Source organism: Pelodiscus sinensis, chromosome 5 (genome assembly GCF_049634645.1).
Source record: "Pelodiscus sinensis isolate JC-2024 chromosome 5, ASM4963464v1, whole genome shotgun sequence".
Classification (NCBI taxonomy): Eukaryota; Metazoa; Chordata; order Testudines; family Trionychidae; genus Pelodiscus; species Pelodiscus sinensis.
This window is the reverse complement of record NC_134715.1, coordinates 84,830,061-84,968,661: the sequence shown is the minus strand read 5'-3', so window position 1 is coordinate 84,968,661 and position 138,601 is coordinate 84,830,061. Positions and strand designations below refer to the sequence as shown.

The following is a 138,601-nucleotide window of genomic DNA, read 5'->3' as shown; positions in this document are numbered from 1 at the left end:
GAATGTATTATAATATCTGAATATATATACAATACATTTTTCATAAAATATATTTTCTTGTTGAAAAGTTTTTTACTGGAGAAACACTACTGTGTATATTATTTTCTATAATGGACATTTTATAAAAACGGTGGAACATGTTTAAGCACTTATAAAGTATTAGTTACACACAAGAGAAGGATGAACCTCTCCATGTGTTTTAACAAGCACTTTGGATGAAATATTGGTCCTTTCACAGGATCAGCTGAAACAATATATAATTGAATCGGGAAAAGGTAATAAACTCTCACACCTAGGATAGCATATTAATACTAAAGATGTGAATGACTAGTCGACTATTGGATAAGCAAATGCTTACCAGACAGTTGACACACTAATTAACTACTCGCTTCTACCCCCACTTGCTGCCTCTGTCAGAAAGAAGCAGCAAGAAGAGGGGGTGCTTCAAAGCGGCAGCACCGCGTGGAGCCTGGGGCCAGACCTGGGCTCCACGCAGTGCTGCCGCTTTGAAACGGTGTGCAGCCAGGGGGCCCTTGAGGTGGGCTCCATGCGGCACTGGTGATTTGAAATGCCGTGCGGAGCCTTACACTGGGCTCCCTGTGGCATTTCAAAATGGCAGCCATGGAGCACGGGGCCAGCCGGGGACTGCTTGAATTCCCTGCTGGCCCTGTGCGCCCCACAGCGCTTTCGCCTTTGAAGTGTAGCAACAGCCAGGGCTGTTGCTGCACTTCAAAGTTGGAGGCACCTTTATCAGCTAATCAAATAGTCGATAGAAATTGCATTGACTATTAGATTAGCCCATTAATATAAATTTAACATCCCTAATTAATGCCTACAATGGTATTTCCACATTTAACATCCTTTACGATACCTGAAGTGATTATGCAGTTATGGCATTTTTACTTTGATTTTATTTGACTGATACATCAGTGTCACGTATCAATGTAGCAGTTCAAATGATATTTGGCTTGCCAGGATAAACACAAGCTATTGGAAACTCAAATTACAGTAAAACTCCCAATTGTCCGGGATCCAGTGGTCCGGCACTCCTGACAGTCCAGCACCAACTGGAACCAATTGGAGCTGCTGTGAGCCCCATGGGCGCTCGCGGCTGGGAAAAGAAGGGGAGAAGAGGAGAAGGGGATTATACCCCTGCGACGGGTCGGCTGGGACACGCACTGCGTCTGGCCAGGAGGTGGGAGGTGAATGGTGCTACGAGGGGCGAACCCTCCGTCGTTTTGCAGGAAGGCGAGAGAAGTCCCGTGCCGCCACAAGAGCTAAGTCCCCGAATTTGCCCCATTCCGGCTGCGCTCAACCCTGCACTGCCACCAAGAGTTTCTGGGAGGGAAGTGGGCTCCCCACCCCCCAGACTGCAGTAGTTATTGTTGAGCAGGGGAGTGAGGGGCGGCATTGTAGGACCAACCAGGCAGCACCCCAGCTGCTCTGCTCCGCTGCTTCCCCAAGTCTGCAGCTGAAACTGACGAGCGGTGGATTTGGGGAAGCAGCGGAGCAGAGCAGCTGGGGTGCTGCTGGCTTGGTCCTGCAGCGCCTCCACTGCTGCTGCTGAAACTGACGAGTGGCGGACTTGGAGAAATGGCAGAGCAGAGCAGCTAGTGTGCTGTCGGGTTGGTCCCGCAGTGCCGCCCCTTACCCCATGCTCGGCAATAACTACTGCAGTCTGAGGGGGTGGGGAGTCCGCTCCCCTCCTGGAAACTCTCAGTAGCTGTGCGGGGCTTCTCCCGCCTTCCTGCAAAACGGCGGAGGGTTCGCCCCTCACCGCACCGTTCCCCGCCCACCTCCCAGACGCAGTGCGAGTCCCGGCAGACCCATCACAGCCCCCTGCCAGAGTACCTCCTGATACTCCACCATATCCAATAATCTGGCACCACCTAGGTCCCAAAGGTGCCGGATTATTGGAAGTCTATTGTATTTCCTAATTCCAAAGTGTGCCCTTTTGACTAAATTACCACCAGCTGTTCTTTCAAGTGTGATTTATAATCCTGCAAACTACCACTCCATATTAGTAAATTCATGGATGGAAGGAAGGAAATGATGTGTGATAACAGTTTTAATGTTCCAAAACTCGAAAAGTCTAAATCTAAGGTTTTTTGAGCTGAAAATGTATACATACAATCTCTCAACATAATGAGCATCAATTTTAGAAAAAGATTAATGGAGACTCAATATAGTTACAGTACTGAACAGAGACCAACTGTAAAACGTTACATTATAATATCATATTTGTTAAATAAGTCAGGGATACCAGCAATCCTAACAACCCTATTTTCTATCCATTGTTTTTCTATCCTGCTTTTAGATTTTCTCTCTCTCTCGCCACAATAGTAGATGTTAGCCTAAGGTAGAGGGTGCTTTTTGACTAGACCTTGTCGTCCACAGCTGAAATCATGGAAGTAATAATCTCAACATTTATTCATAAGTTTATTTTTGGTGGAATAATTTCTGAATGTTGCTGTGGTTTGAGGAATCAAAAGATGCAGTCTAGTGCCATCTTTTTCTCATTGAAGCATTTTTGGTGACAGGCGCTGGGCTTGATTCCCAGGCAACTGCTTGGATTTACTTCAAGGCATTTCCCACTTCTGCATTAGAAGTGTAGTTAACAGTCTTGTAAACAAAAAAATCACTGATTCTGTCAAGTTGTTTGTCAAAAAAGTACTTTAGCAGATATCCTTTGGGAGTGCTTAACCAACACATCTGTTTCTGAAACAGCATATTCATCACTCCCTGTATGTTTCCTTTTTGCAAGTGAAAATGTGTACACCACATTTCTCTGGACAGACACTGTCAAACCAACTGAAAGGGTTCTGTTCTAGTACCCGCAGTGCTTTTAAATTATGTTATAGTGCTCACATAATTTTGAAATGTGTACAAACTCTGTCCTCATGTGGTGCTTTCACATCTCAGTCCTGTCCTTAAATAATATAGTTTTGCCCTTTAAGCTGTCAACCTACTTTTCTTACCCTCACAAAACTCAAATCTGACTGTTCCTGGAAAATCTCATCTTCAGATCCTAACATCCCTGATGACTGACAGTTATAATTGGTTTCGTTTGACGCACGATTTGTACTGCACCTTTCTCTGTTCCATTGGTTTAAAATCTGGCCAAATGAGCAGCTGACCTTCAATATTTGTACATTTTGAACATGACTGATTTAAATTAGAACAGAACTGGCCCAAGGCACAGTGCACTCCTTTTATAAGAATTACATCTGTCTGGATCAGTGTTTCTCAACCAGTGGTACGAGTATCCTTGGGGTACTCGAGAGAAGTCTGGAGGGTACGTCAACACAACTGAAATTTGGAGAAAACTGATTTTTTGTTTAAGTTTTACAGTGCTTTAATATTTTTGTACTTTTTTACACCTAACATTTCATTTAAGCAAATGTGTTGCAATGGTAGAAAAAAAAATTGTGCATCTGAAAACTGTAGGTACTGGGGGTACTTACAATTTTACTTTATAAAAAATGTTGAGAAACACTGGTCTGGTTGATTTGATTCTTATAAGCAGTTGATTTTTATATGCAGAGCTGCAATGAATGGCTGAAATTGACTGTTACGTTTTAAACTAGCTTTTTTATTCCGTTGAGAAACATCAGATTTACCATAACTAAATTATTTAGAGTTTAACCATACACAGTGTGTAATGAAACCATGCCAATATTCTTACTGAGCAACAGGTTATTCATTACTTATTATCCAATCATTTAGCTGGTGCTTTTATTCATGGCAATTATTAATGTTGTACAGCATATTACATCTTTCCACGAAGTGTTAGAGCTATATAACCTCTTCAAGAAAAAAATCCAAAGATACACATTTTAAACTTTCATATAAACTGTAAGAAACATAACACATGAAAATGCATTATACTGACTTCTATAGCATAAATATAACAAAATAGTCTGTACCAGTATTGACTCACTAACAGAGTGGCATGTCTGCCATTGAATGCACAATGCAGTGACTCCGTAATTGTTTGATTACAAACTTCTCCAGTGTTCCCTGGATCATTGCACAATCCACAACATTACCTTAACTTTCAATGCCATGTAGAAGGTCAAAGTCATCAAAGCCCCTGTATAATAGGCCATTTGTCAAAGTTCTCATTGCATTCTTCATCTGGGTCAAGAATGGGATGATTACCTCATCACTATCAGTGTGCCTTGTTTTGGGGTTTAACTTTGAATTGTTTTCTAATTTCAGTCACAATGTCCACATCAGAGAAAGGTCACCTAACAAACCATTGTCATCACTATCCACTCTTCACCTTCATGTGCATTGAGTTCTCTTGGTGGCTCAGTAATTGCTTCCTCTATGAGTGCTATGACCAGACCTCCTTTTTCCAGCAATCGTGGATTGTCAAAGCACTGATGTCAGACCTGCCATTTAAAAGCATCAGAATGGCATCTAAAAGTTTGGTCTTCCTGGCAATTTCTATAGCAGTGACTTTGCTGTTCTTACCATCAATCTGGTGCAACTCTGTGTAAGCCATTTGCTTGTGAAAGTACACCTTGGCAATTCTGGTAACTCCCTGATGACATAGCTGAAGGATAGTTGTGTTCTTGGGAGGAATTCAAGTTGGATACTCCTCAGTGCTACTTCCTTCTTCATGTGGCATGTGCAGTTGTCCACAAGTAGCAACATCTTTCTTTCCTAGCCCTTTCTGCCACTAATGAATAGCTACCCTGTCATCCAAGCAGATGCACTGGCAGCGTAGTAGTTTTAAGATATCTCACATTTTTAAAGCACTATGGCTGTATCTACACTGCACCCCTTTTCCGGAAAAGGGATGCAGATGAGACAAGTCAGAATTGCAAATGAAGCGGGGGATTTAAATATCCCCTGCTTCATTTGTATAAACATGGCTGCCGCTTTTTTCCGGCTCGGGGCTTTGCCAGAGAAAAGCGCCAGTCTAGACGGGGATCTTTCGGAAAATAAAGCCTTTTCCAAAAGGTCCCTTATTCCTCTGAAAATCAGGAATAACGGACCTTTTGGAAAAGGCTTTATTTTCCGAAAGATCCCCGTCTAGACTGGCGCTTTTCTCCGGCAAAGCCCCGAGCCGGAAAAAAGCGGCAGCTATATTTATACAAATGAAGCAGGGGATATTTAAATCCCCCACTTCATTTGCAATTCCGACTTGTCTCATCTGCATCCCTTTTCCGGAAAAGGGGTGCAGTGTAGACACAGCCTATAGGTTTTGACTTTTCCTGATGATATGGTCCTTTTTCTCTCCAATCATAGAACAGAAGAGAGTAGTCCCATAAAATTGCGAGTATAATGCGCACTTTTTTCCCGTTTTTTTAGGGTCAAAGCTGAGGTGCGCATTATACATAGGAGCAATTTTTTAAAGTTTTAAACTCCCCCTCCCCTCCTCACAGAAACTTTCCCACTGCAGCGCAGCACGGAGGCCGCTACACTACCAGGCTCACAGACAAGGCGAGAAGCCAGCAGCACCACCAGGCCGCAGTGCCCTGGGTTGCTGCCTGCCCGGTGCTCCTTCAGGCTGCGCTTGGGGATCCCTGGGGCGGGTGTGAGTTCAGCGCGGCACACGGGCAGCTGTCCACTGCGCGTGTGTTTCCTGGGCAAGCCTGCAGGTAGGAGCGGCACATCCCTCCCTCCCGCTCTCCTGTAGCCCGGGCCCGCCTCCAGGATGTGGGCGAGGCTGGGCTTGGTGCTGGTGGGTTGGCTCCTGGCACAGCAGGGCAGACTGTGTTGCCATTCACAGCACCCGGGCAGCTGTCCGGAAGGGCGGGGGGCAGGTTTCAAACTCCGCCGCCAGCTCACAGGGCTGCGTGCGCGTTTCCCTGTAGCTTCAGATCTGGTTTAAGGATAATCAAATGTTGTGTTCCAGTTTAGTAGAGACCAAGAAATTCTGGACTTCAGAAACAGGATACCTACCATTCTCCTGTACAATGGGGTGAACATTGTACATAGGAGTTCAGTTTTTTTCATTATGCTAAGATTCTAAAGTCAGGGTGTGCATTATACATAGGTGCACATTATAGTTGCAATTTACAGTAATTCTTTCTTTAGGTTTTCTTTTCTGTTGTCTGATTTAAAGGTGACACAGTGATTGGACAGGGCTTGAAAGTAAATTCTACTTCCATCTGGATTCCAAAAGTCTTTTTCAGCAAAGTTATGTCTTGTTTCAATCCACCTGTCATGTTCCCTAACGTTTGCATCCTCAGCTTTTCTACGAATTTATTAAAAACAATTCCCTCTTGTTTTAAAACACTAAATTCACCCATTGTTGGCCATGAAATCAGTCACACTAGGGGACACTGCCAGGTTTTTGTTTGTTTGTTTGTTTTTGTATCATCAACGGTTCACTAAGGGGACATTTTTGATTCACTTTGTAAGTGCCACCTCAATAAGAGGTACCTAGCTTGACTTCATTCTTTTTTGGTCTCCATTTTATGTAGCACCATCCCTGGTTTTCAGAATCTTAGACAATGTAGATTGTGAAATACCCAATTCCTGAGATGGATCTCTTTGGCTGGTTTTGGGAAAACTATCCTAGGACTCCTGAAGGTGGTATTTTTATCTGCAAAGAGTATCTTTTTCCTGCCACGTTGACTCATGCATAAATGGCACGTTTCTATACGAGGATTATATTTTATATGCACTGCATGCCTAATAACGCAAGATGTCATCAAATTCAAAACCGCTTTAAAGACTTATGTGTCATTGCACTTATCATATTTCAAGTAGTCACTTTGTCCCAAAACAATTCTTCTAAACAGATTGCTTGATTCTTACAAACTATTTTAGCATAGTTAGTATATGAATAGTTTTGCCCTAGTGGTTTTAATCATTGTGTGTGGTTGTTTCCTAAAAATGGAATGCATTTGTACTTGGTTGTCTAGGATGATTCCAACAATAAGGATCCTTTCTGCTCCTGGCTGGTCCCTTGGCTGCTCTTGATGGTTCCAGCAGCATTGCCTTCAGATACCCCACCATGTGACCTATTCACACCCACCGAGCTGAAAGCCTCTCCCCCAGCCTGAAGGGAGGAGCCACGAACCCAGATCTCAAGCAATTCTGGGGGTCAACAATGAGAAAACAGAGAGGAGCGAGGGTCACACTAAGGGAGAGACCAAGCCCCCATCCAAAAATGGCTCCTCAGGCGGTTGGAGCTGGTAGCCTAGGAAACCAACGTGCTAACCCTTCAGCTATGGACCAGCTCTGCCGGGCCGTGTGGAGCAGCCCCTGCCGCGGGGCCATGAGCTGCATTGACCCGGCGCATCTCACTCCCTGCCCAGCACTCTCCAAAGGCACCTTCCTCCCTGGGCCTCCCCTCGCTGCCCGCCCCCTCCCGGGGTGACTCACCACCGGCCCCGCTCTCTGCGGCCGGGCTGAGCGCAGACTCGGGACACAGAGGGGCCACTACAGCGGGGGCCTGCGCTCGGGGCGGGGCGTTGCTAGGGCGGCGGGGCGGGTACAACACGTAAAGCTTCCACAGGGATTCTCAGAGGGGGCGGAGCGTCGCCGGGGTGTCACGTCTCCTAACCGCGCTGGTTTTCCCTTAACCTGGAAGGAGGGCAGCGTGGCTCAGCCTAACCTGTTAGCTGCGCCTTCCAACAGCACGTCGTGCCGACGGTTGCAGCCAATCAGGGCTTCGGAGGCAGAGTTCGGTTGCTCTGCGCTAAGGAGGCTGGCGCGGCTCTGGGCGCTTCCGGCTTCCCCGCCCCTCCTCCCGCGCAAAGGGACTCGGTGGCGGCCGGTGCGGGAGACGGTTGAGGCGGCTGCGGGGATCGGCCCGTCCTCACCCGGGAGCGACCATGGCGCGGCGCCGCTAGGTCCCCGCTGCGGGGTCGGGTCGAGCCGGGGCCGCTCCACGTGTCGCAGGCCGGGATGGGGCCAGGAAGCGGCCGGCGGGGCCCCGAGGCAGCGCGGGGACGAGCGTCCTTTCGGGCCGCCGCGCTGCTGCTCCTGCTCCTGGCCGCGCCCGCCGGGCTGCGCGCCGCCGCGGAGGAAGAGACCGGCAGGAACAAGGAGCCGCCGGCGCCGCAGCAGCAGCAGCAGCCGCAACCCGCCGTGCTAGGGCTGGAGCCGGCTCGGGCAGAGGTGAGGTGGGGGTGTCCCCCTGCTCTCCGCCCTCCCCTTCGCGTCCCCCCTCCGCCGCCGCCTCAGGGGCCAGAGCTGGCCGGGATCGCTTGTCGCATCGCGCCCGGTACGGGTGGGGTGAGTTCGGGGTGGCCGGTGTGTGGCGGGGGCCGACACCCTGCTTGGGGGTGAGTGGCGGGCGTCTTCAGCCTGCCGTGGCCTTGGTGTCGCCTTCCCCGCCTGCAGAGCCCTCCTGGGTATGTAACTTAGGGTGGTTCTGCGGCGTTCAAGCATTAATCTTTTTTTTAAAAAAGGCGTTTAGCCCACACGGCTGCCAGGTTAAGCTTGATGTATAAAACACCTAACTAACAACACGTAATTAAACTTAATTGCTGTGTAAAAGGCTGTTTTCCTTTAGCCTGTCTGTAGACTTCCTACTGACAGCAGTGGCTGGAGAGCGAATGTTCAATCCCAAATGGATATCCTCTGCACAGAACTGAATGAAAAGTGAATTTTATTTTTCTCTGAATAAAGAGTGACTTCAGCTCGGGTTTCTAAAGGGATAGTCTTGTTAACTAGATTCGCGCATGTATGTTGAAGCAAAGTACTAATGGGGCGACTGATGAACAGCAAAGGGGAAGTCACTTATGCAAAAGTACTAGTGTTTTACACTTCCGTGATTTTGAAATGTGTTTTAGATCCTTTAATACCAACTATCAGTTCATCAAGCACAATACTTCTTTGTGGGTTCCTTCATTAAAGAACATGTTGCAGTTTCTAGGAGAAACTAAGTCACTTAGTATTTTCTTACTTGACTCATTGAGAACAGCAGAAAGTGAGAAACAGAGAAAATGTGAGCAGTGTAAGCTAAAAGGTAGCGAGGAAGGGAAGAAGTAAGAGGGAACTGCAAGAGGAAAACAGTTGATGCAGCAAAGTGGTTAGAGGTGAAAGAGATTGGGAAGGCACAGGGCACGTGCTTGTGCATGGATGAAATATGAATGGGAAAATACTGTCATTACATTTCTAGCCTAATAGAAGTTAACTTTCTCACCCAACTACTTAACTTTGGCTTGTGTACACTGCTAATTGTGCAACAAAACTTTGATCATTCACAGCTGCTTACCCCCCCCCCCCCCCAAAAAAAGTTTTGCCTAAGGAAATGGCAGTGTAAGTATTTTGTTGGCAAAAGTGCCAACAGACAGCAATTACACTCTCCAACTTTTACATCCCTGTGGCTAAAAGCTACATAGTATAGGCAAAGCCTTTATGTAAAGGCTTGCAAGAGCTAATGGAGATTTCACCTAAAGCTTGTTGAGGAGTCACTTCAGACTAGGGTAGGAGTGTCAGCAAGTAGTCAACTACTTGACTACCTGATAAGCATAAGTGTACTCCACTACTGCACACCCTTGCTGCCTTTGTATGGGGGAGGAGGGGAGAAACAGGGGCTGGTGCTGGGTGGAGCCAGCTTAAAAGCCTGTTCTCTCCCTCCCTCCCCCCCCCCCCCCAGCACTGTCTCCACAGTGCCACCTCCCCACCTCTATCAGTTTGGGGGGGGGGGAGAAGAGGGAAGGCTGCTCTTGCAGCAGCCACTGTCTGTAGGGGTCCCAGTGGGGAGCTGCCCCCTTCCCTCGTACATAGGAGTTGCGGCTTCCAAGCAACCCCTGTTCACGGTGTCTGGGGCTGGCCGTGTGCAGGGGCTTGGGCTGCTTTGGCAGCGGCCTCTGGCCCCTGCAGATGGACTGCTAACTTCAGCGTGAGCTGGGACCGAGCGATCCTGGCTCACTCTAGGACCCTGTACCTCTGCACCCTGTACCTCTGCATTTTAAATGTAGTACCCCCTACTGCAGCTCTGCAGAGCAGCTCCTTATCAACTAATCGTGTAATGTATACACATTGTATCGACTACACAATTAACCAGATATGGGCAATTTAACATCCTTACACCGGGATGGGGAATCTTTTTTGGGGGGGGGGGGGGGGGTCAGGGACCTCTGACCCAAAGAAAAATCTGTTGGGGGCCACACACACAAGCGAGAAGCCAAAAAAAAAAAAAAACCCACCACCTTCACTGATGTGGCCCCCTTCTGAGAAGGTCTCTACATTCCGCTCACAAACCAGAACCCAGGTTAGTAGATTCTGTGTGCTCCAGTCCTGTGGGGCACTGATTGGGCCAGATCTAAGAAAGGGAAGTAATCTCTGTCTGAATAGCAGTGTTTTGTTTCTTAAAAGCAACTCTTGTAGGTATCTTGGAATCTAAAAAAGAATAGGTTATCAAAATAAAGTTAATTTGTCCTAAGAAAACACCTGCATCTGTATAGGGATATCAATTGTTATGTTTGTCAATATTTACTGCTGACTGGGGAGACTTTCCATAGCACAAAGCAGGTAGGCACCTAACTTCCATTTGTGCCTCTGAAAATTTCCCTAAATACCATGTATTGGACAGTCTTGAGGACAGAGATTAGGGCAATGTTTAGAGAGTCTAGTATTTTGGACATTATAGCAATCTAAATAATGCTAAGTATGGTGCTGGTAAACATTTTTCTTAACAGAAAAGTTTCACTTGCCTCCTTGTCTTCATCTCCAGTTGCTGACTTCATATTCATTGGTATGTGGGGCTGACAGGCTGAGGTAGATACATTATGCTAAGAGAGAAACAAGTGCAAGAATCTAGAACGTTTAGCCTACAAAACTTGACTCCTTAAACTTGGTCTTCATGTTAATTCTGTTTAATGCAATGGTCTCTAACCTTTTTAAGCACAAGATCACTTTTTGAATAGTCAGTCCTGGAACTACCTCAAACCAAATACCTCTGCCCCCACCCATTCTCTGAGGCCCCACCTCCTCACTCAACGCCCCCCTGCCTCCGTCTCCCCTACTTTGCACAAGCAGAAGGCTCCCAGGGAGCAGCTCTGGGCAGGAGCAGCAGGGCAGAGAGGGAGGGGCAGCTGAAGTGCAGGCAAACCAGCCAGGATCACCTGTCAGAGGCTCCAAAATCTACTGGTAGATCCTGATCAACTGGTTGGTGACCATTGTGTTAATGCATCTTTTTAAAGAATTAGGTACTTTATATTCACCATAAGTCTGCTATCGCTCTCGCTGCAAGAATTTACAAGTGATGGGCGAAACTCAGGAATATGATCATGGGATGCAACAAAGGGAGCCTGCAAGCTGAGGGGAGGAAAGAGAGAAATTGGGTTGTAGCTACATTATGAAGAAGGAATTGAAGGTTGTTGGGGTTTTTTTTCCTGCTTTTTCTTAAAAACTATCTTCCTCACCAAATAGATTTCAGTGTCTGATAGAGGGCACCATGACTACATCTTGACAGCGGGACTATTTTGGGATTCCAGAAGTATCCTGAAATAGCAATTCCACATCTTTAATGTGCCGTCCCGGCATCTCTGTAGCCCTTGTTCCATGACGGTTAAGGGATTTGTTGAAATAGCACTTTATTTCAAAATAAGCTTGAAAAAAGCTATGCAGTTTGCAAAGTACAAATTGCGTAGATTATTTTGAGGTAAGGGTGCTGTGTAGATGCACCCCATATTGAAAAACACTGGCAGCTGCTGGCACCCAGTCTTAATAAGCATGTCCACTGTTGCTATCAGCTGTGGCGATGCAGTGATGGCAAAAATAACGATACATTTTCAGGAAAAGAAGTAAAGACAAGATTTATCAATAATCACAAGAGTAGTTAAATGATGTTACCAAAGTCAAGAACAAAGAATATGAAATATAAGCAATTGAAAGTCTAAGGGATGTTTAAGTAGATTAGGGATGTGAATAACTAGTTGACTATCCAAAAAGCAAATGCTTATCGTGTAGTTGACAGGCTAGTCGACTAGTTGCTTCCTCACCCCTTGCTGCCTCTATCAAAAAGAGGCAACAGGGTGGGGGGAAAGAGGAGGGAGTATGTCAAAGTGGCAGTGCTGTGTGGAGCCTGGGGCTAGACCCTGGGCTCTATGCAGCACTGCTGCTTTGAAACACTTTGTGAAGCTGGGGGCCAACTGGGGTGTCCTCAGGCTGCAGGTGGCATGGAGCCTGGGATCAGCTGGGGACTCTCCTGCTGATCCAGACTCTGTGCGGTGCTGCTGCTTTGAAACACTGTGTGGAGCCTGACACTTCATGCAGCGCTGCCACTTTGAAATGCCGTGGAGAGCACGGGGCCAGCGGGAGACTTTTGCCTTTCAGATATAGCTCACTTTAAAGGCGGAGGTGCCCTATTGACTAATCAAATAGTTGATGCAAATTGTATTGACTATTCAATTAGTCAGTTACTCAAACTTCTACATCCTTCAAGTAGACTATTAAAACACCTTGTAAAATACTGTGTAACTATACTGATTTAATGTTTTGAAGAAGTGAGTCCAAAAACGTTCCAGATCCAAACATTTGTGAGGGATAATACAGATATTCTGAGATATCCAGTAGGTCCTCCAGCAAGACCAGTGTTGATATTTCTTTTTTCTGAGCATAAAACAGCTTACTTAAAAAATACTTTCCTAGCCCTTAAAAATCATAGATTTTTTTTTTAAGGCCCAAGAAATATTATTTTTAAAAACAATCCTTTGGTCAGCTTTAAAGTATGTGTACACCCTTAGAGCATGTGTCATTCCAAATTCTGGAATCACTTCAGCCCTTTGAATTAGTATGTAATTATAGTAATTTCTTTATCTGGCATTGATGGGAAATGGGGATGTTGGGTAATCAAATGTGCTGGTTACTCTTACTCAACCTTTACATTGATGGTTCATTAATTTTTTTCCCTATATTAGTTATAGGTACCGGATGGGTTAGCTGATACCCAATAATGAAATTATACACAAAAGCATGACACAAACTTTACTACCACAAGTTTACAAACTTGACTTCCACAAGTGTTGGAAAATGTTGAAAAATTATGCCAGAGGGCTTTAAGAATTTTTCTGGTTAACTAAAGGAGGAATTGTGTTGCCATCTATGACGGATGCTGATTCACCAAGTTTTCTGGATAGTCAAGTGCTGAATAATGCAGCTTGTATTAGGGATGTAGGCAACTAGTCGAGTAGTCGACTACCCAATAAGCCTAGGCCTGTGTCAGAGGCTCCGGGGAGCTGGCTTAAAAGCTGGTTCCCCCCAGCACGGTCTCTGCCGTGTAGGAGGAGGGGAGGCAGAGGCACAGTTATCTGGGGCCTGTCAGGAGCCGGGACTGCAGAGCCAGACCTACCCCCACTGCATCTCTGTAGTTTAAGTGTAGGAGCTGGGTTGCCTGCGTGCCTGGCTCCTGCTAAATTTAAACTGCACAGCTGAAGTGGGGCCCCTTTTCAACTAATTGCCTAGTTGATACAATTTGTACCAACTACACAATTAGTTGAATCAACTAGACAATTAGTCAGTTACCCGCTTCTTAATATCCTTAGTTTGTTCTATATATCCTAGAAAAGTTTCTTGCCATTTCAACAAGAAAGGACACTGTCTCAACAACTTAATTACCTGCATCCTGCTTCAGAAGCCTTTTAAATCTGTACTTGAAAGGGAATCCTCTGAACTGTCATTCATGCTAAAATTCGACACTCTACGCGGGGGGGCTCAACAAAGACTCTGGCTATCTTACCCATTACAAAGCTAGCCTCCCCAATTATCACCTCTAATACCATTAGCTCACAGGAATCTACCTTCCCTCTCTCTTCTTCCCCCCCACATCCCTCTTCTGTTCTGAAATTTGATTTGTCCTTTTCATATGTGTTCATTTTTTAAAAAATTTTATCCTTTGGTATATATGGTTGTCGCTATTTTCTTCCACTATTTGATCTGAGGAAGTGGGTCTGGCCCATGAAAGCTCATCATCTAATAAACCATCTTGTTAGTCTTTAAAGTGCTACATAGTCCTGTATTTTGTTTTAGAAAGACTTAGATCTGGAAAAGGTGAAGATTAACCACTTTATTTATTAAATGTTGTGGAGTCGTTCACGATAGGTTAAATATGTAACACTTTCAACCAACTTTCTGCGGAAACATGAACAAATTTACGTTTACATCACCAGGGCTCGACAAATTGCAGCAAGAGCTACTCGCCAGACTCGCACCGCGCATGTGCCAATTCGGCACTGCGCATGCGTGCAGCGCTGCTGAATGGGGCGCATGGAACGACCAGCTGAAATCTACTCTCCATGCGCGAGTAGAAACAGCGGTTTGTCGAGCCCTGTACATCACTGTACATTTTAACTTCTGTATTCTGGCTATATATCCATCTTTTTGCCAGTCAAGCTTCTTTTATTAGTGAAATCTCAGGTGATATATATATGTGTGTGTGTGTGTGTGTGTGAGAGAGAGAGAGAGAGAGAGAGAGAGACCGACCGACCGACGAAAATACACTTAGCACTACAATTATGCCTGTATCAAACTTCACTGTAGCTTAGATAATAGAATTTTGGAGAGAAAAGAAGAAAGCTATACCTGATCATGTTTAAATTTTAAAGAGCTTTACACTTGTGCCAAAATTCTATGGACATTAAACTTTGGCTTAATAAGTTTTAGATGTAACAGTAACCAGAAAACTGCTTGCTTGACTGATCTGCCAAATTATTAGGCAGAATCATGTATTGTAAATTGCGGTGATTTGAATGAACCTTCCATGTCCTGTGATAGTGATTGCTATTCTCAAGTAATATGATTAATAAAGAAATACCTTTGTACAAATTATAACCAGATATCTTAGGTTAAAGACTGAGCACTATAGTTCCACTATAAATGGCAGTCTGTAGTAGTTAAAAGATTCGGATTGAATCAAAACCTCAATCCTGCTTTTGAAAATAGTTTGTTAAAAAGTATTAGACCATCATGGTTTGCAATAAGAGAAAACTAGAGATGAATTCTTGTGGGAGTTAAATGTTCAACTTTAAGCAATCATTTTCTTCTTTTACAGAAATGGCCCACACCAGTTCCTCCAATTCATCTTATCAGTGAAGAATCTACTGATAAAACTAATCTGGGGTTTATTCATGCTTTTGTGGCTGCCATATCAGTCATCATTGTGTCAGAGTTGGGGGATAAGACCTTCTTTATTGCAGCCATCATGGCAATGCGTTATAATCGTTTGACTGTAATGGCCGGTGCCATGCTTGCCTTAGGACTGATGACATGCTTATCAGGTTAGAACTCTTTGCTGCCTTTCTCGGAATTCATTGATTAAATGTGTGTGTATAGTCTGTCAACCATAATTGTTAACCAAAGTGAAAATGAACGCAGCAGGTATGCAAGCTACATGGCTTTAAGAGCTACTTTTTTGTAGTCCATTCTGTTATAAATTTTATGCCTTTCAAAGTAGTGGGCTCTTATAACTTCATTCGTTAGCTGAAGAAAGAGGGCACTTAGAAGTAACATGTATATTGATATAAATTGATCTCTTGGATTCTTGCTTGCACATTTGTAAGTATAAATAAGACTAAAGGCCAGGTTCTCTGATAGAGGCAGCAGCGGGGGAGGAGGAGGCGGCGGCACCAGAGAGCTGGCATGTGCCGAGAGCCAGTTTAAAAGCCAGTTCCCTGCACGTATCTGCTCCTACCTGCCCCTCCCTCACCCTCTGCACTGCTGCCTCTCTATCAGATGCAGCAGCACTGAGGTGGGGGATCAGCGCGGGGTGTAGGGTGGCAGGAGCTTGCAGGGAGCCAATTTTAAAAGCCGGCTCTCCAAGGGCACTGGCTTTCTCCCACCTCCCCCTTTGCTGTGATACATACATATTGGTTAATCATGTAGTCGACTACACATTTGACATCCCTACTTACAAATAGTAACAATCAATGGTCATTTTGATATTATTTAACATAAAATGTAACTTATATTCTTTCAGTTTTATTTGGATATGCTACCACAGTTATCCCCCGAGTGTACACATACTACGCGTCAACTGCACTGTTTGCAATTTTTGGCATCAGAATGCTCCGGGAAGGCTTGAAGATGAGCCCAGATGAAGGTCAGGAGGAGCTGGAGGAAGTTCAAGCAGAAATCAAGAAAAAAGATGAAGAAGTAAGTAATAAAGTATCTAGAAATGATGACTAATGATACACTTAGATTGGTTAGATTGCACAGTTACAGAAGAGTGTGCATATGGGTTGCTCATCTGGATATATGTGTAATAAGAGGTTGATGGATCTATGTGTGGGGCTGACAATAACAAGAAAACACACACATGCCCCTCCTCATCATGGGACCACATACTAGAATACTCTCCCTCGCCCACCCCCTCACTAATTTCCTAATTCTGGCTCTAATTCTTTGTTATATGGTTGCATTTTGAGGTAGGATAGAGGCTTGAACTACATCTTCATAGAATTCATGTGTTGAAATATGTATCTCTTTCACTTGGGGCTTTACCCACCAGCATGTTGACAGCTACCATTGCTGCTGATTTTATTTATAATGTTTAGGTAGAATAATACTGAAGCTAGTGCTGCTGCAGGGGTTCTTGTGGATGTAAGCTAAGCAGAATAATGCAGTAGTAAGAAATAGCATTTCTCTGGAGCATTAGTTTTTTTTTTTTCATATATTCTTCTTACTAATTTTATTGTCTTCTCCTCTCCCAGTATAACTCACTGTTTTTAATCACCGTGATAATGCATTCTGTTTCTTCTCAGAATAATTAAAAATAGCATAATGTATCATCCAAAATAAACTGTTTTTCGTGCTGTAAAGAGTTTGTCCCCTGTTTTAGCCTACTTTCCACATTTGCACTAGGAGCTAAATATTTGGATTGTCTCATTGTGAAGTTGCACAGCTTTGAGGTAAACAGTAACTTAGAGGTAAAGGATAAGTGTACATATGTAAATTGTAGCTAATTTTGGTAGTAGTACCCTAAATGTTCAATAGCTAAGTTTATCATTCCAAGGATAACTGTTCTGGATATTAAATTAGTTGAGGTTTACATTTTTGAGCAATATTTTCATTGGGAAATTTGGATAATATTTCTGTCCTTCTGATGGACTTTTGTTTCCAGTTCCAGAGAACGAAGCTGTTAAATGGGCCAGGAGATGTGGAAACAGGGACAAGCACAAATATACCTCAGAAGAAGTGGCTGCATTTTATTTCTCCAATTTTTGTTCAAGCTTTTACTTTAACATTTGTAGCAGAATGGGGTGACCGTTCTCAATTGACAACAATAGTCTTGGCAGCAAGAGAAGTGAGTGTGATTGATACAAAATACCCACTGGTCATTTGTTCTGTTTTTAATATTGGCGGCAGATGGTATGTCTTTCATCACATCCATCAAATTCTCAGATTTTCTTTGTAGTTTTAGATATTATCAGTTAATGTTAGAAGTATATGAAGGCATGAGTCTGAAGGCGGCAGCATGGTTATTTCTGTGCATTCTCATTGCCAGAGGGGTTACTGCTGTTACAGTCTCTATTTAAAATTCCATTTTATATTTACTGCATGGTTTGGGACTGCAAGTACCATTTCTTGAAAAAAGCTGTTGCTCTCCAGCTGTACAATATAAGAGATGGTCATTGCATGGAACAACATGACAGTCATTTAAAAACTTTTTTTGAAAATGGCAGGTTAAGCAGATATTGCTCTTAAAACTATTTGCAGCTTTAAAGAGGAACTTATTTGATCAACCCTTAAAACTGTTAAAAGCAGAATGTTAGACTCCAAAACTGCATCATCTTCTACAGGTTAGACTCCCTGATCTGGCATCTTCAGGACCTGACTTATCCTGAATGAGGGAATTTGCCGGATCGGGGAGGTCCCCTGTCACCGGCCTCCCAGGGCTCTGCCCCTCCCTCCTGCTGGCTCAGCTCCAACCCTGCTGCTACAGGGCTTGGCTCTGGTCAGCTTCGACCATCTGGTTGGAGCTCTCCAGGGATAGAGCTCCATGGACCCACTTTTGTCCCGCCTGGTTGTGGCTTCCCAGGGACTGGGCTCTGCAGCTATCCTGCTGGGTCCAAGCTCTGTGGCTGCCCGGCTGCTCCCGTGTCCAGCTGGGGCTCCACGGCTGCCTCACTGTTGCTGTGCCCAGCTGAGACGCCCTGGGATGGGGCTCGCCTGTCCCAATGGTAGAATCCCGACCGGCTCGCGCTCCCGGGTGCTGGGGCTTTCTGGTCCAGCAACATCTGTGATCCTGCTGGACAACAGATGTTGCCAGACCAGAGAGTCCTGAACGTAGGAGGTTCAATCTGTAATATGCACCCCTGTTCATTGTAAGCTGCTCTTAAAAATAAGAATTGAAGTACTATTTCCATCTGTTGACATCAGCAGTGCTGCTAAAGCAAAGAAGACAATGAAAAAGGAAATCCACTTAAGCTTCTGGCCTCTTCCAAATGGAAGGGGAAAGATACTTTTCTAACTAGATACATACACAATGTGTTTTTTTTTCTTCATTATATATTCATATTATACATGAAAACATGCTAGCAAAGTCAGGCACTCGGAAGGTAGGAAATGCTAGAACAACGGGTGTGTGTGCAGTTTTAATTTGGCCTCTTTGTGCATATTCATTTAAGTACATTACTCCATACAGTTTTCCACAGGACGCTGGCCTTTCAGTGCACAGGATGGATTTGGCCTGGAGATGAGTACTTGTGTCTTTATAGTATTTGAGTGAGACATGGGGCTATGAGACAAAGTTTTAAGATCAAAAACATCCATGAATGTTTGGGGTTCAATTTCAGACTCCCACGATCTGCAAGCTTGTGTAGTGGAAGAAGCTGTTCTCTTGGGATCCTTGCTTCATTGGTTGCAGAAGTTAACTGATGAATAAGGCAGGGGCTTCCAGAAGAGAGAAGATGGTCTCATGGTTAAGATAATTTAGTGATTTCCTGGAAAACTTGGTTCCCTCCCTGTCTCTCCCACAGAATTCCTATGTGATGCTGGGCAAATTGCTTTAACAAAACTTTTCATAGGTGGTCACTATGTTTCTGACTTATCAGGTATTCATCTCGAGTCCCTGGGGCTTATTTGAAGAAGTGCTCAGTGCTGCAACTCTTGAAATCAATGAGAACTATGGTTTAAACAGACAGGCTGCGTCTAGATTGGCATGATTTTCCAGAAATGCTTTTAATGGAAAAGTTTTCTGTTAAAAGCATTTTCGGAACAGAGCGTCTAGATTGGCGCGGACACTTTTCCACAAAAGCACTTTTTGCGAAAAAGCGTCTGTGCCAATCTAGACGCACTTTTCTGCAAAAAAAGCCCCGATCGCCATTTTCACAATCGGGGCTTTTTTTGCGGAAAACAAATCTGAGCTGTCTACACTGGCCCTTTTGCGCAAAAGCTTTGCGTAAAAGGGACTTTTGCCTGAACGGGAGCAGAATAGTATTTCCACAAGAAGCACTGATTTCTTACAGTAGGAAGTCAGTGCTTTTGCGGAAATTCAAGCAGCTAGTGTAGACAGCTGGCAAGTTTTTCCGGAAAAGTGGCTGATTTGCCGGGAAAAACTGGCCAGTCTAGACACTGCCACAAAGTGCAATATAGTGCTGAGTTTTCTGAAAAATCAGGTCTTGGGGTATCTCAAGTTGGACACCCAAAATTAGTGGATACTTTTGACCTTAAGTTTTCTGCCTTGTAGTTCCTTATGGGTGTCGTGACGGCAAGTCAGTTGCTGTTTATAAAGGGTTTAGATACTGCCATAGAAAAGTGCATGAGAAAATTAATAATTCTGTCATTAGATCGGGGTTTAAGGAGTGTGTAGCTATTGAACAGAGGAGAAAACAAAATATTGAGTAGCTGCTCATTAAGTGAACCCCATCTTTCCTATGCACTGCAAGAGACAGGTATCTTGTGGAAAAATGGTCATGTCTAACAACTTTTCTTCCTGGAGCAGACTTAAAGGGATTTTTCAAAAGCACAGATGACAGGCGCTGTGGCAAAGTTCTGACCATGCCCTATGGATCCTGTACTCCTGGCGGATAGTGTTTGCCTCAGGGACTTGTGACCCTCCACACAGCCTCTTTCCCTTTACTAGAGACAAGGGTCACAGCCTATTGAGCCTTACTCATCACAGGCTAGTTTACAGTTTGGGGTAAAAATAAACAAAACCTCCATAGTCCTGTTCTTCCCTCTCAGGGGGAGACTTGGTAGTGGTGTGGGGAGGGCTGGGGGGAACCCAGGCTCACCACTACTCAGGGTTCTGGCCCAGGGAACCTAAGGCAGTGGCAACCGGCAGGGTTTATTCTACTCCCAGTCTAGCAGCTTCTTCCCTGGGCCACTTCTCTAAACGATCCCTCCCAGTACCTTTCCTTTGGTATTTGAACAAGTTAATCCTGCTCCTCCATGGCACTCTGTCTTAATCACAGTCCTCATCTTGTACACAGTTTCACCTCCTCACTCCCATATCTTCCACACCCCCTGCCCTCTCTGCAGGGAGCCCTTATAAGCAAGCTGCAACAGGCCTTAATGGGCTGTAGATGCTCTGATTAGCTTGCTGCTTCCAGCAAGCTAATAAGTGGCCCCGGGTGGCTGCCTGATTATACTGCACTAGGCTTGGCCCTGTTTACTCTGGGAAGAGGAAACTGTTTACCCAGAGCTTGGCACATCTGCCCTGCATTAGAATGCAGCAGCCTGCTGGGTCTGGCACAGCACCCAGTTCCTACTTTTTACCTTTTGTAGATTTAAGCAGGGGCAGATGACAGTTTTGCGGGGCCCCGGGCAGTATAATTCCGCGGGCCCCCCCCTTTGCCATGCGCTGCGGCGCATGCGCAGGGTTTTTTGAAGCGCGGGGCCCGGGGCAGCTGCCCCGTTCGCCCTGCCCTATATCCGCCCCTGGATTTAAGACAGAAGGTGAGGATACCTATAGAAGCTGATTGTAACTCTTACTGCCATGTTGGATCTGTATAGCAGTTATTGTCTCTTGTCTTTTACGTTACCCCTCCAGTAACTTTTTAAACAAAAATAAACTCTTAACACCTTCAATTTTGTAAAGTGGTTTATAAGTAAAACCTAGCTATCCAATTAAGTATTGAATAAGTAAATATATGCAGTTGAAAACTCATCCAGTGATGTTACAGTTGTGACACAAATCTAGAATAAAATAAGTTTTCAGCTAGGCTAGTTCCAGCCCTCCTGACTTCATACTCCTTTGTGTGGCCTCTTTAGAGAAAATGTATTAGCCTCATGGATCTGGACAAAATACTTCTAGTAACTAGCTTGTACTCTACCAAAAGCTCCTCTTCACGATTTCAATTGGCATTTAATAACTTTTGAGCTAAGTGTACTTCTAATTGTGTAGTAGCGGCGAGGAGTCCTGTGGCACCTTATAGACTAACTGAAGTGTTGGAGCATAAGCTTTCATGGACAAAGACCCACTTCGTCACATGCATGTAGTGGAAATTTCTATAAGGTGCCACAGGACTCCTCACTGCTTTTGCAGATTCAGACTAACACAGCTACCCCTCTGATAATCGTGTAGTGTTACTTTGTTTTCAGCTAGCTGCCAGTCTCCACACTCAAGATGCTTGCTTTTCAGTGGTGTAATAGGCAGCTGTTGACTTACAAGATTTTAAGTCTTTTACTGTTGTGACCATACCTCAGTATTACAGGAGGCAACTGCTATGAAACCATGCAGAACTCCTAACATATTTGACAATATTCTCTGAGGGTTCCCTTGCCTTGAGCTGAACTAGGAAAGCATATTTTTTTTCTGGTAGACTATTGTGTAGATTTTCACCTGTTAAAGTTGATCTTGTGTGTTTGCATAGGATCCCTATGGTGTGGCAGTGGGAGGAACAGTGGGACACTGTCTATGCACTGGTTTAGCAGTTATTGGAGGAAGGATGATAGCACAAAAAATTTCTGTTAGGACTGGTAAGTGAAATTTCATTTTTATTGGAAAAAAAATTAACACAACAGTAGCTTACTTCAGGAATCATCAGAATGAAAATGATGGCATGCACACTTGGGATGTAGTTAAAGCCAGGGCTTTTAATGCTAAAGAAATTGTTAAGGAGCTAGTAACATAGTGTATTAACTTAATTTTTGATTGTCAATCTCCCTGAGGCTTTTTCAGCTGCCCTTAGCACTTCTCGCTTCCTCTTTACCCTCTTTTTGTGAAGATTTGATCCTCTGCCTTTCACCTGACTGCACCTACTATAGAGGAGAGTTCTGAAGGTATATCTACAAATCACACTTCTTGCCCCCCCCCCACTCCCGACGTGGGTATAAATAGCAGTATAAATGGTGAGGAATAGCTTAGGTGAGGGAGAGTGAAGATACACTTGAATCATATGATATATACTTTATATGACTCTCTACTCACCTACGTAGTGTCTTCCAACCACACTGCTATTTTCACATTGTTTCTCTGTTGCTGGAGTCTATGGACATAAGGTGCTATACACCACAGTGTGGACGCGACCTACTTTTCACCGCAGCATGTATCTTTTCTCTGCAAGTAGAACTAACCAAGCTAAGAATATGCTGTGGAGGAGCTCAGTCCAGGAGCTCAATCACAATCACGTTTGGTAATGTAGCTAGTCTTTTCTTACTGTGACTTGAGTTTGAGGGGGTACTGAATCCCAATATCAGGCATTTAAAATAAAGTGAAGATAGTCAAAAATTTAGATCTCTGTGGATGGAGGTTGAAGAAAATCTTAATCTCTGTGGCAAACAGCAGCAGGGATTGTACCCTCCAGTAGTTTAAGCTGGGTCTTTCAAAGGATAAAACCTATGAGGGTTAGGCCTGCTAGAAAAATTCCTGCTGTCATAACCTTTTTAGAGCTATTATTCATGTGGAACAACTGCTTTTCAGAGCATCAGTTAGGCATAGCAAGTGTGTTTATATTTTGGTTAGGAGGGATATGTCCATCTTGGAGGCGGGCCATTGTTTGTTCCAAATGTACTGTTGGTCTTTATTTTCTTGCCCTCAGAAAAGGTATAGGTCACATCAAGAAAATTCATTTCTGCAGCATTAGCATGCACACATTTTAAAAATAAACACTATGAACTTAATTCCCTCTTTACACTGGCCAAGGAAACGTTACTATCTTATCAGCAAAGAGTGACTTGTATGCTGCTGAGAGACATTATGATACAATTTCTCTGATCCCTGGAGTGGAGCTGTAATGTTTGTAAAGTCAGCTTTTCAGTGTGGGTAGACTCTGGAGAACTATACTAGCAGTACTTATCAACATTTGCCCTTTGTGACTGCACCTTTGTCTTTGAGTAAGGTAGAATGTCTCAATTCTGGGGGGGGATCTAACTGCATTTTCTTCTGGTTTATATATATACATACACAATGAAACTTGGTTTTGATTCTAAGAGTCAAAATATGTTTTACATGGGTGCTGCTAGAGAGTAGGATGACACAGGATACGTCATGGCAGGGTGCTGCGTGAGCCAGAAATAATTTCTAGAGTGGGCAGTTTAAATAAAATCTGAATGTGGAAGTCAAGTCTATGAAAATGGAGCTCCAGGAGGCATGGTAGAAGCGCATTTAACTTGTACAGGTAAAAATACTGTTTGCAACATCTAACTTTTTTCTTTTTTCTCTTTCAGTGACAATCATAGGAGGCATTGTTTTCTTGGCATTTGCATTCTCTGCACTATTTATAAGCCCAGAATCTGGTTTTTAACAAGTTTTTTTTTTCATTCTTTAAAAAGAAAGGATTGGGAGCAACGGGCTTGTTCTCCTGTGTTGCTATATATGATGTACAGTATTGTTGCTAGACAAGCACTGAATGAGATACTTCACTTTAATAACAATGATTTCTGAGTCTGGCACATTCATGGACCATATGCCATGACGATATGCTTCCTGTCCAGTTTGCAAGGTGTATTTATGTGGTGATTGGGTGCCTCACAAGATCTGAGTGGCTTTCTTGCTTGCTGAACCTGATCAGATGGGTTTTGAGGATCTGCATCCAAACAGGGGGCTTCCTTCTTCTGTTCCACATGATCACTACTGCTGTCTGTTCTAGAGCTTATCCATCTGGTTACCTGAGCAGTTGACTTGTCAACAGGCATTATTATGTTACTTCCTGTTTGGAAATTTGTATTAGGGAGAAAATCATTGACTCTCACACTTCACTTCCAGGATGCCCTGGTAGCCTAAGAAACCTGAGAGCAGCTCCCATGCCATCAAGTGACTGAACCACCTCCTAAAACTTTTAGAATTTATTTTAAAAAAAAGGCAAATATCTTAATCAGGGGGCTATGGTAGGAAGTAAACAAACATGCTGACTCATGATGTACTGTTTTCAACAATCCATCTAGATCTGAATTTTACTTAACCAGTTCTCTTTTGTATTAAGTTAACTTATAATATACATCATAGTAATAAAATGGTCAATATTTGACAATGCTGCATTCCCAAATTTGAACAATAATGCAAATCTTTCAGATTGAGATGTGTCCATATTTTCTTCAATAGTGTAATTGGGGGGTCTGTAAATAAAATAGCTATCTCCATTTTAGTTACTTTCAGCTTCCTTTTGTGATAGTGGTTCATTTAATTTTGTTAGAGAGCAAAATAATGGATGCCTCTGTGCACTGAGGGAAAGGATCATTTTTTATCCTGATGCTGTTGAAAAAGGCAGCTATGTTGACTGGCTGGAGTGGTAATGTCATTTTCATTACTGATATATATTTGTAGGTGCTCTGCTGTTTTTACAATGTAAAGTTGGCTTCTGAATTCACACTAGGTGCATGGGGTATAATGCAGTGTTTTAAGCTGAAATACATGCAGTAACAGACTGCTGTAAAGTACAATCCATGATCAATGGTTTTAGCAGGGACCTCAACATATATGCACAGTGAGTTTGACAAAGTGAAAACTTGAAGTGTCTTAACTTGTAGGTTTGAAATGTAACTTTTACAAACCCTTGAACTTGAAACATCTTAGGCAGGCAAACCTTGATTAAAAAGATTGTCTGGGCCAAAAGGTTGTAGTATATATTTATAAAAAGTTGCTGCTCCTTTAGCTCCAATAACAGCAACTCTCCCACACAGCATTGCATCCTTACGCAAAGAAAGACATTCCTTTCTAGAACAGTCTTCCCAAAACCTATTGTAACCCTCAAAAGTGCCTCCTAGAAAGATTAGTAGAACAATACACTTCAAGCAGAGAAAGTGCAAGTATAGTAAAGTGAATTATTTACACCACTATCAAACTTTCCAGAAAAATGAACCTTTACATACATTGCATTTGGATTAGCTTGCTGCTTAAGTGTTCTAAACATCTGGGAAAAGTCATCAAGCAGCAGCTGTCATTTCTCAAGAGCATTTTGCTCTTGCTCAGATTATGCAGCTCGTGTTCAGCTGGCATGAAGGCAAACCCTGTGCCTCCACCTGTCTAGCTGTAGCACTTCAGGAAGACAGTTGGCCTGTCTGTGTAGTTAATCCACTTCCAGGGGAAGGGAGGGGCAAAAACTTGCCACCTGTCTACACTGGCTGTGAGTTTTTGCACAAGAACACTGACGTTCTAATGTAAGAAATCAGTGCTTCTTGCGCAAATACTGCATTGTGGTGCGCCTGGCAGATGGCAGCTATGCATGGCTGTTCATAGGCCTGGCCCTTGCCTGCCATCCATACTGGGAGGAAGGCCTCCCCTCGGCTCCATGAGATTGTGGAGCATGCAGCCCGTACCTCCAGGACATTCCACTCACCCATCTCTGGACAGGTGAGCAAACAATGGAACCGGGCTTTCAGATGCCCGAAGGTGCACTCCACTTGGTTGCAGGCCTGGCTGAGGCGGTAGTTGAACCGGGCCCAGTTGTGGTCCAGCCGCCCCGTGTAGGGCCACATTAGCCAGGGCAGCAGGGGGTAGGCCGCGTCCCCCACAACACTTGTGGGCATGGGCACATCTCCAACAGTAAATTCCTGCTGGGGGAAGTAAGTGCCTGCCTCCAGCCTGCCAAACAGGCCAGCATTGCATAGGATGTGGGCATCATGGGCAATGCCGGACAAGCCTGCACCAATGTCCAGGAAGCGGTCATGAGGGCCTGGAGTACAATTGAGAAATACCCCTTTCTGATTATAAAATGGGCTGCTTGATGCTCCGGGGCACGGATGGGGATGTGGATTGCACCCAGGGCTCCCCCACAGTTGGGGAACCCGAGAGCAGCGACGCCGGCTAGCGTAGCCTCCATAGTACATAGGCGGATGACTCTCGGGAGCAGGATGTCATTGATGGCACAGACGACTGCAAAAAGGTGCAGAGAAACACAGGGGAACACATCACATAAGGCAGGGTGACTGCATGCTCCCTGGATGGGGGGGTGCCCCCCGTGATGCCCTCTGTCCTCATACCTACACACACGCACCAGGGCCCCATCACTGCATGACCCCTCCCTCCCCACCAGCAGGCCTGTGTAAGGGAGTCTTGCCTGCCCCGGGCATGGAGTGCAGCACCCTTCCCCCCCCCCCCCCACCACTCTCCCTGGGACTTACTTACCTGTATGACAACAGCACCAAGGGTGGATCTGCCCACCCCAAACTGGTGTGCCACTGATCGGTAGCTGTCCGGGGTGGCCAGCTTCCACAGTGCGATGGCAACCCTCTTGTCGATGGGGATGGGTGCCGGTTCTCTGGAGCGCAGGGGTGAGCCAGGCACACAGCTCCAGGAATGTCTGCTTTTGCATGCAAAAGTTCCGGGGCCATTGCTGGTCGTCCCACTGCCCCAGGACCAGCCCGTCCCACCAGTCGGTACTGGTGTCCAGTCTCCATAAGGACCTCTGCACGGTGGGGTGGGGATGGCACAGGGACGCCATGGCCTCCCTGGTGAGGGAGTCCAGAGTGATCTGCACCGTGAGGTCCTGGAAGAGGAATGCAGCAGCCTGGAGCAGCAGCCTCAGGCACTCCAAAATGGCTGGAAGGGGCCAGAGTAGGCACAAGGCCACCCCTGGGTCCATGGCACAAGAAACCAGCTGAGAAAACAAAATCAGCCAAAGGCACAAGGCAGCGGTGTCCAAAAAGGCAGAGGGCAACCACAAATAGAATACAGCTGTCAGTCCCTGCAAGAGGTCCTATAGCACACAGCAGGAGAGAAATGGCTGTCCAGGGAGATCCCTTTAAGCACGCGTCTCAAAAGAGCTCCAGCCTCTGCCCCCAGAAAGGGCTAGTGCCCTTTTGTCCTCTTCAAAATGGTTCCAGGCTTCTGCTTTTGAGCAAAAGCGTGCCACCAATGTACACGTGCTTTTCCGCAAAAGCACATCGTTCTTACCATGAGTCCCGAACCAATATAGATGCTCTCTTGTGCAAATACTTTTAACGCAAAAACTCTTGCATTAAAATATTTGTGCAAAATCATGCCAGTGTAGATGTACCTCAGTGTGGTCACCAATTGTTGTGGGTTGGTATAATACTTCTTAAATTACTTGTTTAGCTTTAGGAAACAAAATATGCATGTCTAAATTATTATAATGTATTTATTGCTACCTGCTAAGTCTGTTGTGAACAATTATATTAATACACTCATTTTTCACAGCAAACTTATTCAGTCCAGGTAAGCCCAAGAACAAATTAAACCCTTCTTGTTGGTGTTCAGGGGAGGCAGTAGGGGTTAGGAGCTATGGGGTGTAAGTGGGTGCCCAGAGGAGGCAGCAGATGGCTGGATCCTGAAGCCCCATGGCCATGGGACTGGCCTGGGGCAGAGCCTGCTGCCTTGCCACTAGAACCCAGGCCTTAGAACCAAACACCCCATGCCCTGAGCCTGCAACACCAGAACTGAAGCCCACCTGTCTTAGGAGTGGGGGACTCACCAACTGCCTGCTCCTCTAGAGTTGTGTTGCTGACACATCAGCCAACACCATGCAGGTGCAATAGGGAGGTCCTGCTACTCTGCTTTTTCCACAGCAAATCTCAGCCCACAAAGCTGTGGCTGTAACAACATCCAGTAAGCTTTCTTTTGGGCTTTGGCAATTGCCCAACTGAAATACTAGGAAAGAGCAAGTGAAGTTTTCATTTACCTAATGTAGGTTTGTCCCATCGTTTGCTAAATTTTTTCCTGGCTCCAGCCTGATGCTTTTATATATAAATACAGAGCCCTAGATGAGAGCTCTGTAGTGCTCATCCCTCATCAAATGGATGGTCTAAGCAGTTACCTGTACATTGCGCATAAAGGCTACTCTAAGAACAGAGAGAGGTTTCTAAGTAACAAGGTTAATTGGATTGCCTCTGTTCATAGGGAGGAAACAGATGTAGCTGTAATATTGGGGCCAAGTGAATGTAAACAAAAACAGCATAATTAAGTAGATTAAGTCAGTTTTTCCATAAAACATTTCAGTGCAATGCTGAGGTAGTGAACAATACACACAGGCATCAGTGAAGGCAAGCCAATCTGAAATAAAACATTTCCCATGTTTTTCCATGTGATTTATATTTCCAAGATTTAATAATGGAAGCAAAAAAAAGCCAAAAACCTGCTGCTACTTGGCTCTGTTGGGTTGAGCTGTAATTCTGAAGACATCAGTTTATTTCAAAGGGGACAAAGAATTTAAGATTAGTACAAACTTGCTTATCTTTTTAAAGCTGCACAAAGATCAGCATAATTAAAGATAACTTGGTAAAGCAAAATTCTTTGTCTTATTTCTCAGTATGTTCAAGTACACAAAGGGGAGAGGTTAAGCTACCACCAGACTTTTCAACAATCAGGTTTGATATGTTGCCAGTGCAAAGTTTTCAATAGAAACTGGACCAAAACAAAGTACAAGTACAATCTACAACATGAATAAAACAAGTATCGGGAGAGCAATGGGAATGTTAGACATTCCAGAAAGCCTAGTAACAGATCTTATGCACAACTACTTAATGTAAATGTTGTGGTTGTGAGTCTGACTGCATAGGTTAGATCCATGTGTAACAGACTGTCCTTGTACAAACTTCCTTAAGCTGCTCTATGATTATACCTGAAAACAAGCCTGAGTCTAGTCCTAAGTACGACTCATGCTAGATTTTACAGCCTGGATCCTGGAACTCTTACTCATGTCAGTAATCTATTCATCTGAAACCCCTCCTGTCATAGTTCTTTTATAATCCCATCCTGCAGACCTTATTCACAGAAGTTGCCCCATTGACTTCACAGAAGTAAAGGAGCAAGATTTGCGACACAGCCATTTACCCTACACAGGTTAATATAGGGTCTCATGCTAACCAAAAAATCTATTATTTAATCTCCCAGACCATGAACTAAGCTAAATCTCTTCAATTGTCATTCTTGCTCAGCAACTGTGGCCAGGAAGTTTTACCAAGTTAAAGTTACTATTTCTAGAGCCTTGCAAATTGTAGATATCTGCAGCTCATTTTTGCAGATAGGGATGTGGCTGCAATACAAATTTTGAATCTGGAACTCAGCAAATATGCAGGTATTTGCTTTATATCATTTTTGCAAATGCAGATACAAATTTAGTATCCGCACATGGCTCTATTTGGCCTTGTGTACACCAACAAACGTCACCACCAAAATGACAGAATTCTGTCTATATTATCACTTCCAAAAATTGCTACCACCAGACTAGTACCATCAGTGTTGAATTACAGCGATGAAGTTGGCTAGCATAGACAGCATTTGCAACACCAGCTGTGTTCTCTGGGAAGGAAAAAAAAGCTTTTCATTCACTCATGCCACCTGTTTATATATAGCATGTACCACACATTTTTAAAAATTTCCTCAAGGTGACTAGGATGATGAAAATTCATTTCAAGACCCAATCAGTAGTGATAGTAATGGAGAAAACAGTGCATCCATAACTCTATACAGCACAATTCATGTTAAGAGTGAAAATTATTCATGTTGTTTTAACTACTACTCAAGCTCAACAATACATTTACAAAGATTAAATACTTTTTTCCACTAGCCTTTTGAGGCAGAAAGTAGTGCTGGAGTTAACTAGACTATGGATTTTTAATCTTTACAAATATTCAACAGTTACGGGTCTTGTATAAATAAGGTGCTGGTTCCCAAACTTGTACAACAGTGAAATGTTACTGAACAATACTGCTTCAGTTATAGCAGCAGTTTGAATTACAGCTCTTCTAGGATTCTAGGAAAATACATTGATATTTCCCAATTTCATTTCTAAGAAAACTATCTTTTTACAACAAGACACCACCATTTAGAGGTCATTAGTTTTTCAGCTAAAGAATTGATAGGACTAATTCTGCATTAACTTCCCCCAGTTTCTGTGCACTCATTGCCAGCAATGGAATTGCATCAGTACATTTTCACTCCCAACGTGAAATGATCAATGTTCTGACAATGAAGTGGTGTGTCAGTTTGCCTGGAAAGTTTTTTTAAATAAACCTTTTAGCATGTTTACCACATCCCCAGTATCTTTAGTTACAGGGTACAGCTTCATACTTTCAGATCCAATTCCACATTCCAGAGTAACCCCAATGCCAACCGGAAGTCAGTGGATTTATTTCAGTGTGAGAGCAGGATCTGGTCCAATCTGCTTCGTTAAACTATTGCATTAGGTTCCATGCTGCCCCAGATCTGCATACAGAACTCCTATTTATGTGGGTGTAAGGAAGGCCTTTAATGTGTACTCTGTATCAGTTGTATTAGCTGAATGTATGACTTCGCACTTCATTATTAAAACATTTCACTTGCAAATAGTACGTTAAAATAATACAAACGTGATCAGTTTCAAGATAAGGAAGACACATAAATTAGGTCAAATTCTGCCCTTCTGTTACACCTACATATCATGAAGAATATACAGATATATCCAAGGGCATAATCTGCACAGGTAATACTATTATTTGAAAGCATCAGATTATTTTTACTAAGACTACCATCTGTTTTATCTCTCTTACATGAGGACTGGAAACATCACAAGATGCAAGAAACGCTGACATCTCTGTAATCGGCAGGCCAGGCCAGCATTTTATGAAGCGATACTGAAAATAGGCAAGAAAAAGTGCAACATACATTTTTAATATAACCTCACTCCCAATTTGCCACCTTACTGTTCTTTGTTGAGGTATGGAGGAAGAGGTTAAAAAGAAGTGCCTTTGGTATATTTGTTCAAATGTAAGAGACATTTAACCATGGAAATCTCTAGGATATAAAAGTGAAATTAGAAAAGTTACCAGAACCTTAGAAGCTACAAGAAGTAGAATTTCAAATGAGTTACATTTATTCAATTAAAAAATTGACAGTTAGTAATGGTCACATGAACACTAGGGAATTGTATCTACATTTCCTGACGTCAGTATGAGCGGCACTCGTTTTCTACATATACAAATCTAATGCCAGTTAGAAAATACAAAACCAAATCAAATCCCAAGACACTGTGAAATCAACACTGCTTAAAACCTCAAAATTTAATCCAATTGATATATTTTAAAAGAAATAATTTTTCCTCATTTAAAAAACCCAACTGCTTTCAAAGCAGTTACATTAAGACCATTCTCAAAAGTCTTTCATAGATAGTCATTCATTTTGATTGTCTATTAGTGCAGCACCTCTCAGTGTTCGCTGGAATCGCCATAGTAGGCAATACAGTATTTTGTTTATACACAGTGTTTTGGTTTTATTTTTTTCCTTTTTATTTATAGGTACAATTTCTCCGAATAACAGCATACCATGCTGGCAAAACCCATGCAGATGACAAAGCATGAAGCAAACAGAGCCTGTAAATTACTTGTTTATTAAAGAAAAAAAACAAGGAATGTAGTGTTAAAATCAGGATATTAAAAAGTCTCATGGACAAACATTTAATTTAAAAATCTCAAAATTGTTCTCATTTACTATGAGTCATTCAACATTTAACTTCAAATATAATGCATACAAAATTCTTTATCCCAATTATTTTCAAATAGCTTTTAACATCTTCCACTGGGGATGAGTAAAAAAAAGTCTCTCCCTTTCAGCCAAAAATAATAATTTCCCCAGTCATTCTCAAAGTGTATCTTGTTTCAAGAATGGTTTCAAATGGAGACACTTATGAATCTAACATGCATGTACTAACACTGCATGATGCCATAACACTTAAAATACACTCATAACTACATCTGGTTTCATCTGTAAGAATACTAGTTATTCTAGAATTGGTGACTGCAGTAGTCTACTAAAGGCCACAGCTGTAAACCCTCTACACATATTTTAATGCAAATTATAACCCCAGGGGCTGTTTAGAATGACTGAACAGGCTAATATGCCTCCTGATCATTTCTCTCACAGGCAGTTGTGCAACTTTCAAATAAAACTCTAACAGAAGCTAATATTTATGTAGATTTAGCCTCTCTCAAGGCCATATTAAAACAAAACAAACCATTTTTAGATGCCTTTTTAATCTCAGACTTAGAGCCTCAAAGGATCACCGCATTTAGAAACATTTTCCAGAAATGTCTCTTTTTGACAATTTTCTACATTCTGATTCCTTTGGGCTCCCTTTGAACTGTTCCATTGCCTAAAATAATTAACTGTTCTCCAAATGGTTCTTTTCAGTAAAGTGCTTCTCATTATTCCCAAAGACTTTTTAAAACTGTGCTACTTGAGTCTTGCAAGGGTTTCTCTTTTACCCATGAAAAATTGCTGGCATGGGCACTGCTGAGAACTAAGGACCCTATTCAGAAGCTATGGCAGCACTGACTAAAACTGGACTAACTTACATGCTTCCAGTTAGGGTGTACTGCTGAACTGGGGCCTATCCCTTGTAAGGATTTGGGATAATTAACTTTGATGTTGGTTGGCAGCAGGCATAATGTCTACAAAGATATTGATACACTGGAGCCATCGCACCAGGAGGTAAACTTTCCCATAAAATGGAAGGCATATGGAGAATTCTTACTATAATCTTTTCATATTTATATACAAATATATATTAAATATAATATAAAAATAGCTATATTTCTTTTCTCTCTGAAATTCTGAGGCTTTTCCTTGAGTTCTCACCCAAACCAGGCAAACTTAATTTTCTCATCAAAACTCTTAAGAAAATACAGCATGATATTTTACTTAACTGTACGTCACCAAGGCATTTAACCATAATGCAACATTTTCTCCTTCTGAGCCAACGTCCTCACTCCTGTCAGAGTCATTCTGCAATAGTACACATTATAGCATTTGCTGCTGTGATATCTAGGATGTCACAAACAACAGGTTTGCCAGACCAGCAAATAAGCTGGGCAGAAACAGGCTGATTGGATGAGAGAACAGATTGGGGCCCATTTTCTTCTCAGTGAAGTCAATGGAGTTTTGCAATTGACTTTAATAGGAGTAGAAGTAAGCTCATTTGGACACAAATCATTTAATAATCAGTGAAACAGAAGGAAAGCATCCACACCAATTGAGACAGTGAAATACTGTGTGCTTTCTCAGTTTTTTCTTCTAAACATTTGCCTGAATCGTGACAGAAGCTTTTCAAATGTATTTAATGATTCCCTCCACCCATTTCTCTTTATCAGCTAACAGGAAATCATAGCTTCGTTTTTGGATGACTTCTCCCTCTGAGCTTATGGAAGGCTTCTTCATAGAAATACAGAATGTTTCCTCTTAATCTTCTTCCAATAGCTACGTCAATTAAAAAATCCTCACACCTAGGTTAGGCTGCCTTTTTATTGTCTGATCTTCCACAGTATTTTTTTTGGTTGAAAGGGGGTTTGAGTGAATCTTATATTTAAAACCCTCAGCTGTCTGCTGGTTATGCTCTTTTTCTGTAACTGCAAATGTTTCAGCCTGTTAGCTAGTTTTACCACCATACTATAATTCTAAGAGTAATATTAAAGCTCTCCCAATTTTCTTTAGTGCTATTTTATTGTAATTAAGTCAAAACTTTTATCTACCAGGTCTATTTCCCACTAAAAGTCTTTATGGAATGGACCTCTGGTCAATGCAGCTTAAATTTTGGATACAGGCGGAACGGTATGGCAGGATTAAGCAAGGCAATTTGAAATAAAAAAAAATTCAATGCAGTTTTGCTTTTCTATAGCTTAAAAAATGTGTTTCTTACAATAGTACTGGTTCAGGGAATGACAGAAATCCCTTTAAAGAGCATAGAGATGGAAAGTTTCCTGGATATGTTTAATATTTGTACCTGTCCTGCTCCTTGTTGCAAGAGGCTTCCTACAGCAGAAACCAATCCAATTCTCTTTGGTTCTTTACCTCTTATGCCCACCTCCCTTTTCCAATGTGATTCTTCCAGGGTCCACTATTGATCTGCTGTTTTATCATTTGGAGCGTGGGGGCTATTCTGATGAAGAGATGACAGTGGAGAGGCAAGGCTAATTTTAGGAAGACGCCTCAAAAAAATAACTGAATCTAGTGCTCACTAAATTAGCTCTACCTTTAAGTCAGCTTTGTTCACCCAATAATACAATCAAACTGTTTCTATTATTTAATATTAAACCATAATTTAATTACATTCATACAGCTCTCCCTAATACTCTTAATTTAAATTCATCTTCTTGACTAAAAACATTCCCTCCTCAGTCTTAAATTTAATTAATTTTCTCTTAACTACCAAGTCTACTTTGGTAGTCTAGCTTGGTATTAACTCACTTTACTCTGCAGATGTAGTTTGTAGGAATTAGTACCATAGAAATCTACTGAACATTTAAAAATAGCAAATAATTTCTGTTGGAACTTTTTATTATCTTTAAGAAGTGAGGTTGCCTTCTGAAGTCTTAATTTAGTGGTATCCCTTACAAATCAATACTCAGTGTTAAACATGCAGTCCTAATCCCCTTTATTTTTCCATTAAATTCCAGTCAAAGTAAATTTGGATCTGATCTAATTAAAAAGTATCAGCTTACTAAAGAGCACAGCCCCTGCCTTTATATTTTATAGGTAAATCATTTAATATCAATTTCCATTTTACTGTTTGAGGGGGGAGCCACTCCTTTTAAAAATACTCATGACTCAGACAACTGTTAAAATACTTGTATACATGAACGAAATGAGATAAAGCTATGAAGTTGACACACCTTTTGTTGAGATTGCACTAAGACTTCAAAATTGTAAAATTGTAACAGATTCAAGACAACATAATTCAAGATGTTCAATGTTATCACCTGAATTAAAATCAAGGCACTATGGGTTTCTTGTTTTAAAATAACCCTGAATCAGTTCTGACTAAAGAAAGATCTAATTTTTAAAAGGAGAATAAAAAGATTCCAACATATTTTAACAAGTTACAATTCTCACCACAGAGGTGGTTAAAAAGTGCCTAAAATGTTAAGTGTAAATATATTGTTGTGCAAATTACTCCTATAACTGACACATTCTTGAAAATTACTTTCATGAGTTTTTTTAAACCTTTTACATAAATATTTCCAACTATGATCTATATCAAAAGATAGCATTGGGGAGTAAAATTCCAAACCATCAACAATAAAGCAGTGCAAATTCCTATTTTCAATCAAAAACAATGAATAATTGTGAAATAATGGATGATATTTCTGAAATCTGAATGTCTTGAACCCTGATGCGTGACCATCAGATAAAAGTTTCATCAATAATTTAACTCCAGAAAGTCCACTGACCAGCACACTATACCTCACTGAACAAACTGTGACATCGCAGACAAAGCACAAACAAGAGACTTGTGCCCACATTAAAGGTGAAAATTATGATGCATCATGTTGTAAACAAAAGGGCAAAAGAGGAAAATATTAGTCTGAGCATGGTGAGAATTTAGGGAAACATATTCAAAGCTACAAACAACAAGATTACATTTTCATGCATCATATAAAATATTTTTGCTCTCTCCTTTTATCCAGACATATACACATTATTTTACAACATCTGTACAATACAGAATCTGATTCCACACAATATTCTGAAAATATTTACTTGTCCCATAATAATCTGAAAAAAAAAATTAAATGTCTTTTGGACTGTATTTGTAGCATTATCTTGAGCAACCACATGTCAATGGTCACAACCGACAAACCTACAGGACTACTAAAAATACCAATTTTTAGTACCCTTTTCAGTTCACTGAAGCTTTGAGACTTGATCTGGACAAGTTATTATGTGGCAGCACATCCTTTAGAACACAAACATTGGGACAACTAAAACACTGTCAAAGTTGGCCATGTGCCTGTTATCTTTTGCTGTTTTGTACCTAAGGTACCTTCACAACATTCTGTAGTAGTTTCTTCTGCAAACAGATTCCCAGAAGTTAGAAGTAGACCTCAATACTGTACTTTATAAAGCCTTTGGACTTCTACCTCTACTATCATCAGTGCAATTGATTATGGAGCAGCCCCTCCCTGCTGTTTGCTTCTAGAAGAAGCGAATCCCCATGCTATTGTGGCTGAACTTTGGAAGGATCAGTTATGTTGTCAGTTCTATGTCGTGAGAGTTGTTGCTGCTGCTGCTGAGATTGATGCTGCTGGTGGTGTGATTGAGTAAAAGTGCTTTGTTGTAGTGGGAAAGCAGCAGAGAGAATAAGTTGAGTGGATTGATTTCCATGAAGTATCCTGGATGTCTAAAAAGAAATATAAGATTATTATTGCCCAATTATGAAAATGCAAGTCTAGTTACCTTTTTAAACTATCACATGTAGTTAAATATCAATAGGACCCTGAGTACTTTCACTTACAATTGTACAACATGAAGATTCATTCAGAATAAATCAACTAACTACAGAGTATTCATATCTGCAACATTTAAACATAAAGCAACTAATGGACCTCTGTAATGCCAGTAGCTAGGAGTACTATGGCAATAGAGGCAGAAATATGCAGCAACTGTAATTCAAGGCTTTATAAGAGCACATACCCCTAATGACCTGAGTACAGCTAATGCTGAGCTAAGAACCTAAGTTGCAATCTTAACATTCTTTTAATGGAATGCTCACACACATCCCTATTTAGGGATGCTATAAGAGATGTTCTTCCTTTCAAAGACAACACAATTTCAGATCTAAATAGTTTGGTGTCTAATTCAGTGGTTCCAAAGTTTCGGTTGTAACAGGTTGCCCGCTAATGGACTGGCAGCTGGTATGCCCTCTTTGCCCCATTCTCTAGGCCTTCTTGAGAGACCTATTCCAGTACATTGATTCTGCAATGTCACTGCTGCCTCTCCTTTTATTAGTTCATTCTACTTCACCTTTACCCTCTTCAATCTTTAATTTCTCTTACTTTTAATATACGTTTTCTTTTTTGCTCTTTATTTGCAGTCTGTTACCCCTTCCCTGCCCTTCTCTTTGCTCTCTGAGTTAATCTCTTCTCCCCTCGATGGTGGCTTCTCTCCTTACTCGTGAGAAAGCTATTTGCTACTCTGGCATCCTCTGGTATCTCCATGAGGCCCAGGCAATATGTGCTTCTGCAGCTACACAGAAACAGAGAAAAGACACTAAGGCTGGCATGATGCCCCTTGAGCCAGCTCTCACACCTTGTTAATTGTGGACCACCATGGAAACTGGAGGGAATATGAGGTTTACAAAAAGAGTCCTGCCCCTTTGTTTTACTTAGAATCAAATCATCATGTGTATGGTGAAATGAGGTGGACCTGGATGACAATTTTCCCTGTCATTGTTTCTCTCCTTTTTTCCATGCCCCACTCCTAGGCTACGTTTAGATTACATCCCTCTGTTGACAGAGGGATGTAAATGAGGCACTTCCAAAGTGTAAATGAAACGGGGATTTAAATATCCTGCACTTCATTTGCATAATCATGTCATTGAACTCTTTCAAAAAAGCTTGCCGTTTTTGAAAGAAAAACCGCATCTAGACAGAGGGATGTAATCTAGACATAGCCCTGGTGTGTACTCTAATGCTCCACAAATTTTTCAAACTGCAGTTCTTGTTTGTGAACTTGACAATAAACTGCAAGAGACTTTAAATAACATCTATGACAGAACCTCCTCTAGTGCACATCACTAAATCTGAGATTAACAAAGTTGCTTATTTAAACACACTCAGGCTCTTAATTTGCAGAATATGCTGAACCTGTTTACATCACTATCAAAATTTGTGCAATTTGACAGATTTCTTGCCAGGGCTGCATTACCTGTAAGAACTGCTGCGGATGCTGTGCCAGCTGAGCTTGAGACGACTGCTGAACTGTACTGAGCTGCTGTTGTTGCTCTTGCTGACTTTGTTGCTGCTGCTGTGTCATTGATAATGTCTGTGTCTGCTGCTGTTGTGCAGCAAAAGTGGGGTAGGCGGTCACCACCTGTCCCATAAACATAGTGCTTGGAACCATTACCGCTCCACATGCTACAGGGGCAGTGACTAATTTTGTGACAAGCTGCTGACCTTGAGAAAACCTGTTAAAGGAAAAAGACATCAAAAGCTCCTATCAGCTTCAGGTACACTGGCTGAACTTTCCTATATCAATTTGACTGGGTAAGTGCCAGTTTATCACTCACATGATCATTCAAAATAAACCTAGTTTTCATCTGCTTACTACAAACTAAGCAAATTCAGATGAAATGGGCTATATATTTCCCTTAAAACCCCACCACTCCACCAGTGCCTCAACACGGTAAGCTCTAATGGAGATAAAGGAGTATCTCTTTGCAAATTTAGTCTTCAGACTACAGAATGTGCAGTTTTATTGCACTAAGTAAAACTTCATGAAATTGCTGGCTTAACTTTTGTCTCCTTTTCCGTAAGATCTGATGTCTACTAAAGAATGGTGAGCTCTAGCAAAATCATCTGAATGAACATTGCACCTTTATTTTTACCTGATCTGTCTGTCCTGGGTGAAAGTAGTTACTGCAGCACTCTGGTTATTGTTTTGTGGTAAACTAGATGGAATCTGGAGCACATTTCCTGTTGTTGGCTGGGAAATCACCATAGTGTTATACAAGGGGGCAGAAAGTGTATTCTGTGATTGATTGGTAAGAGAAGTCTGTTGATTGTGTCCACTAAGTAGATTTTGCTGTGTATGCTAAGAAAGAAAAATACATAATATGTTAATTAAATACAGGTATAAAAATGTAAAAATAAATACTCTTTTCAAACTCAGAGAAGGTACAGCTTGCTTTTCAGGCATAAATAAAAATGTTGTACATTAATTGTTAATTATTGCACATTCTAATAAAAGTTCTTATATACTACTATATACTTTTAAACCACTGTACAAAATAATTAATCCATTCCTACAATACCTTTCGAAGTTATGTAAATACTTAATGATCCCAGTTTTTACAGCTAAACAAAAAAAGGTTAAATTATTTGCCCCAGACCACGCAGTGAGTTTTAGTGCCAGGATTAGAATTTAGGAGTTCCTTACTCATAGTTCCTCTTTCAAAGCTCTTAAAACCTTAGGACAACCGCACAAAAAGGAGAATGATAGGTCAGGCAGAATTACAGTTGTAAGCATGCTTAGTCTCTGGAAGTGTTGAGGCGATATGGGGAGGGAGAGAGAGAGAGCGAGCATGTCACTTTGCACTAGTTCAATCAGCTTTAGTGAGCTATATCTGGAGTAAAGGAAATACAGGGCACCAAGACAACAGGCTTTCAAGGATGCTAGAAATAAAAAACTAGGGATTTGACTATGTGAACAGGTAGGGGATGGAAATCTTTAGGGCTCCAGAACACCTGCATCTTGCTAGGGCTAAAGTTGAATTGAATCTTCACTAAAATGAAGAGACATCATTACTAAATTAGAGTTAAATATGTGTTTAAAGTATTCTCAGGTACTGCACCTGCTTTTATTGTCCTTTACCCAATTCTATGGCGTTATAAGTTACATTTTTAAACACGTTCCTCTGCTGAATGAAAAAGCCAAATGAAAAGGGAGAATAATTATCTAAAGCCTGCTCTCGAGGATGGGTCTTTCCAAAAGAACTAGTTGTTATTCACTGCTCATCATTTACATTTGATAATTTTTCTGTCAAGAGAAGACTGAAATCTAAGCCTTTTCCTGAAACAGAAAATTAAATGTATTTCAACCATCAACATTTAAGGCATGAACCTGTTTCTTGAACATTCAAAATTTCCATTGACTTCAGTGGAAATGTTCTCTATACAGAATCATTTCAGAATCAGACAGAACCATTATAGGTTTCACTTCTGGTACTATGTGATTATATTACCTAGTATTGGTACTTATGACAAACTTTACCTGTGTTGCTGTACTCTGCAAAGGCTGCTGCTGTATCATGTGCTGAGTACTAATATGCCCAGTGTTCATACCACCTTGAATTTGATTAGCCTGAACAACTTGACCTTGCATGTTTATTGGTGCAAGCTGCTGAATGCTAGAAGAATTTCCAGAAGTAAGTTGCACAGAACCAAAGTTTATTCCAGGAGTTGATTGCTGCAAAAACATCTTTAAGAAAATCCACAAATTAGTTTTCTTAAAACAAACTTATGATGGCTTGAACTATTACTAAAAATTCTTAATACAATATGTTTGAAAAACAATTCAAGATAGATATATTGATTAACTGTTGATACCAGAGGCTTTAAAAGAATATTATAATAAATGGATAATCATAATTAAAATCTCTTGCACCAGTTTTGTTCTGGTTTAACACCATTCAATATAATGTAAGTCTGGTGTGAAGAGAACTTGATCCCTAAATATTTAGCTTAAGGTTTGCATTTAAAAAGAAGTACAAAGACAATTGTACAAAATTTTGAAAAAGACAATATTAATTGGAAACTGTATTTCTTTTTCCAGCAGTTTAGGGAGGCAATGAAGGGAAAATAATCTTATAATGGATAGAGACAAATATTATACAGAATTTTTTCCCTGCAAAATGACAGTCTGTAGCAACAATCTCTAAGGTAGGGCATTCCCAATATTACCCATTTTAACTAAACTGGTGGAGTTCAGCACACAGAAAGTTAAGTCCTTACTAAAGTTAATCCAACTGCAACTAACCTGAAGCCCTTGACCATGGACCATTTGAAGCTGTTCTTGAATCTTACGCAACTCTTCTTGCTGCCGATGAATATTTGCCTCTATCATTCGTGTTCTTTGCTCCAACTGGTCCTTTAGGTGCTGCATGGCTCCCAATTGGGCTGAAAACTGAAACATAGGCTGCAGAGCCATGCATAGATTAACAGAGTTTAAATCAGAAACTGACAAATTTGACCTATAAATGGTAAATCATCCCTTCTTAGTAGCAATGGGAACCAAGCCCTATGGCATGTTGTCTACTTCTCTTGCATCCCCCTTATCAGTAATGGAACTGGTCTGTGCACACACACCCCATTACTGAACAGTTAGCTCAGCAGAGCAGCTTGGCCTGAAGGTGGAGCTGGGAGCATAACTGGGGATAGAGAAGGAACGGGGGCTCGAGATGGAGCTTGCCCAGAGGCAGATTTGGAATGAAGACAGAGCAGGGGGCAGATTGGAGCTGGGGGGGGGGGGGGAGTGGAGTGGAGCGGAGCAGTTGCTGGGGTTGGAGCTGGGCAGGAGGCAGAGTGAAGTTGCAGCTGGAGCTGGACTGGGGGTGAAGTGGGGTGGAATGGTACAGGTAGGGCTGCGCTGGGGGCAGAGTGGAGCTGTGGCTGGGATCAAAGCTAGTAGGGGATACAACAGGGTGGGGTGACACACTCTCTCCATCACCTGTGCAGAGTCTCACCTCCTCCAAATGTCTCCCTCCCCCGCAGAGAAGGCATGCCTGAGTTTGGGGACTGCTGTTCCAAGCACAACTGTGAAAACTTCTGGTATTAAATAGTAAATGCATGTGTCAAAGGACTCAGAATAACTCCTCAGCCAAAAACCCAAACATAAAACACTCAGACAGACAATTGTCCTGTTCTGAAGTCAACCTCTCAGGACAGAGCATGGAGCTGTCAGGACAGAGCATGGAGATCACAGAATCCTAGAGCTGGAAGAGACCTCAAGAGGTCATTGAGTTCAACCCTGTGCCCAAAGCAGGACCAATCCCAGATAAACTATCCAATGCAGGACTTAAAAACATGTAGGGATGGAGATTCCACTACCTCCCTTGGTAATCCTTTCCAGTGCCACCCTTCTAGTAAAACAGCTTTTCCTAATATCCAGCTGAGACCTCCCCAACTGCAACTTGAGAGTATTGTTCCTCATTCTGTCATTTGTCACCACTGAGAACAGCCGCTCTCCATCCTCTTTGGAACCCCCCTTCAGGTAGTTGAAGGCTGCTATCAAATCCTCCCTCACTCTTCTCTTCACTAGACTAAATAAGCCTAAATCCTTCAGTCTCTCCTTGTAAGTCAAGTATTCCAGACCCCTAAGTCCTTTTGGTTGCTCTCCGCTGGACTTACTCCAATACGTCCACATCCTTTCTGTAATGGGTGGCCCAGAATTGGACACAATATTCCAGATGTGGCCTCACCAGTCCCAAATAAAATAGAATAATCACTTCTCTAGATCTGCTGGCAATGCTCCTCCTAATGCAACCTATTATGCCATTAGCCTTCTTGGCTACAAGGGCACACTGTTGACTCATATCCAGCTTCTCATCCACTGTAATTCCCAGGTCTTAACCAGGACAAAAGCCATATAGGCTACTACAGTTCCCCACTGCCATGCCAGTACATTGTAAATCTCCCTCCTATCCATCTGAGCGTGCATTCAATGATAATCAGATTTTATTGCTGTTTTTAACTTTGAACAGTGACAATTTATGTCATTTGGACTTTTACAGATCTGGTAGCAAATAAGGTACTTTAATTTGTACTAAATGAACTGCAATGTCAATTACCTGAATCCAAAAAAACTGGTTAAAAATCAGTGGGAAAATTATTACACTCATTTTGTGAAAAATTTACCTTCATTAGGCATAAGAAAGAATGCAAGTAAAGATGACTTAAAATAAACTTCCAATACACAGTTCAGTTAATGAGAAAATCCTTCATCCCATATTCCTAAATGGAGTTATTTTTTGAAAGAGCATGTCAAATATACAAATCTAATCCATACCTGGGGCATGCCTGGCTGGATCTGTAAAGTTGCAGGCTGAGATATCATTGGCTGTGCTAATGGTTGTCCAACAGATTGGGCGTTTAAGGACTAAGATTTAAAAGCATACCATAATTATTCAACAGAACTTGTCTCACACTAAATATTATTAAAGTATTTAAGTGTCAATTCCAATATGGCACAACAGTAAATTTTGTTAAAACCCACTTTCACAGAACTAAAAGCCAACAGAAATGTTTCTATATTTATCTTAATATTTCAAAGGGATAATAGTTTTTAAGCAAGTGAATGTTCCCTGCGATGTCTGAAATCAAAATATTGCAGCACTATGAACTTGCAGATACAAGTGATGACATGGAGTATCTTTACAGAGAATATAAATAATAAAAGGAAACTGAAAATTTAAAATTTCAATAACTGCAAGGTAGTGTTAGTAATATTAGTAAAGATACTTATTTGTTTTCAAACATTTTAAAGTTGACAACATTATTTTATCCCTCTACTCAAACCATCTCAAACCAATAACAAACCTGCCTCAAACCCAGTCAACTAATAGCTCATAGCAGAGGGTACATAGTGGATTTTTTAATATAATCAGGGTTTCAGGAACTATTGCATAACTTTGTTATTGGAATGGATATATCTATTATAGGAAAAATTGAATGAGAATGGAAGCACAGATTTATGCCTCAAACTAGGGATAATAAATATCCGTTAACTGAATGGCCGATTAATATCATGAATTCTTATAGATTACTCGAGTATTCTATAGTCCCTGGGGGTGGGACCAGCAGCCAGTACGGGGCTCTGGCCCCACTCATGAAGAGTCTCCTGCCACTCGATGCTGCTGCCTCTGTATCAGAGACAGCAGTGTGGGGTGCCAGACAGGAGCTGGTCGGTGAGGGAAGCCAGTTTAAAAAACAGCTCCCCTCATGGACCGGCTGGCTGCCTGTTGCACCACGCCTCTGTATCAGAGGCAGCAGTATGAGATGGCAGCAGCCCCTGTCTAGGGTGGAGGGGTGTGATGTAGTGGGCAGGCAGTACACTCCTTTGGGGCAGGCATTCACTGGTTGCTGTGCTTGGGCTGTGGGTGACCCCTACTGGCCTGTGTCTGTAAGCACTGCCCAGCAGGGGGGACCGCCTGAGGTCACAGACAAAGACCCAACCGGTCCTACCTGTTGAGAGCAGAGAGTGAGCAAAGGAGGTGAGTGTTCGGGAGAAGGGTCAGTTTCGGCTGGAGGAAACCATGAAGGGGACAGACTAAGCAGAGGGTTGGGAGTTTGGGGGCCTAGGCACCCCATCCCAAGGGGTCTGAGGCATCCTGGCCCTGACTCCTGTAGCCACATCACGTCTATCTCGTGTTGTTCCCTGGAGAAGCAATAAACCCTCTCTATTTTACTGGTTGACGGAGTCTGTTTTGGCAGGATTGGGGGGAACCCCGACACGCCATTACAGGGGGACAGGCCTGAGCTCCTGGACCTGGTGCGTGCCTGAACTGAATTGTGCTACCTGCCTACCTGCCTCCTAATACACTTTAAATGCAGAGCTGCAGCAGGGGTAGGTCCCAGAACTAGCATGAGCCAGGTCTGAGCTGGGATGCTGGCTAGCCTGCTAAAAAATGTATTGGTGAAGGGATGGGATGTGTGTAGCCTATTGCATTAACCTATAAGCTTTTGCTTATCAGTTAATTGGTTAATCGACTACACTATTACATCCCTACTGCAAAAACTTGAATACAGGTGTGCATATTGTAACACGGTGGCTTAGTCCTCTAAGGGCTAAAGGACTGGACTTGCTCAAGGAAGCACACTTGAGCAAGGATCAGCTGATTCACCTATAAAAAGCAGCAGGAAGTTGCAGAGAGAGTTCTCAGGGAGAGCAGAATGCAGTACAGAGGCTGCCAGGAAGCAGCAGGCTCCATCAAAGAAACCTGGAACTCAGGGAGGGAGACTACTGGTAAGCAAGGCCTGGGAAGTGACTGGACAATAGGGTAAACTTATGAACCTGAGGAAGGACTTAAGCACTTTATTTTGAATGTTTATTAATTTAATAAACCAAATCCCAAGGATGCATGTCAATACACAAAAATGTTTGAGTGTTACTCAAGAAACCCTTTCTTTGAAAGTGGAGACTGAGGTTGGGAACTAAATTTCAGGGTCATCTGAAGGTCCTGAGGGGGTCATGGCGGGTTGCTACCCAATGACACACATGCTTAACTATCAGAGGGGTAGCCGTGTTAGTCTGGATCTGCAAAACCGACAAGGAGTCCTGTGGCACCTTAGAGACTAACTGATGTATTGGAGCATAAGCTCTAAGTCTGGTCTTGAAGTTTTTTTGCTGCAGGATGGTATATCGCAATATACCAATATAATATACGCCATCATGTGCCAGCAATGTCCCTCTGCTATATACATCGGCCAAACTGGACAGTCCCTACGCAAAAGAATAAATGGATACAAATCAGATATTAGGAATGGCAATATACAAAAACCTGTAGGAGAACACTTCAATCTTTCTGGACACACAGTAGCAGATTTAAAGGTAGCCATTCTGCAGCAAAAAAACTTCAAGACCGGACTTCAAAGAGAAACTGCTGAGCTACAGTTCATCTGCAAATTTGACATCATCAGTTTAGGATTAAACAAAGACTGTGAATGGCTAGCCAAGTACAAAAGCAGTTTCTCCTCTCTTGGTGTTCACACCTCCACATTAGCTGCTAGAATTGGGCATCACCCTCCCTGACTGAATTAACCTTGTTATCTCTAGCCTTATTCTAGTCTGCATATTTATACCTGCCTCTGGAAATTTCCACTACATGCATCTGACGAAGTGAGTCTTTGCCCACGAAAACTTATGCTCCAATACATCTGTTAGACTATAAGATGCCACAGGACTCTTTGTCGTTTATGCTTAACTATATGTAGGATCCCAACAAATTCAGATATATGAACAATACATCCTGGATCATGAAATGATACCTCCATAAAATCTGGCTACTGTTGGGAAGGAGAAGCTCCTACCAAGTGCTGGGCTCCAGATGCTAGTCCTAGCTGGGTTAAGGAAGGGTGGGATCCTCTTCCCTCGCAGGGGTTATTCTTGGTGATGGATCAGACCCACCTCAAGGAACCTCCCCAGCTGCAGGAAGATCCATGGCTGCTGGCTGGGAGCCCAGTTCTGAAGGCAGAAGTTGGAACATTCCCGGAGAGGAGTCTGACCTAGCCCCAGGAGCAGCCCCTGCAGGGGAAGAAGTCCCATTCCTTTCCAGCCCCACTAGGATTAGCAGCTGAAGTCAACAAATAGGAGACCCTGGTGGGGGCACCCCTATCTAGCCCCTTCCCAACTTCAGGTGCAATTCTCAGGGTTAAAGGGGCCTTGGACAGTCACCTACCCATAGGGCTGGCTCTGCCTCCTCGAAAAGTGACAACTCCTCTATATCCTGTGACCCTCAATTCTGCACTGCTGCTGACTGCGGCATTAGCTTTAGAGCTGGGTGGCCAGTTGGCAACTGCTGCTCTCTGGCTGTCCAGCTGTGAAGGCAGTGCTCCTGTCAACAACAGCACCATGACCCTCTTTTGGGTCAGGACCCTCATGAAATTTGAGACGTAAACCTCCAAAAATGTGAATGTGACCTTTTAAAAGCATTATGACTATGGAATTGACCAAAATGGACCATGAACTTCATAGGGTCCTAAATGTGCATGTGAATAGTCACACTTTGAACAGGGAAAGTTAAAAAACATGCATAAGAATTTGTGTTTGTAACCTTAATCATGCAATCTTGGTAATCAAGTACCCAGACTGAAAATGTTTTCACTTCTAGTTCAAAATCTATGCTTAAAGGAAAAAATGCAATTTACTGTAGATTTAAACATTTTCATTTACAAGTTAAATAAATGGATTGTACACAGAGAGTCTCTCTCCTCCCCTTACCTGACTACTAAGCGATGACCTCCTTGGTGCAGTCTTTTCATGACCAGATAAGTTTTGTCTTGGAGGAGTGTTAGTGTCTATTGTCATTTTTGTCGGCGTTGCTGCTGATTAATGTAAAAGTGAAAACACATTTTGTTAATAATATTAATGACAAGCCTGTTCCTGTAACTGATTACATCAAGTCAAAGAGGTTTGCCTGAGTGAATACTTCAGGCAAAATTTTCAAAGTACATTTGTATCAATTGTATAGGCCTGGTAGTAAGAAATAAAATTTTGTTTTATTATCAGATGTTTCAAGGGGGTGTCTACTGGGCAACATTTAAACTCAGAACTACATGGAAAACTTGGTACCCTCAGGCTGCTGCGCTACTATTAGTTAAGGCACTAAGGGGGGGGGGAGGGAGGATTTTCAATTCAGTGTTTCATTTAGAATTATTATTAATAAAATATTTTGAAAGTTTTAAAATGTATTATTTCAATAACACAGCAAAAAAGGACAGATCCAGTCTTTCATGATAAAGCAATTATGTTTTCAATGTTCAGCACTTACATGAAGGATCTGAGACTGCAGTATGCGATGATTTCCTTGAACTCCTGGAGGAAGCTGAAGGTGTACCGCTGTGATCAAATCTTTCCAAAGCTTCTTTGAGGCTGACCGTGTTTATATGATTATCAGACCCAGAGTCCTGACTCTGAAGGGGTACAAATAACAACGATTTTATTTGGTGATCAGTACATATATAACATATTTCAATTGGCAAACACAGGTTAGCAAATTAAACAAACATCTGGATCAATCAATCCTCTGACACACCAAATTGCAGAAAAGTTGTACCAGATAAAGAAAGGTGAGACAAAGCCATGAAAATTCAGAATACAAATATGCAGGCAAATGCTGCAACTCTGGGTCCTGCACCAATGCATCTGTGTTGCTACATCGACTTCCTTCCCCTTTCAGCAACATAACTCACTTTCTACTGCTGAATAAGCTATTCCACTTTTGGAGGAGCCAGAGGCCATTCAGGGATAGTTAGCTGCGCCACAAGCAGCAATTTCCACGAGGAAATTTGTCAGACTGCCATAGGAACACAACATGAGTGCCTGCCCCTGACTGATCTCTTTGAGGCTCAGTACTCTGAACACCTTCAGAGTCTCAACCCGAGGGCACTCATCCAGTAAGAATTCTGGTTGCTTCTGAGAAGCAGGTGAAGGCCATGTGATGGAGCTACTGCTGTCCCCTTCTGCTGATTTCCTATCTAACCCTCTCTTATCTGTTCCTTGTTTTTTCAGATGCAAGGGACTATATCAGCCTTTGTGTTTAAAACAAAGCAGTCCCAATACACTATTGTAATACATATAATAAACCTAAAAATAATAAAGAAGAACTCTAAGGTGAGTTACCTTGAAGTGAAGCAGTCACCTTCCTATATCTTCTTAGCTTAGGCATGAGATAATATTTTAAAGTTAAAAAGCATTATATTAGCTGTAGCAACAAAGAACAAAAACTTTCCTTCCTTCAGATTAAAAAATATAATAAAGTTATGAAGCTCACTTTATTTGCTGCTATCTCTGGAAGAGACTCTTCAATACCAAGTTCTCTTCGTCTTTCTGCTCGAACTTCTGCATAACTATAAAAGAACAAACCATATTTATTATATCTTGTTTAAATGTTTACAATAATGTCTTAAAGTGTAACTTCCTCTATCATGCTGTTATGCTCATGGAATAAAGGGGACAGATACTCAAGGAGGTTTCACAATGTCTTTGCAAATTAATACTAAATTTAAAACTAAATTTAAAACTAAGTGTTTAAAATCATCAGCAATACAGCTGTCAGTTAAGAGGACTTCTCTAAAATTAATAAAGACAATTGTTACCTTACTACAGTATGTGTACAGACAATAAACTCTGGCCTGGAATTCCACTGATGATAAGTAATATAGTAATGTGTTTGTAGCCAAATCCACTGCTGCCCCTTTGTCAGGAACCTGTAATAACATGACTTCCCTTTTCCATACTGCATTACTAGAAGATAAAAAAAAAAGAATAAGACTTCTTTGCTTTCACATTATGTGAATTCTGTGACACACTAGTAATTCAATTATTTATATTATTCACTAAATCTAAACTAAGAAATCTTCACCTGAATTTGATGGCCATTAGACAATAACTAAAAACAAGGTAAGAAAAAGAAACTTATTCCAGATACTAAACACAGTGGGAGGGAAGGTGTTGCAGTAATTTATTTTATAATGTTTTTCTGTTATAGAAGCCATGAATTTTGTAATTTCTTTATATTAAATGGCTGTGATATGAAATCACATCTCAGGTTCCTTTATATAAATGAAACAAACATTTTGCAACAGAAAACTGTGGTCTTAACACAGAAGAGTATCACTTGAGTATCACAGGATTTGCCCTCTCCACACAATTAAGTATAACAAGACTTTCACATAATTTACAGATGTTTAATTGAGTATGTTTTTTGCAGCAGTTTTGATATCTACTTACAGTGTTCATGACATTTTGCCAGATTTTCTAGGTCATCTACGTGATAGTAATCGTAGCCCGATGTCCCCAGAACTTCAAATGGTAAATAGCCTATTATTGGAGGTGCCCTAGTTAATACAGAAGTCAATGTTACTTTATTTTACATATAAAAATAAAATGCATCTCATTTTAGTTCATAATTATAATATGGTCTTGAAAATAAAATCCCAACTAAAATTATGAATAGTCAGTGCTGGTTAGTGTATTCTAAAGATTACAACCAGAATACTACTATGTACTACTTTTATAAAGAATAGCACCTGTGATCCAAGAATAGGAACTTCCATTCTAAACTATGTCTAGATGTGAATTCTTCATTGGGTTCTTCAACAGTGCACATTTCCTAAAACAAAAACAAAAAAAATCTCTCAAATCTGCTCTATTCTAATTTAAAAGCTCTTCTGAAATTCAGACTTATCCAAAGTAGGTAGATAAATCTTTAAGTTATTTCAGGCAGTTTTATTATTTATATGTATTTAAAGCATATTGAGTCGGAATCTGATCTCAGTTGCACTAGCTCAAAACTGGCATAACTCAATTGATTTCAATGAGTAATGCTGGTATGAGGTTAATATGAAACCCAATATTCATGACACTGGAACATGAATTGAAATTAGTGGCTTTTGGGGTTATTTTTCAAACTTCAGTGACCTTCAAAAAACTTCTGACATTGTCCTGCACATCGCTGACATTCATAGATGAAAGTAGAGTAGACCAGAAGTCTACATTGTTTGGGATCAAAAGTTTGTTTCTACTTTATTGGTAGAGTCCTATTACTGATAAATGCAGTACAGGCAGTCCCCGGGTTACATGGATCCGACTTACATCGGATCCCTACTTACAAACGGGGTGAGGCAACCCCGCACTAGCTGCTTCCCCCCAGCAGACCAGGGAGACGCGAAGCTAGCGCCCCCCCAGCAGACCAGGGAGACGCGGAGCAGCTTTTCTCAGCAGACACCTCAGCTTGAGAATAAAGGATTGAGGGAAGTAAGGTGTGGGAGAATAAAACTGAGCTCTGGAGAAATGTTTGGCTAGAGTTTCCCCTACAATATGTACCAGTTCCGACTTACATACAAATTCAACTTAAGAACAAACCTACAGTCCCTATATTGTACGTAACCCGGGGACTGCCTGTATACTATTTCTTGCTCTGATTTGTATATAATGCACATCTGTTCCGTCAACTAACCTGACATTTCTTATAATAAACTGCAGGAACTCTATGTGCAGACAAGTTAACCACTCGTTTTTCAGGTTCCATTGTAATTCTTTAGTAAAGTTGCTGCCAGAGGCCTCGAACCATAGATCATGTAAGATGGGTAGCTATTTTTGTTGGTTTTGGTTTGGGATCAGACAGAACTTGGTAAAGTCCCTATAATAAGCAAATAGCTACTCTGCACTTAAAAGCTAGCTTTCATCATGCATTTATAGTTGTGCAAAATGTTCCATGTTTACACAAAAAAGTTTTTCCCTCTGTCAATTAACAAGGCTGTCAGTTGGCTAAGGACTAACAGTTGGCTAATGTCTAATAAAATACCTACAGGAGTTGGCCCACTGTCACACTGCAGCAAAAACATCAACATACAAAAATACCACTTTTTGTCAGAAAACTTAATTTTTGGATACTCAATTATACACCATGCAAAGGGAGTCAAAATATGACCTTTCACGCTATTTTGCTTAACAAAATGGCTGTACTTCTCTTTTAAAATATCTGATATACTGATTACTTTAATGTCAAATAAAATAAATACTAGAACAAGTCCCTCTGCAACTCTGCTTAGGGAAGGGAAAATCCTGGCAGACATACTGTACTAATCCAAAGTTAAATCATTTTAACTGTTAACTAATAATTCTGCAATAGTTCTGCAATACACTTAGTATTCATGGAAATTTCAAATGAAGTTGGTCAACACTTAACTCATATGTTGTGTTAAACGTGTAAGGCAAAAATATATTTCACAAAAAAGGTTAATGACAGCTTTCAGTAGCAATATGTAAAGCAGCATAGTCACTCACATTGAAAGTTTCATGATCTGAGCACACAAGATTTACCAATTGTAGTGAACATTTGTTTTCACTAGTGTGGAGGAAAATTCCAAACATACCTTGATAAACTGAGGTGTAGCTAACCTAACTGTAGTGACAAAGCAAATTCTGTCTTCATAGGAAGGCCGATGGGACCGCTGGATAGTTCCTTCATATCCGTTGTGTGCGGAGCTGGAGACTGAAGATGATGGGATAGGTAGAAGATGGAAAGGAGATCGAGTTAGGCTATGGTTAAGCTGGAGATCTTACAGCAGCACAGCTGCACTGATACAGCGGCGCCACTGTAACCTCTAATGCATTTCTACACTAAGCTGATGGGAGAGAGGTCTCTTGTAGATGTAATTAATCCATTCCCAATGAGAGGCAGTAGCTATGTTGGCAGGAGAAGCTCTCCCATATAGGGCTGACCATGCTGGCACTTTGGTCAGGGTAACTTATGCTGCTCAAGGAAGCGGCTAATATTCAAATTTAGTGTCAGAAGTTATACCGACCTAAGAGGTAGTGCAGATCTAACCTTAAGTTACAAAATGTGCAAGGAGGCACAAAGTTGTCAAAACCCTCAACATTGAGCTACTATAAGATATTATACATTTACTATGAATGATGAGTAATGTTACATTTAAATATACATATGATTGAATAGTACTAGTCATACCCAAGTAAGGGACTTCTCTAACAACTAAAATTAGAGTCCAGCTCCTTCAGTACAGACATGGACATCAGATGGCTTTAGGAAACCAACCAAAGCTATAGCGTTGCTTCTGAATATCTATTTTAATTGGACAGATTATTTTTAGACTATCGGTTAACAAATGGTTTTATATTTCTTGGTTTTTTATCTGGTTTTGCCATTTTTAACCCCCAATGAAATTGTGAGGAAAGTATTGCAATAACCTTTTTCTCTTGAATCCTGAGGCAAGGCTTTCTTTTCTAGGCTTTGCATAGCTCAAGATAACATCACCCAGTTTATTAATCGAGCAACTTAGTGGCCAACTGTTCCTCCCACATTAGGTGGGCAATAATTTTTATGGGGGTTGGCCACACCAAGACTTTTCTATGGAGGGGTTATGGGGTCTGGGACAGAGGTTGGGTGCAGAAGAGAGCCCAGGGTAGAGGTTTGGGGTGCAAGAGAGGGAGTGGGGTCTGAGAGCGAGTTTGGGTGAAAGAGAGGACTGGAGTTCAAGGTCTGGTAGGAGGTATGGATGTATGAGAGGATTCTGGCCTGGAAGAAGGATGTAAGAAGAAGTGGAAGGTCTGAGTGGGAGTTGTGACACGGGGTAGGGGAGGAGGGTACAGAGGGTTTGGTTGCGACCTGGGCCAAGAGATTGGGGTCCAGGTCAGGATATGGATGCAGGAGAAAGATTTTGGCCTGGAGAGGGGGCATAAGTGGGGGTGCAGAATCTGGGTGGGAATTGGGGAGAGGGAAAGGCTGCTGTGCCAGAGGCAGGCTGTGGCTGGGAGATGCTAACCTAAGCAGCTCTGGCGAGCACAGTATCGGATAAGACTTCCTCCCCCACAGCAGCCCCAGGCTGCTGGTTGACTGTGCACGTGGCTCTCTGTGCTGCAGGGAGAGGCTTTGTGTGCTTTTGAATTGAGGGTGAGGTCAGGTCGATGGGGTTATATATATAGAGCACCATACCAGCGCCACTCCAGGGGGCTCCACAGCTGTCCTGATGGGTAATAATTAGGTAAAAATCTTGTGATAGCCGTGCACGTGGCGCATGTACAGGCAGTCCCCGGGTTACGTACAAGATAGGGACTGTAGGTTTGTTCTTAAGTTGAATCTGTATGTAAGTCGGAACTGGCGTCCAGATTCAGCCGCTGCTGAAACTGACCGCCAGTTCTGACTTACATACAGATTCAACTTAAGAACCCCAAGCTTCCCCAAGTCAGCTACTGCTGAAACTGATCAGCTGCTGATTCCAGGAAGCCTGGGGCAGAGCAACTCTGCCTCGGGCTTCCTGTAGTCAGTGCTGGTCAGTTTCAGCAGCGGCTGACTTGGGGACGCCTGGGGCAGAGCAGCTGGGGTGCTGCTGGGTTGCTCCAGTAGCACCGCTCCTCGGCGCTACTGGACCAACCCAGCAGCACCCCAGCTGCTCTGCCCCAGGCGTCCTGATTCAGCCACTGCTGAAACTGACCAGCAGCGGCTGAATCAGGACCTGGGGCAGAGCAGCTGGGGTGCTGCCGGGTTGGTCCAGTAGTGCCCAGAGCGGCGCTGCAGGACCAATCGGCAGCGCCCCAGCTGCTCTGCCCCAGGGTCCAAAACGAAAGCCTGGTCTGCTGGGGGGGGGGCACACTAGCTGCGCCCCCACCCCCAGCAGACCAGGGACACGGGGAGCAGAGCCGCAGCGGCAGCGGGGTGCCACGCCTCTGAGGCTTTGCTCTGGCAAAGTCTCAGAGGCACGGGACCCCGCCGCTGCTGCGGCTTCAGTCCCGGTGCCTGTGGTCTGCTGGGGACGGTCCAGACCACAGGCACTGGGACTGAAGCGGCAGCAGCGGCGGTTCCCCGCGCTTCTGAGGCTTTGCTCTGGCAAAGCCTCAGAAGCGCGGGAACCTGCCCAGTGCCCCTGGTCAGACGGTCTCCAGCAGACCAGGGGCACTGGAGCAGCTTACGAACGGGGCTTTCTCGCCCCGGAGCTCGCAGGTAGCAATCCGCCATCTCGACCTCCGGGGCGAGAAAGCCCCGTTCGTAAGTGCGGATCCAACATAAGTCGGATCCGCGTAAGTCGGGGACTGCCTGTACACACCTAACTGGAACTGAATGAGAAACCACTTGAAGAAGGATTGATAAATTCTATAGCATACAGGACTTTTCTATCTCTTGTACTGTGTTCTAAATGCAGAGCATTTGTAACATCGTATTTGCTTTTAAAGTGTATAACAATTTAAGCAGCAGCAGCATTTATTTTTTGAAAGCTCAATTGATCTTTCCTGATATCATATAAAGATTGTTGTGATTTTATTCTGAGTGTTATATGATAGATAACTCTTCATTAAAACCCAGGACTGAGAGTAAGGTGGCATGTTCTATTCTGAAGCCAATGACAGCGGCAGGTATTCAGTGACTTTAAAAAACTCAAATTAATTGTGAAGTACCTAAATATGGATTAAGGCCCTTAAAAATACTGGACTAAATTTCTCCTTATCTCAGGTCTTCTCTAGTGTAAAATGGTTCTTAAATGTTATATAAGCATTAACTCTCTTTATTGGAAGACATGTCAGAGGGGTAGCTATGCTAGTCGGTAACTTAAAAAAAAAAAACTTTAAAAATGAGTTGTGTATATATAATATCATGAGCTTTAGTGAGCACAATCTACTTCTTCAGATGAGTGGAGCAAAACACTCTTCACTTTTGTTCCACTCATCTGGAGAAATGGGTTGTGCCTATGAAAGCTCATTATACTATATATTTGGTTAATCTCTGTGGTGGAGTCAGAGAGTTGCAAGGTACTATTTTATTTTACTTTCATCTACTCAAACATTACTGTCTACAACACAATGCCAAATATAAAGTAGTATTTTTTTCCTGTTAAGTACTTTACAACCTGTATGATGGTCCAGCATCTTTAAAAAATAAATACAAATATCACAAATGATTCTTAATCTGTAAACTTTTGGAAAATGCCTTTAATTATGGCCACATCTCAGTGAAGTATTTCTTACCATTATTCAAAGACTTGAAATTTCCTATAAACCTTACATATTCATATGTAGGTGGTTCTTTTGGGTCTATTGTTCCTCGCAGCATATGGCAACAAAATTCTAGTTGATTTTTTGCTGAAACAATATAATGAAAAGGCGGTTTATGTGAGAAAGCATACATCAGAGATTTTAGATAAAAGCAATAATAATTAGAATACATATTTCATAAAAGACAAAATAGGGGAGGTAATGTTTTTATTGGGCCAACCTCTGATAATAGAAGCTACAAACTTCTGAGATACACAGAGAGTGAAAAAAATTCAGTCTCTGAACTAAATACAAGTTGGGATAGATTGTTATTTAACAGCAAGCACTCAGATTAAAAGATTGTTAAACAAATTAACGTAATGATCCAGTGTTTGTTTCATCAATGGGGAGTGGAGGAGGGACCATTAATTTCTTTAATGAAAAAAATACAATGAAATTCTCAACAATTATTATAATCATCACAGACTTCCTACCACCAAAAGGACAGTGTGACCAAACCAGCAGACAAAGGGGAAGGAATAGTCATCATGTTTAATGATTACAGTGTCAATGAGGCCAGCTTACTATTTAACAGCAAGCAGCTTGTCTAAACAATAGGAAGAGCCATTAGTACTAGCATGGCTCCCCAATATACCAATCTTCTCATGGGCCCATTCAAAGAAGAGTATCTGAAAAAAATGGATGACAAAACAAACAATATACCGGAGACACAGATATATCAATGATATTTTCATTCTCTGGTCAGAAGACCCAAACTCACCCATAATTTTCACCATGACGTCAACAAGGACTTCCCATCGATCAAACTAACTCTAAAGCACTTCCACACCAACATCAGCTTCTTGGACACCAGGGTCAGATTCAACAATGGAATCCTATTAACAGCTATCCACAAGAAACCCACCACATTTATCTCCAAAGATCTAGAAACAACTCTAGACTCACCAAAAAATGTGTTATTTACTGCTAGGTGCTCAGATACCACAGACCTTGCTCTAAAGAGAAAGGTGGCAATACCTACCTAAATACACTTAAAACTGCCTTCATTAAACAGCGACACACTATCAGATAAGTAAATCACATCAAAGAGTCATTCAAATCCCCCAAGAGAACCTGATTCAATACAACAAAAAAAACAACCGAACAAAAACATACCCAGTGACCACACACACTAGCTCTCACCTACCACACTCTCCCATGAGAATGAGAAGGGGGTACTATCCAGGCAATTACATTTCTAGTTGCTAGGGACAATATCCTGAACAAAATCTTTCCAGAACACTCACTTCTGACCTTCAAACAATCCCCCAATTTCATCAAACTCATCATCTGAAGCAAGCTCCACACAAACCTGGAGACACCACTTCAAACTGGCACCAGACTGCCAGAATAATGGATGCAGAACCTTGAAACATAGCACTTCTACAATGATCAACACCTCCCCACAATGTAATTTTCAAAATTCATGGAACAAACATGCTTATCACAAACATTAGGTACACCATGATCACACGTCTCAATAATAACTTTGTAGGTGAAACCAGATATCACTATGATCTCAATATGAACTCGCACAGAAAAAAGATATATATAAAAATAAAATTATTACCTGTGTGCAAATACTTTTCACAAAGTATTCAGTCCCTATCTTATCTTCAACACTCATCCTCAACAGAAACCTGCATAGCACCTTCAAAACCGAGCCTGGGAAGTTAAATTCATAAATCTGCTAGAAACCAAAAACTATGGCTGCAATATGGACGCTAAAGGGCTCATTACAACAATTTGTATCACACCTCAGCACCTGCTCTCCCTAATCACCTTTTTCATACCTGCTATGCATAAAAATATCTCCACAATTGCAGATTTCTTTTTAAGTGGCTTCCTACAACATGCCTTATCCCTTTCCATTATGCTTAGCAATCTGTCCCAACTTGTACAGTAAACTCCAATAGTCCGGCACCCAATTGTCCGGCACTCCCGATAGCCCGGCATCAAAATGGCAAGCGCTCCTGATGGAACCGGGACGGAACCTGGAACTGCTCAAGTCAGCCACTCTCACGTGTGTTACAGCAGGGAGCGGAGGTGTTTGGCTCTGGGAAAGGGGAGGGGAGAGGAGGGAGATTGGGTTACGCACAGCGCCTCCGGGACCCGAGCATAAGGTTGGGGGGGAGGGGAGGAGCGGGATCGGGTTACAGCAAGGAGGGGAGATGTTTGGCTCTGGGGAAGTGGAGGGGGATTGGGTTATGCATGGTGTTTACTGAAAAGCCGGCAACTCAGCGCATGTGCCCCAGTGCCTGGAGGGAGACGCGCGGCTGTACCGGCGGGTCCGGGACCTGAGCATAAGTGGGGGGGGGGGGGGGGGGGGGGAGGAGGAGGGTGGAGAGGGATTGGGTTGGGAGTATGCAGTACATCCTGAAACTCCGGCATATTTAATAATCCAGCACCACCTAGGTCCCAAAGGTGCCGGATTATCAGAAGTCTACTGTATTTAGCTCAAGCACTCGGATTTCCTTTGATAGGACAGAAGAAAAGATTGATATGGCTCAAAAGCTAGAACTTTCCATTGACAAAAGTTGGTCCAATAAAAGATAATATTTGACCTACTTTGTGTGTCTCATACTGGGACCAACATGGCTGCAATATTACTGCAAACATAATATTGAATAAAGAATTTACTCTAAACATTGCAATGAAAAAAAATGGCTTTGACATTTTATTTTTTCCAACAAGGGGAATTAATGCAAATAGTGGAGCGAAAATCACGGGATATGTGTTTGGGAGGGCTCAACAGCACTCAGTCGCCATATTACAGCTTTACAGAATCCACAGAAGAGTAGAACTCTTACGAGGGAAGTTTCCATGAACAGCTGCCTAATGGGAAGTGCCTGCAAGTACAACTCCAATGGTAATAAGGTCTTTATCTTCTCTGGCTGCTATGATTATTGACAATAAGTTATAAACAAGCATTTCTAAAACAAAGGGAAACTATTTATGATTTGCAGTGTTATTCCGGTCACTGGAAATTTTTAAAATAAAGTATTGATTCACTTCAGAGAATAAAAAGAACACAAGTTTTCCTTTTCCTTTAAGACATACAAGTTTCACCCTGAAATTCCATATGCATTTATTTCTTCTGAAACTGGGTTGCCCATATAAAAGACTATGATAAGAGTTAACTATTTTACATATTTTTTAGCAATAAACTTACATTTTAAATATTCTTGGGTCAATGAATCACTTTCCAGAAGATGAGTAGACAGTATTTTATAAACCTCTGAATGTTCCCCCTCTGGGATAAAATTAAATATACTCTGATCCACAAGATCAGACTGCAAAAGAAAAAAAATCAGAAATATTTTAAGACAAGACATGACATCTTTTCAAAGCCCATTATTTTAACATAAAGCAATTAAAGAGGTCTAGAATGAGGAAACAACCATACAAAAATAGAGATTTAGCAAAACCATTTTCTGAGTCACAAAATATCATTTTGCAAGAAGACAGGTTTCAGAGGGGTAGCTGTGTTAGTCTGTTTCAGCAAAAACAACAAGTCCGGTGGCGCTTTAAAGACTAACAGATCTATAAAGGCACAAGCTTTCGTGAAATACAAGGAAGTGAGTTGAATCTCACGAAAGCTTATGCCCGAATAAATCTGTTAAGCTAGGTCTACACTATAGCTTTTTCCAACTGTTTTTCTGGAAGAGGCTTTTCCACCATTTGACCCAGTCTAGGCGGAAAAGACTCCTCTTTCAGAAGAGCACTTATTCCTCGTAGAACGAGGTATACAGGGCTCCCCGAAAGAGCGCGTTTGCTCTTCCACAAAAAAAAAGTGGAAGAGCAAACGTGTTCCCTGGACATGGCGGAGTGTAGACGTACCCCGAGTGTTTAAAGTGCCATCCTTCTTGATTTTGCAAGACGTGAACAGCTCTTGATTGCACTGATTTGTGACACTATTGGAGAGTTTGCTCACTTGTGCAGTAACTGGAGCACTTTCGAATGTGTCTCCCTGTGGGTGTTCCATGTTTAGGTTTGCCTGAACCCTGAAAAAGTTTTTTTAGTAGCATTGCCCATTCAGCCCATACATGTGCTGCACATGTACATGCTCTGTACTAAGAGTATATGGGGTTATGTGGCTCCTTCACTACCACCAAAGTCCCACTGAAGCAGAGTGGAAGGAAGTTCGATAGTGGAACACCCACAGAGAGACATATCTTTAAGAACTCCAGTTACTGAACCTCTCCTCCAAGTAGTGTTCCTATGGGTGTTCTACTTCAGGTGACTTCCAAGCAATAAGCCCGTTAAGGAGGCAGGAGATTGGAACAGAAGAAAACTGCATTGCCTCCAGCGGCATGATGATTAGAAACCATAAACAGAGGACCGAGTTCCCATACTGCAGATGTCTGCAACTGGTACATATTTAAATAAGACTACATATGTAGATGGTGCTCTTGTGGAATATGCTATCAATGTGAGTTTGTCGTAACAGATTATAATACATCCAGAGAGCCATATTGATAACCTCTGTTTTGAGATGACCAAACCCTTGTTTCTGTTTGCAGTGAATACACACTCTAAGAGATCTTCTAAATGTTTTGATTGGCTCTCTAGACAAAGTAATGCCCTCCTGACATCTAAGGTATGGAATATAGCTTTTTGACTAGTCCAATGTTGTTTTGGGGGAGGGGAGAATGACAGATGAATGGTTTAATTAATATGAAACTGTGAGGACACCATAGGTAAAAATCTTGGATGGGCCTACAGTGACACTGTCTCTGGTGAACACCATAAATGGGGGAATCTGCCATTAAAACCCCCCATTTCTCAAACCCTTTGTGCAAAAGTGATAGCGCTCTTCTTGAGAGCCATCAAGGAGCCATGCTTGGAACCTCAGAATCTGCAGGCTGGGGTGAAGTGTTTGACTGGCATGATGAGTCAGAAGACTATGAATAAATCATAGAATGCTAGAACTGGACGGGACCTCGAGAGATCATTAATTCCAGTTCCCTGCCCTCATGGCAGAAGCAAGCACCATCTAGAAAAATTCAGCAACTATAGGACTTGAATATACGTTACTGATTGTTGAGAAGATCACCCATAGTTATCATTTCCACCTCCGTTTCAGTCCAGGGCTCTGGAGGGCATGTGGCCTGCTGACAGAGTCCTTCCCTCCCCAGTTCTGTGGAAGTCACCACAGAAAGCATAAATGTGAGTGTGATTAGATAGGGATACCAAATTTTATCTTGGCCACTTAGGTGCAATCAGTACAACTCTGGACTGATCTTGTTGAGAAACCTGAACAATAAAGTTGTCGCTGAATGTGTACAAAGAAGCCTCTGTTTTTGGGATAAGAAATGCATCTCCTAGGAACTGGGGATCACCGCCCAATAACAGAAGCACCATTTGAACCAAAGAGAGCCTAGCATTCATGAATAATATAACAAAAAGTGACCACTAGAAGAGGAAGTTATTAACTGCTAACTACATAGTAATAAAATGCTATTTAAATGATTTACTTGAAGGAAATGAAAATAAAAGGATCAGATGTTCTAACAACTATAAACCCTATATGATAATTATAGAATACTAGGGTAATCAAGCACAAATTAGAGTCCATCTCTGGCTGAAGGCAGTTTGGAAGGGACCACATAGTGCCATATAGCCTTGGCATGGGACAAAAGGATGTGTGGGACTCATGCAAAGGCATGGGTGAAAAAAATCTCCAATCAAGGGTGCAGATGTACCTGAAGTAAAGCATCAACAGGGACATTACTTTAACAAGGACATAAACATTGCTGTAAACACAACAGACACAAATGTAAAAGCATACTGGGACCTACGGTCTTTCCTGGGATCTGACAATGTCAAATAGAGATGCAAATACTTCAAATCAATTGTCAAATTGTGTACTAATGATTTAAAATATCAGTACACATTTTTGCCTCTTGGTGGCACTGAAGATCTAAAATCTTCATCTTGAAAAACAAAAATATAGGTGAGACATGGTAGGTGAGGTATCTTTTATTGGACCAACTTTTGTTGATGGAAGGTAAAAGCTTTCAAGTTTCACAGAGCTCTTCTTAGATAACAACAAAGTATTATTGATACCATTTATATACACAAAAACATGAACCAAATCTCCAAAGAAACCATCTACAGAAAATTTACTAAAGAAAAAACTAAACTTAAAAGTTGTCCCTTTGAAATCAGTATTTTGGACTCGAGCTAATGTTAATTTTGTTTATCTGCAAAACTGAATCATTTATTTTTTTTTATTTTAAGACAAGTTTTCATTCTAGTACTATTCACACTTAAGGTTAAATTTCTGCCTTGCAGAACTATTGGTAAGAAAGTTCTAGTCAATGTCTATTTTATAGGCATTTATTAATCAGATTCAGTCTGTGACAGATACTTTCCTCTTCAGAGGGGTAGCCATGTTAGTCTGAATCTGCAAAAGTGGCGAGGAGTCCTGTGGCACCTTATAGACTAACCGAAGTGTTGGAGCATAAGCTTTCGTGGGCAAAGACCCACTTCATCAGATGCACTGATAGTTAGGAAGTGGGTCTTTGCCCACAAAAACTTATGCTCCAACACTTCGGTTAGTCTATAAGGTGCCACAGGACTCCTCGCCGCTTTTCCTCTTCAAGTTTATCATTGATAAAAAAATGTTAGGTAAACACTGTTCTTGCTTTAAAATACTATTCACTTTGGTTTCGGAAGAGTCACACTCCCAAGTGATGCCTACACTAGAATGGACTAGAGAGTAAATACATCAATCAGACTAGCAGTCCAAATAAAGATGAATGAGATGCAGTACAAATTTGACATATCAGAGTTAGCCCAGTCAAGAAGTAACAACACATTTGTTCCTAGTGAATCCCAAGGTTAGGAAGTGCCCAGGGTGACTAAAGATTAATGGACAGTAATTTCAAGAGTATCAAACATGCTTCTCTTTAGCAGTGTCAGCTGAGGAGTAATAGAGTAACAGTACAGTGGCCTCTGAGGAGAATGTGTATTCCACCTTTCCAACTAAGGAGATTAAGTAAACGTGGAGGGAGGTGTTTTTGAGGAAAAACAGAGGTTTCAGGATAGAATATACATTGTCTGTGCAACAAGTGTTTTGAGAGGTAGCAAAACCTAGCTATAGACTAATTCTGATATCTTACTGGAAGTAGTTCATACTTACTGGCAAATGTTCAAGTAAGGGAGTTACACTTTCAGACACATATATTATACTTCCATCTGTCATGATTGCTAAAAAAAAGCCATCAAGAGCCTGAAATTAAACATAATGGGCATAAATAAAAAGGAACAGTATAATGCGCATGACAAATCAAAAATCTATATTTAACGTAAAAATGACAGCTAGATTGTCCTAATTTTACTTTAAAACAAAATGAGAGCATGTATTATCACTAACACCTTTGAATACCATTTGTACTATATCAGCTTTACCATTATAATTTTTTACATTGTTCTGTTCTCAAAAAGCCATCTATAATTTACAATACTTCTGTTAGGCGACAGATCAAAGTATTGGTAGGTTTGCTTCCCTCTTCTCCCACCCTGAATCTATTAGAATTCTAGTCTTTAAAAAGGAACATGGAATGACAAGAAAGTAAGGTAGTGCTAAAAGAGAAAATGGAGACTGAAAAAGGAGAAAATAATAACAGGCACAGTAAATTGGAGAGAGGGAAGAGAAAAAAGGATTAAGGGTAGAAAGAAAAGGAGAAAATGACAGATTTCATTTATTAAAATCTTTAATGTTCTAATTCCTTCCTAAAGAAACAGTAGAAAACAATCTCCAGCTCAGATAAAAATTAAAAAATGGGAGGTCATGGGTTTTAATAAAATTTACCTGTGGCTGCATTAAGTAGTGTTTTAAAATTGTGTAAACTTTAGCATTTCGAATGAAGAGCATAATTCTGCCATCCTCATTATTTTGAGTGGTATCTGACTACCTAAAATAATAGTAGTAGTCACACTGACTTCAATGGAAATCCTTAAACTTGCATGGTACAATACCATTTAAGGAGAACAGAAATGCAGAGTGATGAAGAAGCAAATTTAATACCACTAGCTGATATACTAGAACCCTTTTCCCCTTCCCTGAGTCAAAAGGGAGATCCTGGACCATGACTTGCATATGCTGAACTTACTGTCCCCTTTATCAGCACCCAAGCCTCAATGATGGTGTTACTGAGCTCAGTTGGCAAGGTCAATAGCACAGGAGTTGAAGCAAGTGGGGCCAGGACAACAGGGGAAGGGACTATCTCCCCCTGAGTAGGCCCCCCTCTTCCTGGCTCCCTCACATTGCCCCAAGCTGCCCCCATAAGCTCCACCCAGTGGGTTTCAGAGGTGAGGTCCACCTACTGAGCTGGGCACAACAGGGGAGCCATTCTCTGAACCTGAACAGGATTGCTGGATGTTGCAAAGGAAAGATGAAAGGGAAATAAGACTGAGCAGGGTTCAATGATGCTGGGGAGCAAGTGCTCTACTGGGATTCAGAGGCACCTAATACTTCTCTTTGCTGCACAAAGAGACAGTCAGTTCAGATGTGCTCCTTAATCCAGGAAATCCTAACAGGACACCACAAAAGACTCCTTCAAGCTTCCAGCAGCAATTTGATGGAGTCTTAGGGTATGTCTAGATTACATGCCTCTGCCGACAGAGGCACGTAAAATAGGCTACCCGACATAGTCAATGAAGCCGGGATTTAAATATCCCCGGCTTCATTAAAATAATAATGGCCGCCATGCTGTGCCGGCTCAGCTGATCATTGGCACAGCACGTGAGTCAAGATGCGAATTGGTCGACAAGGGAAGCCTTTGTTGACGGCTCCTATAAACCTCGTTTCACAAAAGGGAGGATTGTGGGGGTCAGGGAGCAGGTTGGAAAGAGAGAGGTGATGAGATTTCCCCCCCCCCTCTTCCCCCAAGAGGTGAGAATGATTAAGGAAATGATGATGAACTATACTGTACAATTTATTGCCAGATAATCCCAAATATTTTAAGTAAAAGTTGTGGCCTAATTAAGCCACATACAGTACCTCCTAACTTCTTTCAATAGGGCTGAACAAAAGATGATCTACAACTGGACTCTATCCTTGCCTCTTCCACAGAGTTCCTAAATGTTGCTTAAACCAGATTTTTCACAGGTTTCTGGGCACTCAACTTGAGATCCTGAGGCTGATCTGCAGACACATTGAGCACTCTCAATCTCAACAGAAGTCCATGGAAGTTGTGCTTTGAATGTATGAAGTGGTGTCCTATGATCAGCATTCTGAAAAATCAGGCCTTTAATGCTTCAAATTGTAAACCTAGGATTAATTTATACTTTTCTTGCCAGTATTGCCCCTCTTGGCCTAAGGGGTCGGGCTTCACATATGTGTTCCCCCTATGAGGGGAAATTGAGGATTTAAATCAGAAATGTCTTTGTGTAAATACAAAATTGCAGGGAAATTCTGTTTCCCTTGAACACCATTGAAAAACAGAAATTTCCCTGCTTATAGTTTCCTAGTCTGTCCCTGTCGCTAGCTCTGTGGTCCAAGGAGCTTTGTGAGTCTGCTCCCTCTCAGGGTCAAGCTCTCAAGTGCTTCCCTTGCTTTCTGCTGGCTCTCTCCCAGCTCTCTGAATTTCTGTACAAAATATTTTAGCTCCATAAGTGCTTGCTATAGCTCATCTATTAAAAAGCTCCAAGTCTGACAAAACTTTTCTGAAGAGGAAGAAGTATGGCCTAGTGAATAGAGCACTGGACTGTGACTCAGGAGAACTAGGTTCTATTCCCAGCTTTGTCACTCTCCAGCTTGGTGACCTTGTGTCAGTTACTTCCTCACTTTGTATTTCAGTATCTCCATCTGTAAAAATAGATGCAATTACATTTACCTCTTTTGTATGTACTTTGAGCTTTACTGACGAAAAGAACTATGTAAGAGAAAATAATTTATATAAGAATATATAAGGTGATATTTTGCATGAGTCTTGTCAAACCTGATGCTCTGAAGCGCTCTGATACTATACAGGTAAGCACCACAGAAAAGCCTATAAGGACATTAATAATTTAGTCTTCTGAGCAGAGTTTGACTAGTGTGCAGAAACAAGGTCCAAGCCTATATATTGAACAATGAGGGGAAAATAAAACAAAATATTGAATATCTGCACATAAAAGTGAGCACTGCCCATTCTATGCACTAAGTAATATCTAATGATGTAATTAAGGACCAGATTAAAATGAATATGCACTTTGAATTAAAGTTGCACAAGCAATATTAATGAATTTCCTAACTGCTGAGCACTTGACTTTGTAACCTTAATAATCTGCATTTTAATATAGTTTTAGTGGGTAATATGCAGATACACAAAGTACATTTTTATTATGCATACTCTTTTCACAAGTCATAGCCATACAGTCAATCAAGAAGATTGGTAACTAGCAATTAGTTTAAGCTTAAAAAACACTGCCATGAAGGCACCAGTTGACTTTGCCTAGATGCACAGTTACATCTTTTTTAAAAATTATTTCGAATTATAGTGATTAAAATATTTTATTCCTTTTTAAAGTAGTTTTCTTAAACTTAATAGCACACTTTTGTATTTATAGTATAATCAATTTAGTTATAATTACATTTTAAAGATTATTTGTAGATACCTAAGTAGATAGTGTTGCAAATAAAATATGGATTTGAAAAGAAATACCATTAAGCCAAAAGATTCTATCACCACACAGTGGTGGTTTGCTAAGAATTCTCTCTTTCCAAAAAGAGAATAAAATAATCATGTACCTCCAACATTAACTGTGTGAACTCTTCATTACTAAGGAATGTAGGTTTCCAGTCCTGTCGAATTTCACTGGCATCTGACTGTGCAGTGATTTCTGTAATTAGAAACATATATATGAATTTTCATTTATGATTCATTCTCAAAAAAAATTATTTTACACCACAAAATTATATGAATTGAGGGGAAACTCTTTAATCTGAGGTAATCTGAAGAAGGGAAAAAATCAGTTTTTTCCATTCTCTTCTGCAGTCCACTAATCACAAAAGAAAGTTTGTTCATGGAAGGCTGATTTAAGAATGGAAAAAAATTATCCCACAGCAAGACAACACTAAGGTCTTAGAAAATAGGTAGACATTGTTAACAGATATTTATTTTTTTTTTAAACACACCGCTGTGGTCAAACCACCATATACTGTGATTCTGTCAAATCTCAAATTAACACAGATTAAGATGAATGAGAATTTGGACAAGTGCTTTCCAAGGAAAACCTGTATGCTCCAGAGATGAATTTGGTCATATCACTGATAGCACTATTCCCTCTAAGACCTTATGGAAGTAATGCCGCAGCATGTTGGGAGCATTGTACTACTGGAGGTTCCAGCTTTTTTCAAGAGAAGTGTAAACCAAAGGTTTGATAAAGGTTGGTCCTTCATAATCCCGTTTAACGTTTCAAAACAAACTATTATAACTCTTGTATCCTGGTCAATTCTGGTAATCCTATTCTGCATATTAAAATTCCCTGTGTTTCAGATGCATATAGTAACCTTCAATTCTATACCAAACTCGAGCATTATCGGTGATGTGCTCTGGAAAAAAGCTATTGTTTTTCTATGCCAGTGGTAGATACAATTATTTTTCTGTGATTGGTTATAAAGAATGGTTTTATCTATATAAGGTTATTTTGTGCATTTTCTCTTAATGCATTTTAGGATCTTTAGGATGTGTAAGCTTTTATTATAAAATAATGAAGTCAATTTGTTTCCTATAGTAAAATGGCTTTACAAACAGGATAAGGGGAATGCATATTCTGCAGTTCAAATCCTTGCAACACAGAAAGACCCCATACTCATTCAAAATGAACACATACTGAAATGGTCCCCAGTTTTCCAATCACTCAAAGTGTACACAATGTGACACTGGAAAACAAAGTCAAAACTAAAGGAACAGCAGTAATCAGTTTGTTTCATGTGGACAGCTTCAGAGGAACTTCAAAATATACGTCAATATAGAGCTCCTATGTAAAAAAAGAGGCTTATAGTCAGCATGCTCAGCAGTGATATTTTGCTCCAAAAAGGCCTTCTAACATCTAATAGCAAATGCTGCAGGACTAATAAAGTAACAGCAAAACAACAATCCTCCCCACTTTCCACACACACTCTTTTACCAGCACTTCTGAAGAATATTCCTGTAGACAAAGCTCCACAAGATCTGGATACAATTTGGCCATTGACTATGCAGGATGAAAAGTGCATGGGTGCAACAAAAATTCAACAAAAAAGCTAAAACTATGTGAAAAATTAAAATCCTCAGTTTCCTTCAGAATTCTGTATATGAAATAGTTTTAGAATTATTACATATGAAAGGGATAAAAAACAAATCATACTTTCAAATGAACTAACAAGATACAAATGAACTAACAAGACGGAACGTCTACACAGCAAAAACAAAACACCAGGGCAGCAAGTCTCAAGGCTGGGTCAACTGATTATGGCTCATTCTGTGGAGCTAAAAATAGTAGTGTAGACATTGGGGCCCAAACAGACTCACTGCTGTAAACTGCGGATTTGGATGATGGTTGTTGGGAGATGTTTTTGGTGCCATTTCAAATATATGCATAGAATTAAGTGGAGACTCTTCACAAATTTTTAAATTTTGGAAAATTAACAATACAAAAACTGAAACTAATTTAAGATTTTGTGCACATTATACAGTGCTAATGTAGTCACAGTACATTTTCTTGGCTTGATTACTTACTGTGTATGACTAAACAATATGTTCCATGTATGATGTCTATAAGTGGAAATATTTCAGCTGGTACAATTCTGGTTTGGGGAGCTGTTTTGCAGGTTACCAAGAATTAAATGTCTGATTCAAAACCCAGTGAGCTGTCTTGTTATATCACAGAATTACCTTTGTGCTTCCGTAAAAAGTCAATGCTTTTCTGCAATACAGTGGATTTATCCATCTTCCGAGTATTACCCGGAAGCATGGAACCAAGCTCTTTGATGAGAACATTAAACTGATCTCTACGTTTCTTTTCAGACTTGTTTCTAGACACCCTGAAAAATACAAAATAGAAACCACTTTAAAAAACAGAAGTAAACTGTGTTAATAATATTTCACAGATGACAGGCTTTAATCCAATTTTCAAGTTTGAATGAGATTTAGAGGAGTCAACTCTTACAGAGGTGAATATCAGTTATAGCGTAAATTTTGTGAATATAAAAATGAACTTACAGAGTCATACCAAGATGGGATAAAATTTGACAATGGTAGCAAATGTAGCCATCAATTCAATGTTCATCTAATAGCCAAACATGCAACCATTCATTTGTGGCCATTATACAAATGCTAAGTATATAGAGGACTTAGGGATGTAGACAAAAATTCCTCAGCTGTTATTTTAAAATTAGGCTACTATGCTTTCCTCTTACCTGGGTGACTACCTAAGTTCCCGATAAGCTGTGTGGTTATGTGGTAATATAATTAGCACTGCTCAGGTGCTCATGGCACCTACACAAGATGGGGAAGAGGACTACCCCATCCACAACCTAGCCTCCAGGCTGGGGGAGGGACAGCCTGAATCAAACACCTCTCCCTCAGTCCTAATGCAATCTCCTGGTGTCCCCCACTGCCATAATGCCCCCACCCCCATGCTTTTCATCTCCACAGTGGCCTGGCCCTGGATCCCCTACTCTGCCATCATAGCGGCTCAGCTTTTAGACCTTCCCCTGTCACAGTGGAAGTGGCCTGGCCCCAGAGTCAAGGCCCAGTCCTAGAGCCCCCCACCTTTACACCTCTGTACTGCACCCTCTCCTCTGTCTCAGCCCCACCCCAGAGCCTGTAGCCCTAGCAAGAGCCCTGGCATCTCAACCTTCTATCTCAGCCTTGAGCCCTTCATCCCTGATCCCACTACACAGCCAGAGCCCTCACACTCCTGCATCCTATTGCTTTGCCCCAGGCCTGAGCTCCCTTCCACATTCAGAAACCCTTGGCTCCACCCTTGCCACATGAATTTTGTTATGTGCACCAGTGCAGAGATAACATGTCACGTATCAACTCCATGTTGGTGCACATATCAAAATTCATTCCACTTTGGGGCGTGAAAAATTAGAGGGAACACTGGTGATCACTAATTCACTGTTGTGAACAAGGACGTTCAATAGAGATTTCAGAAACTAACTCACTTCCAGAAACATACACTTCTTTCTTTTTCTTGCAGTGAGCCAGCATAAAAAGAAGGGGGAACCAATCTAATGTAGGCACTTGACTGTGGTGACAGAGAACTTCCTTACTGTTCAAATCAGCAAGGACCTATTTCAGTAACGGCCATGGACCACTGGGATGGGACATTTGCCATGTATGCCTTTGAGCCTATTGGTGCAGCCGGGGTGAGGGATGCACATCCTTCTGGGGAACATATACCAGAACAGAAATCCTGTGGGGTCTGAGGCACCATTCTGAATCAGCTATAGGCAGGAAGGAGTGGCGGTTATTCAGGTTCTAGCTGAAGTCTCAAAACTCTTTTACCACCACAAAATAAATCCGACAGCCCAAACTTGATTAGTGGCTTGAGCTAGTAACCTGGGAAGAGGTTCTATTCTATAGTGTACTACTATTCAGAAGTCATGCAACTTGGATTGGAGCTCAGACTCTCAAGCCTGAAGTGAGAGTGGGGAGTCTGTGGACCCAGACTGGAAAACATTCTCCTAGATGCAGTACAGACATTCCTTTGGAGTCATGACAGTAAAGGCTGTGTCTGGAAGGGATGAGGGACATTCATTGTCACAGGGAAGGAAGTCATATATGAACTTGAGGCACAAAGACTTCTTTAGCCACACCTCAAAGTAAATAACCCATATGTAGAAAAATATTACATGACTTGACATAGGGAAATCCTGTTGAATTGTATGGTCAAATACAGTCATATTTTTATTCTGTTAATATATTTGAATTTACCAAAGCAGTCAAATGAAGGACATTCTAGCATTAGGTAACTTAAAAAGGCTACCTTTTAGCTTTATCCTTGTCATCTTCCTCCACCAGCCCATCAAAAATACTACCATCATCTCTACAAGAGAAAAAACAGACCAGCATTAGACACAACAGTGTCTCTCAGGCTGCTAATACCAGGAGAAAGAATAAGCAAAATGGCAAGTGAAAGAAGATCTTTATTCAATAGTTCAACTAACCCAAGACATAGGAACACTATTTTATTGTGATCTACATTTCACAAAGCCAAATAGCTTTCACAAACCTAACCACATACTTTATAAATTGTTTCCTGTATGGTAGATAGTTCACTAAAACCCTATATTTTGAAAGGACTGGCATTCCTGAGATGTATCTCAAGTTATGTTCAGAATATTTCAAGTTTTTAATGAGATACCTCTCAAACAATTCTCAATTCTGACTATTGCAATTCCTTTTATGGAGTTCATAAGTCAGTCTCTAAGGGTACGTCTAGACTACATGCCTCTGTTGGCAGAGGCATATAGATTAGGCTACCAGGCATAGGAAAATGAAGCGGCGATTTAAATAATCGCCGCTTCATTTAAATTTACATTGCTGCCGCGCGGAGCCGACAAACAGCTGATCAGCTGTTTGTCGGCTCAGCGCGGTAGTCCGGACGCACGGGTGTCGACATCAAAGGCATTTGTCGACCACCCAGGTATGCCTCCTGGGATGAGGTATACCTGGGTGGTCGACAAATGCCTTTGATGTCGGCACCCGCGCGTCCGGACTACCGCGCTGAGCCGACAAACAGCTGATCAGCTGTTTGTCGGCTCCGCGCGGCAGCCATGTAAATTTAAATGAAGCGGCGATTATTTAAATCGCCACTTCATTTTCCTATGCCTGGTAGCCTAATCTACATGCCTCTGGTGACAGAGGCATGTAGTCTAGACGTACCCTTAATGTCAGAATATACTCTTTCACTTAAATAGGACCATGTTGTACTTTGTTTACTACATAATTCTTTTGTATTTATTTTAAAGTGCAAAATCAATCAACTTCTTGTTTTCAAAACCACCATGTTAGACTTTCTTCATCTTACCTGTATAACCTATTCTACCAATTACCAAGTCTACTTAGTACAGTCCTCCAATTTGTGTCTCCCCATAACTTTTCAGAGTTGGGAAAGTTATTTGTGACTTTCCTCCTTCAAGATATCCAATTACTTTCCCTCTAAATCTTATCTTGCACTCATTTCTCTAATTTGTGACACTCACACTGTAAAAAGTGACTTGCAATACTGTGAATGTTAGATGCCAGTAAAAAAATTTGTATTCATGTTCTCATAACTGTTCTTTGAGATGTGTTGCAGATGTCTATTACAGCATAAGGTACCCACATATCCTGGATATCCCACTAATACTGGAGAGTTTTCCTTAGAAGTACCCTTAGAAACAGACACTGCCCACATCTCAGCTCCTCGAATTCAGAACAACTGATGTGAAGAGCAGAGCTGCCCTGAACTCCTTCATTTTTTTTCATACTGGAATCAAATGGAAGACAAAGATAAGCCGGATGGACACATTTCAAAGAACAAGTTATGAAAAAGTGAGTAATTTTTTTTAGTTCATGCAGACATCCATTATGAAGTAGGTGACTCCCAAGATGGTAATCCCAGATGGTACAGTCCACAGCCTCTTTGGAAGAGGGACTCCAGGATTACTCTTCCTACACTGGCATCTTCCCTGATTGTCTCAGCCAGCACAGGCTGTCTGGTGAATGTATGTATGGAAGACCACATCACTGATTTTCAGATAGTTACAATAGGGATATATGCCACAAAAACGGCAGACACTGAATGTGCTCTGGTTGAGCATGCGGCCACTTTCTCAGACGCTTTACACATTTGGCAAAATATCAGAGTAATGCTGTTAGTGATCCACTTGGTAAGTTGCTGTGCTGTAATTGGTTAAGCTCTCATAATACTCCATAGAAAAAAAAGCTGGGAAGAAACCTAAGAGAGCTTTGCCCTGTCCAGGTAAAAAGCCGAAGCTTGATGCACATCCAGAGTAAATAGTCTTTGTTCATCCTTGTGATCATGTGGCTTTGAAACTGCTGAGTAGAGTATGATACCACCTTTGGGAGGAACTTAGGTAGCAGCCTAAGGTGAACCTTGTCTTACAGAAAATGGAGTGAGATAGATCAATAATAAACGCATGAAACTCTTGCACTATCTCAGTTGAGGTGATGGTCACAAGAAAGATACTGCCACTATGATGTAAAAGTGAACAAAAAGCTAAACATTCAAAAGAAGGATCCATTAAAGAGCAGATAACACTAAATTCAAATAACAAATTGGCACTGGGAGCCGGATAGGTAGAAACAATCGATCTATACCTTTCAGGAATTTGGTCATGATAGAATAAATAAAAGCAGCACTGCCATTAATCCGACAGTGAAACACTGAGATAGTGGAAAGATGTACCCTAATGGAACTAACAGCTAAATACAACTCCTTAAGAGGCAAAAAGTAGTACAGAATTGTTCTAATGTTAGACTGAGCCAGGAACACATAGGAGGCCATCCAGATGGAGAAGCACTCCTACTGACCCAGGCAAGCATTTCTTGTAGATTTTCTGCTATGAAAGAGGACATTCTGGAGTGCCACTGAGTGGTGGACTCCTCTGCATTTGACCACTGATGAACATGTTGTGAGGGTGCAACGTGCAAGGATCTGGATATAAAACCTGGCCATAGTTTTGATTAGTGGCAGCAACAGCTTGCATAAATCACAATACAGGTTGAACCTCTCTGGTCTGGCAGCATCCATGGTCTGACAGGTCTTTTGGAGCCTCAGCAGCCCCGGGACTGGCTGAGGAGCTGGGAGCCTGATGGCCCAGGGGCAAGGGAGTCTGGTCTGGCGAAACTCCCTCCATGGCTGTCTCAGCTAGGCTGGTGCAATAAACATTCTGCCTCTATCTTGTGTAAACTTGAGAATGACAATAGGAATCAGGGGCCCTGGGGTATACACACATATTAGTCAGATCCTTATCCTATGGAAACAGGAAAATATCTGAGATTGACCAAGGGCCATGCCCTGCTGTGGACAAAACTGGGGATATTTCATGTTTTGCCAAATCACAAACAGCTCTACTCTGAGAAAATCCTTTGTGCCAAATACTGAAGTTAGAGTGGCTGTGTTGCAAGACCATTCATAGTGTAAATTGAAAGATCTGCCGAGGGGATCCACTAGGACATTTTAGCAAGTGAGATACCCTGAGAGCGACTCAGGTCTGTCTGAATCAATTCCATAGCTCAACTGCCTCCTGTCAGAAATGGTCTGACTTGGTGTTCCCTTGTTTGTCCACATAAAACACTGCTGTGGTGGCATCAGGGACCACTTGGATTGATTCGTGACCTGTGGATGTCTGGATAAAGAGCCTGGGAAAGTAGGAGGCAGAGATCTTCCTCTTTGAAAGCTTTCTTTCTTTTGGAGTGATCAGCATGTATAGAAGGAATATTGCTGTCAATGCTGGAACTGAGAATGATATTTTCGCCTTTTCATAACTGGAGTATAGAGGCCCAAGGACTTTGAAACTGCTCCACAGTACTTAAGAGTGTGTAAAGCCTCACCTGCCTTAGATGAGAATGAAGCACAGCACGGAAAGGAAGGGCCTCGTTTGTCTGTTCTATGTCCACAGGAACCCCCTGATGTCTGCAACCAGGTAGAAGGACACACAGTCACTGCCACAACCCTGCCAGCAGAATTTACTACATCCAATGAATCCCGTAGAGCTGACTGAGAAATGAGATGCTCTACCACAAAATTCCTCAAACCTCTGGGATAAAACCTGGTATTCACATTCTATTAATTTGGCCACAGTGAAATGGAGGAAGGCATTTTCCACAGCATCTTAAATAGATGGACCTTCCTGTCATAGCCAGGTACAGAGGGGCTATCACTTGGTGGATATTCTCCTTGAGCTCCACTTATATACCAACAGCTGACATTCTCCTTCAAGTTACACCTTAACGGTGATCAGGGATCAGGAAGAACTTTAGTATCAGGGTTTCATCAGGTAATAAAGGGTTTCATCAGGTAATAAAGATGCACAAAGAGGAGACAAGGGAAAATGCTCCTGAGGATGATCCTACAGTGCTAGATTAGGTATTGGTCTGAAGCAAGTTTAACTCAATCCTGTAATTGAGAGTCCAACAGAGGCCTCTTAATATCATCAGGAAAATATTCTTTCCTGAGGGATCTGCTTTTGTGAGAAAGTTGTAATGTTGATCAAAACACTGGGGAGTACCCAGTAAGGTCATTGAGGAGGCTGGTACCGTAATAAGCCCAAGCTATGTCTGGCCTAGACATCTTAATTCCTGGTTCTTCTCTTAATGTTTAAGGAGTAAGAGAAAAGGAGCAGGACACCATTCTGGACTTCTAGCTGTGTGAGACTCAAAAGCCTACCCCAAAGTCTGATGAAGATGCAGAGTATTACAAGAGCCATGGTGGTGCTTTACTGGGTCTGCTTTACAGCAACAGTGATCTGAGACTACGTTGGGAATGTGACACTGGAGGAAACAAAGGACTTCCCAGTTAATAGGAACTGTGTCATAGTACCATTAACAGGGAAGCTCTTTAGATTTCCTCCAGTGTTACATTCCTGGCATAGATCCTGTTACAGTTGCTGAGAATAAGAGCTAGAACTGGTATCAGAATGAATGAGGCCAAAGATAGTAGTACTGGACTCTTAGGTGATGAACTCATAACAGTATTCCTTGGAGCTGACAATCTCAGAGCTTACACTGGTACAAATAATGGATCTCTGCCCTGAGTCAATGATAATATTGGTACTGATAGGCACAGCACATTTCTCACCACCACACAGGCCTCTGGCATTGTATACATTAGTATGGGATGTCATCCTACCATGATCAGCGATATCATTCTACCTATGGTACTAGAATGACCTTCTATGGAGGAATCATTGATTCCAAGGAGTCCAATATCAATATCTTCTGTTCTTTCACCACAATTCCTCCAATGTTTTTGGCCTCAAAGATAAGAGATCCAGTGATGGGATTCTCCTGTGGCTCCTATTCCCAGGTAAAGCTAAAGGAGGACTCCAAGAAGGAGTCAAAGAATTTTCCTTGGACAACTACAGGGGTTTAGACACTGGCGTAAGAGCAGTCTCCATAGGAATATAAATGAAGGTATATTCCCTTCTCAGCTTCTTTTTCCTGGTCTATAAACTACTTCAAATGGAACATCCATCTCTCTTTTGTGGCCCTCATCCAAGGACTTGAGGAAGCACCAGTAAGACATGGGCTTTTGGCAACAAGAGCTTTTTTCAAACAAGACCTGAAACCTAGGGATATTTGTATAAGTTTCCCCTGTTAAGGGCAAGGCCTTGAGGCCCATCTGGCTGAAAAAAATTCAAATGGAAAAGGAAAAGGAAAAAAAGAAAGAAATGTAGTGATGAAAAAGTACCACGAGGTAAGAAAAGAAGCAGAAAGAAGTTTGCTCATGAGGATCACAGAATTCTCTGCTATTAAAGGTAAGAAGGAACTGAAGGTGGGGTGTGGCAGCAACACCACCCTTTACATAGCTCTATTCTAATCATGAGGAGCAGGGATGCCCCTACAGATACCACTAAGAAAAACACTCTGGCATTGGTGCATGGGATGTTCGCTCACCTATCGTGTAACAGACATATACAAGCACTAAAACTGGATTGTTTGTTTCTACTGTAAAATACAGTCTCCATAGTTAACAAAAGAGGAAGGAATGTTATGAAAAGTGTTCGATTACTCTTTCCCTTTTCCTTAATAAGCCTTTGCAGGAGAGTCCTATGGTAGAATTTTCAAAAGTGCCTAAGTCCCATTTCGAAACTGAATTTTAAAAGTGTAAGTTTAATTCAAGGTCAATGAATCTTAGTTTCCAAAGTGCCCCAATCACTTTGAAACTTGGGAATCTAAGTCAATTTGGCTCTTGAAAATTCTACCCCTAGTTTCTGGATACATAAAAAAAAAAAGCCAAATATGTTCTATACATTTTTGGCAATTTTTTCGCCTTTTCTAAAAACTTCAACATAAAGCATTTTATAACAAAAAGAGGACCATGGATTGCTATGAAAGCAGTTTGAGTCTAGCTCTGGTGCTCAAGTAATTTTGAAACAAGTCCCTAGATCAGATGAGAGCACCCTGCAGCACGCGAGGCAGGAGCTCAGCACCTCACCCCATGCAGTGGGGCGCCAAAGCTGCAGCCCCAACCTCAGCTATGCAGATACAGGCTGGAGCACCAGCTCTAACTTCCTGCTGGGAGGGGGGCTGGGAGAGGCATGCACGCACGTCCCTGAGGCTGCCCCTGCCTGGCCTGGGCGTGCAGCTCCCAGGAGCTAAGGGATTAACACTCCCCACCCCCCCATGCTACAGGCTCTGCCTCCTGCTTTGGGAAAGGGCAGGGCTGGGCCTGTTCCGCAGATTGGGGATGGGCGGCTGGTCATACATGGTCGCCGGGGCCCAGGCTGCACCGTGCTATGCTGCTCCCCATGAGGGGGGCAGGGGCAGGGAGCTTCTTCTTTAAGCATCCCACTGTACTCAGAGCTGCAGGTAAGGGGAAAGACCTGGGCAAAGGGAAGGGCCAGGCAAGGAAATGACTATACCCCCTCACCCTTCCCCAGCCCCCGCTCGCCTTAGCGCTGCTCCCAGGAGCTGCAAGTCCCAGTGCTGCTGCCCTGCTGGTGAGTGTGCTGAGGGGACAGGGATGTGGGAGGAAGGAGAGGATGGGAGGGGACAAGGGCTGCACTATGAAGGGATCAGGCTGCGGGGGAGGCGGGGGCATGGGGCTGAGGGGAATGAGATGAACAGAGGGAAGATGTGAGGGGGATACAAGGCTCCTTTGCAGAAGCTGCACTTTCCTTTACTCCCCAATCTGCCTTCCTTCTCCACCCCACCCATCACAGCACAATCCCCTTTGCACCTATGTGCACCTTATTGTGCATGGATGAGAATTCCAGCCTGTTTGCACAATAATCAACCAGCTACAAGGGTTGTGATGTGCAGCTACTTGGATACATTCTCACCTTTTTTGCATTATTCCCCAACTCCCTTTTATCCCCAAACTTGTAACCCCATCCCACACTCTCTCCTGCTGCCAAACTCCATTCCAGACCCTGCCCTCCTCACCCTCTACTGCACTCCATATCCCACCCAGATCCTGCACTTCCACCACTATTCCACTCTCTGGCAGCCCTCTCCTGAACCCCTCATTTTTGTCCCCATCCAAAAGCCTAAAGGGGTCCCCAAAATCCACTAACCCTGGAACCCCAGAAAAGTAAATCTGGCCTATGGGAACCCCTGAACCTCAGTTCCCTGTCCCTTCCCCATGCCCCATGGAGCTGGAGCACCAGAAAATGAGGTGTCTCAGTTGGGGCTACATCAGTGAACAATGGGGGTTTTTGGAGTGGGGTGTTTTTTTTTGTTTTTTTTTGGTTTTCACGTATATGGTTCCCAACTGACATTTCTGTGGGTCAGTGGCTCCTGACCCAAAAAAGCTTCCCCACTCCTGCCATAAACAACAAAAACAAAAAACACTGAAACCTTTTGTATTGACCATAAATTAATATTTTACTTTATTTAAAATTAAGTTTGGTTAAAACGCTTTGTCAGCTTAATCATTTAAATTAAGCCATTCTAGGAAAGAGAGACTAGAATAGTGAAAGCAAGAGTGAGTTTGAAGGCGATGGATAAGATCTGGAAAAGTAAAGCGATTATCTTAGGAATGAAGCTGAACATCTTGAAAATGTGTGTATTTAGCAGCATGTTGTACGGATGTGAGACATGGATAATATGAAAGATTCGAAGAGAAAAATATTGGCGTTCGAGAGGAGTTGTTATAGAAAGATCCTGAGAATAGGATGGATGCAGAAGATCACCAACAAGGAATTATATAGGAAGATACAGGCAAAAGAGAACCTACTGCAGAAGGTTATACAATGGAAGTTACAGCTATTCGGGCATAACTGCAGAATGAACAACAAGCGAAAAGACCCTGGTATTTGGCATAACAGACAGTCTGAATAGGAGAGGCAGACCCCACAGAGAATGGGTAGATGATATAGTAGATTGGTCGGAGCTAGTCTACAGTAACTAAGCCACTCCACACTGGACAGGGAAAGATGGAAGGAAATAGTGAGGGAGGCATCGGACACCAACCGGCATTGAGCCCATGGTTGATGATGATGATGATTCTCCCTAGCTGCAGCACTAGCAAAATGGCTCAGGCATAATTATGTACTTAACGGAGAGTTTCCATTAGCAACTGTGGTATGCTGAAAGGTGCCAGGTGATCCATGGGGTGCACAGTGGAAAGAGCCCTTCCCTCCTTCTGGGAGAGTGGCACAGCCCAGGGCAGGCGGGTTAAATTTTGGCACACCACTTCAGAAAGATTGTCGACCCTGCCATAGATTATTGGTGTTAAGAGACAAATCCTAAGAACACATACATTTCATATTCCAATTGCAATTAGGCAGCTGCTAGTCAAAGTATAAAACATATTTAAATACATCTCAAAGAGGTATCTGTGTTAATCTGAATCTGCGAAAACAACAAGGGGTCCAATGGCACCTTAAAGACTAATAGATATATTTGAACAAAAGCTTTTGTGAAGTGTTTTACAAAGCTTATGCCCAAATAAATGTTAGTCTCTACTATTCCATAGGACTCCTCATATTTAAATAATGCAATTTTAAACAAACACATATATTGCATAGCTAAATATTCATAAATCAAGTGTAGTTAACAGACCTTAACTTTGGCAAAAATAAAAAACTCAACACTTATACCCTTCTCTTAAATAAGAACACATCATCAAAATGTTTACCTACAAATGACTAAAAACAAAATAATAAAATAAGATACCTGTCTGTAATGGTGCTCATTTTATGGGTCCTTATGGTAAAGAACATAACATGTCACACTTTAATCTTGTGGTAGACATTTGTACGTCTGCCTGGATGAGAATGGAAACAAACAGAAATGTTACTTTTGTAGAACATGTTATTTTTTTCCCCTGAGAAAGTATAAAGCTCCCTCTTGCCCCCAAAACAGTAAGCGCTTCTAACATTTATTTTCCCTGCATCGTTTCTCTTTATTTCAGTTATGAATCCCATATATCCAAACCTAATCATCTTATTTCACATGATACAGTTTAAAAGGCCATTCTTCTCTATATGCAATGATGAATCCATTTGGGTTAAGCTAGTTTAAACTTTCTGTATTTAGGAACAGCTTTTTATCCTTTATCTAGACCCATATTGCAAAATATGTGAATAATTTTCACGCCATCCAACAAAGTAAACCATCACATAGGGAGAAGAAAAATATAACCCAAACCAAGTGACTCCAATTAACCAGTCCTTCCAGAAGCTGTTGGGAGTGGGAGTGGTTTGGGGATCACATAAGCCAAATCCTATTAGTTCCAGAATGAGGAGGGGAAAAAACACCAAAGAGGAAAGGGATGCTGACAGACTGACAAGGGAAAAATTGTTCCAGAACTTTTATACCAGATGCCCCAGAGGGAGGGAACAAAACAGGTAATCCTTATGTGATCCCTCTCCTGTCACCCACCTCCAGAGAAACAGAAGCCAGTAACACCATTCCTACCCATCCTGGCTAATAGCCAATGATGGACCTAACCTCCATGAATCTATCTAGCTCTTTTTTGAACCTGTTAAAGTTCTAGTCTTCACCACATCTTTGAGGATAATTGTCAATAGTTTAAAGTACATCTATTTCTGTCCATCTGTTCAAGAACTCCTCCTAAACTATAAAAGTTAGGACCATCAATGTTGATATGTAGCTTCCTCTTATAACTTAAAGCAAAGTAAGGGTTTGGCTGTGCCAGAAAAATGGGATGTGTTTGGAATGGGACGGAGTCTCATAAATCCATACAGAGAAGACACAAAATCATCAGGCATGTGAAAGGGGCTGTCCCCATCCAGGACTGTCCTAGCCCTGAGCCTCCCACACCCAGACACCCTTTAAGAAGAGAAGGCTGAAGCTTTCCCGCCATGCCCAATTCATATGAGAATACTACTTGCTTTTCCCCTTCATCAAGGAGCAACAGGAAAGTGAAGTTTGCTACAATCCTCACTCTGGCTGGAATTACAGGAAGCAGATGAACTTGGGCCTGCCCTAGCTGGGGGACATGCACCCCTCCCCCCGGCTGGACTTGTTAGATCTGCAACAACTATGGAGGGGCGCATCTCACCTGGCCCCAAGCTGCTGCGGATGGAAAGGGTAGATTAGTCCTCTCTCCTTGGGGCAGTTTACATACTGAACTCCTCAATCCCAGCCCTATCCCAGAGCAACGATTTAAACAAAGCATGCATATATTTTTTATTTATATATATATATATATATATATATATATATATATATATATATATATATGTTTTCCTCATGTCACTCTACGTCCCTCTGCCCTCAGCCACGTGGCCTTCTCCCTCCTGCGTTCCCCCTCCTCAGTGCTCAGAAGAGGGGGAGAGCCATGCTTGATGTGCTGCAGCCTCACCCTGGCCCTCCCTGGCAGCCAGGGGAGAGAGCCAGGCCTGACTTGGCCTGAACTTGATGGCAGCGCGGGGGGGAAGGTAAGGGGGAGAACGGGAAGAGAGCTGGGACTGCCATGCTGCAGCCTCAGCCCAGTGACCAGGGAGGGGGAAAGGGGAGAGCTGGGGTTGCCACCACAGCGTGGCTTTGGCCTGGCACCTGGGGGTGGAGTCAGGGCTGGCACGCTGTGGCGTTGGCAGGATGGCCGGGGAGGACAGGAAGAGCCAGGGCTGGCATGCTGAGGCTAGGGGAGGGAAGGAGCCGGGGCTGCCTATCCCCAGAGAGAGAGGGGTTGACAAGCATAGTGAATGGGGGGCACAACCCTCTAGTTAGTTTAAAAAAAAAAAAAAAAAAAAAAACCCTGAGTTAAGGACCTGAGCAATGCCAGGTAAATCTTCTAGTTTAATCATATTAGAGATGTGAAATACCACCAGAGTGAGTAATCCATTAAAATATTATGCTAATATTATGGGAAATGCAATCCCTATAATCCATTTTTAGATGGCCATTTCTTGATTCTAAAGCAATTTTTTTAAAAAGAAATAGTTGTATGGATAAATAATCTGGATTGGAGACTACAATCAAAATATTGCTGGCATGTGAAGTTTTCCATAGTTCAAATATTTTGCTCAACAAAGGCCAAAAATAAGAATTTTTTCCAGACACAAAATCATTTTTGCAGATATGGATAAAAGTAGCAAAATCTCTACATGGAAATGGTAAATTTGCTCCTGTTACATAAAGAAATAAGCACACTGAAATAATATTATTCCTATAGAGAATAAAAAGTGTATTTTTACTGGTTTTAAAAAGGGTGAAAATGTTAGAGAAATATTAAGGTTCCAAGCCTACAACAGAATCCATGTTGGCAGACATTATGGATTTCACTAGGCTTCTGCGCTAACACACAGGTGTCTAACTCTCATAAATCCCATAGTGGAAAGGAGCAGCTAATTTACTGATTCCAAGGGACTAAGTTGCCTGACTACCCATTGCAGGATCAAATACTTTGGGCAATGTTACAATTTTAGGGAATGCATACCACTTATGAATAGAGACCTGCAAATCCATGCCTATCCACTTTATATCTGCAGCACATGTTTGCAGATATGGGTGCAGATAGAGAATTTGTATCTAGAGCCCTGCAAGCTTATGGATATCTGCTTTATATCCAGAGGTATCCACGTCTGCTGATGTCAATGAGGATATCCATGGCTCATTTTTGCAGATGTGGATACAAAGCCACACAAGAAACTTCTTCGAGAAAAAGAATCAGTCAGGTTGCATAACCCAAAAGGGGTGATGGAACGGAGCTAGCTGCAGTACCAAACAAGGTCAGAGACAGGAACTTGATCTAGAGGGGGAAAGAGGTTCAAGCCACGAACTGCATCAGAAAGTTCCTGTTCTCCCCTACAGGACTTAGAACACAGCTCAAGGAATACTCCAGTGTGGTAATGAAACAGAAAAAGTTTATAGGATTTATTTTGTATAGCACAGTTAATTTCTTAAGATGTAAAAGAGTAATGATGTTTTAGAATCCTATGTTAAGTCTGCCTGTTTCGTACGTGTTATACCTATCACATGCCCGTGAAGACATATACTATGGACCCAGAATACCCATAGGGCTGGAATGGTGTAGGAGGGTGTGTTTAAGTTATAGGGTAGCCAATGGGTCAGCAGGGGTCCTAAGCAGTGAGCTGTTGGATTTTGTAGTGTCAGCTACTAGAAGAGGCTAGAGGTGTTAAAACACTTTTTACTTTTGTGAACATGTAAGTGTTGAATTTTTTTAGCAGTTACATGTTTACTCACAGATGGCAGGTGGGAGCTGGTGCTAATGGGGAGACGGATTTTTTTGTGCAGGGAGCAAGTTTGAAAGCCAGCCTCCTGCATGCACCGGCTTCTGCCTGCTCGCCCTACCCACTGCGCTGCTACCTCTCTATCACAGGCTGTAGCGCAGGAGGGCAGGCAATTCCACAGGAGCCAGTGCTCGTGTGAAGCTGTCTTAAGCCAGTGACCCCTCCTCTCGAACCAGCTCCTACTTATCTTCTACTCTGCATTGCTGCCTCTGTGGGAGATAGCGGGGGGAGGGCAGGCAGCTCCATGGGAGCTTGTTCCCCACACGTATTGGCTTCTGCCTCCCTCATCCTGCACTGCCTCTGATACAGATGCAGCAAGTGGGGTAGTGCGTGTAACCATTAGGATTAACTGATAACTCCAGGCTTGTCGGTTAATCATGTAAACGGGTACACGCTAGCATCCCTAAAAGGGGCATGCTAGACAGGGGATTTGGGCACTGAGAATGTGCCTAGAATATCCATGATGGAGGCAATGCCTGGGCTGACTCCGTTCAGACTCAAGAAACCTAGGGTGCACAGGATTCAGATGTTGATACTGTCACAAAAGATTGGTGAGTGGAAGAGGAGGCATTTGAGTAGATATGTGAAAAGGAAAACAAGGGGCTGGAGGAGAGGAAAATGTGTTTGAAAAAGTAGTTTTAATCTCAGAGCTGAGCTGACAAAGTGTTGTCACAGCATACCTGTTCCCTGTGAGTAGAGCCAGTCTCATCTCCACAGGGTCAGAGCTCTGATGATCAATCCAGACAATTAAAGGGTTATGCTTGGACCAATAAAGGACAGGAAACGGAAGATGGAGGAGAGGATGATTAAGATAGGCTGTACTTGGAGAAGGGAAGCCACAATAATGAGGCTCCAAGTCCTTAGGGAAACAGCCTTGGGGCTACTGCACTAGCAAGGAAGCAGATTGGATTAAAACTTGAAGGCAGCCAGAAGCAGGAGCACTACAAGTATGGGCCTAAACTAAGGCAACTGAAATTAATGAAGAGACTCCTATTGACTTTAAAGTGTTTTAGATCAAGCCTTATGGGGACCGAGAGCTTTATACCTTCTTTCAATCAAATCCATTAATCTCTATGGGTATGGCTACACTGCATTCCTCTTTCGAGAGAGGAATACAAATGCAGCTGAGCGAAATTGCAAATGAAGTGAGGATTTGAATTTCCCATGCTTCATTTGCACAATCATGTCTGGGTGCTATTTCAAAATACCCTATTTCTAAAAAAGAAATGCTGTCTAGACATGGTTATTTCGAAAGAAAGCCCTTCTTTTGAAATTACCCTTAAACCTCATTTTATAAGGAATAAGGGTAATTTCGAAAGAAGGGTTTTCTTTCGAAATAACCGCGTCTAGCCAGCGTTTCTTTTTTCAAAATAGGGTATTTTGAAATAGCACCCAGACGTGATTATGCAAATGAAGCGCAGGAAATTCAAATCCATGCTTCATTTGCAATTTTGGGTGTCTGCATTTGCATTCCTCTCTCGAAAGAGGAATGCAGTATTCACCTACCCTATGAAAACAAGACCAGATCTCTAATGCAATAAGAAATCAAAGAGACAAAATACAACATTGTACCTCAATTATAGCAACACTTTCTTACCTCTTATACTTTTTGGGACATTAAACTCTGATATTTAGGATAAACACTGATCCTTCAGATGAACGTGGGTTTAAACAATCCTCTTCTACAGAAGAGCATTAAACTCTGCACTGTAAAGAATAAAAATGAAAGTTAGAATAAGTGGAAATGACTGGAATTCTGTATGTCACTAATATTCAAGTGCAATATTTATAGTCATAATTTATTCTGGTAAAATATTCTTGTGATGCATCATTTATAAATATTATTTATCATCTGATAAATTACAGAAAGACCTCAAAATATATTTAACTAAATGTGTCAAAACCAGAAACTCTTCAACAAGAGGAATACTCTGAAGATTCATCTGTCTGTTTTGACTGAGACTACGTATTTACCTCTCTCTCTAATTTGTAGAGCCATCCTTGACTCAAACTCCATCTCCCACATCACCTAGCTCTCTAAATCTGCTTACTGTTATCCCTGAAACAGCATTAGTCTATACCACTCCCTCAACTGTATTTTATTCATCCCTTTTCCCACTGATTAACTCAGCTCCTCTTTGGTTTCATCAAATAGCTGCTCTTTGGACTCCAGAATGTTCGTAATGCTGCTCATTCACTTACATCACTCCTACTACCTCAAACACTGCCACTGGTTTCCCCTTTTCTTTTCAAAATAAAGTCTAGTATTACTGTCTTTTAGAAGTACTTATTCCAAACCTGCCTCAAGTATCTACACCCTTTGATGCTCAACTTCATGAATCCAGCAATCACGCTTTCCAGTTTCTTCTTACAATCATTTTGGTTTTAATGCATTCGCTTCTACACTTCCCATTGTCTAAAACAGCCCTCCAAGCTATTTTGTGTCTGTTTTCAAAGTTACCTAATCCACATCTTTCTTCACTTGCTAGACATAATTTCTCTCTGCCTCAGCTATTGGCCATGCTGTCAGAAAGTTTTGATTTCTTCACAAAACAATGAATTGTATACCACTATTTTCTGTAATTTTCATTCCAGTGCCTTATATTTAAAGCTGTGATGTATTTTAGGTTATGAAAAAAAAGTGTGTTTTCTCTGTAGCAAAGAATTCCTGTAAAAGTACTGAACTTGTATATTTAGCTAACGGCTTAAGAATAATTATTCTTAGAGAAGTAAAAAGTACATGTAGTATGTTTAAGTTTAATTAAAAATATGATTGCTTCTCTCTCTGTTCCTGCTAGGAGTCTTTAACTAGTTAAAAAAACACTGAAAAAACCCTATGAAATTAATGCAGAGTTTCTGCCAAAAGAAGAAAAACAGCTACGCAGCATGACTCAGTGAACCCACTCATTTTTCTCTGGCCTAATAACCCGCTGGCCCATTGACCTACTTTTTTTGTAAGGTGGTTAAACCCTCATCTCACATTTAGATAGTTTTGTTCGGTCTGACAAGTGTAAACATTAACAGTCACAAAGAGACTTGTTGAAATCTAGATTACAGAGACTGTAATATGAAGCCCATGTTTTTAAACTGTTCAGAGTGTAAGGCTTTGCCAACCCTTCCACAAGTTCTGACAGCTCTAAATGAGGAAAATTTTACAGCTGTACAAGCTGTGCATGCAGGAGATCTCCTATTGCAGAGAATATTCTGAGGTTAAACAGTACAAAGTCACATTTCATAATGTCTAAAAAGAATATAGTAGAAAAGGACACATTTGAAGGGAGACTTTGGAGAAAGGAAAAAACCTTTTGACTTTCATAAGTGGTTACTGAAACATATGGAAGTTTAAATGAAAGCAAGAAGCAAGTTAAACACAGTGGAAAAGGCTTTTTAAAACAAAACCACATAGGAGCTTTAGTAAGTAGAGAATGCACGTGAAACCTAGCAGAAAAGTGTTGATGTCTACCCATAAGTATTGCCCAGCCAAGATATTCATAGGTCATGAAGGACTCCAAAAATCATGAGATTTTAAAAAACATATTAGGTTCTTTTATTTGCCTTCCAGATTTTAAACCTTTATAGTATAGTCAGTAACTTTTTTCAACTTTTCCCAGAAATCATAAGGGCTAGAAACTTTTCTGAAAATTAAACTAAGAGTCTCATGCAATCTCCTGATTCCAGCAGCTAGAACTTTAAGACAAATAACTCTAAGAGACCTGCAGCAAAATCATGAGAGCTGGCAACACTACACAGTTCCACATCACGCTTACCTGCAGAGGAAGACAGCAAGTAATAAGGGGTACATCTATACAGCGGTTGGAGGCATGCCTCCAAACCTGGATAAACAGAGACATGCTCCAACTCTGTTTGAGCTAACAGGGTAAAAATAGTAGTATCAACAATAGTAGTGTCATGGATGATGATACAAGGTAGCCACCAAAGTACTGACTCAAAGTGCTGGATAGATTTGTACTTTGGCGACTTGCCTCATCTGCCACCAATGTCACCATGTCCTGCTATTTTTGGTAAGGTAGTATGTATCCGTTTACTGGGGCTAAGAGGCATGCTTCCAACTGCAAAGCAGACATACCTGGGTGGCCAAAGTAATCAAGATATTGAGTCTTTAAAGCACTTACAGAATCACCAGCTGGAATCCTGCCCAAGATAATAATGAACATTTATATCACATTTGCGAGTGGTCAGATATCTATATGGAAAGAATTAGTAACCACAGTAGAGTTTTACATCCACAACTGGTACTAAAATTGGTACCACTGATTCTCAGTTCCAATTATGGAACAAGGTCTGAAGGTTGAGAAACTGTCTCACTCCTAACACCAGTCATGTCACGATAGAATTGAGAAATTGCTGAAGCAGCGTAGGGAAACTTGCATTGCTTCTGCCCACCCACTCTATCTGTTGTGTGGACAAAGAACTTAAGTCTCCAAGGTAGTCAGCCAATATTTTTCCAATATTATTACTAAATATTTTTAAAGAGACAGTGAACACAACATTATTTTGTAAACAATATTATATAGAGAGCTTGGTTTTACAAACAGCTTTTTCATAAAATCCAGATTCCAGGGCCAGAAAGGAAAACAATCATCATCATCTAGTCTTACATAATATTAGTCTGAAGAATTTCTGCCAGGAAAAATCATAGAAAACAGAATTCAGTTTTCTGACAGATTCTGTGTGTCTCCCAATTTCCCAGCTTGTTAGGTTTAGTAAGTATTTCTAACAGGGACAGATCATTAACATTTTAGTACTTACTCTATGTACCACAATCCTAATATGATAAGGGAATTTACTAATGATCTAATAGGGCATTTCTACTGCTAATCCTTCATGATTTTAAAGAATCAAAACTGTTCAAGAACAATAGTATCTAGCTACACAGTGTTCCCTGATCTAACCATTACACCACAAACATTTATTTACAGTAGAAATGCTGAAGCCACTTATGCATTTGTAGGTACTAATGTTGAGTAAAAATGCTGCTTTCTTAATTTGTACCAGTGGCTCTCAACTTGTTCTACTGCAGCACCCAACTGCAATGGATGTATGGATAGGCATTAGGGATGTAAGGGTATGTCTATACTACAAAGTTAGTTCGAACTAACGGACGTTAGTTCGAACTAACTTTCATAGGCACTACACTAGCGCTTCGTTAGTTCGAATTTAATTCGAACTAACGGAGCGCTTAGTTCGAACTAGGTAATCCTCATTTTACGAAGATTAAGCCTAGTTCGAACTAGCTAGTTCGAATTAAGGGGTGTGTAGCCCCTTAATTCGAACTAGTGGGAGGCTAGCCTTCCCCAGGTTTCCCTGGTGGCCACTCTGGCCAACACCAGGGAAACTCTTCTGCCCCCCTCCCGGCCCCCTTAAAGGGGCACGGGCTGGCTACGGTGCCCGTGCCAGGTGCAAGCCTGCCAGCACCCAGCCAGTAGACCCTGCACCTGGCACGGCACGAGACAGCCACCCTCTGCCCCCCAGCCCTCCCTCTCTTCCCGGGACCAGGCTGGCGGCTCCCGGGAGCTTGCCCGGGACTGCAAGAGGCGGGCACCCGCCTGGGCTAGTGCGGACATCGTGGACCTCGTCCACGATCTCCGCACTAGGCACAGGAAAGTGGCCGTCTAGGGCAGGAGAGCTGACAGCCTGGCCACCCAGGAACAGGTGTGCATGAAAATCAAGGTGGTCCACTGAGACCCCCGACCCTGAACCCTGAGCTTACAATGGCCGTCCTGGGTCAGACCAAAGGTCCATCTAGCCCAGTAGCCTGTCTGCCGACAGCGGCCAACCCTAGGGACCCTGGAGGGGATGGACCGAAGACAGTGACCAAGCCATTTGTCTCATGCCATCCCTCTCCAGCCTTCCACAAACCTTGGGCAGGGACACCACTCCTACCCCCTGGCTAATAGCACTCCATGGACCCAACCTCCATGACTTGATCTCACTTCCCTTTAAACTCTGTTCTAGTTCTAGCCTTCACAGCCTCCTGCAGCAAGGAGTTCCACAGGTTGACTCTTTACTTTGTGAAGAACAACTTTCTGTTACTAGTTTGAAGCCTGCTCCCCATTCCTTTCCTTTGGTGTCCTCTAGTCCTTCTTTATGGGAACTAATGAAGAACTTTTCTGTATGCACCCTCTCCACCCAACTCCTGCTTTTAGAGACCTCTATCCTGTCCCCCCTCCGTCTTCTCTTTTCTAAGGTGAAAAGTCCCAGTCTCTTTAGCCTCTCTTCATATGGGACCTGTTCCAAACCCCTCATCATTGTAGTTGCCTTCCCCTCTCCCACCCTCTCTCTTCCTCTCTCCCACCTCCTTTTCCCAGTCTCCCCCAGTTTTGTTCAATAAAGAGAGATTCCAGTTTTGAACACAATTGTCCTTTATTTTGTACATCAAGAAGAGGGGTTAGGGAAGGGTAAGTGGAAGGAGGTGAGAGGAATGGGGTACGCACCCCCGACAGGGAGGACTGGGCTGGCTCTGCGGGCTTCTGGGGGTGGAAGCTCTCCTGCAGCCCCCCAATTGCCCTCTCTCCCCAGATGGCAGCCTGCGGCAAGTGCAGCCGGGCTGATGGCCGTGTGCTGTGATGTGCCCAGTGTGGGTACTCCGGGCAATCCAAACCAGGACTGCTTTGCAAGCAGGGCACCCCTGAGAACTGTCTGTCCGGGGTGGGGGTCGGGACCCTTTAAGCACAGCCCTCGGCTAGCCTGAGACAGCATCTCCACGCTCTAAGTCCTCCTCTGATGCCCTGCCGGCACTGCTTCCGGCCATCCTTAAGCCTGGTTCAGGGTCCACTTAATGTGGACATGCTAGTTCGAATTAGCAAAACGCTAATTCGAACTAGTTTTTTAGTCTGGATCCGTTAGTTCGAATTAGCTTAGTTCGAATTAACTAATTCAAACTAAGTTAGTTCGAATTAACGTTATAGTGTAGACGTTCCCTAAGTGAGTAGTCAACTACTCTGATAAAGAGGCAGCAAGGGGAGGGGTGGAGAGCAGGTGCTGGGGGAGCCAGCTTAAAAGTTGATTGCCCCCCAGCACCTTTTCCGTGGTGCTGCCTGTCTCACACCGCGCTGGTGTATCAGAGGCAGCAGCGCAGGATCGGGGAAGAAGGGGAGGCTGCTGCAAAGCAGCCTCTGCTCATGGTGGACTCAGGCTCGCCGTGGGCAGAGGCTGTTCTGGTAGCAACCCCTGTCCATAGGAGGTCCCAGCTCCCCGCTGAAACCCGCAGCGAACAGAGGCTGCTGGACCTGGCGTGAGCTGAGACCGAGCAATCCTGGCTTAATCCTGGCTTGCACTGGACCCGAGCTACCCCTGCTGTGCCTCTGCATTTTAAATGTAGTAAGAGCTGGGCACGCAGGCAGCTCGGCTCTTTCTACATTGAAAAAGCAGAGCACAGCGGGGCTAGCTCCCAGATCCGGCGTGAGCTGGAACGGAGGAAGCCTTCCCTTATTGACTAATCATGTAGCCGATAAAATGTTTATCGGCCACACAATTAGCGGTTTACCTGCCTCTTAACATCCTTACTAGACATCATACATCAAGTTATGCCCCAGAATAGTTTTTGTTTTACCTCATTTTCTCCTTCTCTCTCATGCTTTTTCCTGTGCATTTAAAAAAATTAATTCCCTTTTATTTTTTGTCTCCACTTCACAGAATAATTTGTGCTGGCTCGAGAAGGGCATGGCCCTGGGCTCTCTCATGGCCAAGCTAAGCAAAATAGCGTGCAAACTGAAAGCTGAGGAAAACACCCAAGCCTGTAGACATGTACATATAATCTGCTTCTGAGACACATGTAGTGGGAACCATCACAAGTAACAGATAGTTTTCAAGGAATACCTACTGGAGACCTGCAAAGGACTTTGTGTAAGCCCATTCCCACTATTATGGCAGTGGGTCTTGCAGGACACAGTCTAGTTACAGAGCTATACACTAGTCCTGTGGAAGGCTCTGATGCCTGCCGTTGTGCCTGCAGTCGTCGGATGTGGATCAGGATCATGCTGTTTTCATTATACCTTCTGCTCTTCTCTCTTAGCACAGACCATCTGACAACATTTCTAGATTTTAGTGTTAACATACCAACCACCTTTTAAAAAATTATTTAAAGTATGTAAATTAATATTGGAGTTTTCCAGTATGGCAGACAGAATCTGAAGTGTGAAAGGCAGGGAGAATGAGTTCTGATAAGGCAAGATGGTTAGTACATGCAGGGGGAATAAGATAAAGAATGAGAGATATACTGGAGGAAGCCTAGAAGGATCAAGTTGTTTTCACGAGTGGCAGAACAGGCTCATTTCAGGAGCTGCTGATGAAGTTCATGGCGTAACTGTGGGCAGGAGTAACGACAAATTGTAAGCAAATCTAAGTGAGTCATAAGATTCAAGGGGGGTATCAACGTGCACAATGAAGCCCCCAATGAAGATGAAGTTGGGTAGTTGAGGTGCAAAGTTTAAATTCCCAATCCTGTACTAGGTTCTGTTTGGGCAAAGGGGCCTCCTATACATAGCAGGTGCATCTAGACTGGCAAGATTTTGAGCAAAAACTTGCCAGCTATCTACACTGGCCGCTTGAATTTACGCAAGAGCACTGACTTTGTAATGTACAAAATCAGTGCTTCTTGCGCAAATACTTTCACGCTCCCACTCGGGAAAAAGCCATCTTGCGCAAGAATACTTGCGCAAGAGGGCCAACGGAGACAGGGAAGAACTGTTTTGCGCAAAAAAGCCCCAATGGCTAAAATGGCCATCGGGGCTTTCTTACGCAAAATCGCGTCTAGACTGGCCACGAATGCTTTTGCTCAAAAGCACTTTTTGCTCAAAAGCAGCCGTGCCAATCTAGACGCGCTTTTGCGGAAATACTTTTAACGGAAAAACTTTTCCGTTAAAAGTATTTCCGCAAAATCATGCCAGTCTAGACGCAGCCAGCATGTCCAAGATCAGAGAAGAAATCAGTAGCAGAGCTAGCAATAGAGCCCAATTATTCTAAGTCAGTCCAATGCTTTAATCACGAGTCCAGCTTTCTCCCCTTCTTAGAATGATGTGTAATATCTCTGTCTTCACTTTTGTTTTAATATTTTCCAATTTACTTTATTTTCAGATATTTAATGTGCTTCCAGATCATTAAGATATTAAATGAAACTTAGCAATTTAGCGATCAACCTAATAATTTGTAAACAGTCTTGTTTGTCCTGAAAGTCCACAGGTGATTAGACTAGTAAGACATGTGACCGTACAACTTGATCCTGGAATTCTATTTTGACCCTAGTAGTTTTCCATGAAGGGGGGATGTAGAATAAGGTTCCCACCCTGGGAGAAAGACTATTTAAGCAATGGGAAGCTATGAGCCATTTGTCTTCAGCTGATCTGGAAAACCCTGAAAAGTTACAAAGTGCTGGGGACCCAGGCCAGGATAAAGGAGTCTCTTAACGGAAGATCATGCTTGGAACAAGAACAGCTCATTAAGGTAAGAATCTGCTTGCAAGTAAGTTGTTTTTGTAAATTACCACAAGCTATGCATTTTTCTTTTAACTCAGTAGCTTACTTTGATATCGGTCTATTTTCACTTGCAACCCTTAAATCCTTCTGTTTGTACTTAATAAAACATTTTGTTTATTATCAGTCTCAGTGTAAATAATTGATACTGGGGAGTAGGGTGATGACCAATGTACATACTTCTCTTTCATTCATAAAGAGGGTAAACATCCTCATGAGCTTTACTTGTGCTTTCTCTTTTACGCAGAGAAAGACTGATTTATTTGGGGGTTTAATCCCTTTTGGAGGCTGGTTTCCTGGGTGTTGTGCCCTGGAACTGCATTCTCCCTGTGCTGAAATGGTTCAGTGTCTGCACTGCTGTGAGGGGTGGAGTAACTCCTAAGGATGTTAAGAGGTGGGTATTTGGTTAATCGTATAACCCATTTTATCAATTACACAATTAGTTGGTCAATGAAAGAAGGCACTCAGTCCCAGCTCACACCGGGTCCAGAGCCACAGCAGGGGTAGCTCCTGCAGTTTAAATGTAGCAGGAGCCAGGTGTGCAGCAGCGAGGAGGGGGACTGGTGGCACCATGAAGAGGGTGCTAGGAGGAACCGGCTTTTAAGATACAGAGGCAGCAAGGAGAATGGGCAATGTGAGTAGTCCACTTGACTACCCGATAAGCGTAGGTTTACTGGATAGTCGATTACTCACTTACATCTCTAGTAACCCCAACTCTTGTGTCTTGTCTGCGGGAGGCCAGCAGATCTGGCCCAGCATGACAGGGTGGTGGGGAGTCCCAGCGACCAAGGCGACAGGTGTCAGTGGCATGATCAGCACACCAGGAAACACTCCCAAGGGGACTTCTGTGACCACAACCAATCACAACATTGAGACACTCTGATGACCAATTTCAAGTTAGGCTTTATATTCCCTAAATCAGGAAGTTATTGCCTTTACTTCTCTAGTCTCCACTAAATTACTTCCTCAATCCTGGATTATATATTTACTCTCTCTTATCTTTGATCTTCCCTTCTTCCCAATAGTCAATAAATCACAAAAAACAAACAAAATCCTAATATGCCAAAGATTCTGCTTGCAAATTCCTAAATTTTATTCTGTACTTCAAGGAGTGCTATATTTTGAAGAGTACATACTACATTCCTAAAGTGTAAGAAAAAAAAATCTGGTTAAATCCCTTCTTTAGCACTAAGCCTAAACTTAGTCAGCTGGTCAACTTCCTATTTTTAATTTTCTCTCATGTGAGCCATATCAAGCTAGACACATTCTTATGTAAGAAGGCAAATCCATTTAACTTTTTTTCCCAATTTCCATCAAATAGACCTGAAGATGTATGCAATCGACAGTAACTATTTGCACCAGTTCAAAATGGAAGAAGCATTATATGTAAATACCTAAAGTTACACATGTTCTGTAATGATTTCTCAGTAACTAGCAGGTGAGGCCCGTCATTGACCAAGCAAAGCCATTTTATATAGATTACATTTATAGGAAAGATCAAGAAATTAAATACAGGTAATATTTTTTATTAATGTGCTTGAAAAAGGGAAGTAAACAACAGTTTTACATTTGTAGGATTTCAACTTCAAATATTATTCAATAAAATGAATAATTACCATACATAGTACGTTTGAATCAGAAACTTGTAAAGCTTCCATTACTCTTTCTGTAATTAATTTAAATTATTTTGTGATTTGTAACAAATATTTTCTTTGCACTAAATTATATTTGAATAGACAACTTGATTTTAATTTGTTAGCAAATATTTTTATGAACTCTCATCATAGTAGTCATGGCTTTTTTCCAATTAAAAACAAAAATAATTATTTAAACCTTTCACTCAGCATATTCCAGTGTAAAAAGTAGTGCACTCAGCTAATTTAAGTGGCAGGATGGTTTATGCCAAATTTGGTGTCTGTAGGTAATCACCAAGTATGACTTTATTTTGCACAAACAAATCCACAAACTCTTCAAAATATATAATAGACAGCTCAGGAAAAAACATAAGTGCAAAGCAACAAATGATTCCTGTTTATTTGACATCAGAAGTGCTAAGCACAAAGACACAAGCCTTTATAGAACACTAATTAGCATCTCTGGAAACTTCTCAGAGTTAATAAGTTGTAAAGGAGGGAATTTTCAAATATTATTACACTCAGGTTTTTCAGTTATATGAAGTTAATAGCATTGAAACCACTCAGCTTGCAGACATCCACACTCAAGACATAGTGCATTAGCAATTTCAAATATTTGAATACTTAAAAATGCTGGTCATATTTCCCCCTGAAGATTAATATTTTAATGTATCTGACCAAAGAGAAAAGAGATTTTTCAATGATTAATTCCTGTATTAATATTTTTTTAAAAAAATTCACTAAAATATTAGCTCAAATTTTGGAAAAATTTCTTCCTAAAAGTAGTAAACTCTCAAAGAACTGTAGAGGTAGAGAAGAAATAACTTGAATATTCTTTTGATCTCCAAGAAAAGTCCATTAACTGGGTTCACTAAATGCCCTACTGAATGAATGCATTTTAAAAGCCTAACTGAAACCAAAAAATGCCATCAGGAAAGCCAAAACAATGTTAAATGTAATTATTTCTGTTCTCAATCACCTTCAGTCTGGTTGACAGAAGCATTCAAAAATGTATAATTGAGTCTAGTAGTATTGCCTTTGCTTCTGAAAAAGTGAGACAGATTGCAATCCAAAAGGGTGTAACAAGTTTAAACCACTCTACACTAAAGTGGCTAGTCTGAGCTGCTGCCTATGCTACCACTGGCTACACTGTTTTTACCATTGAAGATCTGAATCCCCACTAAGGTTATTTCTAGACTGTAGAGCTTTTCTGGGATACCCGCCTCTGCTGCATCTAAGGAATGCATCCGCTTTTTCAGAAAAGTTTACAAAAAAGGAGACGTGTTCTTTTGGCATCCCTGTATTCCTCTCAGTTTGCAATGTGCGTATCTTTTTCTGACTTTTCTCGGCAGTGTAGACATAACCTAAAACTTACATGTTTCGTGAAGTTAAGTAATGACAGTCTTGATAGGACTAGGTTCTTTTACAAATAATTTAACTTTTATACGGTCATCAGTCAGATTAAAAAAATCAACAGAACTGTACTAGCACAGATCACTACCCCAGTCAGGAAGGTGTTACAAAGCTCCTGGGGGGGGGGGGGGGGGAGTACAATCAGCCTCAGACCATTGAATCTATTAAGCCTGTCAAATTTAGAGAGGGTTAGGTCCTTAAAAGGGTGGATCCCTGATCAGTTTGGGAAGTACTCCAAGGGTATGTCTACACTGCAATTAGACACCCACACCTGACTCACATTCACAGTGCTCAGACCATGCATCTGTTTAACTGCAGTTTTTGCCCATCCCCACAAAGTATCTGAGCATACTCCATTTCAGGGCAGCAAGGGTGGAGCAAGACTTTCCCTGCAGTGACTGTTCTGGGCTGCTGGAATGACAGGCACCAAAAGTAAGAGCAGGGAGAATCTCTCTCCTGTAGACTTAATGTACCCTTTTCAGGAACCCAGACAAAAAGAGAAAAAACAGCCTGGCTTCAGGTCCATCAACACCGCAGCTTCGAGTTTCTCTCCCAGCACAGTACATAGACAAGCACTAGCTCTACTTGAGCTAGCATGTTAAAAATAGCAGCATTCCACAGGCTAAAAATAGCAGCTAGCCTGAGCCACAGGCAGTGGCTCAGGCTAGCTACCCAAGTATACACCAGGTGGATGGGCAGGTTTGTACTCAAGTGGTTAGCCTGAGCTGCTGCTTGTGCTACCACTGACTACACTGTTTTTGCCATATTAGTTCAAGCAGACCTAGTGCTCAAACTGGTTGCCTATGCTAGGAAGCACATTTCCAGCTGCAGTGTAGACATACCCTTAGCCCAGGGCTACTCAACATGCAACCCGTGGCCTGTTTGTTTGCAGCCCACAGTGCAGTTTGGATTTATGCAGGGCTCAACACACGGCCCATGAGTGGGAGCCAAAACAAAAAAGGAGTCAATATAATGGTCTTCTGTTGCTATGTGTTTTAGCAGTTACATTCCTGGACTGCCATTGCTCATTAAATGTGCTGTCATATGGATAGAAATCAGGTAATATTGCATTTTATTAATATCTGCAGAACTGACCAAAATGGGGGGCCTGTGTGTTGTGTAGTCTAGCCTTAATCTTGGTATTCATGCCCGTCAGTGTGAAAGAAGCTATTTGCATATATATATATTTGGATGTATATGCGACCACACTAAAGTTGGGGCCCTAGGCATGTGCTATGAGTATCATTGTGGCCCCTGGGGCTTCCAGAGTTGAAGTAGCCCTGCCTTAGACTGTAAGATGAACATGGGGAAAGTGGGTATTGCAGGGACCAGAAGGGTGTGAGAAGCAGAAAAGGATAGAAGCAAAGGGAGGGAAGGTTTAGGAGGGGGCCGTAAGTGCAGAGGGAAAAGGGATCAGGAGCTGGGGACACATGGGAAGGAGGTAGCAATGGAGACAGAAGGAAACACACTTCTCCAATATCTGAAATTAGAGCTAGAATTCTGGAACCCACATTTCTCTGCTGTCAGCAGGTAGCTGTGAAACCCACTGGTGAAATATGTGTCATCCTCATTTAATGCTGCAATAGCTGATAGCATCCTTACTGTTACTATAAGTTACTGTTAGCAGTCTGTTCTATGGATTTAAAAGCCCAAACACTCTTGATGGCCCAGCCTGGAGAGAAGGATCAATAGTTTCCAGATGGCAGAATTAGGTTAAGTTTTTTTATTTATTTAATTTATTTTAAGACTCGGGATGTTACATAAACATCCCCATGTTAAAAGAATGTAAGGATTGAAAAGTCAAACACACAATTATCTTAACCATCTATCCATGCTGTCTCTCTGAGTTCCTATGTGATGTTTGACCACCCATTTTTTTAAACAAACACATTAACTAATTTAATACCACAATACATACAGTGCTAGAAGACTCATATGACAATCTTTGCTTACACAACTATAAAGTGCTAGTCAGGGACAACTGCTGACAAGGGACATGGGGAGGAACTGGCCACATGACTGTCCACCCCACATGATTTCTCCAGATGCCACCCCTATGCCAGGGGAGGGCGAGGACAACCTGCCCTTTGACCCAGGCCCCCCTATCCTGCCTCTTTCCTTCAAGCCCCCTTCCTTGAGTGATGTGGAACAGGGGAATAGCAGGGCCAGGGGTCAGCCCCCCCTGCACTTAGTGGCAGAGATGGGGGAAAGTGGAGGGACACAGCCCTAGCTCTCTCTGCTTTCTGGCTGAGTCACTCTGCTTCCCATCAGTAAGTGCAAATGCACCCAGAAGAGCAGAGCAAGCTATGGCCATTCCTCCACCTCTGCCAGTGAGTGTGTGGGGAAATCCCAGCTCCTGGTGCCACGCCCTGCTGTTCTTGCCCAGCCAGCAGCTGGCCTATTACCCCGCCTGCCCACAGCAGTTGGGGGCACATGCCCAGTGGCCACTGGTACCACGGATCCAGCACTATTATCTACTTCCTTTGTGGAGGTGGTTTTCATAGAACGTTAGGAGAGCTCTCTCCCAGCGCCCCTGCCATGGCCACACATCCACTTTAAAGTGCAGCCGTGGCTACACTTTAATTTTAGAAGTGTAGGCAAAACCGGTCTCTCTCACTTTCTACCTTCCCACCTGTAGAGAATTAGCTTGGTTTGTTTTTAGGGATTTTTGTTTGTGAATGGGTGAATAACTTGTATGTGTGAGAAGAAATTACTGAAGGAAAGTAATTACTGAAGAAATTACTAAAGGGAAAGCTAAACTGATTAAAATGAATTCTGTATTTAGTTCTGAAAATAATCAGTTTCACATTCATTCTTCCCTCATTAATAATTTCATCATTTCAGCAGAACAAATCAATCAGCAAGACCCATATTTGTGGAGGGAAAGATTATCTATCAGGTAGCTAGGGTCAGTTTCAGGAGGCTTTGAATATCAGGACTCAAACCTGGAATTGAACTTTATATTCAATTGCAAGCCTATGCAGAAAGCAGAGCATTAATGCAATGTGTACACGTTGCCATAAGATGCTCTCTCTATAGGTCAGCTTGAGTTTTGTATATTTTAATAATATGTTTAGTATATATTTTGAACCTCTACATAAAGAACACCAATATGGAGCTGAGTACACGCAATGAAATGATGCATTAAATCTAAGTCTAGTAGATGACTCTGGCTATGTAATTTGTAAGATTCCTAAAATGTAGTTAATGGATTCTACAAGAACAGAATGGTAGAGCAGATGCACCCTACATCACTGAAGTACAGAATTAGACTGTGCTAATGAAGGAATCTAAGACTTAATCTGAAACTTGATTATTCCATTTGCAAAAATGCAAAGATATGTAAATAAGGGCCCTGATTGTTTTACAGTGGCTTAGGGTTTTAAATCAAATGTGCAATCTATAGGATTTTACACTGTTTAAAATGCACCTGATTCTTAAACCTATGCATGCAAGAGAATCATGCACAACTGAGTGCCTACCTAAGTGCCTATGGAGAATGAACAGTTTGCACTTCTCTTCAGCTTTTCAGTCAATGACAGTCTAAAAGAGTTTAGGAAGGGAATTAAATTGAGACTTAACTTTTATACCACCCTGCCCTTCCAAATCATCACAGTGGAATATCAGTTTTTTTAATCGGCCCTCCTCTAATCTTGAGCCTGGGAGGGGTAGGGAAGAAAGACTGCAAAGAATAACTTACTCAGTGTGTTTTTCCAGCAGTTACACTGCGTAATTCTGTGTATCAAACATATTTTCTTACCATAAAGCCAGAAACAATGCATTTGGCCTAACCTGAATGGGGATACATGTGGCAGTATCCAAGAGTTAGATGCCTCACAATGAAAGGATGGGTGGGATTGGAGGTGGGGGCGGATACTGACTAAACTCTAGGGCTGTGTCTAGACTGGCAAGTTTTTCCGGAAAATAAGCCGCTTTTCCAGAAAACCTTGCCAGCTGTCTACACTGGCTGCTTGAATTTCCGGAAAAGCACTTACAATCTCATGTAAGATCGTCAGTGATTTTCCAGAAATACTATGCTGCTCCCATTCAGGCAAAAGTCTTTTTCCAAAAGACTTTTGCGCAAAAGGGCCAGTGTAGACAGCACAGTACTGTTTTCCGCAAAAAAGCCCCAATTGTGAAAATGGCGATCAGGGCTTTTTTGTAGAAAAGCGCATCTAGATTGGCCACGGATGCTTTTCCGCAAAAAGTGCTTTTCCAGAAAAGCGTCCTGCCAATCTAGACACGCTTTTCCAAAAATGCTTTTAACAGAAAACTTTTCCGTTAAAAGCATTTCCGGAAAATCATGCCAGTGTAGACGTAGCCTAGGAGTTTACATTTAAAGGAGGGCTACTCAAAATGTGGCCTACGGTCCATTTGTTTGCGGCCTGCGGTGTGGTTTGGGTTTACGCGGGGCTCAACATGTGGCCCATGGATGGGAATCCTTTGAACATGACCGTCACCGGAAACACAATCCACAACGGCAAGGCATCCTCCAGGCAGGGTGAGCATTGAAAGACGCAAGCAGACGGGCTGGAACAGACACGTACATGGTGTCGGCATTTCTAACCCCAAGGGAGGAGGTGCCAGGAGTGCTGGGGCATTGTGGGAAGTGCTTCGTATTAATGCCTGTCAGTGTGAAAAGTTATTTGCATCTATATTTGCATGTATATTCAACCACACTTATGTTATTGCTCTTGACATGTGCTGTGAGTATCATCAGGGCCCCCAGGGCTTCCAAAGTTGAGTAGCCCTGATTTAAAGTATACTCAGGGAAGAGAAACACACTGTAATTCTATCATACACTTCTGTGTTTGCCCAGTTCCTTATAAAATAAACAAAAACCATGACAAAATGAAAAACCAACGACTCTGGTAGCTGTCACTGAGTTCTTCCATTTCCCTCCCACTATAGCTACCTGTTGTAGAAACAGGAAGTCCTAAATAAACAACTGCAAGGATAGAACAAGGGAGTACCTCCTTTCCTTCTTTCATAGAACAAAAATGAAAGGAGTTGCATTCAGGATAGCAAAGCGTAAGGTTATATTTCGTATTCCATTATAACCTCTTCGTAACTTGCTCTGATACAGGTTTCCACTTCAGGAATTTGCTCCAATGAGGAACTGTATTTTAAGCAAAACCTTGGTCACAAAGAATTGCAAGATTTCACCAGGCATTATACAGATAGTAAGCTATGAAATGTGGTGCCATTAACTGACTGATTGATTCTTTACATTTTCTGTTTTTAAGTGAAACTGTGAAAGGTTGGGTGTTTTACTCCAGTACCTCCTATTGGGAAATCTTAACTTGATTTGAAGACACGCATAGCGTGCCCTGATTCCACACTAATGGGTGGCTTTAAAATGCATGTAATCAATAGTTTCTTAAATTTTTCCTCATGTCTGAAACTTTATATGCTTGATTTCAAACCAGAGACAATACACCAAAATTAAAAGTAAAATTTGATTGAGCTCTCAGAGTTAGTCCCATAGTGCTCGTCTAGACTACACAGATGATTCGAAAGACGATATGCAAATTCTGCGGGAATTTGCATATCTTCTTCCAATCTCACTTTCGAAAACAGAAAGTGAAAGTAGTCTAGATGTGGTTTTTTTGCCGGAAAAAACGCATCTAGAGTACTTTCACTTTCGAAAACTCTGCTTTCAAAAGTGAGATCAGAAGAAGACATGCAGATTCCCACGGAATTTGCATATCCTCTTTCGAATCTTCCGCATAGTCTAGACATAGCCATAGGGACAATGCCCTTATTCCTTCATGATGAAGCCTCAAACATGAAAGGCCTGAACACGTTGACTGTTCGGGGGGCTGCAAATGGCTACATTTAATTTGCTATTCAGTCACTCTCAAGTCTTCCAGCAGTACCACCTTCTAGGTTTCTGATAGAATCGGATTGTTATTTCTACCACCATAATACTAAAAATTAACACTGCCTGAATATTTCTAGTCCGAATATCTTCTTTAAAGCTTCTTCCCCATATTTTTAACTTCCCTAGGCCGCTCTGTGTTTTATCTTCCCAAGCTCTCAACATCTCCTGATTTAGCATCAGCAACTTTCAGAAGAATGCTGCTATACTCTTTCCAGATTGTTACTGAAGATATTAAAATTAGTGAAACCAAACATTAATATTACAATTAACTCCAACATGTTCGTGTTTAAAACAAAACTGTATTAGACTATTTCATGGTTTCTACTTTTTATTTTGGTAAATAGTTTTGAACCCACTCCCTAGTGTGGTTCCCAGTTTACCAACTGGATCAAATAATCCAGCACTAAGGAAGGGCCTGAAAATGAGTGGATCTCACACAGTGTGTTAGTGAGTCACTGCTATTTATAAAAATTATAGGATATAAGCATCCAACAAACAGGAATCCATACAGACAATAAGGAGTTTGACTCTCATTTAACAGGGGGTCAGAAGGAAAAGTACAAAGAAGTTTTCTTTTTTAAATAAATATGTATTTCTGCCCAATAGACTATATCTTAGCATAACAGTGTGAATGAGGTTTGAGTTATGTCACCAATGCAGAGCAGACCTGTAGTTACTTTACTTAACACAGGCAGCAGGAAAAAAATATCAGGTCTCCAACCACTACAGGATTTATTAGAAAAATTATGAAAAAATTGTGTAAATTAGCTAAGTCTACATGTTAGTGGATGAATAGCTTACTTATGCCTTGTTTACACTACATGGTTTGGTCAACAAATGTCAGGTTTCGTTGACAAAACAGCATGTGTGTACATACAGTAATGCTCCTTCTGCTGACAAAACTTTCCTGCTTTGCTGACAAAATAAAACCACTTCAATGAGAAGCAGCAAAGTTTTATCAATGAAGTGTCAGTGTAGATCCTGCACTTGGTTATGTTGCTGTAAATAGCCTATAGTGGCCATCCTGACTGCGCTGGTTAGCAGTTCAAACCCTACTGCCCTGCACGCAAGTACATGGGCACCCGGCCCTCCCCGTTTAAAGGCCTTGGAATTTTTGAAATTCCAATTCTGTTTGCTTGGTGGGGACAGCTTCCATCACAACTCAGCTGACACTGATGCCTCCACACTGCAAATGCTTTCCCACTTGGAGCACACCTGACTTGTTGGATCTGCTGGCACTGTGGGGAGAGGAGGCTGCACAGTTGAAGCTCTGCTCCAGCTATAGAAACTTTATTACCTATAGGCAGATTTTTTATGGCTTGTTGGATAAGGGCTGTGAGCAAGACATGCATCAGTGCTGTAGAAAGACAGAGAAGCTAAAGCAGTCTACCAGAAGGCAAGGGAAGCAAAATATTGCTCTGTTGCTGCGCTAAAGATTTGCTATTCCTATAACAAGCTGGACACCAGGGTCCTTGGCAGTGACCCTTCCTCTACCACCAAGTGACAAAATGCTGCATAGCAAGCCATGTTACTGATGCTCACTGTCAAAACTGCCTCACAGCCTCTCTGGTTTGACACTGACACTTCATTGATAAAACTTTGCTGCTTCTCATTGAAGTGGTTTTATTTTGTCAGCAAAGCAGGAAAGTTTTGTCAGCAGAAGGAGCAAAACTGCCTCATTGTGCCTCTCTAATAGCTCTAGTATCTAGCTACACAAATTTAGCACACTACAAGCCTCCACACTTTAGTCCAGAGAAACTTTTCACCCTTAGCCTCAAATATTATGGAACACACAGCAGGTTGCTATGACTACAGGAATATTTCCCTCATTGACATCTAACGTGCCATAAAGGCTTTTAATTTGCCAAAGAGATGTTCTACAGTTATTCTGCACCTTCTCTGCCTATTGTTGAAACACTCCTTGCTGCGGTCCAGGTGTCTCATGTAAGCCTTATGAGCCATGGGAGTAAGGGGTATTTTGAGTTTCCCAGGATCACTGAAGGCATTTCAGCATTCCCCAGTGGAATCTTCTGGTCTGGAAAAAAAGTCCCTGTTTGTGTCATGCACCTTTCTAGACTACTCCACACTGATATCAGTGAAATGCCTGTAGTGATCCACAGGTGCTGGCAATATCATAGAGAAGTACCCATTTCCTATTGATTGACTTTATCCCAAGATGGTCTGGCGCCACAAATGGAATATGCATGCTACCTATCACCCTGCTGCAGTGAAGGAATCCCATTGCCACAAACCCATAAAATATTTTATGCATATTGCCAAGAGTCACAGTCCTTTGCAGAAGGATGCAATAATGGTCCTGCATACTTGCGTGAATGCAACTCCAATTGTGGACTTCCCGACCTCAAACTGGTTTGTGACTGAGCAGTAGGAGTCTGGAGCCTCAAGCTTCCACAAAGTGACTGCCACCCACTTCTTCATTGAAGGCAGCTCTAATTTTGACGTCTTTGTTCTACAGTGCTAGGGCAAGCTCACACACACTTCTTGGAAAATGACCTTCTGCATCCTAAAGCTCCGTAGCCACTGCTTGTCATCCCAAAACCTGCATAATAATGCAATCCCACCACTAAGTGCTTGTTTCCCAAGCCCAAAAGCAAGAGTCTACCATGTTTAGCTGCTCCACGAAGGCCAAAAGTAATCTGATGTTGTTTTTTCCACAGCACACAGCAGATCAGGCAATTCTGATTCATGTTCAAATCTGGAGCTCATGATATACTGTATGACCATTTTTGATATGATCATAACATTGAACACAATAGAGAAAAATGTTGGATCATCTTTTCAGAGACTGTGGGTGCACAGTAAAAAGGAGTTGTGAGAAATGCTATGCAATGCAGTTGGAAGCCCATGGAATATCGGGACAAAATAAATTGCCTCATGGGATACCAAGCATATATTCATAAAACACTTCCCACAATTCCTCAATGGAGGTGGCGGAAAATAGCACAGTGGGAGAGCTACCTAGTGTGACAGAATGAGTACTGTGCAAACGTGCACAAGCAATGTGATTATACTGGTTTTTGGTCATTGGCTTAACTTGTGTCAACAAAGCTCTATGATGTAGACAAGGCCTTAAAGATATTCTTACACTTTCCAACATTACTCTTCATTTTAAATAGAAGTTTGTTCCTCTTCCAAGAAACTTTTTAATGTTAAAGCTTACTGTAGTGTTTGCACACAACTATACTATAATTGCTTTGTTAGGGGTGGTTAGCAGTGTTCCCTCTAAGCTGTGTGGTGGCACAGCTTCACAGGTAATTAATCAGCTCCTCCTAGTCAGAGGCTCAGGGCTCCATGCATGGAGTTAACTGACTTTGTGGGGCTGATTACCGTATATACTCGAGTATAAGCCGAGTTTTTCAGCACAGTTTTTGTGCTGAAAAATGCCCCCCTCGGCTTATACTCGAGTCAGCCTCCTGCTCGCGGGCGGGCTCAGCGCGTCTCTGCCGCCCGCCGGGTCTAGACGCGTGAGCCCGGAGCTCCGGCCCCCCAGCCCCTGCCCTCCTGGCCCTTCCGGCCCCTGCCCTCCTGACCCTCTCAGCCCCCCTGTCCCCTTGTCCCCCCCAGCCCCTGCCCTCCTGGCCCTCCCAGCCCCCCCGAGCCCCTGCCCTCCTGGCCCACCCAGTCCCTGCCCCCTCGGCCCCCCAGCCCCTGCCCTCCTGGCTCTCCTGGCCCCCCAGCCCCTGCCTGCCCGGCACCATGGGCCCTTGCCGCATGGGAGGAAGGGTGTTTGGGGCCGTTCGCCATGACGCTCGGGTGCAGCGCTGAGCTCGGGAACAGCTGGGCCAGGAGCCGACTCGGCACCGTGGGCATCTGTTCTGGAAGCGCCCGGGAGCCCTGATCACGAGCTTGGGCCCGATTCTGGGGCAGGTGCACAAGGACCAGCCGCTGCTCCCTGCTTCCCCTCCCCTCCCTTCCCGTGGTAAAATCCAGCCAGCACCGGCACCCGCTCCCCCCGCTGGCTCATCGACGCCCGGCCCGGGTCTCGCACAGCCTCCCCCCCCCGCTGGCTCATTGGCCCATCGATGCCCGGCTCTGGTCTCTCACAGCCCCCCCCCCCCCCCGCTGGCTCATTTAGAGGGGGCTCGTTGGCAGGCGAGGGGGCCGGAACGTGGGGGCTGCGGGGCGGGGGCTGAGCTGTGGCCGTGCCTGCAGAACCATATTGTTTTTGTTGACCCCCTTTTCCCCTTACAGAGCTAGGTTATTGTTTTTCTTTGAAATAAATATTCATGTAATTTTATTGGTATCTATCTTCATTTTTTACATTTACCAGTAGCTGCCTCATTTCCTACCCTAGGCTTATACTCGAGTCAATATTTTTTCCCAGTTCTTTGGGGTAAAATTAGGTGCCTCGGCTTATATTCGGGTCGGCTTATACTCGAATATATACGGTAATCATCTGTGAAGCTGTGCTATAGTGAAGCTTAGAGGGAACACTGATGGTTAGCTAAGCCACTACTCTATTCTAATGGGCACAAAGAAAGATGTAACTCTATTTAACTTTTTGGCAAAATATAGTTATATTTTTACTTTATTTGTGCATTACTTTTTGTTAGCTATGATTCTGCAAATATATTTTATTGTAATTTTTTTTTTTTTAAAATCAAATGTCTGTTGCTACGATGTTGTGACCCAAAAGAATCACTACTCAATCCCAGCTCAGAACAAGGCAATTTAAATTGGTTTTTTTTTAAATCACTGTTTGAAAAATCAGACTGAAGATTTGTAAAATTAATTTAAAGATTTATGCCATTGCAACAAAAATGTATAAATTATACCTAAATTATAAAAGCTATATTTTTTTAAAATGCCACTATTGGTAGAATCTCGTTTGAATTTTAAAAAACTGATATGGACAAAAAACAAAATACTGAAAATTAAAGCTCAGCTTCTCCAAACATCTAAGCAGGTACATGATTTTACTCACATGAATTGACTTAAAAATAAAACATGTACATGACTAGTCTTATTTAAACACAAGCATTTGCTGCATCAAAGGTTAAATATTTACAGGCAGTCCCGGGTTACGTACAAGATAGGGACAGTAGGTTTGTTCTTAAGTTGAATTTGTATGTAAATCGGAACTGGCGTCCAGATTCAGCCGCTGTTGAAACTGACCAGCAGCGGCTGAATCGGACACGCCTGGGGCAGAGCAGCCGGAGTGCTGCTGGGTTGGTCTGGTAGCGCCGACCCTTGGCGCGGCGGGACCAACCCGACAGCATCCCAGCTGCTCTTGGGGACGCCTGAGGCAGAGCAGCTGGGGTGCTGCTGGGTTGATCCCGCAGTGCTGCTCCTCGGCGCTACTGGACCAACCCAGCAGCACCCCAGCTGCTCTGTCCCAGGCGTCCAGATTCAGCCGCTGTTGAAAACTGATCAGCGGCTGATTCCAGGAAGCCGGGGGCAGAGCAACTCTGCCTCGGGCTTCCTGTAGTCAGCCGCTGGTCAGTTTCAGCAGCGGCTGACTTGGGGACGCCTGGGGCAGAGCAGCTGGGGTGCTGCTGGGTTGGTCCAATAGCGCCGCACCTCAGCGCTGTGGAACCAACCCGGCAGCCCCCCAGCTGCTCTACCCCAGGCGTCGGCGAGAAAAGCCTGGTCTGCTGGGGGGGGGGGGGGGGGGGGGGAGGCGCACTAGATGCGCCCCCCCCCCCCCCCCAGCAGACCAGGAAGTCGTCTCAGCGGTCCCGCCACCCGCGTCCTCCGCGGCGAGAAAAGCCGCTCCGCGTCTCCCTGGTCTGCGGGGGGGGGGGGGGGGGGGCGCTAGCTCTGCGTCTCTCTGGTCTGCTGGGGGGAAGCGCCCCCTGCACTGCCAGAGGCGGCGACAGTGGGGGAAGCACCCCGCACTAGCTGCGCCCTCTCCCCGGTCGTAACTAGGGGTCCGACTTAAGTCGGACTGACGTAACCCAGGGACTGCCTGTATTTAAAAACCTACTTTGTGGAATAATATATATCACTGCAAAAAATATTTGTTCATGAATAAGAATGTATGTAACTCAAAGATACTGTATGAAAAACAGGTCACGTAAAATACCATTTTTAAAGTTACAAACTGCTGAATCTGTATACCCCTACTTCTGTGCCTGTATCATTCTTGTATGTGAAGTTAGGAATATGAAGTGTTAATCTGTTTTTAATTCTGAATGTGCTAATGAGGGCCAGTGGTAATACTTTAGGAACTTAATGGCTAAGTACTCAGACCAATGACCCATGATTGGTTTTATTTTTCCTGTAAGCCCAAACTGTGGTTAGTGCTAGAAAGACATGTGACAGTACCACCTGGTACTGGAACCCATCTTGAATCTGGTATTTTTCCATGGGGATGAGGAGTGCTAAACAAAGGGTTCCTGCCCTGAGGAAAGTCTATTTAAGGAATGAAAAGCAATCAAGTCTTTTGTCTTTAGATGGCTTTTGAAATTACATCCACACATTAAGGCCACATCTCCACTTGCCGCACAAGTGATTGATCTCGTCCGGTGTTCAATTTAGTGGGTCTAGTAAATGCGGAGGACACCCCTAAAGCATTTGCTCCCATCAATTTCCCATTGTGGAGATGGCGCTAAGATCTCCATTTGCTCCAGATCTCAATTTCCCATTGTGGAGATGGCGCTAAGGTATGTCGACTCCAGCTACATTATTTACATAGCTGGAGTGGCATACCTCAAGCCAACCTTCTGGGTCTAATATATACATACCCTAGGCTAAGATGATACACATGAAGAGGCCTGGAAACACAGAATTGTAATTGAAGGGTGAAGGAAAAGCTGCTGGGCCCAGGTCAGAAAAAGATCAATTCTGGTCTGAGATAAGAACAACTGCTTAAGGTAAGAATTTGCAAGTAACAAGTTTCTTAATATGTTAGAATTAGCTGGCATGTTTGTTTATTTTGGCTTAGTAACTTTCTTCGAACTGCCCATTTCCAATTTCAATCACTTAAATCCTACTTTTTATATTTTGTGCATCTCTCTCTTTCATTGATAAAGAGAGTGAACTTCCTATCTTTCTCTGTGTAAAGCGTTTGTACATAGTAAGATGGATTTATTTGGGATTTTGGTGCTCTTTTGGAAGCTGTGTTCCTGGGTGCTATAAACAGCCTTATAACAGAGTCCTGGATCAGTGTTTGTATTGCTCTGCAGGAGGGCAGTAACCCCAACTCTGTTCCTTGTCTGGGGGAAACCAGAGCTTCTGGCCCAGCAGGAAGGGGGGAGCAGAGCCCCAGAAAGCAGGAAGGTAGACATCAGTGGCTTGATCAGCATACCAGGTGACAATCCCAAGGGGATTCCTGAGAGTCAATCCATCACAAATGTAACCAATGAAAAACGTAGACTTTCAGAATATTAACAAAGTTACTAAAAACTTACAGATAGCTAGATAGACACAGACAGAGAGATATAGCAGGAACACCCTGTATGTATAAGTCACCCAGGTATATATTGGTTCCGCACTAGCATCATTGACACTTGTGGAAACTTTTCCGCTTTAAGTCCTCCCATTCCACACCCTTCCGTTGTGCAAAAAATACCAATTTGTGCAAATGGAAGTCAGCCGCGGGAATAAATTTCCCCACGTTACATCCTTTTGCTATACATCCACTTTGTTTGAACATATAGCAGGGATGCTCTGTACACACACACACACACACACACTTATACACACAGGCCAGAGGAACTTAACGTTAGGGATGTACAAAGTCATTTAAAAAGGTAACTGCGTAACTGCTAAAATTCTTAGCAGTTACACAGTTACACATGCTGCAGACTCAGCAGTATAATACTTAAATAAGCTTTATATTTCAGAGCCCACAGCAAAACTGCCTCTCCAGAAGCAGGTCCAGCAGTCAGCTCCCTGGGACTGGGGCTGTCAGCCCCTGCCGCCCTGCTCCGGGGAATTAGTGCGTAACCTGTGGCAGGGGGGGGGGGGATGGGCCCACCACAGACAGGGCTGAAGCAGCCTCCTAGGGGACAGGATCCACCAGGAGGAACAGGGCCCATCAGTAGGGCTGAAGCAGCACCCTGCCCAAGGCAGAGAGGTGACGGCTCCAGCCCCTACTAGTTAACCAAAACCGGTAAACCTCGCCTGTTAAAGGTGAGACTTACAGATTAGCCAGTCAACCTTTTATTCCCCTACCTAACACAATGTTCCTATGCTCATATTTAGGCACTACAGTCTGAGGGTTTTGAGGGTACCTAAATGATCTTTGGAACACAAGTCCCATTGACTTCCAGCTACAAACCCTAGTGCAGAACTGAAGCCCGGCTGAAACATTTCAGCTTTATTGACACATGAAAGTTCAATGTGCGGTTGCAAATGTAAGAGGGACTGTTTGTGTTGTTCCCATAGTAAAGATGACAGTGAGGCCCTAGACTTTTCTTTTTCAGCATAGATGAGCTTTATAGATGTGAAATGTAGGAAGAACTAAATAAAGTATAAAGTCTGACTCAAAATTAGGAAACAATAGAAACAAGCGTAAACTATTTTACCAACTTAAGACTATAGAATGTTAAGACACACATGAATGCTATATAAATGAAAATTATTTCAATCTTTAAAATTGAAATACAATATTAACTGTTTAATTTTTTAAATAAATTTTATTCACTCTACTTTATAAACACACCAATTGAAATGCCAGAAGGAAACATCTATCATCAAGACTTCTTTCTTGCATACCAAAAGGCCAAGAACTTCCCAGAAGTAATTATTGCCAATATTGGAGAATACTCCACAATCACTGGAAAGTTGTTCAAATGATTAGCTACCGTCACTTAATTTATGACTTACAAAGTTCTTCCATCACCTTGATGGAGAACACCATAGAACTGGCAACAGTAGAGAATTGTAGGGAACATGCATATTTTGAATGAAGTATGTTAATGTAGAGATTTAAAGCCGGTCAAAAGTATTCAAATAAGGAAAGATTTCTAAAAAGCAAAGCAAAAGACTTCATAGCACCTAGTAATTGTGAAATATGCAAATAGATTCTGAATTTTCACCTCAGTACCTTCATTCATTCATTACCAAACCTTTGAAAATTAAGCAACCTTACAGTAAATCTTTGCAAAGGTAATTAGATAAAACAGGTGCCTCATGTATTTTATATAATATGAGGGCCCTGAGAGATTTAATCTGACTTTTTAAAATATGTATTTCAAATAAAATTAGGTATTGTAGGTTGCAGAAGTAACATTACTTTATCATGTGGTATTCTAGTGGCTCTAGATCATTGTTATTCCTCCCCTTCTGAGGTAGGCTGTTTCAGAAATCAGTGGCAGGAAAAAAATTAGGCAAGAAAACTAGGATACCCACTACTACTACTACTGCAGCTGTTTCTTTATCTTTACCTTCAACTCTCCAGTGTCTCCCTTCCTCAGTCTTTTCACATTTTTTTTCCTACCACATTTCTTCACTAAATATTATGACTGTTCTTACTTGCTGTGCAACCCACTTTCCTTACTTCTTATTTTGCCCCTTAACCACCCCATACTGTCTTTCAGCTTTGCTACATACAAAGCAAAATACAACTGTCAAGATTTCAGACACCTTCAGCTAAGGCATCAGAGATCCTTTCAATTTTACTTTATAATGCATACACTGGAGCAGCAAAAAATGAAGGACTGGTATACCAGCCACCCACACTGAGCCAAATACATTTATCTTTTGTCTTGGTAGAGTCAGTCCCATAAATTGGTCTCAAAATCCACTAAACATATTCAAAGTAAATGGAAAAAAATAAGACTGAGGATGCAGGGATTTCAGCTTAGTATAGGACTGAGGGCACTCCATATTTAGAAGGCTCACTTATCCAATGGTACTAGTGTGAGCAACAGCACTGGAGTGAAACCAATATGGCACTTTATTCTATGCTCTTGCTAAATATGGAAGAAGTACTATATTCAAACCTAACAGAGAAGGTATTGATTAAATTCCTGTAGTGCACATGCAACTATTTAATCCAAGAGTAAAGGCAGAAATACATTTATTCAATTGCTTAAAATAAACTAAAATCTATAGGAAAATGAAGTTTACATAAAAAAATATACATTAGATCACAAGGTTTTTGGGGTCAGTAAAACAGTCTTTTCTTAATGTATATTCAGGACTTAATCCCAATGTATACTCCTTATATGGCCAAGATAACCAAAATGTTCACAGAGACTCACCAAACTTAACTGAGATTCTGATTTACAGCATTGCAGTAATTTTCCAAAAGTTCCATGCAAATGTCAGGTACTGGCTGCACTCTGCTTTTCAGTTTCAGCAACTGCAAAAAACCCAAAACACCCCAGTATTTTATGAAACAGTTCCCAAACTAAAGACTAGAGATATAATTTACATGAAAGACAAATAAAACAAATTTGTATTATTCTAGAACTTTTCTTCTGAATTTGGTAGATTTAAATGCAAAAATCAGCCACACAGGTTGGCAGCAATTCTGTCTTTATAACGGAAAGAAACTCAGAAATAGCTGAAGTTTTTATTTGCATAAATAAAACACGTTATCTTTGAACGTTATGCTACTGAGAAATAACTAACCACAAAGTGTTAGCATGAATTCTTTATTAATTTTGAATCTGTACATTTTGCCAAGGAGAAGTGGTAAGTTATCAATAAAACTATTCAATTTTATAATCTTGAACACGTCTGCCTGCCATTTAACTTCTGCACAACACACTCTACTTGGGTGATTGTGACACAGCCAGGAGCTGAACATTCAGAAAAAGTGCACAGGAGCCCTTGGTTAAGCAAAAAAACAAGAACAAATCCTAACACGTACAGGGATCTTGTTCATCCAGAAGAACACAAGTATCTGACCACATTATTTTCATGCATTTTAGGCCATGTCCACACTGCAGTAATATAGCTGCAGCACCTTATTACAGATATTTCCTACAGTGGTGGAAGAAGTTTTTCCATCACTGTAAGTAATCCACTCCCTGAGCGGAGATTCACAGATCAACAGAAGTATTCTGTCACTCTAGCTAGGTAGGTTGGCACAGAAAGAGCACCCAGGAGGAGTAACACGGCCAATAAAATTGTAAGTGGAGATAACCACCAACTGGGCAGATTTTTGCCTTCAGGGCTGCCTGTCTTAGTTTGCAAATCTTTAACAGCTGTTTATGTAAGAACACTATGGCACAGTTTGCAAATCTTTAACAGCTGTATATCTAAGAACACTATGGCACATTTATCACAAGGTCCACACAGACAGCACACAGTAGGGCTAGTATATTGTACATTCACAACCCTGCTTGCTGTGCAGTAGGTCTTCATGTGGGCAAGTCCTCTGTTTCTTCCTCACATGACAGTAGCTCAACTGTTTTTCTCACTTCCTTTAATAATATATTAGGGCAAGAATCTACCCTGGGATGGATTATTTAAAACCAGTTTCTTCTTTTGCTTTTTCAATACTGATGAATTAGGAGACTATTTTCTCAGATCATTAGTTCTTACATCCTAGTGCACACATTTTGAACAAATTGTATTTTCTCTTTACTGTGAATGACACAGTAGCCCCAGTAATTGTGTGTGACTATAGTGTCAGGGGAGCCTGCTAATTAGGACCAACCTGCAACGAATGGCAGAACCACTCCCCAAAATTGGTGTCCATGCCAATATTAAGATTTACCAAACCAGGATAAACAGAGTCAGACACCTCACCAGTTACCCAGAAGCCAATAACAGTCTCCTTAAAACAACTCAGCATACACATTCCACCAGGCATCCAAGTTAAATGAGATGAGGAAAATTTTCTTCATTACATAAGAAAGTTCTACCAATCCCAAGCAATTGGACACATTACCCCCTAGGTTAATGAATATTTCAGATCTTACCCCAAATATACACTTGTAACTAATTCTTAACAACTAAACTAGTATTAATTTAAAAAAAAAGAATGCATTGGGTAAAAGAACAGCATTATAGCAGTAATAAATAAAGTTCTCAGATCCGATTTCATAGTAGAGTTGCTGAGTTTTGTAGTTGCAAATAATCTTTACAGCAACAGTCCAGAGTTATCAATTTAATGTCCATTTTAGGAGTACCAGTGTATCCTGGGATCCCAGTCTTGTGACTTGAAGCTTTTGCCATGAAGCATTTATGTAGATATAGATTAAGAAAGGATCAAGTAGGACATATCTTTATATAAATCCAAGCTTCCCTTGACAGCTTAAAGTCACTAAGTGAACAATAGGTGATCCTGGAATAATGATGTTAAATATCAATTAATTTACTAGTCAAGTAGTCAATAGGCACTTCCGCAGTCCTCCTTTGAAATGTACAAGAATCCCCCACTGACCCTGGAATCCATGCGGTGCTGCTGCTTTGAAATGCTGCGCATATCTGGGGTCAGCTGGGGGAAACCCCAGCTGATCCTGAGCTCCGCGTAGCATTTCTACACATCCCGGGGTCCCCGGCTGATCCCGGGTTCCATGGAAATGCCACAAGGAGCCCGGGGTCAGCTGGGGACTCCTGAACTGACTCCAGGTTCTGCAGAAATGACTCCCCAGCTGACCCCAGGCTCCATGTGGCGCTGCTGCTTTGAAAAGCCATGCAGATCCAGGGTCAGCTGGGGACTCCCCAACTGATCCCGGGCTCCGCGCACCATTTCTGCAGAACTTGGGGTCCCCAGCTGATCCCAGGTTCCATGGAAATGCCGCGTGGAGCCCAGGGTCAGCTGCAAACTCCCCAACTGACTCCAGGTTCTGCAGAAATGCCGCTGGAGTCTCCCCTCACTGACCCCATGCTCCACAGGAGGTCAATATTGTGTAGCAGTATTACCAACACTTCAACTGCTTACTGGGCTCTTAAAGACATTTAGGGATAAATTAGAGCTAAAAACAACACAGAACACTGAGAGGACTGGTGATTGTGAGCAAACTTTATAGGACTGGGAAATTTAGCCACCCTCCATGATAAGCAGACATCCAGCTAACTAAAATCATGCCAGACCATGGATGTTGCCAGACCAGAAAGTGCCAGACTAAAGAGGTTCAACTGGTACAACATAAACAGGAATGATTTGATTACATTGCTAAACCTCTAAAAATATCTATGTATAGAGCCCTATGCGAATTTAAAAAAAAATTGTATCCACATCTGCATCCATAAAAATGAGCAGTTGATATCTGCATCCATATCCACAGGTGCAGATTCCCATGGATATAAAGTGAACATTCACAATTTATGGATTTACATATATAGAGCCCTGCAAAACAGAAACAGCTGCCTAAATACATGTCTCTAAGGGCATTATGATTAAAGCATTTAACTAAAGGAAAATGCACCATCTACACATCCAATGATGAATCGTGGAGGGACCAGCCAGTCATTAAGAGAATCATGTCGACTGCAATTGGGAGCGTTCAGCACTTTTGCAAATCAATCCCCAGGGCACCCAGACAATAAGGAACCCACCAGTAGTAAACTCTGAAAAGGTTTGATTTAAGTGACTTCCTTAGTACCACACACAAATTCTGTGGCAGAGGCACAGATGGGTTATGTTAATTCTAGGATAAAAAACCCACTACTTACTCAGGCCAGCTGACTCAGGCTGCACAACTGTCCTATATTTTGCACACCTTCAGGAAGTACTGTAATAATCAGGATCATATTGAGGAATATAAAAATATCTTTGAGGAAAGTTTGTTGATTAACACAAGAAAAAAAGTTCCAGGGTGCTGGTGGCATTCATAGAGCAGCTGTAGACAGTAGAATGACATTTCTGGGCCAAGAAACAAGCCCTGATTGGTGGATGCAGAACTTTCAATTGAGAAAGGTCTTGTTTCTAGATTTGTGTTGAGAGCTCACCCCAGCCTTCCAGTGCAGACATATCAACTAAACCTGCTTTGACAGTGGAGAATTAAATGGTGATCACCATGGGTGGTGGGTGACCCCATGGCTTCAGCAGGCGAACACCTCGATATTCTCCTTTTGGCCCTGTCCCTTCTATGTCCATCTGATCAATCCCCTCTGCTGCAAAATCTGGCCACTGCTAGCCACTGCACAGGTGGCCCCCAAGTGGTCACTGCCCCTTACCCCTGCCCCAGGGTATTACCCCCAACTGCCACCAGAGAGCTGGAGGGTGATGCGGCCCCAGCCTGCCCTCTGAGAGCTAGTAGGTGACATTACGGAGAGTAAGAGGGCAGTGTGGCCCCAGACAGCCACAGAGCTCCAGAGAGCTAGCACCTACCTCAACCTGGAGAGCCAGCAAGTGGCTGGTGACAGACAGCACCGTCCCAACCTTCCCGAGCACTGGAGAGGAGAGCCAGGAGCACAGCTCCAGGCTGGACCCCTAACTAGGAAGTCCTTTCCCCCTGCAGCTGAGCCACCAGCTCCAGCGCTGGGAGGGCAGGTGGTGCGGTGCAGCCCCCAACCTGCCTCTGACACCGTAACAGCATTCCAGGGGAGGGGACCTGGGGGCCTCAAGTGGAGCATGGACAGGGCCAGTTAAGGCAGTTTGGAAAGTATATCCTTTTCATGTTTGCCATGCTTGCTGCCCATGGTGATCATGTTTTGGAATGCTGTCAGTGGGAAATCTTATTAGATTTGGAAAAGTTCACCAGATCTACTGTCATACAACTAAGGAGGTCAATTAACAGTCAACTGCTATGCAGGACTGTGATTCTAAACAATGTGCAAAAATCACTGGATAAATTCAGCACTGGGGTGAAAGACAGAATGCACAAATTTTATTGTAGCATCAGCCACCCCACTCCTGAGTACATCAAAAGAAAGGAATACTTCTCCAGAGTTATAGTAGCACTAGTGGACCACTGAGGACACTTCACAGATATGACTATGTGTTGGTCAGGAAAGGTATGTCATGCTTGCTTCTTAAAACACAGGACTGTTCAGAAAGCTGCATGCAGGGACATTCTTTTCTGAGTGACTGGAGATGTGGGAATGCCAGTAGTAATGCTGCAGGGTCCGGCCCATCCCTTGCTACCCTCGCTCCTAAAGACACGTGTTGGCCATTTGGATAGTGCATAGGAAAGATCAACCACCAGCTTAGTAAGCGGAAAATGATTGTAGAGTATGCTTTTAGGAGACTGAAGGGTCTCTGGTATGGTTTACTCAATAGATGAAATCTCAGTTGAAAAAAACAACACAATGGTTATAGCTGTGCTGCATAATTTATGTGAGACAAAGTGGGAGAACATGCCCACAAAGAAGGTGGTGGTGAGGTGGAGCAGCTGTTTGCTGAATATTAAACAGCCAGATGCCTGGGCTATTTGGAAGAGCACAACATTGAGCTCTGCATTTGAGGGATGCTTAAAGGTTTGTCAGTCAGACGAAGTTGTTTTCTCTCTTGCTAGCTTGGTATTGTGCCTATCCTGTGTGATCTAAATAATTTATTTTTTGGGTTTTGCCTGCAATCTATTCTATTGTACCTAGTGCAAACTATTTATCCTTTAGAGCTTTGGGCTTTACCTGCTGCTATACATTTGATACTTGGAAAGATTTTATAAATCCTGTTTGTTTTCTTGACTACCACTATGCATTTTGCAATATTTGTTTGAACTGATAAAGATTTTGAGTCTCCAAAAATACAACTTTATTGAGTACAAAAACTGAGTGCACAAAATCAAAGCATAAGCACATGCAATGTAATCAACTGTAGTAAGTCTGTGTGGCCTCCCGCTGACCCAGAAGGGGAACCACTCACTAAGACCCCTTGGTGGGTGGGGTCAGAACCATCCAGCCCCACCCACAGGAAGTAGAAGGGCAGGACTAGGACTATAAAAGCAGGGGCTGAGAGCTCAGAGCCCAAGGCGAGAAAGCCAGACATTCTCCCTAGGCTCCCCAGAAAGAAGGCACGTCTGCCCCCCCTAGGAGTGACAATTGGATTGGACCGCCTGGGACACTACCAGACCCCAAATAAGAGGCAAGACCACTCTGACCATCGCCAGGCTCAGAAGACTGGCCAAGACAACCAGGGCCCCTACCAATCCCCAGAGACTGGGCTATGCTGCTGGACCACTGAGTGACCCAGATCCCATGGACACCTGCCACTACTGTCTTCCCCAGCAGACCCTCAGGAGCTGCAGTAGAGCCAGGCAGGCCCACAGGGGGAACTGAGAAGTGGCCCAGGAAAAGCCAACTCCCAGGTGGTTGAGGAAATGGAGGTCAACTGGGCAGCACATTGTGGTCAGGATCCTCACTGACCAACTGACCTGGTCAGCATGGTGCAGTCAAGATCCCTGCTGACCCAGTTGCAGCCTGCGTTGCCACTGTTAGGACCCTGGGCTGGGACGCAGTGGAGCAGGAGGGCCTGCATCCCTCCGTGCCATCCCTCACCTTAGATGGCAGGATCCCCCTGCAGGGAGAAAAACCCTGTGCTTGTCAGCTTTCCACCTGCAAGGAGAGCCAATCCCTGCCTCGGCCGACAAACCAGTCTGAGTCTGGAATCGTTTAAACTGTCTAGCTGGTTGTAAACTCTTGAACTGTTTTGTTTGCCTGCCCAGCCCTATTCTGGGGCCTGGGCATACCTGAAGCTGTTTGTGTGGTATTGTAACTGTTTGATGCCCTGCCCTGAGTGGTCTCCTGCTGACCTGGACTATTACATGAACACTTAACATGACTGAATAAAACTTCTAAAGTTCCTACTGAAAAAGTAAACATTTGCTCTCATTTCTTTAAACTGTCCAGTATGGCTACACATACACAAATCTGTGGTTTTCTGTGACTTTCCTTATTGTCCCTTGGCATAAAGTGGTAGGGGTAAAGATGCTAGGGCAAGAGGTATGTTGGAGGATATAGGGATCAACCACCACAGAGTTCTCTAACGAATTCAAAATCTGATGAGACTGGCATTTTTGGACCCGAAGGTCAACTAGGATCTGCAGTATACGTGGTCCTGAGAAGACACATTATGTCCTAGAATCTTTTCTGTTCCTTGTCCTGCTGAAACTCCAGGCCTTTTGCTTCCTTGACTTCTGTCCTTTCTCCATCTTCTCAGTCATACTGGTCCTCCGAGCTCTTTGTTCATAGTCTGAAGCAACATTGGCTTGTCAGAGCTCATGGAATATGCTCTCCCCTTGCCCTTCCCTTTTCCTCTTCACCAGGGTCACATGTACTGCAGGAATGAAGGGGTGCCCCTCACAGCTATCAGGTAAAAGATGACGATAAGAAAGAGACAAGATGCATCATCAGATTTACAGTCTAAGTGTTAAAACACCCTCCTCGTATTTCCATAAAAACTTAAATGAGACATGCTTATTGATGGAGCACTATAGAACAGTCCTACTTTCATGCTCCAACCACGCTGAATGTGGTTTGGCATGGAGGAGGGCAGAGTGGATTTCATGTTGCATGAATCTATACAACCTGAGCCCCTATCCTATTGGCTGTGATGATGCCAGCTGAACACAGAGTGGCATGGGACACTGTCCAACTGCAGAGGAAGAAATAAGACTGCCATCTTTTCCAATCCTCTCCCAAAGGTTTCTGAGTATCTCCATGAAAGCGTCAGCAAGAATTTTCAGGAAGATAAACTGGACATCCCTATTCATATAAACAAGGTGAGTCACCTAGCCCAAAAGAAGCAGATGCTGACTATACTTCTACCTGAACAAAGGACACTGAATTGATTTGGATTGTGAAATGGGCCTGCCATAGTATTGATCAGAAAATTCAAAGATTGAAACACTGCACAGAGCCTGGGGCCAATGAGGGACTCAGTGCTAGCCCCAAGCTCCATGCAGCACCTCCACTTTGAAAGGCAAAGACATTTCAAAATTGGAACACCACGTGGACCTTCCGCCTTTGAAATGTAGCAAGAGATGGGTGGGCTCTTGCTATGTTTCAAAGCCAAAGTGCCCTCATCCACTAATCAAATAGTTCAGGGGTGGCTAACCCATTTAAGAAAGAGTCAAAAGAGCGGCGGAAAAAATGCAAAGAGCTGCACCAGAATTGTCAAAAAAGCCCCCCAGAACAGAATTGTCTAGCAAAAAACAAAAAAAAAAATTTAAAAAAGTGTTTTTTAAAAGGAGGCTGCCCGTTTAAGAAGGCCACCATTTTGGGTGCCATTTTTTAAACCCCACAGCTCCAACCCAGTAACCACAGGGAAGCTGGGGGCTGCGGGGGGGGGGGGGGGGGGGGAACGCAGGAACAGCTTTGCGAGCCACACTTTTGGGGGGTTGGCCACAGCTGAAATAGTTGATGAACATTCTTAACATCCCTATTACAGATGGCACTTGTCTCATCCCAAAGTACGAGATACTTAAGTCATCTCCTCCCAGCATCCCCTTCTCTCCCTCCCCTTGCTACCTCTATTAGAAAGAGGCGGAGGGGGAGGGGAAAGGGAGCAGGTAGTCGACTAGTCACTTACATCCCTAATCTGTAAAGGGCAGGAGGAGGAAGAGGAGAGGAAGGAAAAGCAAATAAAATATTTGGAAAAATGAAGCACATGCTTACCCCATCTCCCTTCCTCTTCATCAGTGAGCTCATCCGTACTTGCCTAAGAGGACTGGCTACATTCCTGTGGTAGTCCTGGCTCTCAGTATGGTTTAGTCTCTCTCCTCCCCCCCCCCCCCCCCCCACCTCATCTCCTCTCCTCTCCTCACTCTTTGCTGTTCAGAGCAGGACTCTCCATCTCAAGCTGCTTCTCTGAGGTATCCACAGTGGTCTGCAGGTGATGGGGGTCATCACCAAGTATAGCGTGTAGTTCACTGTAAAAGCAGCATACCTGTAGTGTCCCTAGCAAAGCATCTTGATTTTCATGCAGCACTGCTGCCGACACTAGTTGTAGCCTTTTACCTGTGTGCTCTGTGCAATCCACTCATAGATGTCTACATTTCTACAAAAGCGACGAGGAGTCCTGTGGCACCTTATAGACTAACTGAAGTGTTGGAGCATAAGCTTTCATGGGCAAAGACCCACTTCGTCAGATGCATGTCTGACTAACACGGCTACCCCGATACATTTCTACAGCTGCTCCATACTTGGCCTTGCACAGCCTCCTCCCCTCACAGGCCCAGAGGATCTAAACCTTCTTGGCTGCTCCCACAGAAGTACCCATGATTGGTCAGATGCAAATAAAGATCAGCTGTTCGGTGTACTCACCTCAGAGGTTAACCAGGAAATAGTATTTAAAAAAAGACAGATAGGGTTTTTTAAAAGAAGAGTTGGGTTTTTGGTCTTTATGATCCTTGGGCAGAAAAGTTTATAGTTGTGAGCAAAATAGTCATTTTCACCAGGTCTAGGGCACTGAGGGACAGCTGCTGGAAGGACTGAGTTAACAAGGTATCTTCCCTTATTTCCATAGAAACTTTAAAAAAAATGTTTGATACTTCAGCTTTGGAGGGCCATAGGAGAACACCATTGTCCAGTTCCAATTACAGTGAGCACAGCTTGATGGGGCAGGGCTGCATCTACACTCCCACTTACCAAAGCAGGTAAACTATGTCTCTATAATGTTGATGGAGGTAGTTTTACTGCACCTTATTAATGTGATGTTTATGTCATCCAGGGACAAATCTGAGTGCAGACACATGCAGAAGTGGGTTGATGCATGTTAATTAAGTTCACCTAAGTTTGTGGTATAGACTGGGCCTTAGTAAATTAGCTGAAGCAGTCTGATAATCCTAACTTGCCTTTGTCTACTTTATTAGGAATATTTTGTTTTACGTACATATTTTAGTTCTGATATTATTTGATTTGGCAAATTAGCTTAGCCAGCATTTCAATCTTACCTTGTTATTTTACAGTATCCAACCTGTGGCCAAAAACCTGAAACCAACTCTAAACCTGAAGTAGTCTTGAAAATAGAAGCTAGCACAAGTGACTGCAGTGATGCTACAAGATTTCCCGAAACCCCTGCTGGAAGTCATAAGTTCCCCTGGTTCACTGTAAGTGCTTAACAAAAAACAGCAGTAAAACCAGTGCAGCATTTTTTAAAAAATTAATCCACCTCATTTAATGAGAATCTTATTGAAAAATGCAATTAATCAAATTATGTTGCTGATTCTGAGCTCCCACAGCCTCAAAAGCTTAGTGAATATTTAATAAAACATAACTCCAGTATTCAATAACTCCAATATTCCACAAGTCTCCATTCTGAAGCTATTCTGTAACATTTCTTTGCTATCCCTTTCTACCTCCCATTTCACAGATGCTCCAAGAACATGAATTCTCTGACTGAAAAAGGCTCCGCATGGCACTCCATACCTGAGCTCAAAAACAGCAATAATAGACACACACCAATTACTGTCCTTTGAGAGTCCAAACACTTCACTTACGTGCTTGAGTAACACTGATCCAGGAAACATAAATCTTCAGATTGTTCGAGCTAATCAGTCTGATTAGCGGCTTCTTTGTCAGTCACCATTCTGGCCATCTCCTCTTTATCCTTGTACACTGATTATAGGCCAATGATTTTTCAGAAGCACCTAAAACTCCAGAAGCCTAAGGGAGTTCTGAGTGCCCAACACTTCTGGAATCAAGCTGCTCGCATTGACAGTTTACGGAGGACTATGACACCAATAATGCAATAAAAACTATGCAGGCAAACCTCTGCAATTGAGACATATTCCAGTGAAGAAGCAGAATCGAGATCCTTGGCAAATGAGCAGAAATTTGATTCTCAAAATTACAGCAACTGAAAGTGACATACAAGGCTATCTGTCAATTGAAACCCACTTAAAATCCAATTTTAGTTAAACCAATACAAGACCGGCTTTTAAGACTATGACATGAGGTGAACTGGCAGTGATTCAGGTATCAGAGGGGTAGCCGTGTTAGTCTGAATCTGCAAAAGCGACGAGGAGTCCTGTGGCACCTTATAGACTAACTGAAGTGTAGGAGCATAAGCTTTCGTGGGCAAAGACCCACTTCGTCAGATGCATGTAGTGGAAATTTCCAGAGGCAGGAATAAATATGCAGGCCAGGATCAGGCTGGAGATGACCAGGTGGATCCAATCAAGGAGGATGAGGCCCACTTCTAGCAGCTGATCTGGAGGTGTGAATTCCAAGAGAATAGAAGCTGCTTTTGTAGTTAGCAAGCCATTCACAGTCTTTGTTTAATCCAGAGTTGATTGTGTCAAACTTAAAGATGAACTGTAGCTCAGCAGTTTCTCTTTGAAGTCTGGTCCTGAAGTTTTTTTGCTGCAGGATGGCTACTTTTAGATCTGCAATTGTGTGTCCAGGCAGATTGAAGTGTTCCCCTACAGGTTTTTGTATGTTGCCATTCCTAATATCAGATTTGTGTCCATTGATTCTTTTACGTAGGGACTGTCCTGTTTGGCCGATGTATATAGCAGTGGGGCATTGTTGGCACATGATGGCATATATTACGTTGGTGGATGTGCAGGAGAATGTACCAGTGACAGTATGGCTGATCTGGTTAGGTCCTGTGATGGTGTTGCTGGTGTATATATGTGGGCAGAGCTGGCACCGAGGTTTGTTGCAAAGATTGGTTCCTGAGTTCGAGTTATTATGGTGCGGTGTGTAGTTGCTGGTGAGAATATGCTTCAGGTTGGCGGGTTGTCTGTGGGCAAGGACCGGCCTACCTCCCAAGGCCTGTGAGAGCGAGGGATCATTGTCCAGGATGGGCTGAAGATCACTAATGATCACAAATGCATTTGAAGCTATAACTGAAAATCCCATTTAGGGAGTTCATTATTCTTGAGTTCATTTTATGACTGCATTATTTGAATTTCCTAGGCTTCCTAAAAAAAAAAAACCCGTCTCAAAGCAATATTCATGCTTTCTAACTTGTGACCAATCTCTCCTACCACTCTGACTACATCAACATGTCCAAAAGTCCCTTTACTGTCTTCCTGTATCTTTCTGAATGAAGGCCAAACTCTTCAACCCACTTCCAAGGCCTGTGTACCTGTACATTAATGCACACCAACTGCAATGTAAGTTCTAGTGTACACCAGTGTCTCACACAGTACCTGGACCATGTGGACCCTGCTAGTGTACACAAAAAGTTTCCTAATGCATGTTAACATAGTCTTGTTTCAAACAGTACTGCATAACAAAGAATGCATACAAGCAATGTTCAACAGGCCAATTAGTGGGCAACATGTTGATGAACACTAGAATTTACACCTCAGCTAGTTGGCACCAACACAATGTAAACAAGCCGAATCTCTACTTAGCTCTTTTTCTACCTACATCTTTTACCACTTATCCAATTCTTACCTTGTAACATCTTTTCACCCAACTTTCCAGTGATGTTTCCTATAGTAGGAATGAAATCCCTTTTCCTGTCAAGACTCCTCAGTCTGCTCCTTTAAATCCCTCTTCCACTTGTTCTGCCTTGCTTTGCATGGTCTTCCATTTATACATTCTTCTCCTTTGCCAGTAGGGATGTAAAATCCTGATTGATTAGTTAACCCATTAAATGTTAGGTTAACCCAGCATTTAACCAAGTGGGATCCCACACGGGGGACCACTACAGTCCAGCTGGAGCAGATTCCAGCTCTTTGGGGCCCCTGTTAACATCTGGTGGGGTGGGATGCCAGCTGGAAACCCTACGCAGAGGTCAGGCAGGGCTGCTCATGGGGGAATCAGTTAACCTTTATCCAGTAAGGTCGATGCTTACCAGATAACTGGTTACCCATTCACATCCCTATTTTCCACCTTCTCTATCTCAAAATGACAACTTGTATGATTCACTCACTAACATTTAAATTCTTTCTTCCTCCTATTTTCTTAGGCTCTCTTCTTCAATTTCTGTTTTTGTCAAATGTAGATGGCAAGCTCGAGACAGGGACCATGCTTTAAAATCTCTAATGCACCATGCAAAGTCATGGAAACAAATATCTACTACATATTTGTGAGAGTTTGTGTGTCTGTCTATCCTTCTGTGAATCTGTTTCTTCAAGAACTTCTCCTAAATTACAAGAGCTAGGACCACTAAATTTGGTATGCAGCTTCCTCTCGTCATAACTTAAAGTAAGGTAAGGGTTTGGTTGTGTCAGGACAAGGGGATTTGCCCAGACTACAATTTTTACTCATAACACACAAAGAGGAGAGGGGCAGGAGTCTGCTAGCAGGCACAGATATACTATAAAATGACCACAGAGGGGTTGGCGCACCAGTAAGGGAGTGACTAGCTGCGGGGAGGGCTCTGTGTGTTGCCAGCCACTGTACGTAGGTAAAGTTCCTATGCTAGTGAACTGCCACCCCAGCCTGTCTCAGGGAGCCTCTGCTGCCCCCACAAGCCACCACTGCTGCATCCAGCATATACCCCATCACCCTAGCCAGACCGAAGGATCAGCCAGACTCCTTCATCCTAGGGAATGTTAGATATTGTGTAATTGAATTGTTGTGTAACCACGTGAAATCTTAGCAGTTACACGACTATTTGATAATCCCCAGGAGCAGAGCCAGGAGCCACTGTGCTCTCAGCCCCATTCCTGCGGAGTCCCTACTACCTTGCACTGCTGCATCTATCAGAGGCAGCAGTGCAGGGTGACAGGAGGAAGCTGGTCAGTGAGGGGAGCCAGTTTAAACACAGAGATAGCAGTGGAGGATTCTACAGAGGCAGAAGTTTGGGGTGGCATCTGTCTGCTTCGGGGTAGCTCCCTGCCTCCAGCCCATGCTGCTGCCTCTGATAGAAGCAGCAGTGTGGAGTGGGGCAGGCAGCACTGGGGAGCTGGTGCGGGGGAACCAGCTTTTAGTCGGCTACAGCCAGCACAGGCTCCTGCCTTGTCTCCCCTCCCCCGCTGCCTCCGTAGGAAGCCGGGGGGAGGAAGAGCGAGAGCAGGTGGGTCCACAGGAACCGATATACGCAGGGAGCTAGCTCGAAAGCCAACTCCCTGTATGTATCCGCTCCAGCCTGCCTCCTTTACCCTCTGCATTGCTGCCTCTCTACCAGAGGCAGCAGTCTAGGGGTGGTGCAGGCAGGCAGATCCAGTATCCGTGGGGAGCCAACTCCTAAGCCAGCTCCTCACAGGCACTGGCTCCTGCTTCCCGCAGCAAAGGGAGGGAGGATGTGTGTAGCTGACAAGATTAATCGATAAGCTTATGCTTCATCTACTGCATCCCTCATGCCCTGATATGAGCCCACACACACCACCCAACCCCCTCCCCCTGCACTGATTCCAGCACCACCCCCGAAACCCAGCACTCTGCCTTGAGCCCCTCCTTATCCCCTAAGCCTGAGTCCTGAACTCCCATACCCTCAGCCCCCTGCACTGAGCCCCCCTACACTCCCAAGCCCCTGCACCAACCCTGCACCCCTCACATACCCAGCCCACTGCCATAAGCCCTCCTTAAGGACCAACCAACAGTGGGTAAATGTGCTAGTTTAATAATAAAGAGAGATATAAAAAAGTCAGTTATTTTAAGACTTTTTTTTTTAAAACAGAAAAAAGTATCATTTTCAATTCAAAAGAAATGGTTCCAACTTTGCAAAAATATTCTCCTGTAGCCCAACTGCAGTTGTCACAAAAATTTCAGACCAAAAGAATATTTTTTAGCAAAATTACTGAAAATGATAAAACCCTACTTCTCATCACAAAGCAGAACCTTAGCTTCTATCTCAACCACTGAGCTGTTACCAGCAGCTCAGTTATTTTATGGCTTTTTCTATACTTCTCAATTTAAAATATTGCCCTGCAGTAGCACTTTAATGTGGCAGTGTGATCACTACACCAGCACTGGGAGAGAGTTCTCCCAGCACTCTAGGTAATACACCTCCACAAGGGGAGTAGCTATAAAAGCACTGGGAACCTGTTCATGGCCGCTGGAGGGGGGAGGGAAGGGGCTGTAACTACCCTGAGCGAAAAAGTTAAAGTGTCATAAAGTGACAGTCTAGACAAGCCCTTTATTAAAATGATGCTATAATCAGATCCACAAACTGCACAGAAGAATGCAGAGATATCATACATTTAAGATAAAATGGTATTTCAAATGCCAATCTGAGACAAAAATAAACTTACACAACCTTGCAATTAGAAAAACTAATACAGTAAAACCTGTGTTATCCAGCATGCTCGGGGATTAGGGCATTCTGGTTATCTAAAAATTCAAGTTATCTGAGGGTCCCATCAACCTAGGAAAAACCAATGGACAAAAATAATAAAACTCAAGTTTTTAATATTGGTAGTTTTGTAGTGTGAGGCAGTTGGTCTTGCATTTCTATTTTGAGTTAAAGATGATTAGTACTTCTTAAATAAAAAATTGTTAAGCCAATCATGGTAAACCAAGCCAGGTCTGTGTGCCTGAAGATGTGATAATATTGTGGCCAGGGGCAATGCCGATTAACAAAGTTTTCTGGTTAGAGTGCCAGATAACAAAGCTTCCACTGTACCACCAATTCTGAATATGGCAAGAGCCTCTTGGGGAAAAAAAATTAAAAAGGGGGGGGGGGGAGAGAGAGACATTGTGTGCTCTAACACAGTAACGCCAGCCCCTCTCACACCCTGATCACAATTTTGAGGTAATTCATGACCTTCCATACAATTTCCATAACCTGATGTGGCTCTTGGGCCAAAAAGCTTGCCCACCATTAGTCTAAAGAGACTGAGACTCCATGATTAGGCTTTTATAATGATACAGGAGTTCACATTTGTTACTTACCTTGTTAAAAATTAAGTATGAAAGATACCTCATACTGATGGTATCTGCTCTTAGGCAGACACTTGCAGTCATGAACCACTCCAGGGATCACAACAGTTACATTTCAATCTAAAAGTTTATTTTAAAATCTGAAGTGTTCAGTGGTCATTTATTTTAATGTGCAAAGCCTTTTTTTAAAAAGTGTGTTTTGTGACTAGTCAGATACAGGATATGGACTCATGAGTCAAAAATGTGTTGCTTTTTTATTAGAAAAGCAAGACATTTATAAATGTACTAATTTTTCTAAATACAATAAATGCACCAAAAACATCACATTAATCATAATACACGAAGTAAATGCAGAGTGTTAGAATAAAGGCGGGGGAGGGGAAGTGACATACCGTATTTTCCGGCGTATAAGGCGACTGGGCGTATAAGACGACCCCCTAATTTTCTAGTTAAAACATAGGTTTTCGCCTATACTTGCCATATAAGACTAACCCCCCTTAAGAGGCCAACCGACAGCGCCCCAGCTGCTCTGCCCCAGGGTCCACAACAAAAGCCTGGTCTGCTGGGGGGGGAGGGGCGCGCACTAGCTGCGCCCCCCCCCCCCCCCCCCAGCAAACCAGGGACACGGGGAGCAAAGCCGCAGCAGTAGCGGGGTCCCGCTGAATTTCTGAAAATGAATATTACTGAATTTCTTAAAATGAATTTGAAAAATAAAAATAGACAGACAACTCGGGACGTAGAAAAGTCTAGGAAGAACATTCAGGTTCAGTACACTAACTTTACCTGACAAACTGAGCATTAAATTCCATCTCTCCAAATCGTTAGCCACTTGGGCAATAACCGTTTCTATATTTCTCTTATGGATGCCCTGAACATTTTTGGGAACCAATATTCCAAAATATTTCAGATAAGAGGACTGCCAATAAAAACTCCAAACTGAGAACAGGCCTTTGTGGGTATATTGCTAATGTCAAAGGCTGTGTCTAAACTACATCCCTTTTTCAATAAAGGGATGTAGATTAGGCACGTCGATATTGCAAATGAAGCTGGGATTTAAATATCCCATGCTTCATTTGCATAATGGCATAATGCCGCTTTTTTCCGTAACATGGCTTTTTTGGAACCCCTCTTTCCCCTGCAAAAAAGGCAATTTAGAAGGGTCATTTTCGACAGAATTGCCCCATTTCGAAAGATCCTGTACTCATTTTTTTTTTAGGAGTACAGGATCTTTCGAAATGGGGCATTTCTGTCAAAAATGCCCAGTCTAAACTGACTTTTTCCCCAAAAAAGCCCCGTTTAGAAAAAAGTGGCAGCTGCCATTATGCAAATGAAGTGCGGGATATGTAAATCCTGGCTTCATTTGCAATATCGACGTGCCTAATCTACATCCCTTTATCGAAAAAGGGATGTAGTTCAGACACAGCCTAAGATCCCTGATTTACCCCCAATTAATTTTATATCTAAAGAGGTATTCAAACTTATTAGAAGTAGTTAAAAGGTAAAGCCATATCATCAAACATATTAATTGTTTCGGGGTGGCAGATGATCTTGTGGTTATATATGTCAATAGCTGAAGTTTTTATAGCTATATTAAACAGAGGAGAAAAAGGTGTCAGCCCTGTCTCATACCACCTCTAATGGAAATGGCATGCAAATAATACCACAGGGTAGTTAAAGTATAAAAGCCTAATTCAAGCAAATTACAGTATTTACAAAATCCAAATTTTGCTACCACGTAAAAAAGACTACCTGCATAACCTGATATTAAAACCTTTACAGCATCTGTAAAAATGACAACAAAAAATTCTAAAGAACTCTTAGAAGTGGTCCTATTGACAAACATTATCTGAACCATGTCAATTATGAAGGAAGCCTTCCTGATGTGTAAAATGTGAGAGAGAATTTTGTCCAAATTTCCTTACCATCATAATTACTTTTAAAATTGCCATATAATCAAGGTCTTTCCCAGGTTTAGGAATAACAAATTATCACATCTCGTAGAGTAGGTACAAGAATTTACTCCTTCTTGATCTCACTGAACATATTCAATAACTTAAATCTTAAAGTTTCAGAGAATTTTTTGTAAAATACCATTGGAAACCAATTTGTACTGGGAGTCTTTCAGACCTTTGTGTTTTTATAGCTCGAGTCAGTTGTGATTTCTAAAAGGGGCATCCAAAAGTTCTGTCTGAAAGTCAGATCTGTGGGAGAGACAATGCATTGAAAAAAATGCATCTAGGGCATCTTTATTGATTCCCACATTAGATAAATATAGTTTTGAATAAAACTGTTGACATGGTTTATTAATATCTGGCTGCTGCACACTATCTCGCATAAGTTATTTTACATCTGTTAGCCTTTCGTTTGAAGCAGACTTTCTTGCCAGATGCCCAGTAGTTTGACTTCAAAAAGAATAAAGCCAACTCAATCCTTTGGGACAGAAGGCTGGAGCACAGCGGGAACCAAGAATCAGCTGTCCCAGCTTGCACCGGGTCCCCCTGCACTGTACTTCTGATATTTAAATATATGAAGAGCCAGCAATCTCTTAGAGTACGTCTAGACTACCGCGTTTTGTCGACGGAACTTTTGTCGACAGATACTATCGACAAAACTTCCGTCGACAATTTGCGTCCAGTCATCTGGAGTTCTGTTGACAAAGCAAGCCGCTTTGTCGACAGAACTCTGTAGTCTGGACACAACGTTACAGGCAATAACACCTTCTGTCGACAGAAGTCTGTCGACAGAAGGTGTTTTGCCTCGTAAAATGAGGTATACCAGCATCGACAAAACCGCGGAGTTCTGTCGACGTTATGTCGACAGAACTCCGCGGTAGTGTAGACGCTGGTATTGTTTTGTCGACAAAAGTCCACTTTTATCGACAAAACTAGGTAGTCTAGACACACCCTTAGTGTCTGGAACTAGGCACGAGCTGGGAATCAGATGATTCCTGGCTTGCGCCCGGTCCCCGCTATCCCCCTGCTTCCTGCAGAGATGGTGCTGGGGAGGAACCAGCTTTTAAGCTGTCTCCTGCTTCCCCCCTTGCTGCCTCTAACTTGGACTTGTCGACTGTTTGATAAGCTTTTGCTTATCGGATAGTCGACTAGTTGCTTACATCACTACTCTGGTCATAAATCAGCACGCACCTTTTAAGCCTAAATCACATATGTATGTATGTATGTATGAAATACATGAGTATGTATGCTTTTATATGGAGATGGAAAACGTTTATCAAGAGTGCAGCTTTTTTTTTTTTAACATCTCCAACTATGATAAATAGGATGGTGGCCCACATCATTTATACTATATAAAAAAAAATTATGAAAAAAATTGGGTCATCCCGCTTTGGCCTCTACCTATTGGCAAAGATGATTTTAAAATTGCCAATTTCAGTCTTGGGGGTAGTAAATCAGCTCTCACTGTTAGATGCCATGCTCAATGTACTAAAATTCAACTTTTTATGTACTAGCCTACCGATGACCCTCACTTTAGAATTAAACTAGAAATTAAGAAATGAGTAGTCCTGTGGCACATTCTTCTTAAACCCTTGTACTCCAAGTGGAGCATCGGTCATCTACAAGTCTTCTCCACTTCATTCTGTCTTGAGACCAAACTTCTAGCTGACTCCAGGAGTACCCCAGATGTTGTCCTTCAATGTCAATAGATCTTCTACACGTTGTCCAAAGTCTTCCTCTTTTGTGTTTTCTTTGCGAGTTCCATGTGAGAGCTTGACAGACTATGCTGGATGATGGTTTTCTGAGACTGTGGCCTAGTCATCCCCACTTTCTTCTCTTGATTTGAACATCAAGTGGTTCTTGTCCTGCTCTGTTCCAAAGCTCCTCATTTGTGACAAAGTCTTGCCATTTGATGTGAAGGATGTACCTCAAAGGCATCTGTTTATGAATGTCTGTAGCTTGTGATTTGAAGACTTTCTTAGTATGCCAGGTCTCGCATCCATACAAGAGTGCACTCTTCACATCTGTGTTGAAGATTCGCAATTTTGTCTTCGCAGATATTATTTGTGAACTCCATATGGGATGAAGTTTTGATTGCAGCTGTTGCTTTCTCTATCCTAGCACTGATATCCTTGTCTGTTCCTCCTTCTCTGCCCATAATATTCCCCATAATATTCCTTGTCATGGTGAGGTGGCTTGTGTGTCTCAATGACATGGAGAGCTATACCAGTGGGAGCTAAAGCTCCTGGAAGGGTCACCCAAACTGGACAGGTCAAAGGGTAGAGACCAGACAAATTTGGATCATCTCTCCCTGAGGTAAAAGAGGTTGTCTTAGGGTTACAACCCTATCCGTAAAAAAACAAAAAAGTTACAGAAACATCTACAAAGAAACATACAGCTACAATCCCTACAGATCGAATATGAAGCGTGGTAGGGAAAGCCGAAAGGAAGCTGTCACGCAGACGATCCTTCTCTCATCCAGGACAGCCACCCAGTTTGGGACATGGAACATTCAGACCATGTATCAAGCAGGGAAAACAGCACAGATTGCAGTGGAGATGAAACGGTACAAGCTTGCAGTTCTGGGCTTGTGAGAGACAAGATGGACACAATCTGGGCAGCTACGCCTGGCAACAGGTGAAACTCTAAATCTACTCAGGCCTGTGGCACATTAGACTAAAAATATATAGTATCATGAGCTTTTGTGGACAAAATCCACTTCAAATGATGAGCTGCTGATGAGATGATGAAGTGGATTTTACCCACTCATTGTCTTTAAAGTTTCAGACTAACATGACTACCCCTCTTAGAAATTGAAAGGCGTGCACAATCTCTATTCAGTTATCAAGGTTCAAATTCTATCAAAGATATCCTGGAGCATGGCAATATCAAAATTCTTTTAAATAATCCAGAGGCAGGATGTCGCTTCCCAATACATATTCTAAAATAATAGAAAGGAAATTCCTAGCAGAGGAGGTAGCGAGAGGAAACAAAAAGGAGAACTAAATACATGAAACCCCCCCCCACAAAATGGAAAAGATTATGGAAAGAAAACTATATACTGTAAAACCTGTGCTATCCGGCACTTAACTATCCAGAAAACTTCCTAGGGACTTAACTAACCGGCAAATTTCCTAGGGGGTTGGTGCAGCCATGCGGCACAGCACTGTGATCCAACCAGCACAAGGCTGGGCGCAGCCTCACAGCATGTTGCTATAATCCAGCCAGCCGGGAGCTGGGCCGGGCAGCTGGCAGCGCCTGGGTATGGGGGTCGCAGCTCCAAAAAGGTTGCACACCACTGTGCTTGACCTTTCTGGAATTTTTAGATACCTGGCACACTTGGGGATTAGGGCATTCCGGTTAACACTGGCTTTACAGTATTAGTACCATATAAGCAAAGAGAACCAAAAATACACCATCCAAAAATAAAAACATCTAACACCCAGAAGGAGTAGCCAGATCAGGTGAAATTTGGAGCCTCGCAGCCACTGGGGGCTCAAACATTAACACTAGTAATCACCTATTATCAATAGAACCTTCGTAGTGTGTTCTACCTGTAAGTTGTCATTCACAGTTGAACCCTTATACGAAACCCCATGGACCTCATTGAGGCACTGCACAAGAATATCAGCCTACAACCACATAAGCAAAGTTTCAAATAACCACACTTTAACATACTTAAATTACATATAGATATTAAATTAGTCACCAGAGGGAGTTTAAGTAATCCTAAAAAATGTAAACAATTTACAAAAAGTAAAACACAAATATGCATAAAATGACAGAGCTTAAATAAAACATCCATCCTCCATTACATGTAAAGTTGAAATAAGCAATAAGTAAGAAGCAGGTGTGTTATGTTTGAGCCTAGCAGTTAAACACAGGCCTGAAAAAAATTGTTTATGCTATTTTAAAATAATTCAGTCCAATTATTTCCTGAAAAAATGCGCTATTAGAGCACGATCATTTGTTTTCAACAAGGTTCTCAGCAGTTTAAGACCAAGTCCAAGATGCACAATAGCATCACATTTTAAAAAGAACACCTAGTGTTCTAAAATATGAGACTATATATTATTTTTCTTTGAATCTCCATAATGCTAAGTGATCTCAGAAAACAAAATGTTTCGAGTGTTTAACAACAAAAACCTCGAATTAAAATAGCTTTTAAACAAAAATTCTCCTTGCTTTACTTAAAACTCCAGTAAGGAAGCAATGAGAACCGGAAAATGAAACTGATTATAAAATTCACCTAGTATCAATTTCCAAGTTGAAAGAAATGCAGAAAGAATGATAAGCAATTTAGGTACCTGTACTACAGTGCACATGCTTAATTGTTTATATGCATGCCATTCTACTAAAACCAGTGTTTCTACTCAGATGTTTGAAGTTAAGCATGCACCTAAATGCCAGAAGGATGGGTGAATAATTTTCACTTTTAATACTTTTATTAATAAACACTGCTTAGACATCATGCTAAAACTACATTAAACAAAATAAAATGTAGATATTTATTACTGTAGCTTTAACTTTACACTGTTATAACAGGATTTAAACAGCGAATTCTCTGTAGAAATCGATGTACAAACGTTAAGTATTACAATTATAAAATATGTGACTCATGTGGGATTGAGAGATAGATACTGCAAGCTCATGCAGGCAAGTGGCCGCTTCCCGCAGGCCAGCAACTTCATTTTATGGAACTATTGCTTTCCAGGACTAGATGCACGAGTTGCCAAGTGTCAGCTGTCAGGTAACTTCTCACACCAGTGCATTTCATTCTAATTTACCAGCGACACTAAGAACATCACCGCCTTGCCAACAACAGGCCATCGACTACCACCAGCAGCCCGCCGCCTGGTTTTATTGTCCACCGAGCACTGCAGCCAAGAGCGCTCCCGGCGCTACGGCTGTTGCGGACACGAGGGCTCCCCAGCCAGCAGGGTGCTGCGAGGTAACCGCGCTATGCGCGCTGCCCCGCCACACGCCAGGCTGTAAACAACCAGCCCTGGCAGCCGGAGAGCCCAGCCGACAGCCGGGGCAGTGCGGGCAGGGAGCGCCGCTCCCGGCTGCACCGACCGGTCGAGACACCGCCTACGGCTCCAGCCGCGGGAGAAAGAAAACAAGCGGGGTCCCCGCTCCAGCCCAGCCCGGCGCCGAGGCGCCGTTTCCAACCCGCGCCCGGCCAGGTGGGGATCTGGCGGCTCGGAGGGTCCCGCCCCCGCCCTGGGGGCGGCGAATGGAGGCAGCAGGCGGGGCCCAGGCGGGCACCGGGCCAGCCGGGCAGGGCTCCAAACGTGCTGGGAGTTGTGACAGGAGTAAAGTGGGTCACAAGGCCTAGCGGGTCCCTTATGAAACAGCCCCTGCCCTGCCCCGCCAGGCAGCCCCAGCCCGCGCCCGGCCCCAAGGGCAGCCGCTGCCCTGCCCACCCCCCGCCGCTGCCCTGCAGACGGGACCCCGCCAGGACTGTCAAACTTTAATGGTTCCCCAAGCCCCTGCCCGGGATTTGGGGGGCCCCGCCCGGCCACAGCCGCTCCCCCTGCCCCGGCAGCGCGCCCCTTACCCGGCTCCGCGCGCCGCCTGGGGCTACTCGCAGTGTGCGGGACTCTGCTTCCTGCGCCTGGTCCCAACCCCACCGACAGCCCAGCGCCTCCTCCAGCAGCAGCCAGGCCTGTGATTCCCTCGCCGCCAGCACTGCGCATGCGTCGCCAGAGCCTACCGGCAACAGACCGGCTAAGCCCCGCTACATTGCGCGTGCGCCAGTGTATACTACAGGCCGCCGCGGCTGGGCTCGATTCTCCTTCGCAGCTACTGGGCATGCGCAGTCCCCCACGGCGCCTTGTGACTCCTCTCCACTTTAGCGCCTCCCTGCAGCGGCGCCGAGAGCTGCTACGCGCTCGCAGCGGGACCCGGGCTCCCTGACCTCACATCACCCCGCTAGAGAGGCGGGTGGCTCGCGAGGAGAAAATGGCGCCTTTGCGCCGGGCTGCGCACCTAGAGGCAGTGGCTGCAGGCCAGAGGGCGAGGTCCGAGCGGGTCTCAAGAGCTGCCTCGCACGTCACCCTGCCCAGCACCGTTCGCTCCTAGAGGCGGGTCTCCCGGCCGCCCCCGGCTCCCGAGTCAGCGCGTGCGGTCAGGAGAGCGTGAGGCAGCGGAGGGCAGAGCCCCGGTGAGCCCGGCTTAGGGACTGCCCCGCTCTGCGCCCCCGGAGGGGCGGCGGCCACATCTCCGCTGCCGCCCACCAGCGCATCTCGGTGGGAGGAAGAAATGGAGACGGCGCGGGGGACCCGCTGCTTGGCAGAAAACAGCCGGGCACCGCGTAGCCCGGGGCTGGCCCAGAGCCACCTGCAAACCCTCAGCCCTTCACTGCAGCCCTGTCTCTTCCGCCGCCCTCGCTGTGGGAGCCGGGTGCTTCGCTACCGTTAATAAACCTCCCCTCACATCAGCCTTGGGTGAGAAGCATCATTTTATCCGGAGGTGCAGTGACTCTCACCGCCATGGCAGGGCGGGAGGCGCAGAAGGAAACTACAAGCTGCGCTAAGAAGGTGCGCATGCCCAATAAGGAGAGGGGTTTTTTTTTGACAACGTTAATCACCGCAGTTACCCTGCCAAGAGAGAACTGATATAACAACATTTTATACGGTAGATGATAATACGGCAGGTCTTTCCCTATAAAACAGCTACATTAATGTAAAGTACCTATATATAGGTATAACCAAGCCCCTGGTGGGAAACAGCAGGGAGTTGTACTGCTTCCAGTGTACCAATATAGTTAAGTGCTACAATTTGTGTGTATAGTCTGAGACCTAAGCAACTTGCTCACCCACAATCAGGAAGTCTATGGCATAGTAGGGCATTGGGCTCCAGGCACCTGACTCCTAAAACCTTAACCACACAAGTGAACACTACTTACCTGGAACTGGAGATCTTCAAGGTGGACTCTGCTTATTTAAATTCCTGGACACTTTCCTAATTTCTCAGGGTCCTAATCTTGACTCATGGAGCAAATAAGGAACTGAGGTGGCAGGTGTCATCACACTGTCTTGAATAACCTTATACTTAGCTTTCTGTTCCAGTTGGCCATTAAAACTTCTTTTATAATAGCCTATCATGGGGTTGATCTTACTACTGATGGATCCCAGGCCACACTCCAGTTCTGGACTCATGTCATCCCCCAACCACAGCATCTTTCAGGACACAGCCCTCCAGCATTGCCCACTACAGTTGTCTCATCCCCCGTCCAGGAGTTTATCGACTGTCTGGTGTCTCTGCTGTCACAGTGGCCAACTGTGGCCTCCAAGCCTAACCCCTCATTCCGGGGCAAGCCACAGTCTTTCCAGGCCACAAAACAACAATGGCTAGACTTTTTGTGCAATGGGGAGGGGGAGAACCAGGCCCACCACCTACTCTGGGTCCCAATCCAGGGAGCAGCAGCAGCCTTGTCCTGCCCTCCTATACCTCTCCTCCACTGCCTTCTGTTTCCAGGATCATTTCCCCTGTGACTTTTTGCACCCTCCTGGCAAGGCCAACTGCCTGGCAAGTCTAAGGCAGGAGCCTCCCTCACTCGGTACTGCTCTATTGAGGGTGCTTCTCCAAAAACAAGGCCTTGTATCTTCCCCAGTAAAAGCCTAACTGACTTTATCTGCTTGGTAGCCCCAGCAAACCACACCCTAATTGTCTACTTTAAAAATCGTTATTGTCCAGGGCTCTGTGCAGGATCCCGCCAGCCTGCATTAATTCCTTCTGGACAGTATGGGGTAGTTGCCCCACCACATAACCATAGCACCTATTTGGCCAGTTTGTGAGCTATATGCCCTCATTGCTGACCCACAGAAACAAGGAATACTAGAACTAAATCATACACACAAACACATACCATTTGTATTTTATTGGGAATTTATTTGTTAAATCAGGCTTGTACTAAAAGGCATAGAGTCTTGAAGAGTGATGCATTGCAAAGTTCATCCACATTGCACTTCAGACATTGTACGTCCACATCATCAACATAATTTTCTCCCAGTACATTTTCCATATGATGTTTCATTCTTGCAACTAGGCCCTGCATCTTATTACATTACTTACACTTAACATGTTTTCCTTTTTTACCGAGGGAATGAATTTCTTCCCAATATTCCCAGATAAGGTCTTTTTTTATACCCAGAAGCCATGACAGTTTTTCTGTGGCAAAAGTGTAGGGGAATTTAGGAAGTTGTGTATGTGCTGAATAATGTCTTCCCTTTTTCTTTTCCAGTCAACTCAACTGTTCCTTTCTATGCTGCCTCTATTCTTTCCTATAGATTGTCTCTCTGTCTTTAGACCCGTGGTCACCAACCGGTCGATCGCGATGGCCTCGACCAGTCAATTGCGAGGCGTTCGGGCTCCCCCCCCATTTTTTCCCGGCCCCCAAGAAGCCCCACTTCCCACCTCCAGCGACAATGGAGGTAGTGCCGGCTTCCCACAGGGTGGATGGAAGTCCTGCAGCTTCGCGCCACTTCTGGGGGTTCCAGAAGTGTGCTGTCTGCTCCACTCCCACAGGTCTGTGGCGTGCTGGGTGCGCTGCGGGAGGGGGCGTCAGCCCTGGAGGAGGAGCGCGGCGGCTTTCCTGCACCTCAGCAGGGATTTCCCTGCACCGCAGGGGCGGGGGGAGTCGGCCCCAGGGCAGGCGCATGCAGGGCTTTCCCCACACCACGGGAGGGGGGAGTCGGGCCCGGAGGAGGCAGTACATATACATTAAACTATCAGGAGACAAAAGCTGAATAATCTAAAGTAGCAATAGGAATCATGCATTCTGCTATAACACCAGAAGCTTGATTTTACTAACTACAATATGTTGCACTTCTGGCTTTAAGCTAAAGAAAGTGCTTTACAAACATTAAACATCTCCTCCATGTGAAGGAGGTAGGTTTCTTGCAGTACCTGCTGTTTTTGAAGGTCTCTCCATCTTGATCCAACTTGGGTTCTGCTACCTGACAAGATCAAAATACAAAGTAATATGGCTGCACAAACATGCTATTACATTTCCCCCAATGGCTCTTGCCTTGTGTTTACTACTGTGCCTTGAAAGTGCAGTGTAAAACATTAAGTGCCTAGTAAGTATTTAAACAAGTGGAAAATGTTTTAATACATTTTTTAAAAACGTATTCATTTGCTAAACAGTTATGTTAACTGGTAAAAAATTATACTACTTAAAGGTGACTTGCAAAAGAGAGAATACTAATTTATTTAAATGATTAAACATTTCAGGTCTTATTTATATGAATATATTATACTCTTCATTGTAGAAATACAAAAAGTATTTTTACCTAATATTTCCTGCAATACTCTAGAAGACTGAAGACTCTAGAAGGTTTATACAGAGAAGCTCTGCATAATTCCCTAGCTGAAATTGGGCTTCACTGAGAAAGAAAGTGACAATTTAAAGCAGGGCTATTCAAATATATATGCAAATAGCTTCCTTCACACTGATGGGCATGAATACAAAGATTAAGGCAAGACTACACAACACACAGGCCCCATTTAAGTGAGTTCTGCAGATATTAATAAAATGCAATATTACCCAATTTTCACCCATATGATAGCATTTTTAATGAGCAATGACAGTCCAGGAATTTAACTACTAAAACGCATATCAACAGAAGACCATTATACTGACTCGTCGTTGTGGAGTGTGTTCCCAGTGTAGGCCGTGTTCAAAGGATCCCACCCTGCAGGCCACATGTTGAGCCCCGCGTAAACCCAAATCGCACCGTGGGCCACAAACAAACGTGTTGTGTAGCCCTGATTTAAAGATTCATTCATTGCCTCAATTAAAAGTGAATAAAACTCCCAGTCTACATCTTTGCATCATCCAAGAACTTTGCCAGCTGACTTATATTTCTGAGTTAAGAAGAAAAAAAAAACCAGGAAAATCATAATTAGCAAAAATGGTACAAAGCTCACACACTAAAAAAAATGACTTACCCTTTCATAACTTATTCTTCAAGATGTGTTTCATATAGCCATTAGATGGACATGTATAGCCATAGTGGTGGCCCACCCACCCTGGCTCTTCATGCTCTGGATGGAGAATATAAAGGGCAGAGTCATCCTGAAACTCCTTCAGTTTCTTCACACCAAAATTCCAAAGATAGACTGATGCTTTGGAGGAAGAAGGTGGAGCAACACATCTCAATGAACACATCCCAATGAACAGCAGTTCTTCAAGTTATTGGATGTGTCCATTATATTGTGATTCCCAAATTATTATGAAGGTGATAGAGCAGGATATGAGCAA

At 42.7% G+C, this 138,601-nt stretch overlaps 2 protein-coding genes across 6 annotated transcripts; one reads left to right on the top strand and one right to left on the bottom strand.

The window, feature by feature from the left end:
• Positions 1-7,598: 7,598 nt before the first annotated feature.
• TMEM165 (transmembrane protein 165) lies at positions 7,599-24,443 on the top strand. The gene is made up of 6 exons (XM_075930396.1): positions 7,599-8,085; positions 14,969-15,194; positions 15,893-16,068; positions 17,036-17,218; positions 21,732-21,837; positions 23,527-24,443. Exons 1-6 carry the CDS (start codon positions 7,873-7,875, stop codon positions 23,601-23,603), a joined length of 981 nt encoding a protein of 326 aa, XP_075786511.1. The 5' UTR covers positions 7,599-7,872; the 3' UTR covers positions 23,604-24,443.
• Positions 24,444-31,603: 7,160 nt separating this feature from the next.
• Positions 31,604-134,816, bottom strand: CLOCK (clock circadian regulator). Of its 5 annotated transcripts, XM_025179943.2 has the most exons (24): positions 133,892-134,815; positions 111,019-111,119; positions 84,022-84,131; positions 78,880-78,970; positions 73,591-73,672; positions 70,016-70,075; positions 67,915-68,063; positions 65,787-65,878; positions 62,193-62,282; positions 58,218-58,338; positions 54,980-55,093; positions 51,376-51,494; positions 49,528-49,610; positions 49,229-49,335; positions 48,595-48,742; positions 48,270-48,345; positions 47,268-47,409; positions 46,718-46,821; positions 42,788-42,877; positions 40,760-40,918; positions 39,995-40,201; positions 38,610-38,815; positions 37,931-38,189; positions 31,604-36,404 (listed from the first exon to the last, which is right to left on the bottom strand). In XM_025179943.2, exons 7-24 carry the CDS (start codon positions 67,991-67,993, stop codon positions 36,222-36,224), a joined length of 2,379 nt encoding a protein of 792 aa, XP_025035728.1. In that variant the 5' UTR covers positions 67,994-68,063; positions 70,016-70,075; positions 73,591-73,672; positions 78,880-78,970; positions 84,022-84,131; positions 111,019-111,119; positions 133,892-134,815; the 3' UTR covers positions 31,604-36,221. The 5 variants fall into 5 exon arrangements, with proteins under 5 accessions (XP_025035728.1, XP_006113550.1, XP_006113549.1 ...); XM_006113488.4 differs by lacking the exon at positions 73,591-73,672 and having other exon boundaries at positions 46,718-46,818; positions 133,892-134,816; XM_006113487.4 differs by lacking the exon at positions 73,591-73,672.
• Between the last annotated feature and the right edge of the window lie 3,785 nt (positions 134,817-138,601).

Coding starts and splice junctions, on each gene's coding strand:
- TMEM165 (XM_075930396.1), top strand. CDS start 7,873: ATGGGGCCAGGAAGCGGCCGGCGGGGCCCCGAGGCAGCGCGGGGACGA. Junction 8,086..14,968: donor TGGAGCCGGCTCGGGCAGAG/GTGAGGTGGGGG, acceptor CTTCTTTTACAG/AAATGGCCCACACCAGTTCC. Junction 21,838..23,526: donor AAAAATTTCTGTTAGGACTG/GTAAGTGAAATT, acceptor TTTCTCTTTCAG/TGACAATCATAGGAGGCATT.
- CLOCK (XM_006113487.4), bottom strand. CDS start 78,926: ATGTTCTTTACCATAAGGACCCATAAAATGAGCACCATTACAGACAG. Junction 68,064..70,015: donor GACAAGGATAAAGCTAAAAG/GTAGCCTTTTTA, acceptor TGTATTTTTCAG/GGTGTCTAGAAACAAGTCTG. Junction 49,611..51,375: donor CTACACCTCAGTTTATCAAG/GTATGTTTGGAA, acceptor TTTTTGTTTTAG/GAAATGTGCACTGTTGAAGA.